The sequence below is a fragment of the Phaethon aethereus genome, assembly GCF_964289735.1.
Source record: "Phaethon aethereus genome assembly, chromosome: 2".
In the NCBI taxonomy this organism is placed as follows: domain Eukaryota; kingdom Metazoa; phylum Chordata; class Aves; order Phaethontiformes; family Phaethontidae; genus Phaethon; species Phaethon aethereus.
The window spans coordinates 54,177,466-54,321,644 of NC_138582.1; the positions used below are offsets into that span (position 1 = coordinate 54,177,466).

The 144,179-nt window shown below is 38.5% G+C and overlaps 3 protein-coding genes across 4 annotated transcripts in view; 2 read left to right on the forward strand and 1 right to left on the reverse strand.

Annotated features, from left to right (window-relative positions):
* Positions 1 to 3,808: 3,808 nt before the first annotated feature.
* On the forward strand, positions 3,809 to 90,702 carry ROCK1 (Rho associated coiled-coil containing protein kinase 1; the record flags this gene model as incomplete). The annotated part of the gene is made up of 33 exons (XM_082015085.1): positions 3,809 to 4,901; positions 37,113 to 37,194; positions 40,932 to 41,032; positions 41,850 to 41,987; positions 43,181 to 43,356; positions 46,230 to 46,314; positions 48,331 to 48,475; positions 48,767 to 48,905; positions 50,126 to 50,217; positions 50,401 to 50,560; positions 53,224 to 53,290; positions 58,335 to 58,423; positions 59,389 to 59,437; positions 60,002 to 60,137; positions 60,588 to 60,679; positions 60,809 to 61,055; positions 63,179 to 63,285; positions 64,414 to 64,564; positions 65,482 to 65,642; positions 66,488 to 66,672; positions 67,346 to 67,415; positions 68,834 to 68,928; positions 70,813 to 70,978; positions 72,585 to 72,678; positions 73,826 to 73,914; positions 74,223 to 74,411; positions 74,942 to 75,107; positions 82,657 to 82,727; positions 86,648 to 86,736; positions 88,157 to 88,235; positions 88,355 to 88,616; positions 89,377 to 89,584; positions 90,672 to 90,702. Exons 1-33 carry the CDS (start codon positions 4,809 to 4,811, stop codon positions 90,700 to 90,702), a joined length of 4,104 nt encoding a protein of 1,367 aa, XP_081871211.1. The 5' UTR covers positions 3,809 to 4,808.
* A 10,130-nt stretch (positions 90,703 to 100,832) lies between these two features.
* Positions 100,833 to 121,910, forward strand: USP14 (ubiquitin specific peptidase 14; the record flags this gene model as incomplete). The annotated part of the gene is made up of 16 exons (XM_081996432.1): positions 100,833 to 100,853; positions 102,179 to 102,346; positions 102,987 to 103,019; positions 104,635 to 104,739; positions 106,262 to 106,365; positions 108,262 to 108,320; positions 113,342 to 113,472; positions 113,778 to 113,858; positions 114,640 to 114,719; positions 116,252 to 116,366; positions 117,697 to 117,762; positions 118,078 to 118,170; positions 119,130 to 119,258; positions 120,359 to 120,419; positions 121,526 to 121,633; positions 121,759 to 121,910. The coding sequence occupies 16 exons, from the start codon at positions 100,833 to 100,835 to the stop codon at positions 121,908 to 121,910; spliced, it is 1,506 nt and encodes a 501-aa protein (XP_081852558.1).
* A 2,491-nt stretch (positions 121,911 to 124,401) lies between these two features.
* THOC1 (THO complex subunit 1) overlaps positions 124,402 to 144,179 on the reverse strand; it is a gene marked incomplete at both ends in the record, with an annotated part of 22,455 nt that continues 2,677 nt past the window's right edge. Inside the window, 18 exons of one of the 2 annotated variants that reach the window (XM_082014661.1) lie at positions 124,402 to 124,697; positions 126,696 to 126,774; positions 128,227 to 128,374; positions 128,572 to 128,655; positions 131,954 to 132,019; positions 132,876 to 132,971; positions 133,389 to 133,412; positions 134,303 to 134,373; positions 135,009 to 135,059; positions 135,233 to 135,299; positions 137,228 to 137,328; positions 138,657 to 138,788; positions 140,024 to 140,132; positions 140,726 to 140,799; positions 141,296 to 141,378; positions 141,661 to 141,756; positions 142,277 to 142,325; positions 143,615 to 143,733. In XM_082014661.1, the coding sequence (XP_081870787.1) occupies positions 124,402 to 124,697; positions 126,696 to 126,774; positions 128,227 to 128,374; positions 128,572 to 128,655; positions 131,954 to 132,019; positions 132,876 to 132,971; positions 133,389 to 133,412; positions 134,303 to 134,373; positions 135,009 to 135,059; positions 135,233 to 135,299; positions 137,228 to 137,328; positions 138,657 to 138,788; positions 140,024 to 140,132; positions 140,726 to 140,799; positions 141,296 to 141,378; positions 141,661 to 141,756; positions 142,277 to 142,325; positions 143,615 to 143,733 (1,745 nt within the window). The remainder of the gene's footprint in view (positions 124,698 to 126,695; positions 126,775 to 128,226; positions 128,375 to 128,571; positions 128,656 to 131,953; positions 132,020 to 132,875; positions 132,972 to 133,388; positions 133,413 to 134,302; positions 134,374 to 135,008; positions 135,060 to 135,232; positions 135,300 to 137,227; positions 137,329 to 138,656; positions 138,789 to 140,023; positions 140,133 to 140,725; positions 140,800 to 141,295; positions 141,379 to 141,660; positions 141,757 to 142,276; positions 142,326 to 143,614; positions 143,734 to 144,179) is intronic. The other variant, XM_082014662.1, reaches the window with a different exon arrangement.

Here is a 144,179-nt window from a genome sequence, read left to right on the forward strand (position 1 = left end):
AATAGGAAGTTGAACGTGAAGGTAGATCACGCATTACTAACTTAGCCTAATATGGTGAACAGGATATAGTCTCATTTCTGCCTTGTGTAATTCTTCTCAAGTCAGTAGTTACATCAGAAAGTCGTGTACCCGAGCCTTTTCTCTCATTCTAAGAGCATATGCCTTTTAAAGGTGCACACTCAGTGACCTAAAAAATCTAGATGACCTTTGACTTTATTGCAAGCTCTTTCACTTAATTTTTCTTAGCTTTTTCACAAGAGGATGGGGGTAACAGTAGCTGCTCAGAGAGGGCCCAGCTAATACTTCCCAGATACTCCACTGCTCTTGTGTTCTTGCTGTTTGCGAATTTCCTGACATGGGCACTACTGAAACCTCTTACAATGGACAGCCTTATTACTCTAATGTGCAAGAATGTTATTTACATGATAAACACTGTTACATGTACTTTTTATAAGTGTGGTATAACGTTTTAGAGGAAGCCAATGTAGTAATTCTATAGTTTATTGATTTTCTTTGTTTAATAGGAAATTGCAATCTCTGCCTAACAATCAGTTCTTGTCAGTGGCAATTTGTCATATTTGTATCACACTAAAAGCAAGAACATTTAAATATCTTATGAAGTAGGCAAGACAACATGGATAGGAGGACTATAACTCCTGTTTTGTTAAGGATTATCAGTTCGCTTGTTTACTAAGCATGGACATGAGCTTACATAGAGACACTTTGAAGAATAAGAGACTACAGCCTTTTGAAGAGAGAAAAAATTATCTTTCAGGCTTGCATGCTTGATCAGCTCAATGTTATCAGGTCTTACATATGTTCAGTAATTTCCATTTCACTCAACAAAAGCTAGCTAAATTCCAAATATGTGACACAACAAATGCAGGAAGAAGAAATTACCCATTTTTAGTTTATTTGTCTTCAATGCACTATGATTGGTCACATAAGATGGAACTTCATATGATTTCTAAGTGGCCAATGCTAGAAATACGCAAGTTCCTAATCATATAGATACAAACTGTCTGACTGAAGTTCATGAAAATGGGCTTCAAGATCAAAGCATGCGAATGAACGTTCACTGGATTAGAAGCAAATGCATTACACTCTAGAGTTACAACATGAGCACTCTCTCACACCAGACACTTAACCCACATCTGCTTGTAAAATTGGAATTTATTTTCCTTTTTGCTCTTTGTAGCCAAAGCCTCCCTTTTACGTTTTCAAAGCAGTGCTCCGAGTTTCCTAGACAGCTGGGTGAGGGACCTCCCACACAAATGATACTGTATTTTGAGACAGGAAGACCAGCAATTTTACTCCACCATAGTCATGAGAAAAGCCCGGTCTGAAAGGTGTGTTAGAAGCACACCGACTGTGCACACAGCTGAACACAAACACAGCAGCTTCCCTCGCCACAAACACTGAAAGAAGTGCTCGGGTGTACTGTTCTAGTGGCAAGAACTTTCACCAGCAGATAAATGTGTGAGTCTGGACCTGTCTGACGCACAGCGCTCGTATCTCTGTGAATTCTCCAAGCTGCCAAGCAAATGGGATGGTGCTTCTCTCCACTCACTGTGCTGAAGCTGGGCCACTGTAAAACAAACAAACAAAAAAAAAGTAATGCAAAGATGCAGTGGGTGAGTGAGAGTAAGACCCATGTAGCTTTGCTGCAGGGAGGCCTGCAGAGGATGGAAGAAGTTTTGCATTTCCAAGAGTACCTACACGTTTTCCAATTGACTCTGGCTAAAACACTTAATGCAGCACGCGGAGCATAGCTCAGGACTGTGTCACTTGAGGCTTCCTCTTTCCTACCCTGCTACAGGCCTCATGAATTTTGCATTCTTTACAGCCAGGTGCTTCGAATCACCCTGCTGAGGCCTAGCATCATCCCTGTATATGTTTTAATGTCTAAATCAGGTGCCCAAGAGCACTGCTAATTAGGCTCTGTATTTCTAACGATTATTTTCTTCTTGTTTAATATGAGGACTGTAAGAAGCATTTTCTTCGTATTTTAAGAATTACTTGCTGCAGCACACATGAAATGATCCCAAGCCTACACCCTGTAGCTTGCGGTGTACACGAGATGTTCTCTTTGGACCATGGTTGTTGAAATGGAACATCTGCATTTCCAAGAGCAACCAAACCCTCCGAATCAAAGGGCTGTGGTAATAGCCAGCACAAAACGAGTGAAAGTAAACATGAGCGTAACATTGTTGTAGCATGTATTTTTGCTTTAACCTTACATACTTCTCGTTAGAAAACAAAAACAACGATGCAGGCAGTTGGGAATAAGAAATGCAAAATGTAGAATGCAATTTCTTTTTTTCTCTGAATAAACCAAGATAGCAAATAGTGACTATTCAAGATCGAGTATCTCAAATGCCTGAGCACTTGGCTATAGATAATTTGTTTCTTAACCATGACTTTGAAAATAACTGATAGTGCTAGTGATTCAGGTTTGCTACTGGCAACTGTTCAATGTGATTAATGACTTGATACTCTCTACCTCGTTTTTAGTAATCTTTGTAAAAACACCATTGCAGTTTCTGGAACTGCAGTGGAAGTCAAAGAAATGAACCAGTACAGCAGCTTCTGTCTGATAGTATTTGAAATCATGACTTCACTGGAGTTTCCTTATTCGAAGAAACAGTCCCTGCTGGAGTCTGGAGGATAGGCTGCACAGGTTACATCTTCAATGCTGTATCTCTCTATTCTTTCCAAGTTAGGTGTGCTACCTTGCAGATGGCTCTTGTCAGGACATAAACCCAAATGCTCTGGACTTGTGGTGTTGGGGAAGGTGGCCTCTCCTTCCCCAGGCACACAGGATAGCAGAGCTGCTGCGGTTCGAAGCCACCTCTGGAGGTCAACTTCTCCAGCCCCCCTGGTTAAGCAGGGCCACCCTACGGCCGCCTGTCCAGACTTTTGAAGGTCTCCAAGATCGGCGACCCCAGAAGCTCGCCGGGCACCCCGCCTCGCAGGCACCTGTACCCCCCAGCAGCGAGCACAGGCCCGCCTGACGGCAGGGCCGGCCCCGCGGCGGCGGGGCCCCGTCCGCGCCGTTTCCCTCAGAGGAAGGGAACGGGCAAGCTCTGAGGCGCCTTCAGTGAGCCGGGGCAGCTGTACGGCGAGCAACGTCCTTCCCCGACACGCGGCCGGCGCTGCCCGACCCCCGGCTGTGAACTGCCGCTTTCCCCGGCGGGATGCTGGCCCGTCGCTCCGCGCACACCTCCGCCGGAACCGCCACGGGGGCGGCACACATCGACAACGGGTACGAGGGGCGCGCTCCGGCCCCCGACCCCCCGGAAGGGCCCAGCGCCGGGCTGTCAAACCCGTCCCGCCCTCACTGGAGCCGCTGCCGTTTCCAACGCGCCCCCCTCGCCCCGCGGACGCTTGGCGCGCACCGCCCACTCGGTCCCGCCCTTTCCATCCCCGCGTCTCGCGGGCGCGGCGCGCGCGCGCCCCCTCCGACCGTTGAGCGGCGGCGCGGCGGGTGAAGGGGGAGGGCGGGGGGTTGGGAAAGTAGCGGCGGCCGCGCGCCCCCGCCTCGCGCGCGCATACCTTCTGCCTCCTTCCCCTCCCTGCCCCTGCCCCTGCCGGAGCCTTTTCCCTCCGCGCATGCGCCCTGCGCCTCCGTCCCAGCCACCCCCCCCCCCCCCCGACTGTTCAAACAGGAAGGCGGACATGTTGGTGTCTTTCGCAGGTTTCCTCACAGCTGCCGCGGCCGGACCTTACGCTCTCCCCTCCCCTTAAGCCACCTCCTTCCCTCCTCCCTCTCACGCTGCAATCTCGGGTCGGTCCTGAAGTGGTCCGGCTGCCGTCTCGTACGTGAGGCGGAGAGAACGGTGAGGTGTGTGGGGGGGAAGCGGAGCCGGCGCTGGCAGCGGCGGGAGGGGGCGAGGAGCTGCCGGCGGCCCCGCAGCGAGGAGTAGGAGGAGAAAGGAAGAAAGATGCTGTTGCCGTCGCTCCGCCGTTGAAGGGACTCGTCCCCTGCCCGTGGGGGGCACCCGCAGAGGGGGCCGGGACGGCCTGTGCGCGCAGCTGGCAACCCTGCGCTGCCCGCCCGCCCGCCCGGAGAAGGCAGAGCACAGCCGAGGAGAGGGGCAGCCTCTCCCCCCGGCCCTCCCCGGGCTCCCTCGCTCTGTGCTTAATGGAAAGACCAATCCCAGGGCCCTGAGACACCTCGCCGAGAGGATTTTCCTACTTTTTTTTTCTTTCATTTTTGCTTTGGTTTGCCTGCAGACTTTTTTGCCCTTTTTTTTTTTTTCCTCCTCTTCTGTTGTTGTTGATATTTCGTCTGGTTTTCGGAAAGAAAGCGACGCTTCGGAACCTGGCACCAACCCGCCGCCGCTTCTGCAGGGCGAGGAGGAGGAACCGCTACGCTGGCTCCCAGGGCGGCTTCCCCGGTTGGGAAAATGAGGTTGCTGAGACGCTGGGGCCCGAGTAGAGGAGGGAGGGAGAGGAAACCTGCTGCCGCAGAGCTGTGAGCAGTCCAGGAGAAGTGCGTGCGTGGAGGAGGGGGGAGAAGCAGCCTCGTCCCCCCCCCGCTCCGTCCCCGTCCCGTCCCGTCCCCCCCCCCCCCGCCGCGGACTCTAAGGCACTCTCCTTCGGTTTTCTCCCCCCTTGGCGGGGCAGCGAGGGGGACTTGCCTCAGAGACTTCTGTGATTGAAGGGATTTTGCAGGAAGCGCTCCTCAGCCTGGTATAGGCTGTGTGGTTTCTCTTTTTGTGCTCGCTTGTTCCTGTTTTTTACTTTTTCATTATTTTTAACCTTACTTTGCTCTGGAATAAGGGAAACTTTTTATCTCCGGAAACATGTCGACGGGAGAAAGTTTTGAGTCTCGGTTTGAAAAAATCGACGTGACTTTAAAGGACCCCAAATCCGAAGTGAACGTGGACTGTTTGCTGGTGAGTAGGGAGCGCCGATGTGTCCCCCGTCCCGTCTCCCCGAATTTCTTACCCTGTGGGACTGAATCTCTCACTCCTGGCTGAGTCACCACCCTGCTTAACTCCGCGCTGGTGTTTTGTTTACTCATCGTTGAGCTGAGGGTGCGTGGATTTCTGTGTTGGGAGAGCGGCTTTCGTGCCAAGGAGGCGCCCGCCCAGTCCTGCCTCAGACTTGTCATCTCTCTCGCTTCGTGCACCTTTCTTTTCTTCACCGGCTATCATCATACGGGGCGGTGGACACTTTGTACAAAGGCGTAATTCGTGAATGCCAGTCCTGTGTGTGAGCAAACGGCTGTAAATAGCTCTGATATACCAATTCCCTCTTCAAGAACTTTTTTTAAGAGTGTGGGTCTTATATGTTGCGGTTAAGCACTGCAGCTCTGACTTTGGCCTGTTTAGCGAAGACGTTTGCAAATGCTAACTAATGATGTGTAAAACAGCTGTAAGATTAATTAGCCCTTACAGGTGGGGGTGTAGTCATGGTAGGGGCTTAAACACATTTTAAAGTAGCTGGTGCGCTAGGCCTGGGATAATAGAGGGCTGCTTGCTTGATCGTACCTGGTAGTTCAATGGGTATCTCCAGCACTGTCAGTGTTATAACTGCATCATAAAGCAAACCATAACCCTTCCTGACATAAAACCAATAGTTTGCTAGTTGCTTGACGGAAATGGATGATACTTTAATGCTGATTATAAAAAGTACCTCAATAAAGCGTATGTCAAATCAAACCAATTTGTTGGGGGTGTAGCTGGGTACTTAGATATGCCTAGAGATGCCCTTAAATAGTAGCAAATTGTAATTTGTGCTTTTATGCTAAGTAGAGAATTTCTTTTCTTTGTAGCAAGTCATAAAAGTTCTTTAGTGTATTTTTTTTCTGCCTTTCTGTTGTCAGAGAGGAGAATAAGTAAATTGAATTTGTTCCTAGTATGAACTCTGACATTTGGGTTTGGGGGGAAGGGAGGTGTGGGGGTGGAGATAGCTCTTAATAGTCATTCTTCATCTGCTGCTGCATGGCTCTTGAAAGCTCGCTTGAGCATAAGACGGTGGAGAGGTGAAAAGAATCTAATGAAAAAATCTGTACAAGTTCATGATATTATGTAGTCTTTTTAGTTTATTACTGATTTGTGAGCTTCTAAAGTGTTGACAGGTCAAACCTACAACCCTGAATAAAGGCAGAGCCTTGTGGATGTTGCTGCCTCAAGGGAAAAAAGCACTGCATCTTCCAGTTAACTTACTTCTTTCGATCTAGTTTATGTATCTGTCATCTCTGAACCACAGTTAATGAGAAGAGTTCTGCTGCTTAGGATATAGTGTCAATTGTGGTAACTCAAGACTACTGTCAAATCTGACATTTCTACACGCAGCTTCTGTTGATAGATGTCAAGAGTAGAGATCCACGTAAGTCCAGAGTTTTACGTTAACCATGACTCAGTTTGCTGGCATGTGCTTTAATGCTGGCCATACTATGGGGACCTTCCTACAGTGATAGTAGGGAGGTTGCAGGTATCAAACATGCAGTTGATAGTGTCTTTAAGGGTATTCCTTCACCTTTTAATCAGTTTAACGATTTGTCCTTCTTCAGTTACCTTAATTGCGATTTGGAGCTAAACTGCAGTCAGTTTGGGAATGCACTTGTTGGGATGCTTCCTCTTATGCTTGTGTAAAGTTTTAGAACATGTGTTTCCATCTCAGATCTTAAGAATGTCCTTTAAAGTGATGATTTTTTAGAAAACTGAGATTTTTGGGCATACCTTTGTGTATTTCTTTTAAAGGCAGCTTCTTATGGTATAGTCATCAGAATTAATCAATCAATGGTTTTGTGTGGGTTTTGGTTGTGTTTTCTTTTTTTTAGCTAGCCCCAGTTACAGATACTGTTCTTTTAAGTTAATGCCAGTTAAAGAAAGTGCTTCCTCTGAAGAAATCAGCTGGTAGGTTAACCTTGTGTGGTTGGTCACTATATCACTCTCTGGATGGGCTTTTATTTTGTTTCATATTTCTTGTACTGAATTGGTTCTTGGGCTCTTCTCTACAGAATTTAAATATCCTAACACTTTCTGAAGAGTTGAAATATTTTACACCAGTTCTTAGTGTGATCATTCACACTATAAGCATCGTTTTTGGCCCAAGGTACTATTTATGTATCAAATCCATTGTAATCTATGTGAGTATGTTTTTAAGGAAGAAATGCTTAGGTATAGGTGTAATTTATCTGCACTTAAAATATCTTTGAAGGTGAACACCCCTTTCCCATCCTCACAGCCCCTGATTAAAGAAGGAGACTTGTCAGGCTTTAGGCCCGTTACACTTAAAAATAAAATAAAATAATGTTTTTATGATCAGACTACACAAAAAAGAATCCTTTTTTATAAAACCTTTTGAATCTGAAGACCTTTTATTTTGATTAAAGTTGTGAATTGATGTTATTTATAATTGCTTTTGCTTTTCCTGAGCAAAGGTGTTGCCTAACTGTGTGTATCTGAAAATATATTAATAACTGATACACAGTCACTTTAAATTCAGCATCTGATATTCTATACTCTATGCTGGAGTTCCTTTAGATTCAAGAAACATGTTTTTTTGTCTGTGTGGAGAAGCAGCAGCAGCCAAGCAACACCTTTGGTTTCTCTTAGGATGGTTTTAACCTTTTCAGCTTTACTTGATTTTGCTTCTGTTTTACTCTTTTTTTCCCCATCAGTTGGTAGCCCCTGTAGACTAGAAGGCAGGCATGGAATAACCTTTAAATCAGTTTTGTAACCATCTTGTTTTTTGTAAACATCATAAGCTAGATTCTGTATGCTAGAAAGATTCTAAATTTATATGTGAAGTAGTATGAGAACACTAAGAAAAGAAGATGGGGGGCTGATAGAAAGGAAGGCACGTTTCAGGAGGGTGTGGGAGAAGAGTGCTGACAACAGAGCAGGCGGAAAAGACACGCTGAGGACTATATAATTTCAATTTACATGCTGCAGGAAGGAAATTCATGAAGCTGAGGTGCAGGAGAGAGCTGTGTTTAGTTTTTCTGTTTTATGCAACTTTAATAAAAAATGGGCTCGGTTGCAACTACCTGTAACTAAATTTGTTTGTTTCTTTGGGACTTCCATGCACTTGATTTAGTACTGGGCTGGGAAATCATAGATAGGCTGTCTCTTTCAATATGCCACAAGGAGGCCAAAGCCTAAGTTTGGTGTAAAGCATGTGCCACACCATAACGTAGTGCTTTTTCTCAAAATACCACGTACTAGGAGTCCTAAAAAGATGTATGAAGACTGTGAAGGCTGTGTTAGGTAGTGACACTCTAGGATGTGTAATGATCAGATACTGGTGAATACCATAGGTGTGCTGAGTAGAGCCAAAGGCACTCTAAGTAACTAGCTATTAACTTGAGCTTAGCGTCTCATTAACGATATTAAGCAGTGGAAAGTAGTATTCAATGAGCCTAATTGTACAACAATTTTGGAGTAAAAGCAGATTTCTTACTCTTCTGTTTTGTGCTAAATCCCTGGCGTTTATGGGTTTGCAGTTTTTTGGAGAGTGGGCAAGAGGGGTGTGACAGGTGAATGGATGGGGGGAATCTTGACCTGAAGGTGTCTATGCTTTTGATTAAAAAATAACTGGTAAATTTTAATGCAAATGCTTTTTGATGCTCTCTCTGCTCTGATAATAACTCATGAAGAGTCTTTTCATGTTTTATGTAGACATTTGAGTAACTCAGTTATTCAAGTACTTAGTCAATTATTTGAGTAGTTGATTTCTAAAACTTCAGCCTTTGATGGTCTTAATCTTCAAAGCTGTCAAATGTTTCACTTGTTCAGCAGTTTGGCTTCAAATTAACTGACAACAGTAAACACTGAATGTGACGAACTTGTTTTATCTAGTCTCAAGAGGTTTCCATTTTTGTTGCACCAAAAATACACAAGTACAGAGCTTGATTCACCTGTTCTTCCTAGGTCTATTGTCTATTTCATACTCAGCCAGATGAAGTCATGTTCATCTGTCTTGCATAGGAAAAGGTGAGAAGATCTCGTTACCTTTGGGATTTGGAGTTCTTACTCTCTGCTGTCACTCTGTTTTTTTTCCCCCCTTCTGCTTAGCTTGTTAGAAAGCATTTCTAAAGACCTTGTGGTTAGGGATTTGGTAAATAAATAAAAAATAAGTAAAGTATATAACACAAAGTACCTTTACATCATAAGGTCTCATCTATCAAAACAGCTGTCGAAAGTCGCCTTCACTGAAACCATGTTAACTCTGCTCTTAGAACCTGAGTGATAAAATGCTAGAGAAACTTGGTATCTAAGAAGCTTACTCGTTTCCTAATGAAGCTCATGCATAGAAAAAGCAGAGTTTGAACATTCACAGAGTGTCAACTTCGGAATGCTGTAAATTGTCTGCAGGTAGTTTAAAGTAAGGGGAAATGTCATGACTGACTAAATCTTTTGGACACATCTTTAGATCCAAGTGCAAGGTCCTGCGCTTGAACTGGGGATCAGTACTGACTGGCTGTTGAACGGATTGAGAGCAGCCCCGCAGAGAAGGACTTGGGGATATTCTGAGAGAATATATGAATGTTTCTCTCCTCTCGCAGAGAGTGAATTTTTACCAGGGCCTGTAGTGACAAGACAAGGGTCAACGTTTTTAAACTGAAAGAGGGTAGATTTCGATTGGATATAACAAGGAATTTTTTTTCACTGTGATATGACACTGGAGCAGGTTGCCCAAAGAGGTAGTAGATGCCCCATCCCTGGAAATGTCCAAGGTCAGGTTGGATGGGGCTTTGAGCAACCTGATCTAGTGAAAGATGTCCTTGCCATGACCATGGGGTTTGGAACTAGATGATCTTTAAAGGTCCTTTCCAACCCAAACCATTCTGCAATTTGATCTAAAATAAGACTTCTGGCTGACCTAGAAATAAAATTCCGTGTCTTCAAGTTACCATATCCAAGCTTTTAATGCAAAATGGATTATAATTGCAGGTTAATATTGCTTATCACTAAGAATTATGAAATATAGGTTGATGTAAAATTAATAATGAAATATAAAACTTGGTATGTTAATCAAAGGAAAAATTAGTCAAGTGCACTCTTCACTGGGTAAAGAGCTGGCTGGACAGCTGAGCTCAGAGTCGTGGTGAATGGAGTTAAATCCAGTTGGTGGCCTGTCACAAGCGGTGCCCCAGGACTCGGTTTTGGGGCTGGTCTTGTTCGATATCTTTATCAATGATCTAGATGGGGGGGATTGAGTGTTCCCTCAGTAAGTTTGCAGATGACACCAAGTTGGGCAGGAGTATTGATCCGCTGGAGGATAGCAAGGTTCTGCAGAGGGATCTGGACAGTGTGGATCAATGCGCTGAGGTCAACTGTATGAGGCTTAACAAGGGCAAGTGCTGGGTCCTGCACTTGGGTCACAACAACCCCATGCAATGCTACAGGCTTGGGGAGGAGTGGCTGGAGAGCTGCCTGGCAGAAAAGAACCTGGGAGTGCTGGTTGACAGCCGGCTGACCATGATCCAGCAGTGTGCCCAGGTGGCCAAGAAGGCCAGCAGTGTCCTGGCCTGTATCAGGAATAGTGTGGCCAGCAGGAGTAGGGAAGTGATTGTATCCCTGTACTCGGCACTGGTGAGGCTGCAGCTCGAATCCTGTGTTCAGTTTTGGGCCTCTCACTACAAGAAGGACATTGAGTTGCTTGAGCATGTCCAGAGGAAGGTAATGAAGCTGGTGAGGGGTCTGGAGCACAAGTCTTATGAGGAGTGACTGAGGGGACTGGGGTTGTTCAGTCTGGAGAAGAGGAAACTGAAGGGAGATCTTATCGGTCTCTACAGCTACCTGAAAGGGGGCTTGTGGTGAGGTGGGTGTTGGTCTCTTCTCCCAAGTAACTAGTGATAGGACAAGAGGAAACGGCCTCAAGTTGTGCCAAGGGGAGGTTTAGACTGGATATTAGGGAAAATCTTCTTTACGGAGAGAATGGTCAAGCATTGGAACAGGCTGCCCAGGGAGGTGGTGGAGTCACCATCACTGGAAGCGTTAAAAAAATGTGTAGACATGGCCCTTGGGGACATGGGTTAGTGGGCATGGTGGTGTTGAGTTGATGGTTGGACTTGATGATCTTAAAGGTCTTTTCCGACCTTAATGATCCTGTGATATAAGTTGGCTTTGGAAATGCAGTAACATGGTGGATTCTCATTTCAGGTTGCATCTCTTAGAAGACTTTTTAAATATTTTTTTTTTAAGCCTCTAGAAATTTAACAGTAGAGATGGTGGAGCTGTCAAAATATTAGTGTCTGATTCACAATGTAGGGTAGGTTTTATACAGGCATAACAGTTAACTTAGCCAATTCTTCTGCTCATAAAAGTAGAGGCTGTAGGAGCATAATTATTTTTTCCTATAAAAAGTTTTAATCAAGAATGATAATAAAAAGTTGATGTTAGATGTGTTTCAAGAAGAGGAATTAAAAAAAAAAAACCCACCCCAAAACTGTGTAGTAGATTATAAATGCTTTTATCAATTAAAAATATTTGTAAACAATGTCCTTTTCCCTGGCAACTGTAGAGTGTTTTGTTTTTTTTTTGAGGGTGGTGGGAAGGAAGAGGGAAACACCTGGAATTTGTTTGTTAGACAAATTGAAAATCAACCTGTTGGTCTGTAAATCTTTGAGGACAATGATAGCTTCAGGAGCCACTGATTGAGTATTTAATAAATATTTAGAAGCACTGTGAGCAGATGATACTGGTGGCCTCACAGTTCCTGTTAGCAGAATTCCCTAGGACATACTTTCGTACTACATAAAAATAAGAAGCTCTATTAGGTCTCTTACCAAGGAATACAGAGATGTTTGTCTCCGTACAGGATGTTTATCTTGAATTTGAGAGGTCTCAAAACATATAATTAAAAACTTTTTTTTTTTGGTGGATGTTGCTTGATGCTATTTATTGAAACTCCTTTGTCATGAAGAAATTGCAGTTCCAAATGGAGATACTGAAAAACTCAACTTCCTTCTTTGAGAACAAAATTAGAGAATGGTTGAAAACTATTCTGTCTCGGCTGTAATTTGTCATTCAAGCAGCAATAAAGCGAGAAGGATGATGAGACAGTATTGGTAGAACTGTAAGCACTATGCAGACAACACCCAGTTATAGCTTATTTAAAGCAAATGCAAATAATACCATCTTGCTGAAATAAAAACCTGAATTAACAGTGGTTGAACAAGAGCTGAAACTTGATGTTTGTGAGGAAGAAAAGTCATTTGGAGCTATTGTTGTCCGTAGTGTTTTGCTCTGCTGAGATGATTTAGATCTCCTGTAGTGTAATCTCTAGGCAGGTTTCTTCTTGGGCTTTTCAGTATTGATGGATACCCAAACAACATTGGCAGAGTATAACATGCTGTGGCGCATCAGCATACAGCAGTCTAGAGACTGTCTAGACAAGCAGCCATTGCTTGGTCCGGTTAGCTACCCATGTTGCTAGGGGAGAACCAGCACAGGATCAGTACCAGCTTCTAACTGGAGCACAGATCAAAGTCTATTCTGATACTCAAAATCTTGTAAAGGATTGACTTTGACTGAAAGATTGCCACTCCCTGTCAATATTGATACAATACAAACTGTCGTGGGGACAGTACTTAAGATCCCTTTTTTAATAGGTCCTAATTTAAATCCAACTGCTGATTTCTTTGTTTCAGCTTTCCCTCTTAAATTTCTTATATGCATTAATTTTTCTCTTTCTTTTATAGAGTTGAGAAATATATGAAAGTTTTCTTGTTTTTTCAGTTGCATGGTCTCAGATGATGCAAAGACCTGGTGCTTGGAAACCTCTGTAAAAACTGCATTGCACAAATTAAGGCTTTATTTTGGATTGTAGGTTGGAGCTACCTAAATGTGATTCTATCTTGTGTGTGTCTGGGCTACAGAACTTATAATTGATCTGGAAACACAAGTGGATACTGTTGGCCTTCTTGGCCACCTGGGCACATTGCTGTCTCCTCTTCAGATGTACTGTGCTTACTATTCCAAGAAAATGGAGAACTTTAAATAAAAGCAGGTTATTTATTTTATTTCCATATTTTGGTTAGAGGTGTCTAAAGAAAACCCAAAAACTTGTTTCTTCTTCTTCTTGGAAGCTGATTTGGATGTCTGCCTTTTTAATACTGTGTCCACAGCGAAAGTAAACTTTTGAATACAAGTGATTATTATTTCACAGAGTGACTGAAGCTGGAAGGGAGCTCTAGAGGTTGTCTTGTCTAACCCCCTTGCTCTGGCAGGGCCACCTACCACATTGCCCAGCCTGGCTTTTGAGTATCTCAAGAGAGGTAGACTCCACAACCTCTCTGGGCAACCTGTAATTTTCCACTTCTCAGCAGTACATTTACTTGGTTGATGCTTCATAGTGGAGAGTATAATGCACCAAAACTGAACAGAAAAGTCAGCAGTACTTATTTTGCATTTATTTGCAGAGTTCTCTAAGTGTTTTGGCCTTCTTAACTTGTTCAGTAAACCTCTTTTTAGACCAAATAAATTTCTTCTGAAAGGCATCTGCTGCAGAAGACCAGAAGGAACTTTCTGTGTGGAGGACATTGTAGATTTGGAGATTTTAAGCGTAAGGGTTTGTATTTGAGGGAAAAGTTCCTGTGATTTGTAAGCTCATTAAATTTAGTTCGTGACTGCAGTTGAAACAAATTAGACATAGAATTTTTCTGTTGGAGGAAAAAAGAAAGAATTAATGACCAGTTTACACTCCAGTAGTGCCACTTCAGTTTTTCATGATTCTGATACTTTGTAGCATTTTCTGTATCTGTGTGCTTACATGGTTCTCCTTCTGACAAGCAGTGAAGGAGGCTGGGTAGGACTTCTTACTGGCATGGGAATGTGGAAGACTTTTTGATAGTGATGGGACAGGAACCTGTCCCTGGGGGATATGTGAAGAGGGAGGAGAGACTGCCTGTGGTAGAAGCTGAAATGCAAGATGTCAGTACTAGTGGCATCTTCCTGGAGTATGGATGACTAGAGTCCAGCACGTTAATTCCACAAATGAGATCTAGGAACGCCTTTGACTACAGGTGTGGAGTAACTTTATATTAAGGTACTTAGGAGGGGAGTAAACCTCTTATAGAGTAGGAGTGGATGGAGAAGATCCTTTAGGGAGGAGTGAGACTGAGGGTAGGACAATGAGTTTGTTATGCTGGTTATGCTTGCCCCATGCCTTTTCACAGATGCCAGGTTGCACAGAATAATACCATGAAGCTGTAGTTGAAAATAGAGGTGAGGTAATACTGGTGCCTCATAACTTCGTCTTGATATTATGCACTGCTGTCAACGTTGGAGTTGGAATCATGAAATTTGCTCATGAGCACTTTTTGGTTATGAAATCTTATTGTACCGATTTATTATTATACTAATTTCTTCTTGGAAAGTAGCTTCGATTGTAGGCATGCAAAAAATCCTGTCAGTATTAAGCTGAGAGAATGTATTTTCCCTTTGCAAAGAGGAAAGATTCTTCTGCCACTTCAATCTACCTAGCAGTTTGTTTATTGCTCTAATACATCTTCTGTGAGCTGCTGTCCTCCTTAAACTCCAGTTACTACTAAGTTAATTTGCAATTAAAACAATTGCCAGCATACCAATGATACGGTCTGTGGTGGTCTTGGGACCATTCAAACCTGATATTACATGCTATATGTCCTCTTTTGTAGGAATATAAGGCCAAAAATGGTGCCAGCCAAATGGTAGACTTACTAGGACTTAAAGTTTTTGCTGTGCTAACATTGGCAACAATTGTAATGGCTTTTGAAACAGGGGCTATTGTTGTAAACACTAGTAGAGCAAAGATGGAGATATAAATATCAAAATGCATGGAGGGCTACAGAGTGAAAGCTGAACTATTGATGTGAGTGTGTGTGTGTGTTGTTGGGTGGAGGTTTTTTTGGGGGGGTGTTTGTTTGCTTGGTTTGGGTTTTTTTTTTTTGGTTCTGTTGGCTCCGTGCCCTGAATTTGGAATTGGAGATGTGATTAAGAAGGTAGGTGCTCTCTGTAGAGAATAGATAGTGTGCTTCCTGGAAGACCTTTTGTATTCTGTCTGTTACTAAAATGCTCGTGACAATTTACAGCCTTCCTCATACCCCACAAACTGTTTTGTGCATACAGTTTCTGGATGTAGCATGACCTTAAAGTATTTGGAGATGCTGTTGGCTTGTAAAATCAGACACTTGGAGAAATCTTCAGAACTAGTCACACTGTGGTTCTGAAACAAGCTGTGAAGACTCTTGCTGGGAAGATCATATTCAGGAGAATTCTGGGTTATTTATCTAAAGAATAGAGTTGTAACACAAAGAAGGTCGTGTATCAAATAACTTGCACACTCAGAGCTGTTCATTGATTCCACTTGGCAGATTGGATTGGAGTAAGGAAAGGACTAAATGTCTCTATTGCTTTTAATTCTTGATGAGTGTAAGGTCAGAGTCGTCTTTTGAAGTTTTCTCCTATTGTTTCTCTCCTGTCCTAAAATGCCTTCAGGCTCTTATAAAAAAGCTTTTATCCTTCTTTATGTGATGTATACATCACACTATTCTCATCAGTAGTTTGGACTTGAGTTGTAACCAAAGATGCCATTTAGAGGAAAAATTGAAGTGTTACGATGCTGTGGCTGCAGGAGCAGTCACTGTACGTGACTCCTGTGTAACTTTCTGCCTTCTGTACAGTGCAATTGATTTTGTCAGGTGTTGGGAATGGCTGTACTGTCTTTGACCTTACTTTTTCTTTTGGTCATGACAACCTCTTCTTTGAGCTCCTGGCAACGAAGGGAGTCAGATCAACTTCACCTTCATATAAAGAATAGTTTCTATCATATTTCTTGGTAAGTTCATGGGCAGGAAGGATCTGAGAACCATGAATTCTTGCGGAAAGAATGAAGGAATTTTTGGTAGATCCTTTTTCATTGCAGTTTGACAAACTCATAGATATGGTCAGGAATAAAAGGAAAAGATTGATTTAAAACCATTTATTTGCAGGTTGGGAAGTTTCTTCCCAAGTTTCTGATGCCCTGGGAGTAGACACATAATTTTTCAATTTAAGAGTCAAACAGAATAGGCAGCTGAAGATTTTCCTTCAAATCAGACTGTCTTGTGAGAGGTTGACTAACTGTACCACAAGAGGACATCTTTCATTTTCTATTTTTCTTGTTTGTTTCAGTATCAGCAAACTTACCTTCCAGCAGTGTTGCATTGCTCACATTTTGTGGGAGGAAATAACAGTATCCAACAAAGATGTATTTTAGAAAGAAGTTGATGAAATGGTAAGCTTTCTTCTGCAAGAGGAGTTATCAGTCAAGTCTTTACACTTAATTTAAAAATTTTTTCTTATGAGGTGATGGGTTAGCATGGAAAACATGAAATACGGCTATGAGTTTTTGAAGAATTACTTTCAGATGTAATCGGATGTTTTCACAAAATATAATTATTTTCTCAGAGGAGTTGGAATCCACATAACCTTTTTCACAACAGAAAAAGGGTCATCTTTTTTTATCAAGTAATTTTCAACTTTGAGCTAAAGCTCGTACTTAAGATGAGACAATCTTCTGTAGAACTTGCTTGCCTTGGAATTGCATCGTGATAAACAAATGGTTTTCAGGTATAATGAAGTGCAGCTTATCCATCCTAGAGCTACAGAAATGAGCTGTTGGTTAAGCCTCCTTTCTTCATTGAGAGGGAAGTAGAAGCAGTGTTACCCAAAAGAGCTCATGCTTAAGTTGGGCAAGAGACCTGTGTCCTTAGCTCGGCAAAACACAAGAATCGCTTAAATTTTTAATACATAAGGGGGATGTCTGTTATCAAGATCTCATGTTCTTCACTGTTCAGATCAGTTAATTTCTGTTTTCTGCGGAAGAAGTAATGATCTTCTGATAGGAAGAGGAGGAGCGACTAATTGGGCAGATGACAAAAGAAGTTTTATTAGTAATGCCAATCCAGTCTATTCATAGACTCTTGAGTTAATTCTTAATCTCGTGCAGTGGATATTTGCCTCATGTTTGAGTACCAGTCAAATCTCACCTGAAAAGACAGAGAAGTTGAAATTCAAGTTGGTGTGCCATATTATGCTCTTTTCTCCTCCTGCTTAGTAAATGAAATATCAACAAATAGGAAGCATCAGTACAGTATCAGCCTGTGATATTGTCCTTTTGTAGTTTTGTGTATTCGTAACTGCAGAACACAAACCAGATTGCACTTATGGCGTGGTGGTAGGGTACAAGAACAAAGAAAGAAGCTCTTTCTGTAGAAGGAAGTCTTGTCTATCCATAAGATATAAATACAAATACTAGGTTTGGAAAATGGGCAGAGAAATTAGGAAGATTATAATTAAAGATGATTTTGGGGTTGGAATTGTTTGTTTGGCCTGTGGTGACTTAGGTCAGGGCTTCCTGATTTCTTCAGGCTTTTTGTGAGACTGTTTTGAATTTCTATTTCCTGCATCTAAAATAAGGAAGTATTTTCCTTCCCCCTCCCCACATAATTTGTGGGTTTGATGGAATAGAGGCAAGCTACTGTTTGTAATCTTTTCAAGAGGTATGGAAATTTCACTGGTAGTACCATGGTGTATTTGAAGAACAGACATCAAACTTCAAGCACACATATGGCAAATATCAATGACCAAAAAAAACTCCACAGGAAGACTTTTTAACCTAAGTTGAAAGGAAAGTGTGAGTCTCTTTATAACATACCGATGAAGATGCAACGTTAAACTGTGCTATTTTAATATAAGCCATTGCTTTCAGATTCCTAAGTATCTTGAGTTAGAGTTGTGTTTTCTTTAGTTGCAGATGTTCCCATAGATAAATAGGGGAAACTAATTTATCTGAACATAGACTTAAGACTGCAAAATACTGTTTTTAAGCAAAGAAAATTAGTTTCTTTGTATTAGTGTATATTAGTACATGAGCCTAAAAATTACTTTGCTTCAGTACAAGTAGTAAATTTTTACAATGCCTTAACTTTTTTAGTAGCATGAAAAGTTTAATGTTCATAACATTCATCACACTCTAACTTTGCATAGACTGTGTGGTAGAGGTTGACTGTATTTTGCAGGGGGGAAATTGGAGAAAAATTAAGAAGAGCTTAATGAAATTTGATGCTTTTTATGGAGAAAGTTCAGTACTGCCTCACTGTTTGAGCTCTGTTGTGTGTGTATATGAAGCTGTTAAAATGAAGTTGTATGCATTTTAAACTGCAGTTAAACTTATAAACTAATAAGTGTCCAATGCTCAGCTGATAATGCTCAGTTGTATTACAGGAGGCTGTTCCCGTTTGCCATAGTTTCCAGTAGTGTAATCACTGGAGGAAAGGGGGAAAGATCACTAAAATGTTCCATTGACCTAATTAGTTTGAGGGTTGTAATAAATAACGTTCATTAGTTCTCCGAAATAATTCTTGTTAGCCTTACATATTGAGTAGGTAGTGTTTTTCTGCCTTAACGAATTCATATGCGCCTTATTGCCTCCCTTTTACTTTACTTTTGAAGGTGTGCTTCACAGGCTTCCAGGAAAGCCTCTCTTTGAAAAGCTTCATTAATCACTTGAGATCATCATAAATGAGTTGGCTAGAAAGAAAAGTTTTATGTTCAGTACATTCACGGTAGTTACAAATATATACATACACACATATATGATGAAATACATGAGGTCCTGAGATTCATTTTCCTTTAAAATAAAAAAAATCCTGAAAATACAGTGGAAGTATCAGAATAACTGGTAGGAATTTTGTTTTCAATACTGTGAAATTACAGTTTCTTACTCTAGATTTTGTTAGAAGGAACTGTGGTAAGAATATTTTTATATCCTGTGTGATGACGCCAAAATAGCACAAGGAATTATATGCATGAAGTTTGCTAATACGTAGTTGCATTAACTTTAATGAGACATCAAATACAGTATTTTAAAAAAAAAATCTCAAAAGATCCCTTGGTGATCAGTGGTTTTTACTCAGGCTGGCAGCCTATCATAAGTGGGGTCTTTCAGGGATGGATACTGGGCCTCATACTGTTCAACATTTTCATAAATGATCTGAATGATGGGTTTGAAAGCACCCTCACCAAGTTTGCTGATGACACTAAACTGGGTGGTGAGGTGGACACATCAGAAGGGAGAGCCATCTTATAGAGAGACCTGGACAGGCTGGAAGAGTGGGCAAGTAAGAACAGTATGAAGTTTAACAAAGACATGCACAAAGTCTTGCACCTGGGACAACATAACGGAAGAGCCCCATACAGCCTTCGGTCTGTGTGGCTGGGGAGCAGCCTTGCTGACCTGGGGGTCCTGGTGGACAACAAACTGAACACGAGTCAGCAGAGCACTGCTGTAGCAATGAAGGCATGGTTCCTGGGCTGCATCTGCAGGGGTGTTACTAGCAGGGATGGAGATGGGATCATCCCACTTGGTGCTGGTCAGGCCATGCCTGAAGTGCTGTGTCCAGTTCCAGTTCCCACAATTCAGTGAAAGTTACACACTGGAGAGGGTCCAAAGGAGGGTCGCAAAGGTGATCAAGGGGCTAAAGAACCTGTCTTGTAAGGGAAGTGAAGGAGTCTCCCTGGAGAAGAGAAGGCTCAGGGGGACCTCAACACAGTATTCCAGTACTTATACAGCAGTTACAAAGAGGATGGAGACTATCTTTTCTCAAGGAGGCATGGAGAAGACAAGGGGCAATAAGTACAAGCTGCACTGGGAGTGGTTTTGTATCTATATAAGGAAGAATTTTTTTACAGTGGGAACAATCAATCACTGGAACAATCTTCCCAGGGATGTGGTGGAGTCCCCATCATTGTAGGTTTTCAAGATGTGATTGGACAGAGTGCTAGATAATCTCATCAGGGGTCCCTTTCCCATGAAAGGTTGGACCAGGTGACCTTTTGAGGTCCCTTCCAACCTGGGCCGTTCCATGGTTCTGTGATTCTCAAGCTTTTGAGAAAATACCTGTATAGTGTTTACTGGTTGTTTTTCCCTTTGTCTTTTTCTGGCTTTGGTTTCAAAACATCAGTGAAGTTCTTGAATCAGTGCAACGATCTGTTTGCAGCAGTGCTAGTTAAGCACACAGTAATTACATATACTATGTGTACAAATTGCTCTCTCAGCTGTAGCTATGAAGGCCCCATTTTCTCAGGTGACACTATACAGGATATGATATCTATGCTGAACAGCACAATGTTCATGTCATTTGTCCTGTAACATCAGATCTGGTCAGAATAAAAAAACCCAAAACCAACCAACAGACAGACTTAAGGAGAAAAACCTTTAAACCTAATGGTGTGAAGAGATGAAGGAAACTCAACCACAGAATGCATACACAAGAAATCTAGTTTCTAAATGGACAAAAAGATAAACTGCTGTTAGATACTCTCTCAAATATTTTTCATCCTAAATGGTAACTATAAATTTCAATTGTGTCTGTATTTAAAAAAAATAAATAGGAGAAGCAGCTCCTGTAGAATTAATTTTTTATCTTTGTGGCATTTAATACCTTTCAAGTGAAGGTGAACTCTGTCTGGAAGGAGGAAAAAATATCCCTAAGATTTACACCACAAGTTCAAATTATCCATTTAGGCTGGGGGAAGATCTCTGCTAAGCTAAGAGAAACTTGCAAAATGATCAGGAACTGATAGGAGTTCTTACACATTCAGTAGGTTTTGTTTCATGATTTCAAGTGAGAAGTTGCTCAATTAGTATATAACTCTCCAAACTAAAAATCAGCATAGAATAAAGTTTTCAGTGAATATATAAATATATATATGGGATATAATTTTTTTCAAGAGTATGGCAGTAATACATGTAATTGTGATTATGAAAGATTGTTACCATATACAGTCAACTGTAACCAAGCAACAGTTAAACTGCATATCTTCATGCAGTAAAACTTATTTGGGCATAAAATCCTGAATTCAAGTACACATATCAATACAACTTCAGAAGATGACTGAAGTTTTTGGATGAATCTGGTGTTCTGATGGAGCCCGAAGAATTGAAAAAAAAAAAAAAAAGCCCAGACTATTGCTCTAATTTCAAGTGTGTTTTTTTCTCAACAGATTATTATTTTGTAATAAAATTTAAAAATGCCAGAGATTAATTTTAGAATTTCACTTCTACAGTCAGACAGATGTTAGGGTGATCTATAGCAACAATCCCCAGGTTAGTGTGCATCAAGAGTGAGGCCACAGTCTTACTGCAACAGCATCTTGTCTCTGTTTTATAAATTGTCGACTAATATAGCCACTGCCCTTGTGCTGCATGCAGTAGCTGTAGTACTTGGATAGATGCCTTTTAAAATTTACCTTTCTTTTATATTTTGGGTTTTTTGGGAGAGGGGTAGGTCTCATGATTTATAGCAGGAGATGTATTAGATGAAATAAAAATGCGTCAGAAAAACTCAGTGGAAAGAGCAAATCAAATACCAGCTAGGGCTTTTGGTCTTTTCTTGGTTATGCTTATGTAAGCCTATTGGCATCCTCCATTCAATTTTGAAGAAAGTAGCTGCTCCAACATCTGCTGTGCCAAATGGGCAAATTCAAGCTCTGTTACTGCAGTGTGGCAAGGAAAAGAGGTTAAATCAGGATATCTTTTAGTCATCCTTTTACCATCAGCTTTCTGTTTGTATTTTAACTAGTTCAGAATACAGTGTGTTGGTATTTGACTCTTGACAGAATTGAAGATGTAAGCTATGTTTATCTTTTAAGACATGCCTTTCCCTTTTTACAGAAAGCAGCAAATTTATTCTGAGGGTGGGATAAAAAATGTAAGCTATAATATCTTATTATTGGTTTTGCCAGTTCTTACTGCTGGCTTTGACATACTTATTGGTGGCTTTGGTATTTTGGTAATTAAAAATCAAAATATGCTTTTGACATGCTCATGATACTGAACGGTGTCTGGAACCAGAGTGAGTCCGGTGGTAGGATCTTCAGAAGATTTTCAGTTGTCGAGATTAACTTTTTTGTAGTAACAGCATGTGAAAATGTAGAACTATTCCACTTGGCTCCTTTTCTGAACTTTCTTGCTCTTGTCTTCTGGACAGCTATGAACTTTCATATTGGTTTTCAGAAGGAATACCTTGTCTATTCATAGATGGGTTTGGTTTGACTCGTTAAGTCTTCTGCTGTATTCTTATTTCCTCACAGCAATATGTATAAATAGGAGACATAGTTGATTGTATCATAAGTGATACACTCATCTTTTAACCTGGATTCTCATTTATAAAAAAAAATTGGCATTTAAATGAATCTGTTAAACTGGACTAAGTGTCATCTTATCTTCTAGAGAATAAATGGATTAAGAGGTTTTTCAATGAGGTAAGATTATAGAAGAGTTGAGATTTGTCACATCATAGTTTGATAGGTAGAGAAAGGGACAAAATTATTAAGAAAGGACTAGTTCACATGCTTGTCCCTTAAATCCAAATTGGAAGGAGCAAGAAAGCAAGCTCTAACCATTTGAATATGATACGATCTTAAAGTTGATCTACAGTGATTCAATAAAGAGAGGAAATTCAGTTCTTTTTTGTTCACTCTAAGTCATACAATGTGGTATCTTGACATGCAAATAAGGGATTTTTCAAGTGTGTTTGACATGATAGTAGTAGATGAAACGCTGCATTGGTTGTCTTCTCTGAAGACTTTGTTTTAAGCGTAGAGCTTTGCGTCATGAATTGCTTGTAATTTTTCAAGTGCAAAAAGTGTGTGTGTCTGTTGCAGTTTTTGGTCCTTCTTATTTCTCCTGCCAATCAAACAATCATAAAAATGTGAATCAAAATGAAAGCGGTAGGTCAGGTTTTTTTGATTATTTTTAAGGGTTGGTTGTTTGGGATGTGTAAATGTATGTATACAGAGCGTATATAAACACACACACATTTCCTGCTATTAAACCTTTCCTAATGCCAAATGGTTGTTTTTTTCCTTTTCTAAATCAAATTGCTTATCTGTAATTCAGAGTCTAGTTAACTTTAATAATGGAGTTTACTTCCACGCCAGTGCATTTGTTTGAATACTGCAAAAGATGTAACTGTTTTCTTAATTTCCTCTTAAGTCTCTGAGGCGAGGTAGGTATGTTCAGTTATAAAATGACCATGGTTGGTAACAGGCGTTTGTTACCAAAATGACTGTTTACATGCATGTATTTATGTAGGTCTTCAGAAGTTGGCTCTGTGGTTCAGCAGGGACTTTTGGAAAATGAAGTACAGGAGGTCTGACAAAAATATAACTCTGAATTATTGAGGTGATACTACTGCTCTTTAATTATGTTCTGGAATATTACTTGTTGATATTCTGTAGTATTTAGAAATAGGGAACCTACTTTATTAGGTGTTCTACAAACAGAGTTTATATGAATGGGAAGTAGCAGATACTACCTGACCTGACTGGACATGGCTTTTGAACCACTGGTTAGATATATACACACACACTAGGTATCACAATGTCCCTTAATTCTTAATTTCAAGAAAGTAGTGCTTTTTTTTGAATTGTCTTTTTTTTTTTTTAATTGGATGCTGGAAAAATTCTTTCATAAAACAAATGCTGGGGAAAAAGTCATATAGAAGTTGGACACAAGTCTACCATAGCCTTTTATTAGGTTTTGTTTTAATTTTTAGAAAACACGTTTTCACCACTTTTGCTCTTGGCTTAATGAGAAACTAAATGTCAGCTACTCAAAATGGTCTGTGGGACAGAGGAACAGAAAATAAAATGTTAGAGTGCTTTGATTTGTTTCATGGTAGGTTTTTGTGGTGTGACAAAAATATTGCTTGCCCTCATCTCCTGTAGAGATTAAGTTAATCAGCCCAAGCTCGGCCTTGCTCCCTTGTAAGGACAGGCAGGAGAGACTTTGACAAGATTCCATGGTAGTGGCAATGGTCCAGACAGCCCTGGCTGTCTTTCCTCTTGGGCTAAGATTTGTTTTCTCCCCTCTTCTAAATCTAAAATAAAATCATGCCTTTGGAGGACATATACCAATCTACTGCATCCCCTTTGGGCAGGGGTGTTTTTCCCAAGTTCTGAAGCATTATACGCGCAGAATAACGTTAGGGAAGAGCTGACTTACTCGTTCATATCAATGTATCTGGAAAACTTGGTGGAAGAGTTGTTTTTCAGACATTTTCTGGCATTTGAGTATTTTTTATCCCTATGACAGCAGTATATAAGCTTGGTGAAAATACCTAGTGTTCTAAAAGTTGAATACCACTGTTTTATGAAGTTCTGCTGTCTGTGTCTCATTCTTGAGCAACTGTATTGGAAATGTTAGGACATACTTTGTTTCTTGGTATATGAAGTCAGTGGCTCTAGTTTTCCTCAGGCTTGAGTCTCAAGGCTTGAAAGGAACACAGAAAAACTTATTTGCATGTCCCTAATCGAACTTGCAAACCTAATAAATCACAATGTCTCCAAGCCCTTTTGAAATTAAAAGTCTTGGATCCTACTGATGAATGTGTAATAGTTCCTCTCTTCCTCTAGTCCTGAAATACTGTACTTAAAAATACGAGGTAAACTGACTTGTATTCTTGCAGTTTTACATATGGTGAAATATTGTTGTGTGAGAAGCTTGATATTGGAAAAAGCCACTCTGAGCTTCCATGGACAACTTTGGTTTTGTTCTGTCATTTCAGTACTTGAATATGGAACAATGTTCTCACGTAGGTTTTTGATTTTATGGTTATACCCCTCCTTTTTTACATGCAGTCCAAGGCATTCAAGATTTTAGTCATGACTATACTATAGTGTCAGAAAGGGTAAAAAGAGTGCTTAGAAGAGATTGGGTTTAAATACTGTTCAACTATTTCTTGACCTGAAAGTAGTCACTATTAGTGGCTTGAAAACTTAAATGTCCAGTATTAATTAAAAATTGTGCCACCAATGGCATTGTCTGTACATGTTACCATTTTTTCTTCAGGTAGATTTTGAAAAAGAGAGCATGTCTCTGTATCAGAGTGTATCAGTTCTGATACATGCCTGTATCAGAAATAGCGTGGCCAGCAGGAGTGGGGAAGTGATCGTGCCCCTGTACGCGGCACTGGTGAGGCTGCACCTCAAATACTGTGTTCAGTTTTGGCCCCTCACTACAAGAAGGACACTGAGTTGCTGGAGCATGTCCAAAGAAGGGCAACGAAACTGGTGAGGGGTCTGGAGCACAAGTCTTATGAGGAGTGGCTGAGGGAGCTGAGGTTGTTCAGTCTGGAGAAGAGGAGGCTGAGGGGAGACCTCATTGTTCTCTACAATTACCTGAAAGGGGCTTGTGGTGAGGTGGGTGTTGGTCTCTTCTCCCAAGTAACTAGTGATGGGACGAGAGCAAATGGCCTCAACTTGCACCAGGGGAGGTTTAGACTAGATATTAGGAAAAAATTTCTTTCCTGAGAGAGTGGTCAAGCATTGGAAGAGGCTGCCCAGGGAGGTGGTGGAGTCGCCATCTCTGGAAGTGTTAAAAAAACGTGTAGATGTGGCCCTTGGGGACATGGGTTAGTGGGCATGGTGGTGTTGGGTTGTTGGTTGGACTTGATGATCTTGGAGGTCTTTTCCAACCTTAATGATTCTGTGATTCTGTGATTTAATTGCTTAAAGGTAGTGGATAAAGCATGTTGTTATAGGTCAACTTATAATTTTAATGCATTGGATTCTGGAATCTGGAAACAATTTGTTAGCGGAAGTTCTTTGTTGTGTATTAGCAGTGCGAATACCCCCAAAAAGTGGAAAACTTGCTGTTTTGTTCCTGTTAGTAAAAAAATCCTTTCAGTTCTGAGGAATCTTAGTACTTGGAAGTAGAAGTAACTTGTCCATATCTAAAATCATTCTCATGGAATTTTTATTACCTTTTAAAAAAAAAAACATGTTAGTTTAAAATCATTCTTGTGACTGTATTCACCATGGAAAAAAGAATAAATATAGAAAAACATTGGTTTTATATATCCATAAATCTTCTGTTTTATTGAAAATGAATTTTTTCTTTTAATCAATACATTAAAAAGTTGTGCATGGGCTTTGCTAGGGTTTGCATTATGAAACTGCATAATGATGCACAAATTCTTAAGTAGTGTTAAGTTCTTGTTTAGTTGCATATTTCAAATATCTGTTTGACGTGTGATTGCTTGTGATGGAATGTCTATTGTAGAAATGTAGCTAGAGCTTTGACAGGAGATTGCACAATCAGAGACGCTTCTCAGAATTGATACTCTGCTTGAGTTGTGCTCAACTTCCCATATTTTTTTTTGCAGACTGGGGGTTGCACGTGATGCTAAAGAAAGTCCTATAGCTTTACAAATTACTGTTTCAGTTTTAGTATAATTCTTTCATAACCTTCATTTTTGGACTTCTGTCATGGCCATTCACCTCTAATTGAAAAAATGTTTTGACTTGTTCTAGAGTTTGAGGGAAGAATTTCCCTTTTGGGGTGGGTGGGGGAGATTTTGTGCAGTGTTTCCAGACTGCTGAAAAAATTACGATGTTCACGCACTTTCTTGGAAAGTTATTCAATGAATTGCCTGCCTTCTGTTTAAAAAATTAATTACTTTTTTTGTCTTTCTCTCAGTTAGTCTAGCCTCTCTCTCCAGTCACTGTGTTCTTTTTTCCATGGGCTAGATGGTACTACTAGTAACAGAGCTTTTTTTTTTTTCCCTGTGATATGGCTTTTGGGAGGTCTCTTCTAAAGCATAGTTATTGAACTAATATAATCTCCAGAGACTGAGTTGTCAAGGCTAAAGATAGAACTTGCCTTTTCATTGTTTTGTAACTTATTGTTTATATCTATAGTTAACACACAGTTTTGTTTGCAGCAAACATAATCCAGGTCAGGTGACAACAGGTACTATATGGCTGATGAGGTATTGTTGCTTTATCGAAAAATTAGTTACTTTTCCACTGACTGATTATATTGCAAACTTTGCTGGTAATGTTTTGTGGTTGGTTTTTTTTATTTTCATAGCAGAGAACACTTTTCAGACAAAGGAATAGCGGGGCAACTAGAGGCAGCAATTTAAGCTGTTAATTGGAGAGCTGACTCTACTTTTACCATAATATGTTAAGCTAAGAGATCTAAAGTTGCTTTGTATATTAAACAGCTTTTACAAGAGCTAATGCGCTTTTATTTATGTTGTTTGCAATAATGTGTTATGTTTCTTCTTATGAGCATATTGGTATCTTGCTAATTCCCATCTTGTCCAACTGACTAACTAACTTCGTGAAGTCTGGCTTCATGGATATCTGCCTGGAAAAAAAAATCTGAGAGGCAGACAGCAATTTCCCAAGCAACAGATGTGGAGGGTGTTCTCTTTCCTTTGCTAAATACCACTCTTTCTTAATGGACTTGTGCAGTTGCTTTCCTTTCATTGAAGTCTTTACCTGATTCCTTGCTGGCTGCTGCCTGAAGAAGTCCTAAGACTTTTGAGCTGGGACTGGAACAGTTTTGTTTTATTCTTTCATATCTCTGATCTGTGTGTGTTCTATATGATTTTATTAAGGGCAAGTTATGTACCAGTATCTGCATCTATAGTATTAATTTTTTTATCCATCTTACTTTTGCTTTCTAGTGAGTGTTCCTTAGAATGTTGACTCCCATTGGTCTAAATTGGTAGTGTGTTTAAAACGAAAACGGTAGGGCTTGTAAACCAGAAGCAGTAGATCTACATGTGCTGCCTGTGTAAGAATCTGTCCTCGCAGGATAACCAAGAAAGCTATGGGGACATCAAAGGACTTTTGCTGATGTAATTTACAAGTGAGATTTGGCTTTTTTCTTAAAAAAAAAATTTTTTTAAGTACTTTACATTTTAGGTGGTGAAATAGGGCTTGCCTTATATTTTTGGTGAATATTACAACTTTGAGAACTCGAGAGGATGTGAGGTAATTTTTTTCCCCCCACGAGGTATTTCTGTGGCTGGTGTTACTGTGCTGTATGTCAGGTTGGCTGCTCATCTCCAGTTGCAGTTGTTGCAGTAGCTGGGAACTGTAGACCTGTCAGGCACTTGTAGTGCCAAGTGCTTGAAGTCGCTGGGGAATACAGCTTCCATGGTGATAAAGATCAGTCAGTTCTTTAACTACCAGTACTCCCTCTTCTTCTAACACTATTTAAATATATATGCTTTAAGTGTGCTTGCATTTAATGCATTTCTATACACTTTTATTGAAAAGGACAGTTTTAAGAAGTTGTACTTATACTTTATTTAGTCCTAGCGTGAGACAAACATGGCTTGATAAATCATTTAAAGTATGCCATCTATTTTTCTTACTTTCTAGACATTAAAATGTCAAGAACCTATGTAGCCCTCCAGATAGTTATATAATTATTTTAGTCTTTTTAAGACTAAAATACCTTAGTAAGGTATTCTATTGATGGCAGAATGTGCTGCATTTGGTATAGAAACTTCCTACTTTGTAAAACTTGCCCACAGAGCAAGTGAACCTTTTTAAAAGGAAAATAAACAGCAAATATTCAGAGATCCCACGTGCTGTGAAAAGAAATAATGACTTAACAGCAGCAAAAGCTGACTGCTATTACACATCTCCCTGAACTATTTTCAGACAATATCTATTGTACCTGTTTCTGCATAAATTTTGCTGAAATCTATTCTTGGTGATATTTTGGTCTGTATTTTTTTCATTTTCCTTAAAGACACTGCTGTCTTATCTGATAGTTGTTCTTAAAGATGTAATATTAAATGCACTTAATTCTGATGCTAAATTGAAATAATAAAACACTAATGTAATAAATTGAAGTTGGAATGTAAAGACTATTAACCACAATAAGATACCCTAGTGTAGTGAAATTAGTGTTGCAATATAGTGGTAGCGTTAAGAAGTTTGAGTTTGGAGGGGAAGAAAAACCCCACTGAAGTACATTGTCTGGAATGCTTCTTCAGACGACGTGAACTTTCCGTAATTTTAAGACATAAAATAGTGCCTTGAATGGGTGTCATTCAGAACAGATATATGGATCCAAGGTTCCTGCATCTAGTCAGTGGACAGAGAGGGACTCTGGTGTGAAGGAACTATGACCTGCCGTCAGTTTTAGCAGGTGCCTGAGGCTTGTAGGTTCTCTGAATTATATGTGTACCCAACACCCAGAAAAACTATGTATCTGTGAAAGAGCATTACTACCTGTGTGTATAGCTGTCTGTAGACTTGTACCTGAGGCTTCCTTCAATGCTACTATGGATGTTAACAATACTGAGAGATCTGTGGAGTCTGGTGTTACAATGTGTATTTTGATATATATGTGTGTGTGTATAAATATATATTGAGATATTGCTATTAATTCATAATTTACTGAGTCATGTAGTAAGCGTATACTCTAGGAATTTGTCGGTAAAAATGTTGAACAGTTGATATTTGAACAGAATGCAAGTACATATATATGTAACTACACAGAATGTGAGATGGGTGAAGTTTCCAACAACATGTGGAATAACTCTTTAAAAAGGCTGAAATGGAGGCAATAATCCATACTGCTTCCAGTAATCCTGCCTTGAGGTTTCAAGATCTCCTTATGGAGATTTTAAATCTTTACTGAGTTAAACTCTTAGCTCTTTACTGAGTTAAAAAACCCTTTCTTTGTGAAAGGCTATGTATTTAACCTAAATTTGCAAAAGCTCTTTATGAGTATTGCAAAATATTAAGAAGTAACGAGCTCTGTAGAATTGTATCATGCTGGCAACAAGAATGGGCAATGAATCAAGTGCCATGTACTCAGGCTTATATGTCAGTTTGTATACGTTGCCTAGCCTAATGATGTAATGAAAATTCTTAAGTGTAGCGTCTTAATTTTGTCTACATTGATTTGTCCGCTTTAAAGATGAAGTACTAAATTGCAGTTTTCTGTTCTCTGGACAGCAAAACAAATGAATGTGATTAACTTAAAATTAGGCAGAGGGATCTTTTGTGTACTTGATTAGGGATAGATAAATGTAACACTATTGGCATGGGCCTGAAAGTTGGCTTTCAAACAGTGTTTTGGCCTGAAACAAGTAGGTTATATAGATCTAGTTAGTACTTGTTTCTCAGGTAAACTTACACTTGCTTTTATTCTAAAAAAAGTATAAATGTTGGGTACCAGAGGAAAGTCCTGTGTGTGTGTTTTTCTTTACCGATAAAATTGCAAGTAGGGTGTTCCCTAGAGCAGTAAGTATTGAAGAAGGGTCCAAGGTTTTCTCTTCGTTTAGTCAGTAGCATCAGGAAAAGACTGGCCTTGTCACAAAGGAGTAATGGCTGCTCTGGACTTACTTGAAGGGCTGAAAAACGAGCATCATGCAAAGCTAAGCCTTGTAATGAGGTCTTTTTGTTTATCACTTGTGCCACTTGTAGGGAATTAAAGGATATTTTTGATAGAATAATTCTTTGCAGGAACTACCTTTACACAAACCAAAAGCATAGCTTGGTGTTGTAGACAAAATGGAACTGTTTGGAAGGGGCCTCTTAAGATCATCTAGTCCAAGACTAGTGCTCCAGCAAGGTAAGGTAGAGCAGTTTGACCAGGACCATGTCCTGTCAAGTTTTGATTATCTCCACAGATGGAGACTCTGCAATCTCTCTGGACAGCCTGCATTTGACCACCTTCACAGTAAAAAAAAAATTCATGTGTTCAGATGGAATCTCCTGTTTTTTTAATTTGTGCCCATTGTCTTGTATCCTGTCAGTAGACACCATTGAGAAGAGTTTGTCTCCATCTTCTTAATTCCTTCCCATTTTATACATATGGGTAGGATTCCCCCTTTGAGCCTTCTCTTCCCCAGGCGGAACAGTCCCAGCTTCCTCAGCCTCATAGTGTGAGAGATGGTCCACTCCCTTAGTCATCTTTAGGGCCCTTTGATTGACTTGCTCCAGTATGGCCATGTCTCTCTTGTACTGGGGAACGCACAACTGGACCCAGCACTGCAGGTGTGGCCTCACCAGTGCTGAATAGAGGAGAATGGTCACCTCCCTCGACCTGCTGGCACTATTCTGCCTACTGCAGCCCAAGATGCTGTTGGCTGCTTTTCCTGTGAGGGCACATTGCTGGCTCATGGTCACTTTGTTGTCTACCAGGACCCAAGGTCCTTCTTGGCAGAGCTGCTTTCCAGCTGGGCAGCCCCACCCAGCATGTACTAGTGCCTGGGGCTGTTCCTTCCCGGGTGCAGGAATTTGCATTTCCTTTTGTTGAACTTCATGAGATTCTTCTCTGCCTGTTCTTCCAGCCTCTTCCAGGTCCTTTTGACAGCTAAAGATCTGATAATTAAAACAATTCAAAGAAACATAATTTTTTTTTTTATGATGGAGTTGAGGTATTACTTTTCATGCGTGTTTGAAAAGAGGATATAAAAAATAGCTTCTAAATTATAGCACTTAAATAGGCTCTCTCGGTATTGATAGTTGACCACAGAGATCACTTATGTGTGACAGGACGTTATGACGAATTACGATGAACACAGGAAAATCAAGTTCAGTCAGGTTTGTTAGTTGAAAGTATGAGGGGAAACTTTAGTATTATAGAAATAGTTAAGAAAATGGCTACAATACAAGGAACTAAAGTATGGGTAGTTAGAGTTGTAGATCTTAAGGCTTATTTTGGTGTCTCCAAAAAAGGAAAAGTAGCAAAGACTTTAAACTTGGGTAACTGCCAGTTGGTCCCAGGAATGCAAATTTTGTATGCTGGTAATACCCATTAAGTTTTGGGGGTTTTTTTTAGTTCTTTGAATGCTAGATAAATAGTAAAATAAACAAGTGTCTCAGTAACAAAGTTTCAGCTATATTAATACATTTTTCTTTATCATGTGCTTCCACTGGATGATACTGTGTCATAATGAAAGGTATATGGAGTAAAAATTCCAAATACAAAGATGCTATAACTGTACCCTGATAATGTAGATCATATACTATAATTTTGACTTTATATCACTTGTGGATCCTGAGGTAATATGTTTTGCTGAATTGAAGTTGCTTGATGCAGTATATTTTGAAATATTGTAACAGTAAATTTTGCTATAAAAATGCATTAATATTAATTCATACATCTGACTAAAATCAGCGTTACATAATTTTAATGAGTTTTGAGATTAAGGAATGTAGTTACAGAGTGAGACAATCCAGTACAGTCATGGAACTAGAACTGAAAGTTTGATGCATTAAAACTTTGGAAGTAGCTTTAAACCAAAATGTGGGGAAAAATCCAATTAATATGGGACTGCTTAAGTCAAAATGAAGAAAACCAATACATTTTAGAGGAATCTAATGAAAAGAAGTTAGCGTAACAGCTATTTCACAGTCATAAGTTATCTAAAATGATGAATAATGATTAATTAATGATGGGAGAGTAGTAAAAATTAAAGCTATAGCAAATCATAGAGGAAATTAATGTTTGTTGGTGCCTGAGTGATTAAAAGTGGTAGGTGAAATTCAGCATCGATGAATGTTGAGTGTGTGCATGGGAGAAAAACCTCTTGTCTTTATGTACTTGTCATGTTGAATGTTGAACTACCTTTGATTTATAGTACCTAGTTTTGTGAAAGTACACAGTGTCTATAAAAATTAACCAGATATTTTGGTTAATAACTTTAATGAAGAACAGAACAGGAAACATTGTACTGCATTGTGTACTTATGGTGTGCTTACAACATAAATATTATTTGTGGTTTTCCCCTGATTCAAAAAGTATGTAGAGAAATAAAAAAGCACTTGGGGGTGGTGCTGATGGGAATTGGTATAGCTGTCATACAAGAATAATGGGAAGAGAGATGACCGAGGGAGAAATGATGGAAGTGTGTAAAGCTGTGTCTTGGGGTAGGTGGATAAACTTTAGTCATTGTTCCTTTGTGACTGAAGAATGACAAGCTCAAAATGAGGTACACTTTTACATGTCCTGTAGATGGTAGAATTCATATCTATATGGTGTGGTAAATGCAAGAGGTTAAAACAGGTACAGAAAATGTTTAGACAAAATCACTGAAGAAAATTCTGGCTAGAGCTGTTAAGTATGACAGTGCCATTTCTGGCTCAGAAATACACCAGAGAAGTACTGCCATATGCTGGACTTGTTCATATCCTCTTTCCTAGACATTGTTATCGTCATCTCTGGAGGCAGTGTATGAGTCCAGACTGACTTTTGATTTCACTCCATATATCTATTCTTTTGAAACTTCTAAGTATGGTGTAGTAATGAATGAAACCAAGCCAACAGAATATGTGGAAATGTTGGTTTCGTATGGAAGAACTCGCTCCCAATTGTAATGGCTCCTTAGTATGTCTCTCTTTAATTTCAGGATAAAATGAGGTATTTTAAATAGATTATGAATCTATCAATGATTTCATTAAACAAATGTGTTATAGAAAAGGCTGTGGAACTGATCGAGTGAAGGACATTAAGAAGGAAGTTTTTTCCCCTGTTCTTTTTTTATCACCTCTGAAATACTGTTACCATGTAAGATGTCATATGTTTGCTTTTATAAACCAATTTATTTTAGTCTAATTTAACTATTAACATAAAAGGAAAATGTCTGTGTAGACCTCAAAGCTAAACAGGAAAATTGCTCTGTAATGACAGAATAAGGTAGAACTTAACATTAGCTGAAAATACCTCTAAGCTACAATATGTCTTTCTAGGAAGTACAGGATGTGCTGTATTTAAAGGAGATACATACTAAAAATAGATTGAACCCATCCAAATGGGGAAAAAATCCAACATAAAAATGGGGCCTTACTAAAGCATATTAAACTGCTGGATGTATGATTGCCTATTATAATGATGTCTTAGTATCCTTTTTCTTTAAGAGGAGGAGGGTATGGCTACTATAGGTCTTGAAGGAGAGATGTTTCTTTCTGTATTAGGAAAATAGTCAGATGGTATATTGAAAGATTGAACAAGATGGAAACAAGAAAGCTGAGAGATGAGTTATCTCTGTAGTTATCAACAATAATGATTGTGTCTCCTTTCATTCGGCTTTTACCCTTTTTCTCTTAACCATTATTACTAAAACTCTGTCGTGTATTCCCATTTGTGTGACCTGCAGCACTTTCAACTGCCATTGCCTTCTCACTGTTGAGCTTGTGTGTTCTTCCTCCCTGTTTGTTCACCAGTGATACCACTTAAAATAGCCATTCTGCTGTGTTTTCCTTTGTACTGGGACAGCTTGTAGTGTTTGCAGGTTCTTCTGGTTTAGCTAATGTAAGTGAAATAAAAAGGCTATTCCGTGTTTTGTTATACACTAAGTATACCAAATATTCTACTTCCATTATTCACAATTCTCTAAAATTACCTTAAGCTTAGTCTAGTATTTGCAGTCCACCATTAAAATAATACCATGCTATTTTTTCTTCAGAGACATACTTCAGTTAAAGAAATTAATGATTTTGAGAGTTAAGGATTTACAAGTCTCTTAATTATTATAGGGACACCACCCCACCCTTAACCTTTTCTGAATTTGAACCAGGATGGTTTCTTTTCTGGATACTGAAGCAATGGCTTATTGCTAGGATTATTGAAGAGCCTTTTAAATAAGCAACTCTCGGCATGTAGCTTCCTTAAATGTTGTTTGCATGATTCCGAAGTGTGAATTGAAATGAATGTGAGAACAGTAGCTTGAATCTGTATTTCAAAGTTTTTTTTGTGTTGTGCTTTGCTTGAAAGGTTTCATAATTAACATCTGAAAGGCAATGTTTACATGGTGAATTCTGAATTAAACAGTATTGAAATTTGCTTTTGCCTATGAAAAATGAATTTGTATACTATTTTTTATCTTTATTTTAGAGCTTTTAAAAAGAAGCACAACAAAATACCCAACATGCCTGACAGACCAATGAAACCATGACATTTTCTGTGCTTTGTGCTTTTTTTCTGCATAAGCTTATATTTTAATATTTTGAAAGAAAAAATATGACACAAAAGTAAGATTGATGTTAAAAATCTGTAAATATTCCCATTTGTCCTATATTGTTCTATTCAGTGTTTAAAATCTCCCATACTCTAAAGAAAAAGACGGAATTTTGGCTTTTGAAGCAAACCCTGAAATGAAGCAGGTAATTGCAAACGGGGATTTTGGGAATTTTGTTGTGCTTCTGCTTTCCACTGTGTGGAAAAGTGTTGTGTTTTTTTTTTTTTTCTGTGTTAGCTGTGACCTTGGACAAATTGATTGAGTCAACCGATTTGAAGGCTTAAGGGCAGAGTGGACACCGAACTTTGGTAATTCATCCCATCACTCATCTGCTTTTAAAAATCCTTGGATGTGACCTAGCAGCCTCGTAGATGTTCTTTGCCTACTGCTTCTCATGGCATGGGGCTGGACACATAGAGCTACTAGTGCACTTTGTACTGCTGTACAAGTAGTTATCATGGTTTCTCTGTTGAATTTAACAAAGAATTGAAATTCTTTGGTGGATTTCCTGGATATTTAATATGCATCTTTGGAAAAAGTGTCTTTTAGTAAGTTACAAAGTATTTCTTGCTAAGTTGCACTTACCTTTTATTACTATTGCTTTATTTCTACATCTGTCTTGAGTCCAAATTGCTGTTGGCCTCTTACTCTCTTATTTATATTACTGACCCATTAAATTTTTTTTCATTGCCATTTGATTTCCTTTTTCATTATCAGTGTAAGTCCAAAAAGATAATCTTTTAATATACTCAGGATGCAAAAACTGAGTTTCAGTGCTGTGAAGATATTGTGATGCTTTTCTTGATTCTTATTTTCATTGTAACATTTCTTAGTCCAAATTAAGCCACTGTATGGAGATGTAACTTAAAACAGGAATGTTTTTATGAAATTAACAAATTTAATAACATCCAGCCTTTAAAGTAATTTTGATTATCCTTGTAGTTTTACTTCCTTACTCCTGTTTTCAAATTCTAGCATGATTTTACTGCTTATTCTCATTATATCTGAAGTAAATAATTTGTTTCACATACTTCAAAAGTGAGGACTGCAAGTCTATAAGCAATTTTGATTTTGATAACATTTGATTTTTTTTAAAAGCTTAAATGAAAGGAAAAACATCTTTGAATTTGAAGTGAGCGTTCAAAGACTGATTTTTTTAATCTGGATCAAGTGTGTTCTCTAATATATATTCCTGGAAAAAGCTTATAACTGTAGCTTTTCTTCAGGCATAGTTACTTGATGGATATAGCAGTCAGACTGATGGATCAGCTTTCAATCCTGTATTGCATAATTTTATAAAAGCTGAAAACATTCAAATTAGGTCTAATCAGGTCTGAACTGATCACATCAAAGATATCTGGTCTAATATCTCACTCCCAACAGGTCAATAACAGCATAAAGGTGTAGGTATGAATTGGACAAGTAAATAACAATACTTCTACAACCCTGGCATGCCTTGTTAGGATCCATCAATTTGTATATTATGACCTTCCTCTCTATTTTTGCAGTTGTCACTTAAACATTACTTAGTTGAGAAAGATGACTCCTTAATGCTATTTGAGTCTTTATGATATAATTCCCTAGAATACTTGATATTCATTAGATACCATATCTGTGGTTTTCAACCAAAATAACTGGTTTATTTTTTCTCTTACAATACACAATCCACTGAAGAATCATGTATACCTGTTAAAAAATTTAGACTTTAAGTCGGGAAGTTTATGGCACTTGACAAGACCTTAAAACTATCTTTGTTGTTGTTGTATTTTTGGTGGTTTTTGTTTTGTTTTTGTTTTGTTCACAGGGATGTATTCTGTGGTAGTAATGCCACATGGGCTTGTGGCTGTTCGTTCCTGGATTTAAGTTAGAATGTGTAAAGCCAATATCTTGTTAATGAAATGAATAAAATGTGGATGTTGACTCTTGGAATTAGATTACCATCATTGTCCTATTTGCCAGTTGCCACTTAATCTTTAAGTGCCTACTGTGTGATATGTTATAACTTTTTAACATTATTGAACTTCATTAGAACTGCTGTTTGTTCTTTTCATATTTGGAATTTTTTTTATGTAAATGTGGAGCTAATTAGGGTAATTAATAATTCATACAAATATATTTGTTTTGGGATGTATAGAAATTAAGTTTGGAAGAGTTCAATGGAAGTGTAAGAGTAACAACTACTTCACGTAATGAATCATTAAATAAATGTGAATGATTTCATTTGTATGGAAAATTGATAGGGACAACTGATTTTATCTTGTCTCTTCAGTAAGCAGCATGTGTAATTATTTTTACAAACATTTAATTTTGCATGTTGGGTGTTTTTTTTTTTTTCTTCCAGGATGGATTAGATGCTTTGGTATATGACTTGGATTTTCCTGCCTTAAGAAAAAACAAAAACATTGATAACTTCTTAAACAGGTGTAAGTATTTAATGTTTCAGTTACTAAACAAAAGACTATAAATGCCAGCAAAAATAAAAAATAAAAGCTGTTCTAGCTTTTTGAAAGGCAGCCAGGGATTTGGGTGCATTAATGATTAATGTTTGCGTGCAAGTTGTTTTAAGAGTCTGATTATATATTTCCCAGTGAGAACTGACAGCTACCTATCCAAATCTCATCCCCAGCAACTGAATGTCCAAGTTTGTTGCCACTGTAAATGGCACTGTTCTCAGTGGCACAAAGCCTTTTAAGAGAAAAGCCTACCATCTTTGTTCTTGGCAACCCTCTGGATTCCTATAACTCACTTTGTAATTTCATGTACTAATGCATCATAAGCAATTAACAGTAAAATGACATAACATGTATACAGTGTCACGAAATCATATTAAAAATTTGTTCACTGACAAACTGTAGCATGTGTTTTGTAGACTTTTTTCTTTAGTATGATAGGTCTTTTTTCATTATCCCATGAAATTCTTAGACTGCATAGCTGCTGTATTTACTTGTGCATGCAGCTGATGTGTCTGCAGAATTCTTCTCTGTATTCTTCTCTTTTTCCACTAGCAGATTTCCTGCACATTCTACTCTATAATAACATTTTAAATGAAGTTGATGATTTTTGATAGAAGTCATAGTTCCATAATTAAAAAAACAAAACCAAAAGTTAATAAACCCAAAAAGGCATTTAAGAGTTAAGTCTTTTGTAAAGGCTGCCAAACTGACAAATTCTAGAAATCATGGCAGAGACCTTTGCTGATTTGAGACTTGCTTCTGCCTGTGGACTGAATGGGCAAGCCTTGAAATTAAACTAATGTTGTTAGATTTTTACAGGCTTAAGTGTCTCAATTAAATGTAGTAACTGGCTTTTGTGGCAAATATAAAGTAATTTGGCCAAAATAATTTGTGTCTCATTGAAATTTATGTTTTTGTTTCTGTTTCCAAGGTGTCTTCCAATAGTTGGTGCAACTGTAAGCAATGATAGTGACTTTGTGGGTTTTACTTTATATTATTCCCATTTGTGGGAATATGTGAGTCCACTAGATGTAGTTGATGGCTCACTTGCATGTAAGCTGGTTGCTGAATGGCCCAAATTCAAATGTTCTGTTTAACTTTTCACACTATATTTGATATTGTACAGTGTGTTACATGCCCATTTTATATACTCAGTTATTTACAAAGAAGGTGTGGTAAAACTCTGGGAGAAAAGAGAAGCTGTGTTAGGCAAAGGAAATACTCATTGTAACAGATAATTTGAATGTAATTTTTATGAATAGTGAAATCATTAGTGAATCTTAGAGCTTCACTTTTGCAGTTGGGGCCGAGTGAAGGAAAAGAAAAGTTACGTTTGCCATCTGATGATGAGTATCTTGTAGATATAAATTAAATACCGTGTAAGATGTGACCTGAAGTAACATGAAGGTGGAGAACAGACCATATTATTTCACTTCAATCTGCCTTTAGAGCACTAATCTTGCTATGTTTGCTGAAATATGAAAGCAAGCTGTGGATGTATGAGTAGTGGCCTTAGAGGGAACTGAGAAATCTAGTTTGTCTTGAATTTCTATTTTAAAAATATAAAACAGACATATAGGAACGTTTTCATGTTTATTTTAGTTCGAATAGATAACTGTTTAAAATATTTTTTGCCGTATTATCTGTCCAAACAGTTTGCACCATTATTCTAGAACTTTGAAATGGATGTCTAGATTGCAAATAAAATGGGAGTTTGCTTCCTTTGTTTTATAGACTGATTGCCCTATGAGCCAGTGCTTATCCCCTCTTTTCTGTGATTTACATTGTATATTTGTGGAGCCTCCAAAATGTGCTTCTACCGCCTAAGGTTGTGGGGGTTACTTTTGCAAATGTAGAACCTTACTAATTTTCTACCATACAGAATTAAAAGAATAAAGAAATCAATATGCAAGATGGTTGAGCGCCCTACTTTGCAGCAGGGACTCAGTTTATTTCAAGACAGCATCTAAGCTTATAATCAAACTTCAGGGCAAGTTGGAGAATGTGATCCTTTGCCATGTGAGCTACCGCACCTGTTTGTACAGTATAAGTTGGCTGGGTCCTCCACTGCTAGTGGGAGATAAGGAGATGCCTATTTAAATACGTTGCAGCCGTGTTTAACAGATCTTAGCCTACAGAGGTCAAATTTCCAATGCTGCTGTTACTGTAACATATTGTCTGACCATAGTTGAATGTTAGTATGTCACTCAAGCAATAAATTACAATTTGCAACTGCTCACAAGCCTGATTTACATTATTTAAAAATATTTAGTTGAGATGGCTCTTCAGATGTATTTTCCTTCTGTTTTGGCCATAGGCGAGGCTTGTGATTGAAAACCATTTAAAGCATTCACATTGTGCCTAGATTTCTTTTGCACCAATGTCAGGATTTTTCATTCCAATGTCAAGATTTTTCATTCAGAGGCGGTGGACCTCCTGTTGTGAGATTACTAGGCAGTAAGTTAACAATAACTTGAAAATTGTTGTCATGAGAATTGCTGCATTTTAGTTTCATGCAGTCTTACTCATCTTCCACTATGGGTCAATTTTCACCAAGGCAAATAAGGCAATGCATTATTTTTTTAATTTATTGAATATTTTGATCCTTGTGTGAAATAATTTGTCAGAGTTTACAATTTTAATGTAATTTATTGAAATCAGCTAGTGGTATGCTGCATAAAGTGATGACTTTGCATTAAACAGTAACACCACAGAGTGTTTATTCAAACAAAGCTATGTTTGTTCCTTTTGTGGTAATAAAATCTTACTGAATTTTAATTGTATATATGCTCCTTTTGTTTTAGATAATGGCCGGTGTAGGTAGAAATCGAATGTTAATTTTCTGTTGTTTGCTAATCATTTTTTTAAAATATGAACTTAAAAAATGACATTTGTTCTTCCTCTCTTTTCCCCTGTCCTTACTTCTTTCTAAGCTTGGCTTTTAGGCCTAGAATATTACTTTTGAAACTAAAATATAGTTGCATAATTTATTTTATTAGAAGTGTATCTGTTTTAGTAGATGTTCCTTGCTTTTAGAAATACTGAAGCATGAAGCTTTTCCATGTAATCTCATGCCAGTGTTGACCCACATGGATTAAAATAGACTGTTTTAATCTTTGACCAAATTTGGAATTAGAATATCTGCCCACTGGGAGTTTGTAAATTATTGTAGTTTATAGAATGACAGGTTTATATAAATAATTGCAATGATTCCCACTGCATGCTTTAAATTAAAAACTACTTTTTTCAGTATTAGAAATAATAAAAGTGCAGAAAAGTGGAAGCTTTTTTTTTTTAAATAGTTTCTTACATGTACTTTACGGTATTTCCTCAGATGTGTTGCATATTTATCCAGAAATAATCTTTTTATACTGATCAGCTTAAGCAAAATCATGCTGGATGTGAGTTTTTTGCATGTGTTTTTTTTTTTGCAGGTGATTATTTTAAAAGAAATTCCCAAATTAAGATCTCCAGTAATTTGATTGTACAGTAGAGTCATTGAAATTATGTTTATGTCAGGTTTTGGTTACTATGGTAATGAGAATGAGGTCATGCCTTCTGCAGAGAGGTTTCCAATAGGAAGGTAGGTTCAGAAGGAAGTCCTCTCTTTAAGCAGCACATCTTCTAATAACTATGAAACATTGAAATGAGATGAATGAGTTTAATTAAATTGATTATATATGAAATGTGAATTTTCTTTTATGTAGATAAAGACACAGTAAATAAAATGAGAGATCTGCGCATGAAAGCTGAAGATTATGAAGTGGTGAAGGTGATCGGTAGAGGCGCATTTGGGGAGGTTCAGTTGGTAAGTTATGTTTCTATTTGTACATTCAAATGTATTCTGTAGTATTTGCTCATGCATCTATTTCTGAATACAGTGTTCAAAAGATAGTCTTATAATATTATAGCCTTTAGCTCAGTGAAATTTTATTTCTTTTTATCCCATGGAAATTTTTTTGAGAATCTCATCTTCAGTACTCTCAAAGTGCACAAGTACTTGTTTTGTATTGCGGTCATGCATAAAATAGCATGTGTATTCCTCATAATCAAGAAAATTAGCCTTTGCCACTGTATACATGGGCACTTGAACAAATCTTCAGAACTAGAAGAATTTTTGCCAGTTCAGGGACTACACCAGATTTTTGTGGACATAGCTCTCACAAACGAGGGATGTGTGTTGTTTGTGGTAGAATAGCTACTGGGCTTGTTCATCCTGCTTTATTGAATTGAGAATTGGTGTGAGAAACTGGAAATGTGGCAGCAAGTATACATGTCTGCTAATGAACTCTGGAAAATGCTTGCAGTTTTAACTTTATAGTATTTAACAGGTGCTAATATTTGTCCTTTTAAAGATACATACCTACAAATTACAAAGTGACTGTGATGCCTGTGGACTTCTGTCTTGAATAGTTCCAGCAAGTATTTTAAGAGCAATGTGTATATTGTCAGATAATGGAATATAATTATTCTGTAGACCTACAGTATGTAATTCTTTATAAAAATGTGAAGAGTCTTATAAACTTGTTAAACAGTGAAGCAGGAAAAGTAATAAATTCAGTGATGTTCTTCATATGTTAATGTGGCAAACAAATGTGTTCTGTATGTCACATTTGTCTTCATAGGTAAGGCATAAATCCTCAAGGAGAGTGTATGCTATGAAGCTTCTGAGCAAATTTGAGATGATAAAAAGATCGGATTCTGCATTCTTCTGGGAAGAAAGGGATATTATGGCTTTTGCTAACAGTCCTTGGGTTGTCCAGGTATAGCGATATTCTTTTTAAAATACTGTCATTACGGAATAGTTTTGTTACAACACTGCATGACTTGGAATTACATGTTTTCATTTTTAGCTTTTCAAAGTCCCTTTTTGGCTGTATTGGTTCGTTAGGGAAATACATTATTAACATACAGGATAGCAGATACTGCACTTGCTTCAAAACTGTGTTTTGTCATAACATTTACAAGGTAAAGTATTCTGTTTATTATTAAAACTCTTTGCCACGTATATAGGTGAGCCTGCTCTGTAGTAATTCTTTGAGGTATCCAGCATACCAGAAAGAAATACTTAAGACCCAGCTTCTGTATATTCTAATTTTTGTGTGTGTATTTGACTGCAAATTACACCTGCTCTGGTGATTTATCACTGACAATTTTTTGTGAGGCATTGCTGCCTTTGAAGTTTATAAGGAGCATGCCTGAAGCAACTGTCATGCATTGTGTGTGTACATGTTAACTTAATAATTTAAACGGTTCTTACCCTTAATTGTGTAAATTCCTCCATTAGGTTAGAATTAAACAAAATCATTCAAGATTTACTTGGACCAAATAGGTAACAACATTACTGGCTCTCTGGGAATGATTGTCCAGAATAGTACTTTTATGATTTTCAGAAAGTTTTAAGTTAGGAAACTTAAATCTACTTGCGCTACTCATATTGAACAGAGCATTGACAACTGTAAGGGAAATATTTTTACTTAATTGTTTAAAACTTAGCCTCACTTTTTAAACAATAAATACATTGACAATAGAATAATAAATATTTAGTGATAACACAAAGAGAATTGTGCAGATGTTTGCAATACAGTAGTTTCATGTTTGCATATTTGTCAACTAGCACCCCAGTGAATAAGGAAGCATTTTGTCCTTTTATGCAATGAGCATTCTTTGAAATGATCTCAAAACTGTACCAAATTTGCTAATCTTAATTTGTAACTAGGACTCTACTCCTTCCATTATAGTGTAAAAGGATGGAAGATCTGGCTGAAACTTACCTTAGAGATTAATTCCTTTTTAGGAGGTCTGCTGGATGATGCAAAGTTCCTGCAGTAGTTGTAGCAATTCTGTTACTCTGTGAATCAATTTGGGCAGAAACTCCTTTCATTTCCAGCAAGCAAAAGATTAAAGATAACTGGAACATTCAGTGACTTGTTTTTTGTTTATTTGCTTTTTACAGTTATTTTATGCATTCCAAGATGACCGTTACCTTTACATGGTGATGGAATACATGCCTGGTGGGGACCTTGTGAATTTAATGAGCAACTATGACGTTCCGGAGAAATGGGCAAGATTTTATACTGCTGAAGTTGTACTTGCATTAGATGCAATTCACTCAATGGGTTTTATACACAGGTGAAATAGAAAAAACTGTTGTTACACAGTGTTGTTTTATTCCTGGTGCTGACAGAATGACTTTAGTAATTGTTTAGGCGGTTCTAAAATTTATGATGTTACTTCTTTATTATTTCGTAATTATTCCATCTTAGAACTTCAAAGGTTCTTGACATCAGAAACTACAAGTCTAAGGTGATAGAGTCAAAGTAAAGGTTTTCAGCAGGCAGTTCAGAGCAGCAAACAAGTTCCTCAGTTTGGGGAGTAATAAAATTATCCCACTTCACCAAGAGGCACAAGAACTGAAGTGGTATGAACATGTTGGCCCCAAAATTATTCTTTTCTTTTGATTAGAAAAATCTGTTTTGGGAATTTGATAGCAGTAGTGTCCACTGTTAGGAACTGTTAATTCTGTGTTCTGCATTTGAAGCCTCAGCTGGCATTAGTGACCCATTAAACAAGAATCTGTGAAGTATGTGAGGAAAGTCTCTCAGCTACATGTTTTCTTGTAAGGGGCAAGATGGAAAATTGAGGTGCAGAGCAAAGCGACTTGGCTTAGATTCATCTTATGTACTTGCCCTGAAGTGAAATGTAGTCACTTCTCAGATTGAGAAGTTCTCTTTTTGATATTTGAACTTTTACCTGTTATTACCTTTCAGTTGTATTAACTAGGAACAGAAGAATAATTTTTTCAACAGAAAATACAGGAAGAGTTTGAGGAAGACTTACTATATAAATTCTCAATTTGTAATTTGGCCAGAAGATCAGTGTTAACATGTAAACTTTTGCAAAAATGCAAAAGCAAAGCAAACTACTAATCCATTGCTTGAGTAGGCTCTCATTGCTTGAGAGCACCATTTATTATGTAGCTATGCTACATCTAATGGATAAATTGCCTGGCTGAACAAACCGTTTGTACATGTGTGTTGCAAGCTTTAGAAAACAGGCATTAGAAGTTGCCAGCAGCACAGCAGGTTTTTTTTCTTGAAAATTTAGATTATTTTGACACCAGCAATTTTTTTGGAATTTGTTTTCCACTGGAGTTAGTCTGTCTGGGCCCACTGCTGAATGGATTAGGGACCTAGTGACAAAGGACATGGAAATGGCTGAGGCTGCCGTCTTTGCCTGAGCCTTTGTTGATAAGGTCTGCTTTCAGGCCTCTCAGGTCCTGAGAGGTGCCTGGTGGCAGAGCTTGGGGGAGTCAAACATTACTATGGCAGAGGAAGATCAAGCTGAGTCACAGTTATGCAAACTGGACATACCATGTCCAAGGCACCAAGTGGGATGTACCAAGGGTCATGAGGGAGCTGGCCAGTATCCTTATGATACTGCTCTCTGTCATCTTTGAAATGTTGTGGCAGTTGGGAGATTCCTGATGACTGGAAGGAAGCAAATGGCACATCCATCTTGCCGGGCTTGAGAAGGACAATCTGGGAGGATCAGGGGAACTGCAGGTGGATAAGCCTAAGGGCAGTCTTTGGGAATCTTAGGGAGTAAATTCTCAGGAAACCATTTACAAGCATATGGATGGGAGGGTGATTCGGAACAGCTTGCATGGATTTACCAAGAGTAAAGCTTGCCTTACCAACCCAGTTGCCTTCTGTGATGAGACGATGGCCTCACTGATGAGGGGAGAGCAGTCTGTGCTGTTTGTCTTGACTTTAGCAAGGTTTTTGTAGCCAAATTGGAAGGATATGGTTTGAATAGGTAGAACAAAGGGTTGTGCTCAGTAGTACAATGTCATGCCAACTGTCTGCTACCAGTGACTCCTCAGAGGGTTGGTAACTGAGGTCAGTACTACATTTTCATTCACAACGTGAACAGTGTTCAGGCGAGACAGAAAGCATCAGTCATCAGCTGCCCGGAAGATGTGGAACCAGACTTGAACTTGCACACTGAAAAGATGAAAGGCAATGGATGACACAAGTTGTAGCAACGGAATATCTAGCTATTCATTAGGAGATATTTTTTCACTATAAGGGTGGTCAAACAGTGGAAGAGAGTCCTAGAGAGGTTGTGGAATGTCCATCCTTCAAAAAAATTCAAAACTCAACTGAATTTGACCCTGAGGAACCTAATACAACTTTGAAGTTGCGTCTAACTTTGTAAGCTGTACTTTGATCAGGCAGTTGAATCGAGGGTCTTACAAAAATGCCTCCCAATCAAAATTATTCTGTGAGTATACTGATACGTTTCCACTACACTTCAATTCACAGTTATGGCCAGAGTTCTTCTTTGATGTCCCAGAAATATACTTTCTCCTGAAATTAATGTTATGCTTTCTTGATAATTGTGTCCTACTATTATTCTGCTTCAGTATATTTAATAATATTAAATGTGCTGAACGTTATCACTTACTTTATGAAAACTTCTTTTCTGTAATGGAAGTATGTTGTGGAAAAGGGCATAAGGCAATACTCCTTTTGATCCATCGAAAAATATTTGTTCATGTTAGTATAAATCTGAAAATGTCATCTACTTGTTCCCTTAAAATAGAAGTGGTACAGAGAAGATGCTATGTTTTCAAGGTCTGTTTGAGCTATCTAACTCAGAACCAGAATATAATTTTTTTCCTGCAGCTGGATCCTGGGGAAGGTACTTCAACCAGTGAGCATTTTTTAGGAACTAGAGGTTCGAGATTAATGTCCAGATTTGTTAAATTTGGTGACTTAAGGCTGCATTCCTACATCCATTATGATTTTTTAAATGTTGTAGTTCGTTGGTCTACATGTTGGATATGATACTTAGAGAAAGCAGAAAAAAATGGGGGGAATAATGGTGCTTTCATGTTGGTGTTTTTCCTTGCAATGTTACATCTGAAAAATAGTTGACTTTTATTGTTTTCATAAGTTAAATTTATTTACTTTTTAAAAAATATTTTTTTCTCATTTCAGAGATGTGAAGCCTGATAATATGCTGCTAGATAAAGCTGGTCATTTAAAACTAGCAGATTTTGGTACTTGTATGAAGATGAACAAGGTAAACATAAAGGTTTGCGAAAGGAAAACATACTTAAAAGTGAAAAGAAAATATACTGAAAACTTTTTAGCTAGATGAGAAGACTAGAAAGTTCCACTCTGTTCCCATTACTATTCCTTGTGCATCCTATTCAATGACAATGTAGAATGCAGAAATGGTTCTTGAAGTAGGGACTGTATCAACTTCTATAGCATTTCCTAGAGAAATTTTCTGAAGTCAAGCCTTGGATTTGTATCTCGATCCTCTGGATTATTTCTTTAAGTCTTTGGTTATCAAAAGTTAATCTGAAGAAGTTTATTTTTATGTAGTGTGTCATTAATGGAAGAATCAAAACTGATGTACAAGTCGCTGCATCTGGATTGTACTTACTAGCCACATGTTAGTATAAATCTGAAAATGGCATCTACTTGTTCCCTTAAAATAGAAGTGGTACAGAGAAGATGCTATGTTTTCAAGGTCTGTTTGAGCTAGCTAACTCAGAACCAGAATATAATTTTTATGAAAACTTTACTGAAAACTTACTATCCACATGCTGACGTAGCAAAAGGGCAAATCTGAAGGAAACATGTTAAAGAATGTCATAGAATTAATTTTTTTAAAAAGCATATCCTGAGGTCACAAAAAAAAATTATTTCGCAACAGTATTTCACATACTGTGAAACACTGTTGTTCCCTACATAAAAGTCTGATTGTTTTATCTCAGCATGCACACATATATGAGGAAAACAATCTGAAATATGTGGTACTTAATAGAGTTTGTGTAATATGCACATTGTGTTCTCAACATATTCCAGGAGCTTTGAATACATTGCTTTATTTATGACAAAGCAGGTAAATAAAAGGCACCAATGAAAACCAAGTGCAGGTTATGTACACAAATTCAAGGAGTTGCCCCAAGTCACAAACAGTCCACTTCGGTGGAATAGCTGACACAAAATTTGGCTTTATTTTGACTTACTACAGATTTATCCTTGACTGATTGTGTTCTTGCCAATGAAGAATTTTGAAATACAGAAGAACATTATCCTAGTGTTTAAGTTGGAAGGACCAAAAAAGAAAAGAAAAAATATTACAGAACTTTGCTGTATATTAGCATTACTGAAGTAAACTTGTGTCAACAACACCTTATGTTTTCTGCTGTTCTGAACAAAGCTAGCTGAGTAGTCTTGAGCCTAGTATTGGGTTCTTCTAGTATTTTGAAAGACAAAGGTTACTCTGTGGGAGAGAAACTGCTCAGCATAGGAGCTTAATTTAGTTGCATTCTGGATTTGCTGCATATGCAACACTGGATTTATATTTGTTGTATTTACTTAGTTATGTATTTTTATGCAAGTTTTTCTCCTTACCCATTTCCAGGAATGGCATAGGATTATTTCAGAACTGCCTGAATGGCACTGGAAAGGGGCACGTGGCTGCAGCTTCAGCATTCTGGATGACAGCTCCAGTGTGACTGATCTGTGTTCTGCCAGCCCATTCTCAGGGGTGTGAGGAACGTCAAACATTCTTCTCACTTGTGACCTGTTTTGAAGTCTGTCTACTTAGAGTTTCAAGGCCCTGTCTACATTTAGTCTTCCTGGCATTAAGTATATTGGGTTGGAGGCGAAAAACTTGCACTTTAGCTGATACTGTCAGCAAAATCCCTGACATTAACCCATTTATGCTAACAGAGGAGCTTTCCCTGTTTATGGTACATCCTGTCAGCATATGACACATTTATACTGGCATGAGCAGGAGAGGCTGTGCAGTGTGTACAGGACCTAGATGCAATTCTGATTACTTCTTGGATGTTAACTGGGGTTTTAAAGTAACTTTGACTGTGTTTGACAAATCTGGTGCTTTGTTCTGTATTTAGTAGCTTAGAATTGAAAAATGTTAAAATACCCATTCAAAAAAGAACATTCGTTGGTAAAAGTTGATGTTGAACTATTGATGTTGCTTAGGCTGCATAAACTCTTGGAAATGGCTTGCAGTTTTGCATCTTATATTTGGGCCTGGTTGTTTTCCTCCTCTTTGTAGGAAGGTATGGTACGATGCGATACGGCTGTGGGAACACCAGACTATATCTCTCCTGAAGTGTTGAAGTCCCAGGGCGGTGATGGTTACTATGGCCGAGAATGCGACTGGTGGTCAGTCGGGGTCTTTTTGTATGAGATGCTTGTAGGTGAGTAGTGGGGTAAACAGGATTGACTAAACTACTTAACTAGACTCCATGTTAAAATCACTATTGTTTTTAACTGTTCAATTTATTACTCTTCTGACATAAGCTATGGTTTACGGATCCTGGTATTTACAGAATATGTTTTAGAAATATTCTGCCACAGTTCTGAAACATTAGTCCTTGCCTCTTGTTCATTGAGTTGCTTATATTGTTGCGTATGTAATTCAAATATAATAAATAAAATCTACAACACTTGTGATTGGCTTTTTAATTTTTGCATTGCTGCTTTTTCAGGTGATACACCTTTTTATGCCGATTCTTTGGTTGGAACGTACAGTAAGATTATGAACCATAAGAACTCCCTTACTTTCCCTGATGACAATGAGATTTCTAAAGAGGCAAAAAACCTTATTTGTGCCTTTTTAACTGATAGGTAAGATTTAAACTTTACTCAAAATGAAAGTAAGCCTTTGTTAAGAGAATTTCTTCTCATGGTGAAAGAACTTACATATATTTCTCTTGTGTGGGTTTCTAAACTGCTCAAGAGAAGTGAAACTCTTATTCTCTTGGTACAAATGCAATTCAACTCTGTTCCCATTCAGATGCTGCCATAGTTAGGTGTTTTTCTGATCTCTGAATGCAGTTCTGTTAGTTGAATGTTCTCCTTCATAGAAATTGGGCTTTAGTCTTCTCTGAACAACAGCCATGTAAGAAACTGTTAGCCTCTTGCTTAAAGTACAGAAAAGCCGTTTTAATTTGTTAAGAATTTTTTAGAACTTTAGCCTACGTCTTTAAGTTACTTTGTCTACTCTGAAGTAGCATTTTGTCTAACCTGAAGCAGTAGTTACTAACTGATGTTACTGCAAGCTAGACAGGCAGTAGCATTAGTTTAATCTTCTCCAGTCCCAGTATTTGGGAGAGGAGTTACCAGTGGTTGCTCTTTGGTAGTAGCATGTGTATCGGGGGAAGGGAAATGCTGCTGCTATGGGTACACCTACCTTATAAATTTAGTTTGAATATGAAGTGTTACTCCTTGGTAATAGCTACTGTTACATTGAGCTGTGGTGCACAGTGGCAAGGGGCATGCAAAACTGATTCCATTTGGATTAAGCTAAAGCAAAAGATGCATTTCGGGAGTGCCCCTACTGCGCTTCCGGCTCTTAGTGGGCATTCAGGATCAAGGTAGAGTCAGCTCACTGGAAGCTTGTCTGAAATGTGGGTGTTAGGTCTGTTTCGCTTTGTGAGTACACTGCTGTTGTACCCATGGTACTTATTAATATAAGCATAACCTTTGCGTGAGAGCTGGTGCTCCGAAGGAGGGGGGCTGTTGCATTTGCTGGGCTGCATGCAATTTGAACAACAGCATGAACACCTAGAACAAGTGCAACCTAACTGCTGCTTGCCAGCTGCCTAGCCAGTCCATGGTGGTGGAAACAGTAGCAGCAGAGCTTCTTATAGACAAGTCGTAAAACCAGACTGTTGTGAAATGTAGTTGTTGTGCTCTATAGGTATCTTCATATGAAAACTTTGAGATATGTCTACTTCTTACTTTAGTTTGAGAGGAGATTTTTTTTTAGATTATGCCTTAATCCTAGTCTTTCTTTCAGAATATTTTATGTAATCTCCTGTGTTTAACCAAACATTCTTTCACAGGGAAGTGAGGCTAGGACGAAATGGCGTAGAAGAAATTAAGCGGCACCTTTTTTTCAAAAATGATCAATGGGCTTGGGAAACTCTCAGAGACAGTAAGTATAGTGCTTTTCTCAGAGACAGTGATCTGGTTTACTTATGTATCATGTTAGCGAAAGGACTACCATATCTCTTTTAATGAAATTTCAAGTTTTATTTACTCTGTACCAAGGAAAGAGATCTTAGTCACTTGAATAATATAATGATTATTATAATACTATTCTCTGGGTTTTTTTTAGCTGTAGCACCAGTTGTGCCTGACTTAAGTAGTGACATTGACACTAGTAATTTTGATGATCTGGAAGAAGACAAAGGAGAGGAAGAAACATTTCCTATACCAAAAGCATTTGTGGGCAACCAGCTTCCTTTTGTAGGATTTACGTACTACAGCAACCGTCGGTATGTATGCAGAAAGCAAGCTAATGGTGTATTCTTTTGTCAGCGCTGTTTCTGACTCTTACCAACCAGTGTTTAGATATAGGCCCATTCAGATTCTTATTAATGATTCAGAATCTTAATAAATTATACTCTTTTGACACTTTGATAATGAGCAGTACTGCTAGTTATCAGTACCTTAAAATATCACACTGAATTTGTGAATTCTTATTCTGCATTAAGAATATTATGTTGTGGTGCTGTGGAAGCTAAGCAAGAAAAATCCACTGTTGCCACTGCTAGGCAGAGCTGCCTGCAGAGCACTGAATTAGGGTCATCAATCAGGGATATGTATGTCACTTTGTTTTACTACAAATTACTGTTCCTGAGCTGTATATGAAGATACCATACTTTACCTCAGTGTTTTTAGCATGCGACAAATTAAACCTTGGCTTATTAGAAATAAGATATTTTCTACTTGCCTGTTACCTGCTTCATAATTTTTTTCCCCAAAGTACTCATCTACTGCAGAATGAGATTGTAATGCTTTACAGTTTTCACTGTTGCTTAGATGACTTTAAATTACAACAGTTAAATTATATTAATTCATACTTTAAACAGTCATTATTATTGTAGGCAACTATGAATAGCTATATCTACATTCAAAAATCTCAATAACTTTTACTTTGAAAGCTGCTTTTAATTTTGTGGTGCGTGTCAGTCAGACTTAAAATGGGCTGAAACTTCTACTAAACCATGTTAGATAGAAACTATTAGTTTTAATAGCCTTTCTGGATAGGAAAGCCTTAACGGAAATAAATCTGGTTTTCGTCCTTACACAGAAGAGGAGCCGCTTTTCCAAGCCTGTGGTGAAATTCTTTCCATCTCTGCAAAGGGTTGGATTTGTTGTTGCTTTCTGCATAGTAAGGCATAGAAAGACTTGCAAGCTTTGCATACAGTTTGTGTGAGTTCAGCAGTTCAATGAATTTCACCTACTGTTCTGATTTTAGTCTATAATTTTAAAAAGTATTATTTTTTGACTTGCAGGAATGTTTTGGAATATATTATCAGGAAGCTGAAGTAGCATAGAGAAGCTTGTTAATAACAGTATTTCATCTTTCCTCCTCTTCCTTCTTGGGAGACAGTATCAGGAATTTAGAGAACTAAGTGTCTGTGTTTTGCTGTCGTTGAAGAACTCTGCTACCAATTACTATCATAACTTTGTAGGCTTACTAGAACTAAAATGCTGTCCTAGAGTTGAATTTTGTCCCATAATACTCTGCTGGTGTGTTAGTCTTGAAAAGTCTGAAGCAACCATTCATACTTGCTGAACCTGTAATCCTAATTTTTGTGATTTTTATTCCTTTTTTTGTATTGAAAATAGTTCAGATATTTAAAAAATTGCATATTTAGAAAAAAGTTGCACATTTATCCCCCCCGCCCCTTCACTTTCATCTTACTCATGTATGCTGGAGAGTCTAAAGAAACGGAAATCTAGGAAAATGATGTGACTTCTGTCTTTAAGGGAAGTAGTACAGTCTTTTAGTATAGATTACTTTCTACAGCTGTGATGTCATTGAGTGTAAACTAGGAAATACGGTGGTTTATTATTGAACTTCACCTACAACACAGATTTTGGAATACTAGCTGAGAACACTTTGCAGCCCCGTCTGGCTTGTGTGTTCTTTTCTGGATTCTGATGGAGCTGGTGCTGTGGCTGTTTAAATACCACATTCTCACTGCTCAGCAGCCCTGGTGTGCAAAATATGGTGGCTTCTTGTATGCAAGACAGCAAGCCCCTTTCTGTAGGAAACTGTTCCATTTCTTCTTTGTCATTTGATTGTCTGAAAGCAGTCTTGATTAATTTGGCCATGGCTTTGGAGATGTCTTTTATTTTACTCTCCTTGATCTTTTGGAGAGGTTTTTGTGTATGTGAAAATATGCAAGTGAAACAAAAAGGAGGATGTGTCACTCTTCTTCAGTTCATGTGTTGGAGAGTTTTTTCTCATATAATCTGATGCAGTTAGAGACGCTTTATATTTTTCTAGATCAGTTATCAGGCCACGAATATCACATGAAATACCAAAATAATTTGAAAATAGTAATTTGTATTTATTTACCTGACTCTTCAGAATCATGATAAATAGAAATTTATGGTATTTTTAGAAAACACGTAAAATAAGAACATTGGCTTCAGGGCAAACTTTTTGTGCGTGGAAGTCTTAGTAAGTTTGCTGCAAATTACACAATCTCTGCAGAGTTTTCTTCATTGCTGCTACTTGCTGCATTAAGTGCCTGAGTAAATATTTATGGGATGGAAGCCAATGACAGTGTTGTAACCATGGAAAGCAAAGATTTTTTTTTTTTAATGGTTATTAAAAAAAGAGAAAAGTAGTTGTATTAGTATTTGGCAGAAATACTTTTTTCTGGAGTTCTTCTTCTACTGTAGCTTTCTACTTCACCCTTTACAGTAAATTATATGAGTTTTTCAATTAAATGTGCTTAAATCTTAAAGTATAAAAATACAGAAATGAAAAAATCTGATTAAGTTACTATTTGGTTATCCACATTTTGGAGCAAAAAATCTGGGGCTTATGTTTTAGGATTGTTGTATTCTGTTTTGTTTTTTTTTCATAACCTTGCTTTTAAACAGTTCTTAAAATAAAACTTTTTAAATGTTGTTACAGGTATTTAGCTGTCTCTGCAGAAAATTCAAATGATAACAGAACAGGCTCCAGTGTGGATAAAAGTGTGGTATGTCTTACTGATTTTCAGCTTTGGTGGATCCTAGTAAAGAATCTATTGCATATATGAGAATCAACTGAGTTCTAAATGTCTCAGATTATTTTAGTGCTTGGAATATGGGAAATCAATGCTTAAATTTCAACTCTTTGTATGACCTGCCTATTCAAGTTATTGGAAAAACAGAATTTCAGTTCTTTGTATAACATTGGTTTTCCTGAATTAGGATAAAATAACTGACACTGCATACTCTTTTTGTGGAACTGATTTCACTGGTTTTATCTTTAGAAATATCAAAGTATTTGTGCAGTATTTTTACAGTGCCTTATTGTTCCCAGGTGTAAGCTGGCTTTGTGGCAATCATGGAGTCTGGACATGAGTGTGACAGGAAGCTTGGGCTTTCCGGCTACCCACCAGTTTAATACTGGAGCGGGACTTCCTGTGAACTAAGTGGGAGATAATGTACCAAGCTTGGGTATTCTGGTCCTTCCCAAAGGTGCTCCACAAACTATTGGGAATTGGGGCACTGAGGATCTGCGTTTATAGTGCAGTTCACCTAGCAAGAAATGTTAAGGAATTCTTTCAGTTACTGCTTCCCAAGCTTCTTGCAGTCAGGTTTCCAGGAAGGTATGCTGAGGTGTTAGAAACAAAGCCTGCTTGGATTCTGTGTAAATTCTGGTGTAAATTAAGCTATTCCCTTAGAATTGTTTGCTATTTTACAAATCACATTCCTTCCAGAAGAAAACACTAAAAAAATTGATAATTAACTCTAAAAGAAATCTTCTTGGCTTTGACTGTGATTTACTTTGTAAGTGTTTTGTTCTGTTAAGTTTTCCACTTAGAGTAGGAGAGAAGTAGGTAGTCATGTATGTTCCTTTTCTCTTAAACTTGCAATATAAAGATTTTAATGATATATGGTGTTACCCAGAGAAAATTTGTAAAGGGCAGGGGAACTGATTTTATTAAGCATTGAAGTGTCTTTATTTCTTTATATATGTTGATATGTTCCATAAATTTTGTTTTCCTCATAAGCATTTGGCTGTTGATATGGTAAAATTAAAAACAGAGCCAGGCTTTCAAATATTTGCAGATATTTAAAGCTGTGTGCTGACCTTTGGTTGACTTTGAAGAGAGTTGTTGAATGGACTTGGCATAATTAGTGGGATACAGACACCTGCATGTAGTTAAAGACTCCTCAAGAGTCCTGTCTGTATTGTCAGGTGTATTTGAATGTCTTGTGATTTTAACAGTTTGGGGAGGTGAAGCTCTGGAAGGATATGAATGATACAGATAGGTTTAAATAAATGTTAAGTCTTTACTGCAAGGTGTTTTTACCCCACAGTTGTTTCTCAGCTGTTTTTCTTTCATTACATGCTGCAATGAAAATGGGAATCTTGACACATGGTTAGCAAATTAATTAGTTCTAGAAATAAAAGACAAGATATTACCTGGTCTGTCTGCATTTTGGCATGGTACTGAATGTCTTCTGGGAGGGACTGAGTGCCAGAAATTTCCAAGAAATCCATTGCCTTTTGCAAGTGTGTAAAACTTCACAGAATTAGGCCATGAAATCGGAGAAAAATGGAATTCAGTGTCCTTTAACTGAATTTCAAACCTCTTTGAAGATCTGATTATTGGTTTAGTGCTACCATAACCACCTGTAAACAGTTCAGGTATTAAGAAAGAGGAGATTGACAGATTCTTTTGCACTAGGTCTTCAGTTTTCTTCATTGTTCAGGGTGCAGAACCAGATGCAGTATGCCATGGTGATTAAAAAAAAAAAAAAAAGTAGTATGGCAGTTCCAAAGGGATTTTTCTTGGTTTCTCTACTGTAGGCAGGCTTTTCCATATTCCTTTCCTTCCCTGCCTCTTACTCAAAGAGGAAACTAAGAACAAACTAAAACATAAATGCTTTTACACTGAGTTAATTGTAACTCAGGATTTTCTTAAGATATTTAGTCTACTGATATCAGATTGTGCAAAACTTCTCTGGAAGCATGTTTTCTCATACTGATTAAACTGCTCAGCAATTTTAGATAGGCCCTGTAGGGTACAGCACTGTAGAAGCATCTACAGACAGAAGGAAACAAGACCAAGCAATAGAGGTCCAAACTAGTAGGAGTCAGTACAGAAATGCCTCAGTTACCAGATGTCTTTTTGGACCTGTTCCTCATCCATCCCATTTAGTTCCTTTATGTAGCCCTTCTGGAAAGGCTATAAAATGAGTAACCAAGAAATGGAAGAGCAATTATGTTGAAACCTTTTCATGCTTTATTATTGTGCATTAGCTGTGGTGCCTTTTTACTAAAGTGAGAGCTAGCCTTTGAACAGTCTTGCTTCTTGCTTTATTTCTCATACCAAGGAGATAAATCTGTTGTGTACTGGTCCTTCTTCCTTTCTCATCAAAGTTTAGATTTAGAGGCCGTCTCTATGGTTTTTCACTACAACTATTGTCTAATCCACATGGTGTTACATTATATGTCACACCAGTAATTGACTTCCCAGAACTGTTCTGTAAGTGCTGAGAAGTCTATTTCTTCCAGTATTTCCTTGCTCTCTCAAGTCTTTGTGATAGGTAGTGGTAAATATATAGAATAGAGTGATGAATATATAAAATAGGCAGTTTCTGGTTAGTCCCCAGTCACCATGTCTGTGTTGTCCCTCTGAAAACTTCAGAGCAGCTTAAGAACATGTAAGAAAGAAAAAGGAGGAAATGAGAAAGGGTCTCCAGTTCTTGAGAGCGCCTGAGTGCTCCATGCTTTATTTCCTACTACTATGGGAAGAAGAACAGATTAAAAGTAGGAAGTAAGAAAAACACTGCCTGGAAGTAGGCGAAAATAATCTCACCTATAACTCTCTCATTTAATATGGATAAAGCATGCTATAATATGTCACCAAACTGAAATCCTAGTTTAGGACTGTACAGAGGGCAGTCCTTGTTGAGAACACTTACTGTTGCTCTTGAAGAATGTTGACAGGTGTCATGTGTTTCCTCTTCATGATCTTAGTGAGCAGTTCTAGTTTATCTAAGCATATTTTGTCAGAAAAGGAAAAAAGGAAGAACAGACATAGGAGGAACTGTTCTGTTGCTCCTTTTTCTGGGGTGATTATGCAAAAGCAGTCAGGCAATTGTCAGAGTTTTTGAAGTTAGACCAAGGAACAAGAAAACAAAGGGTTGGAACCACTTGAATATGTTGCTTTGAAAAGAGTCTAGGTTAGGACTGTAATTCTTCTCTGTGAAGTTCCAAGAGTGTTGAGGGAAATGTGGGAAAGCTAAATAAGACTGAAATCCTGACAAGATCACAGAACCATAGAATCTTTGGGTTGAAAGGGGCCTTTTAATGTCATCTAGTCCACCCCCCCTGCAATAAGCAGGGACATCTTCGACTAGCTCAGGTTGCTCAGAGCCCTGTCCAACCTGACCTTGAACGTTTCCAGGGGTGGGCTGTCTACCACCTCTCTGGGCAACCTCTGCCAGTCATTGTGAAACATTTCTTCCTTCTATCGAGCCTAAATCCGCCTTCTTTTAGTTTAAAACCATTGCCCCTTGTCCCATCGCTACAGGCCCTGCTAAAAAGTCTGTCCGCATCTTTCTTACAGGCTCCCTTTAAGTACTGGAAGGCTGCAATAAGGTCTCCCTGGAGCCTTCTCTTCTCCAGGCTGAACAACCCCAACTCTCTCAGCCTGTGCTCATAGGAGAGGTGTTCCATTGCTCTGATCATTTTTGTGGCCCTCCTCTGGAGCCACTCCAACAGGTCCATGTCTTTCCTGTGCTGAGGGCTCCAGAGCTGGACATGGGACTCCCGGTGGGGTCTCACCAGAGCAGAGTAGAGGGGCAGAATCCCCTCCCTTGAACTGCTGGCTACGCTTCTTTCAATGCAGCCCAGGATACGGTTGGCCTTCTGGACTGCAAATACACATTGCTGGCTCACGTCCAGATCAGTGAAAAGGTTTAACAGAGTGAATCAGTATGTGCTTACATAATGAGCTTCCTAAAAGTTGATGCCATCTTGTTGTTAATTGAGGATTTTGCTGATGTTAGAGTGGGATTATTGTACCCAGAGATCCAGTAGACGGTAGATATTTTGAGACTACATGAAAAGAATGAATTTCTGAATCTATATTCCTGGCAAAAACAGTACCTGCTATACTGTCATGTTACAGAATCATAGATCATTAAGGTAGGAGAAGACCTTTAAGATCATCAAGTCTAACTGTCAACCCAACACCACCATGCCCCCTAAACTATGTCCTGAAGTGCCACATCTACATGTTTTTTGAACACCTCCAGTGGTGGTGACTCCACCACCTCCCTGGGTAGCCTGTTCCAATGCTTGACCACTCTTTCAGTAAAGAAATTTTTTCCTAATATCCAGTCTAAACCTCCCTTGGCACAACTTGAGGCCATTTCCTCTTGTTCTATCGCTAGGTACTTGGGAGAAGAGACCAACACCCACCTCACTACAGCTTCCTTTCAGGTAGTGTTGTATATTAACATCTGAAGCTTGTTCCCATTTTCAAACCTTAGTACAGTGCTATCTGTAAAAATTATCTCTCGCTAAATAGATGTTAAGAATATTTTGTCCCCGTTGCTAACAACCGACAGGCCTGGTTCTGCTTCCTGAACTTGTTGAGAGCTTGAAAGTGCATTGCAAAATATATGTGGTGGTTCATGCTAGAAAAAGAAATTTTGAGACTAATTAAAATGCTTTCTTATGTCTTTGCAGTAATATCTTCAGTATGATTCTGAAGATACTTAAAACATGGGGAGTATTTGACTTAGTTTAGCCCTATGAATTTGATGGAAGTATTCAGAAGTCTGAAATTTTACGTGTGTGCAAGTGATAAAACTGCGTAACATTGAAGTTGTTTCTTGTAATTATCTTTGTAAAAAATTGGGGGAGGGGATCACATTTTGGTAAGGTAAAAAATCTAGTGTTCAGGTAGAAGTGAATAAGCTGTGACACAACATAAGCAGCGCTGAATATTCTGAAATACTTTTTTGAAGTTTTTAAATTTAATGCATGTTATTTCATGTACAAATATATATTTAAAGCTGGAAAATATGCAGAAGATGATCTATGAGTTGGAAGAACAACTACATAATGAAATGCAGTTGAAAGATGAAATGGAGCAAAAGTGCAGGTGAGACTTTGAACTTAATTGTTTACATAATTTAAATACATCCAACACTTCAGTTCCGTATTGCTGCTTTAGGGATTATTAGAATAACAGAATCACAGAATCATTAAGGTTAGAAAAAACCTCCAAGATCATAAAGTCCAACCATCAACCCAACACCACCATGCCCACTAGACCATGTCCTGCAATGCCATGTCCACACATTTTTTGAACACTTCCAGTGATGGTGACTCCACCATCTCCCTGGGCAGCCTGTTCCAATGCTTGACCACTCTCTCAGTAAAGAAATTTTTCCTAGTATCTAGTCTAAACCTCCCCTGGTGCAAGTTGAGGCCATTTCCTCTCATTCTGTTGCTAGTTACTTGTTATCCCTTTGAAGAGGGATAGCTACTTACAAAAATGCAATGGATGTGTCAATGTTATTGACAGTTAACTGAAGTTTTACTATGCACTTAACCTCTATTCTATCTACAGTACTATGTTCTAATATATTGCTTCAACAGAGAGACTTTTAAATAATATTATTCAAATATCTTTATAGTAGGGAGCTGTCTACTATTGAATCAATGAACCTTTTTAGATATTTAGAATGTTCACAACTAAAAGAAGTTTTAGCAGGTTGCCAGGGTATTCTAATTTTAATGATAGTCTGTGTGTATATGCATTACATGTGTACGCATTACATGTGTAGTATGCATGTGTTTTACATTTGCAGATTAACGGAGAGAATGTGACACCTGAAGTTTTGCCTATATTATCTGCAGCATAATAAATATGTAATAATGTATTCTACAAATTATTTCCAGTGATTGATTGTTTTGTTCAATTTCAAATATTTATTACAAAATAGCATTAGCCAAAATATAAATGTTCACTTTAGTAATGGTCTCAAATTATCTCACTAGAAAAACACTATGTATAATGTATTCGTCTCAAATATTACTTAAATGATTTTGTTTTATTTTTAGATCTTCAAACATAAAGCTAGACAAGATAATGAAAGAACTGGATGAAGAGGTAATTTTTTTCCTCAGTGAAGCCTTCTTAGTTGTGGATAGTACTTTCATGTTTTAAGATATTTCTTCTGTGACTAAAAAATTGTTCTGAGTTTAAATTTGAGACCAAACCATCACTTTTCAATCCACAGCAATGGGAGATTATTTTTATTTGTACCCATTTTCAAAAACTCTTTCTTTCTGTGATTCACAATGAATTATGGTTCCTCTACTAAATGTTTTGCTTAGTCTTGCTCATTGCAGTTTCTCTGTAGTTTATTGAAATCAGTTACTCTAAAAATGAATGTACAGATGATTTTCTACTGAGTCCTTATGTTGTCTCTTATTAAGAAGTTTAATAGTTACTTCCATATAATCACGTTAACAATAACTTTTCTAGTAATTTCATAAATATGTCAGGTGGGAGTTAAAAAAGCCGTCTTTTCAGAAAACCTTTTCAAGGAAGGCAGAAACTCATTCATTGGGAACAATGCATCAGTTTACTTGATTAATTAGTTGCAGAGATACTGGTTTAGGGATCATTCCTTAAAATGTAAATAGAAAATACCAATGCTTTTAATTTTAGGGAAATCAAAGAAAAAACTTGGAATCAACAGTGTCTCAGATTGAGAAGGAAAAGATGGTATTGCAACATAAGCTAAATGACTACCAAAGAAAAATTGAACAAGAGAATGAAAAAAGACGGAATGTGGAAAATGAAGGTATGCCATGTTGTCCAAACATTGACACTGATGAGGTGTAAGATGCATTTTGGGGAGTAATTTACTACCTTAGCATCTTAAGTGCTATGCAACTTTAAAGGGATCTTTTCAAATAATGAACACAAATTTTTGAGTTAATTTTTGAGTTTTAATGAGAACACGATATTTTTGTCTTATTTTCAAATTCTGTTCTCTATAGTGTACATTGTTGTTCTGGAAGCACAAAGTTTGACCTAAAAATATGTAAGAAGCAAAAAGTCAACAAAAGACCTATTATATGTCAAGAATTTATTTGAGCGTGTTTGTGTAAAAAAAAAAAAAAAAAAACCAAAAAAAAAAAAAAAACCCCAAAAAAACCAAAACCAAACCAAACAAAAAACCAAAAAACACCTCACCACAAACCTAAGGATTTTTTTAATCTGATGTATTCATGGTGTAATTTCTCCTTAGTGTCCACGCTAAAAGATCAGATGGAAGACTTGAAAAAAATCAGCCAGCATTCACAAATTACAACTGAGAAGATAACACAATTACAAAAACAAGTATGTCACTTCTGTTCGGTGTCTTCATTATTTCTTAGATTTGAGAAGCTGTATTGATATGTTCAGATATAACAAAACTGGTCCCAATAAGTTTTATATTTGAGACTCTTGTTTGTTTTATTTTAACAGCTAGAAGAAGCAAACGATTTACTGAGGACAGAATCTGATACGGCAGCAAGACTGAGAAAGGGTAACACAGAAATGAGCAAGTCATTAAGTCAGGTAGAATCATTGAATAGAGAACTGCAGGAAAGGTGCAGAGTTCTAGAAAGCACAAAACTGCAGGTGGAGAAAGATTATTACCAACTGCAAGCAGCTTTGGAGTCGGAACGAAGGGACAGAAGTCACGGATCTGAAATGATTGGAGAACTACAGGGTAATTCTTCTGTATTGATACTTTGCCAAAAAGGTTGTGGGTTACATAAAGGGAGGAAAGCCAACCTGCAAACGAAGTGTGACTCAATAGAACAATTTCTGAAGATTCGGTCTTCCTGATCATGTCTGAGCAGCTCTTGGGAGGGAGAGTATGAAAATCAAGTAGTGAGAAATCACTGCAAGTTGATGGGGCTGCTCTGCCTAAAGGTCTGAGTCCAGTGGTACAAAAATATGGAAAGCTGATACAGTGCTAGGGAAGACACAACACTCTTACTGCCTTGGTGCAGCAGCCAAGTTGACATACCCTGTACTTTTTTTTTTCATTTGTGGAGAAAGCTATTTTGTTGTTAAATTGCATTTGTTTTCTTTTATGATACTTCTACATTACTTTATAAGCAAGATGAAGAGCATTGTAAGGGCTGCAGATGTGGAATCCCTTTTTTTCAGGATGCTTGGAACTTTTTACCATTTCAGAAACTACTCAGATATATTAGTTCATGACTGCCTATGCTAATGGATCCTGCCTCATAGCTTGTCATTTGAAAACATCTGTCTGCAGTATTGCAAATCATTTTCCATGAGGCATAATCTCTTGTTGAGGACTTTTGGGTGGTTTTGGGTTTGTTTTTTTTAAGGTAAACTTTGCTAGCACAAAGAAAGAACTATGAAGAATCAAGTTGCCTGTTTACTGCGCTTCAAATATAGTAAATCAATTTAGATTGAATGATTGTAAAGTTCCTGTGAAATGACTCAGTGTGGTTTGATCTGATCTGTTGTTAATTGCAAGCAGGAGGTACAAATTGGCACAAGAAGACTATTCTGTGCATTTCAAAATGTGTTTTTGACCACATTCAACTCAGCAGCCTGCAGGAAAAGGATATTTTTTTTTGAAGGATGTAGGGTTAAAGTGCTGTACTGGTATATACCCAAATAGCTTTATGTAATTCAAATCCTCATACAGCTGTTTTTAAAAGCACATTTAAAATCAATGAGAAAAACATAAGATTTAGGATGGCTTTCTCTTCTTCCATATCATAGTTTCTTACATACTGCCAGGATGTCTCATTATACTTAAAAATTAAGTGAAGCAAACAGGTGCTGTAGGTGGATGTATTTGAATTGCTAAGTATATTTAAGTGTACTGTATTTACGGTATTAAGTTTAATATACAGTAATACAAAATATTTTTTCAGGTATTTATTTTAAAGGAGCTAATTCTTCAGTCTAGAAATACATACCGCTACTTCAACATGCACATAATAAAACTACTAAGGCTTTGTGGGAGACGTTATTGCAGCTTTTCAACACTTAAATGGGGCTTATAAGAAAGATGGAGACAGACTTTTTACTAGGGCCTGTAGTGACAGGACAGGGGGCAATAGTATTAAACTGGAAGAGAGCAGATTTACTTTAGATGTAAGCAAGACATTTTTCATTATAAGACACTGAAAGAGGTTGCCCAGAGAAGTTGTGGATGCCCCATCCCTGGATGTGTTCAAAGTCAGGTTGGACGGGGCTCTGAGCAACCTGATCTAGTGAAAGATGTCCCTGCCCATGGCAGGGGCATTGGACTAGACAGTCTTTAAAGGCCCCTTCCAACTAAACCATTCTGTGATTCTACTTAGTATTTAGTATAAACTTCTGATACCACACGGGGTCTTGTGGTAGGTGCTGTGGGGGACAGGGAATAGTTCCTCTACCCATGGCAGAGCACTTGAGTCACAGTTAGGTGGATACATATTTTATTAGTACCTGTAGATCCATTTGAGACAGACTTTCTGTGTCATGTGCCTTATCTATGTATTAGTGGAGTTAACATCGGAAAAGGTGCTTGTTGCATAGAGCAGCAGAACTTGGTTTAACGGAAGAAATTTTACGTGTTAGGTGTTTGGAGTGATGGAAGATACCAAGTTTTGAATGTGATTGTTTTTTGTGAATTGTTACTAATGGCATGCATAAGGAGTGGCTGAAAAGATCAGTTTCCTTTACAATATACAGCCTTTGCATATCTGAAAATTTTGAAGGTGTAAACATTTTAGGAGCCCAGAAGTTAATAAAGGTTGAAAGGCCTATTGATCTAAGTCAAGTAACTAATATTGAATGATATTTCATTTCTTATGGCAGTTCGGATTACAACTTTACAAGAAGAAGTAAAAAATGTTAAAAACAATCTCGAAAGAGTGGAAGTGGAAAGAAAACAAGCACAGGATATGCTTAATCATTCAGAAAAGGTATGGTAAAATGATGTTGAGGCTAATGTTCTTTGTCAGCTTTTGACTATATTTTCAAATAATATTTATTGATGTTGCAAAGTCCTGTGTTCTTGCTCTAAATCAGTCTTGTGTTAAAATGATTGACTAAATTTCAGTGCTAATTTACAATCTCATCAGGATGGTAAGTCTCACAAGTCCTCAGTAGTTCTTACTTGTAGCTTCGGTCATAAAATTAATGTTTGTCATTCACTGTCACTAACTCAAGGATCCAACCCTTCTGCCAGTAGCAAGTTAATTTTTGTTCTGCCTGCCTGCCTGTCACTGCAGAGCCTTGCCTCCTGAAAATCTATGAATTGAGCCTTTTAAAAAATGGAAATTTAAATTTCCGCTTTTACTGGATTTTAATTTGGCTGGATCAGTGCCAGACCTTTTGATCAACTTCGGAGCTGAACCATTTCAATTTTTTTCCTTCCTTCCTTCCCTGCCTAAAGAGTGGTAGCAGCATCTTCCCCACCCCAAGATGGAGACACAAGTAATGATGAGTAAAATGAAATCCTGCAGCCTTTTTCCAGATAGGCTACATAGTTCTGTGTTTGAGATTAGGTAAAGACTTCCTGTGCTGTGTGGTCTATCCAAATAAACCAGAGAGCTATGACTACCTGTGAGGGAAGGTGCAAGCAGTTACTGTTCTCATTTGGTGTTATGTGAAGCAGTGGTCCAAAGGCAAGTCCCTGTCTCGAAGTTCATCTCCAGCACTTGTTTCATGAGTACTGTTAATGGCTGGTAATCCCTACAATGAAATAACAGAATTGCATACAGGTAACAATGATTAAAATTCCTCTGTGCTCTAGTATTGTCAGTGGATTAGTTGTATGTTTCCAATTTAGATGACTACTAATTATTCAAACTGAGAAGTTTCCATTATTTTATGAATTTATACGCTACAGAAAAATGTTAATGATGTTTTCTCCAGAGCACTGAGTACAGTTTTTGTCTGTTACTATTCTTTCTTAAACATGGAAAATAATATTGATAATTTCTTCATAACAAAAAGTTAACACTAAAGAAGGGACAAAAGGAAATGCGATTCCCTCAGATATTCCAGAAATATTATAGAATTCTGGTAACTTTTTCCCATATCTTTAGGAAAAGAATAATTTAGAGATCGATTTGAACTACAAACTCAAATCATTACAAGACCGGTTAGAACAGGAAGTAAATGAACACAAAGTGACTAAAGCTCGGTTAACTGACAAACATCAGTCAATAGAGGAGGCAAGATCAGTTGCGATGTGTGGTAAGTGTTTCTTGCAAGTTTCAAGTAAATACATAATAAAAGGTGTTTTGATTAGGATATCTTAAAACACATTGTCTTATAATGTAGTACTCTTATACAAGTGTTTAAACCCTTGTATAAAGAAAATGCATATCAAAATTTTAAAACATGCATAATGAAAACTATGCTTTTCAAATTATTTTCTCTAACATGGTACTTGTACTATAAAAATAGCGTTGCTGCTTAATGTTTTGAATATCTTACTGTGTTTGCAATTCAAAGCCGTCCTTGGCTTTTAAAATGCTCTTGAATTTTGACATTCTGGCTAATGCTGAACAGAACTGAAAGAATGCATTATCAAGACGGATGTCTTGGAGCATTCATTTGTGTGTAACTGCATTAAAAATACCAGTGTTGTATTAGGCTTGTCTGAAGAGCTGAAGTTTCTTTTATAGCTACATATTAATGAATCAAAGATGTGTCTTGATATCTTAATTGAGTAAATCAGTTTTTCTTTGTGAAGATCATCAGTACCTGCATGTGTAGTTTGTAACTTTTCACAAAGCTAACATGAATGGTAGCATTTCTTTTCTTTCCCTCTACTGTCCATTCATGGAAATGAAAATTTGCCTTTATTTCATAATGATTGCTTCAGGAATCTGCCTTTTTTATTTCTTTCACAATTTATCTTCCAGTTGTCATGATAATATTCCAGTGCTTTGAATGCAAATTTGAATTACATTTCTTCTTTAGTGTTTCTTGTAATAATGCCAGGAAGTTTCTATTCAGTAATCAATCTATCTAAGAGCGGAAGAGCTTAAATAGCTGAACAAAAGGGTCTGAAAAATATTAGGATATTTAAGACTGTGTTTGCAAAAGCATTCTTGTAGGTGCTACATACTCATTTTTATTGTTTTCCTTTCCTTAATCTTGTTTAGAAATGGAAAAAAAAGTAAAAGAAGAGAGGGCAGCAAGAGAAAAGGCAGAAAATCGAATAGTTCAAGCTGAAAAACAGTGTTCCATGCTAGACTTTGACCTGAAGCAATCTCAACAGAAACTGGAACACCTTCTTGAACAAAAGGAAAGACTGGAAGATGAAGTAAGTAAAATGTTAATCACTGACAATTTTCTATATAAACAAGAAATCATAGTTGCATTGAGAAATAGAAAATGAAATTCACTTACACTGGGCTCCTTGTATAAGAGATCTCTTAGTAGAACTGAAGATAGTTGTTGGCTGAAAGGGTGTTAGGTAATTTCTCCTTGTTTCTTAGCTCTCGGATGCCTTACATATTTGAGTCCCTAGTTTGATATAATGCATTTTTTTGGTGTTTCCTTGCTTGTGACTTTGACTGTGTAGTCTGATTGGTTTGCAGTTCTGAATTTGCATTCTTCAGAAAAGCATTTGTTCAAGGAAATGCAGTTAGAATATTGAGTGTGAAAACTAGGTACTAAGAATAATAGTTTTATCCTTTTTCTTTACAGGACACTGGGAATGAAGGTTATAACACCTTTCTTAGGGGTTATGACTTGTGTAAATTAGTTTTTATATAGCTGGTAGGCTGCAGTTCTTTCTAGGGTGAGAAGTTTTATGATCTGAAATCCACAGAGAGGTTTGCAGGATGTTTCAGCAGACGCTTTAGGTTTCTTCCATTGTTGCCTTTAAGATAAGATAAAACACATTTGGGATTTTGAAATAAACGAAGTATGGGGAAGCTTTATAATCATGCACCGTCATATCAGTATGTTTTGTAAGGGCAGCATCTTTCTATAAGATTATTGTACTGAAGTATTTGGAGACTTAGGAATATTTTTACACATTGTACAATGTGTAGCATCTAGGCAATGGTGTTTGACATAAAATAATCCATATATGAAATACTTTCAACCACATGTAATTGGACATTCAGCAAATGCTCCTACATTGAAATATTTCTCATTTAGGTAAGGAATCTAGCACTTCAGCTAGAACAAGAGACAAATAAGCGAATAATGGCACAGAATGAATTAAAGACGCAAGCTTTTGAAGCAGATAACTTGAAGGGTTCCGAGAAGCAGCTGAAACAGGAGATCAATACGTTGTTGGAAGCAAAGAGATTACTGGAATTCGAGTTGGCTCAACTTGCGAAGTAAGTAAAAATTTGAAGTAAAATGGATTAATTATACATGCACTGTTTTGCCTGTTCCTATTAGTGAAAAAAGTTCGTTGGTGCATAGGCATTTTTTCCTAAACTAAAAGAATATTTTTAGCTGCATGTTCTGATTTCTGTATGCAGCCTTCAGTGTTGGAATGTTTTTGTTATAAGCTATGATGCAGAACAGTGCTTGGCTTACATTCTATGTCAAGACATATATCCCACTTCTATTTGAGTGACTTCTTTATGGATTGACTGTGATACTACTCATTAAATCATATGGGACTTTAGTTTTACTACATGGGAGTCAATAGCTTTTTTTCCCCTTTAACTACCTGATTCTTTTTCTTAACATTTCTTAAGCTGACTGTGACGACATCTTTCATGAATTAGGCTTCTGTTATATCTTTCTTCAGCGGACTTAATGTTTCTCCATTTAGACTACTTCTTGTCTTCTAAATTACATACTGAAACGATCATCAGGGTAGAACAAAGAATGTAATTAAATCAGAATTTTCAGATAGAGCAAACTGTTGGTCTTTGTGAAATAATTGTGTGCAAATGTAAGATCTTTATAGGATGCTATTCTGGTTAGAAATAGTCAGTGTTTGTCATTTGTTAGTAGCTGAGGTTTTTTTCATGTTTTCCTTTTTTTAATCCTTCAAAGACAGTACAGAGGAAATGAAGGTCAAATGCGTGAGCTTCAGGATCAGCTTGAAGCTGAGCAGTATTTTTCGGTAAGATTTGCAAAGAGTTGTGAGTGCTACATTTTGACATGAAATCATTGAACAGTGAGTAGTTTGACATATTACATCTTTTAAAATGTAAATAACAGCCTGGCATAAATCAGCAGTTCACAAAATTCTGCTTGAAATACAAACAATGAACAAAAAATTAGAAAGCATTAGGTAGTCTGTCTAATACATTGCTTTGGAGTTGTTTGTCATATCTTATATATTACATTGAGTAATTCTTACCTGAATTATTCAACAGAGTAGTTTCTATCTTGAGGTTGGAAAAAAGGTGTTTTTCTGACATAATTGCAAACTTTGTAGAGAGTTCAGAATCTCCATTTTTTACTGGAATATATTCCATGGGTATATACCATGAGTATATTTAAGAACCATAGAACCAGTAGCATTCTGCATGTATTCCTCATCTTTCTACAAAGGTACCTTCTCTGTACCTGGGTCCCTGAAGAGCCTTATTCTGTACTCCATGTAGCTAAAGTATGTATTTCATAAATTTAGGTTGATCTGTTTCACTTCTGTGAAAAGAACCAGTAGCATGAGATGCTCTATAACACCTGAACCTCAGATACATTTGTGAATATGGACAGTCTCATTTCCTTTTGGGAAGAACTTTTTAAATTCGCTTCTTCCTTGGAGGGGCAATAAAATTTTTTGTGTTTACTAAACTGCACATGATTGTAATTTCATTAAGTGTTACAGATTTTTTCTGCATTTCTCCATAACATACTGCTAATAAGATCCAGAGAGTTGTGTTTCATCCTCGGTTTTCTCTTTTTTCACTAGCATGTAGTTTAAATGAGACATTCATAATTCTGTCTGAGTATTTAGCAAAAGTACTTCACTGTAGAAGATCAAATTTGAACTTTCAGAATTACTGGTGATGTTAATAGCAATACAATAATTAAGAAAAAAAAGTCATTCAGACCTCTGTTAAATTAGTTACTAAGACAAAGTCTGTCTATACACAAAAAACATAGAGTCTAAGAGAAAAGATACATGGATATAAACAATATAACAGTTGGAAGTATAGGACAGCATTAGGCTTGTTTGACTAACATTTTGAGACAGTGGTGTTATAAGAGGGTGCAGTTTTGTCCTGTTGTCTCCAAGAGACATGCTCAGCTGTGTCCTAGTGCCTGCCTTCCCTTTTGTCAGCAGATGTGTTTGTACAGCCACGTAGGAAACCAGACTAGAATATTGAAAACTAACCTGGTTATATCAGTTCCCTACACAAGGGAAACTGGAAAGGAGCATCTCAGACAGGCAGGAAGGAGGAAATTCCATTAAAGGCAGTACTAGCATGTGTTTGGATTCGACAGATTCAAACCAACCAGCATCAAAACAATGAAGAATTTCACTATGGAAATGGAATAATGATTCTCTTTTTATCCCTTCTTTTACAGACACTTTACAAAACTCAGGTTAAGGAACTGAAAGAGGAAATTGATGAAAAGAACAAAGAAACTCAGAGAAAAATTCAGGAATTGCAAAATGAGAAGTATGCCCATTGGTTTCTCAACTAGACATAAGTTTTTCCATATAGTGTGGTCTCACTCATGTGATATTAATCAGATTTAAAATGTTGAACGTTGAATTCCTTCAGAAAAAGATAGGTCTCAAAAGTATTCCGTAACGTCTTGTAAGATGGCAAATACGTAAGATGCTACTTATGCTGACTCACAAAGACAAATACGGTTATTTATATTTGCTTTGGACTCTATTTTTAATCTCTGGAAGAAGAATGATGACTTCTGAGATTTTAGGAAGATGCAAAGTTTTGAAAAAACATTCCAATTTGTGGTAATCATCTTGCTTGTGCAACAGCTTTTTTTATTTGATTAAATTATCCTAATAGTTACTTGGTATATTTCTATAGCCAATAAAATAATTTGAGAAAAAGGTAATGAAAATACTTTGACTTCTAAGTTTAGTATACTTCTGATTACAACAAAACCAGTTAATCCAACAACCATTAATTGTGATGTACTGTTTTGTAAGTTAGCAAATAAGGAATGAAATCTTTTAAGCTTGTTTTTCCAATTTGTTAATTTATTTAATATACATTTCTTCTGAAGAAAGAGACTGTAACTTTATGCATGAAGTGGAGTTTCTCACTTCTCATGTCTGGGTCTCTTGTCCTACCTGAGCATCAGCATTGCAAAACAACCTTTAGAGAGGAGGTTTGGTACAGTGTTCCATGATGTATTTCGGTGGGCTAAGAAGGGGAAAAAGAAAAGATGTTGCGCTAATAATTATGAAGTAGGAGGAAAATACCCATCTATGCAAAGCTGTTCAGGAGTAGTATGCAACTAAAAACTAAAGACTTTAAAAAAAAAAAAAAAAAAAAAAGAAGGTGGGGGGAGGTAGGAGAGACTTTTCTTAACTTATTTTTATAGATTCCTTTTATTCTATTCCCTCACTGTTCTCCACAATCCTCTGTTCATCATAAATGTTTTTCACCTGGATACAACTTACGGAAGTTGTTATAAAGTCTGCGTATACTTCATCAGTTACCTTTTTGGGGTAGAGGCCCATATCTACTACGGATGTATGAAATCAGTGAACTCCATAGCAATACATATTTCATTGCATAAATCTCTTATTTTGCAGTGCAAGAAAGGCATCTGTCATCAGCCCATACTGCACTAATGCATTGCCACTTCCATCTCAGCATGCTCTGAGCTGTGTCACATGTTGCTGAGTACATCTGACTCGTGGGTGCTAGACTGGCCACCGTCTTTATGAGGGTTTCTTTGCAGGCAAATATACAGGACCTTTGCCTGTACTCCAAGCAAGAGCAAGAAAGTTTGGCTCGTATGCAGAACTGATTAGAAGCTGTGTGTACATTAATAAGATACTGCACCTAAGTTAATGCCCCCTGCCTCTCGAGCTGTAGATAGAATTTGCAAGCCTTTCTGCAAAAAGTTGCATAGGCATAGAACCACTGTATGTTTTCAGAAACTTTGTTTGAACATAAGGAAAATTACATAGTCTGGAGCACACATCTTGATGAGCAGTAATCTTCTGTGAAAAAGCAGCTAATACTGATAGGGTTAAGTATCTTTTGGTGGACCACACTGTACATGCAATTTAATTTTGTTTTTTATTCCTCAAAGGCAGGAAAATTTGAGACCTGGTTTCCTAAGGGTTGGTGCATCATGGATGATAGAAATTCTAATTGAATTTTAGTAAGCTTGCTGCTGTAGCTTGTGTGGACCATCAAAAGATACAAGCATACAGAGTGTGGTTTTGTAAATCTTGTTTTTCTTAAGAAAGTAAGATAATGACAATTAGCTGAATGGTATAGTTTGGGTTTGTTAGTCTTCCTGAAAAATTGGAATGTTTTGCATAGGAGAACAAAATCTTAATGTCCTTTTTACAGAGAAACGCTCACTGCGCAGTTGGATTTAGCTGAAACCAAAGCTGAGTCAGAACGGTTGGCACGAGCACTCCTTGAAGAACAGTATTTTGAACTGAGTCAGGAAAGCAAGAAAGCAGCATCAAGACACAGGCAAGAAATGACTGATAAGGACAGCATCATAAGAAGGGTAAATTATTCTGCTGTAATTAATACCTATATATATATCTACCACCTGGAAACAGAAATTTATCTTTTTATTTTAATTTATAAAGTCTTGTTGTGATCATAAGTGATAACTATTTAAGTATCTAAGTTTTAGACTCAGTTGGAACCTTAAACATTTAAACCCCATCATGTGAGCTTCCAAAGAAACGTAAACTTGATGAATCTGAGATGAAGCCAGAGTGAAAATCAAGTGAATGTCTATAATTCAATTACTTAGCCTTTTGTAATTATTTCTTGTCATTTCCCAATGTGTTATTTCAATCTTGTAAATTTGTGGAGTTGTATGTTAGAGACTCTTACTGCAAAATAACTTAGTCTTTTAGAAAAATAGTACTTGAGTTTCTTCCCACTGGTAAACTATTTAAAAACAAAAAACAGACCAAACCCCAAACTGTAATTTTTAAAGATTCTTTATAGTGTAGCTCTTGAGTATTAGTATCAGGTTGATAAATGTCTTAACTCAGGAGTTTCAAATAGCAAGCCATATATAGCATAGTTGTTTTATTGTTATTGTTTTTTTCACATTTAGTGTCAGCTATACAGATTTTCTTAAGAATCCTGGGGTGTAAAACTTTAGTAAAACTCTGGGCATAACTGAACTTGGATCGATTGCTCAAAGCTTTCTGTTGGCGCTACCATGCATATTGCATTTCTGTGTAAAGATAGCGGAAGTAATGTTTGTTACACGTGTTGTCTTCTATAAACTTGAAATCTCCAGAATGCCACAATTTCTTACGGATTTAGAAGACTGTCTTTGTATGACATTGAAGGAATACCTTCTTGCCAATATGTTTGTTGGTTTCGAATATTCTGATAATTTTGTCAGCTTGATACGCAATCATTTCTATTGGCTTCAAACAAAACCTTTTTTCAGGAATGCAGTTATGTCTGGTGTGTAATAGGTATTTGCTAAGTGATTAGCTAAGTGATCCTGACTGTGTCTTCTGGCAACTAAAATGTTGAAAGTCTAATAGCTTTCCTTTCCCTTTTTTTTTTTCCCCAAACCTATATACATACTTACCTATGTATGCTTTGACTTAGCATAAAAATAAAACTAAATTTGGGCTGGTTTATAGCTGGTTTTCATGACATATGACAATTACTTAGCAGCAGATGCCATGAATCTACTCTAGCCTTGAATGCTGGAGTGGTATCATCTATCAGCTACTTTTCTTTCTGGATTCAGGGGATGAGACCTACAGGTACTACTTATTCCAAAATTTCAAATTAGTTGAAAATTGCCACATTCAATAACTGATAATCTAATTTTTCTTAAGTTGACTTTTTAATTATATACTACAGTGTTGTCAGTTCTGCAGAGATCATTTGGAAAAAAAATTCTTTCTGGGACAGGTGTATTTTGAGCCTTCTGATAAGTCCTGGTACCATTGTTTAAAAATTCATGTTTGAAAAGTAAGCAGATTTTTTTTTTTTGGTAGGTAATCTAAGGAAGGCATTCCAAGTAAATGGCTGTTATAGATTTAAGGGTATTTAAAATAATAGTATTATAAATATTTTTAGAATTTATGGCAAGTTCTTTATTTTATAATATGTTTGTTTTCACTTAGCTGGAGGAAACTAATAACACGTTAACCAAAGATGTTGATTTAATAACAAAGGAAAATTCAGAGATCAGTGAAAAAATTAAGAAACAGGAGGAAGGTATGTCATATTTGGAGTTTTAATTAATCTGTTATAAAGCACAATTGAATTTGAAGCATATGTGATGAAATGGGAGAAGACGTTGCTGTTTATCTTCCCTGTCATTTTGGGCTTGATGAAAAATAATACAAATCATTGTTTTCATCTTGAAAAGATATCTTCCATGTAAATTCCTCTCTTCCTACTGTATTGCTTCCATTTCCATGCACTGCTTAATTGTTGAAAACAATTAAAACTTCAGCTGTCGCAGGTAGGAGAAAGTGAGTTTCTGCTCAGATTCCCTCCTCACTTTTTGAAACAAGTTAGCACCAAGTTCCTGCAGGCATAGTGAGGAATGCCTGTCCAGTACAGCTCATCCATAGGTCTGTCTAACCCCTTTTTCCAGCCATGCCCTCGTGTGCATGAAGGTTGTTAAGGAAAAGTATTTTACTCATTTCATACTGCATACAATGTATATATTAAAGTTTTCGTTTCTATCTCCAGTATTTACCGTAAAGCAGTATCAGCATTTCAGCTTCCTTAAGATTGCACTTAGATTTAGTTGTGATCTCACGCATATCAGTGGATTGTCATTCTTTTTACATGCATTCTGATTATATGGGAAATTATTACTCAGTTTACTCCCATGGTTTTGCATTTGACTAAGCATTATAAAATCAGAATGCATGCTTTAATATCTGTAGACTGTGAGAGTAAAGTCCTTATTTGTTGTGTTGCCAGTGTTGTTGCAAACACTATGTGGGCAGGAAGGCATACAAAAGTATTTTCCCTTAGTTCTGCGTAATAGCAGGGATTGGGTGAGCAAGCAGTTTTCAGTACTTTTTAGTTTATAGGGTTTGTTACTTTTAAGCACTTGAAAATTGTTCTTTAACTGTCTGTAGTTTTCGTGGAGAAATCTTTATTGGTGAAATGCGTACTTCTAGAAACTTTGGGAAGAAATCAGCAGACTGGAGGTGTGATAGCAAGTAATTTTCTATGATTACAGTAGCATTAAACCAGTAACCTTTATCATTGCAAACTGTATCTTGCACATGAAGTGACACAACAGGAAAATGGAGAAAAATAGTGGTGCAATTGTAGAAGTGATTAAGCTTAGAAATATTTACCTTGTCCTAAAATATCTCAAAGTTGAATATTATTTTAACAGAATACAAAATGAAAAAAGAGGAGGAAATCAATAATATTAGAATGCATTATGAGAAGAGCATCAACACTGAAAGAACTCTGAAGACACAGGTATAACTTTTAATGCAATTTAATAACAAGAATTACTTTGTATATTTTCAGTTTATTGTTTTTGTGCAACTAAGTCTTAGTTCCTTTGAGATTAAGTTTATGTTAACCTTTATGTTTAATATGCATTGTTGATATTTACAGTTGAAAGAATAAGTTTTGATGCTGTGTACTTTTCAGTTTTACTTCTATCATGTGTAAGGGTCATTTATGTTGGTGAAGGTTTTTTTGATCAAATCCTATAGCTAGAGGAACTGAGAAACATGCTTGCATATATAATTTTTCTTACTGGTTTTCCTTTTTCTTAACAGGCTGTCAATAAACTGGCTGAGATAATGAATCGGAAAGATTTTAAAATAGACAGAAAGAAAGCTAACATGCAAGATTTGAGGAAGAAAGAGAAGGAAAACCGAAAGCTCCAATTAGAGCTTAATCAAGAAAAAGAGAAATTCAATCAGATGGTAGTGAAATACCAAAAGGAGCTCAATGAAATGCAAGCGGTAAAATAATATTAATTTTTTTGTGACATTGTGGAATTCTCTCCGCAGGAAAAATGTGTAGCTTCTAGTCTACTTGAAAAAATAACAAATTCTGTTTCAGATGTTCTAGGCTGCAGAATTTTAATGAGGCAGAGAACTTGACAAGTGTGCAGCTGTGCTTGTTCTCATAAATTTCCCCTTTCTAAATTCTTAACTGTGAAAGTTGCTGATATATTATGAAGACTAAAACACTGAATACTCTATAGCATATTGTTTATGGAGTTTTATTTCACTGGTAGGTGGTCTGCTTTTCAAAACAAATGGTAATTTAGTAGATTAATCTGACTGTTTTGTACCTGAATGCATTGCTGGATGTTTGATATTTAACTTTTTTCCAAGGCTGAATGAACACTTCTACTATAATAGTTTATGCTAATGCTATCAAAAATATCTAGAGATAATAGAAAAAAAAGTAATGAGTTCTGTTTTCAGAATACTTTGCTGCCATATTTTTGGTATCACAGTAACTATGCATGTGTGTATAAATGCAGCAACTAGCAGAAGAATCTACATACAGGAACGAGCTCCAGATGCAGCTGGATAGTAAAGAGAGTGACATAGAACAACTACGAAGGAAAATTTTGGACCTCCAGCAAGGAATGGATTCTACCAGTGTTGCTAGTCTCCAGCCAGATGAAACGGATGGAAATCTTTCAGGTGAGAGAAAAGCATATTTGAACTACTTGATTTTGTGCATACACATAGTTTTGGACGGTATTGTTTCGAACAAGTTACTACCTTTTAAAATCTTCTAGCTGTCTCTTTCTATATCACATCTCTGCTTCCTTTTTTTTGTTTTAAATTTCATATGTTAGCTGCTCACAGTTAAGTCTTAATTTCTTCTCAAGTCAATCCTCCCACTGTATGGCTTGACATTAGCATAACTTTTATCCACTCTTGTGGAAAGAGCATCTTTGCATCTGCTGCTGTTTGAATGTAGTGAGTACAATGTGGACGGCCCAGTGAATAGAATACAGGGCCAGCACTTCCACAACATCATGATTGTATTTTATATCTTGAGTGCAAAATTGCCTTGATCTTGTCTGTTCTTACTCATAGTCATGTAGCACCTTTGGGACAAGTGGCAGTAATTGCCAATGTGAAAAATAACTGTAGGAATTCCCGTAATGGTTGCACGGTACTTTGATTTAGCAGATTAAAATAAGAACAAATAATACAGTGTAGTTAGCCATTTCCATTTAGTGGCAGTTCCAGGAACTATATTTTGCTGCCCACTGTTACACAGTGTTACAGGTTAGTGAGTACCCTCTCCACCTCCCCAACGTTTGAAAAGTATAATCAGTTATTACTTTCACGTGATGCGCTTCTGTATCTCTAGATACAGGAAAAAAATTTAGTTGTAATAAGCTGTGCTTAACAATTTCCATATGTTGGAGCTAGGTTTACTTTTTTGTATAGTTAAGTAATTTTTATAATTCATTGTGCCGTTCTTAATAAATGGTTGTCTTACATGTTTGCCCTACAGATTTACAGTCTGATTTTTATTGTAGAAAGATATATTCAAACATACGAAAATAGAATACTATATTGGGTATTTTAAGAACTCGGTGGATAAAAGTAAATAGAAACATTTTAGGTGTGTCTCCTTCCTGTTAATGCAGTTCGTGCTGCTCAGATTGCCACATTCTAGAGTTTTACCAGGGGGGTCTTAGAGTGTTTGAAATTTCAGGTATGTTACGAGACTTAGTATATGTTTTTATGTAGTTGTTCCTTTCTGTGTCTGTTTTGTGTCTTGTCTTCCCCTAGTGTATTCTTAGATTTCATTTTTAGTTAATATTTAAATAAATCTGTTCTAGGATAGTTTTTCATTCAGATAATGATACAGTCTCTTTTCTTCACAACTTCCATTCTGTCCAAGAAGCCCTTTGCACTCTGAAGGTTGATCTGTAAAACCCTCAGGTAATTGCCATCTTGTAAAGTAAATGGCTATTTTACTTCTTTTGAAAAGATCATCTGGGCCAAACTTCCATTGAAACTCAGTATTGGGAATTCTTACGAGCTATTAAATTGGTGAAGGAACACTTTTTTCTTAGCTGTCACCTGCTAGGAATGCCCGCTGGTATTTATGAACTGTCAGTACTTCTCAGGAGTTTTTCTCTTAGATCCTAATTCTCAGTGTATTCCATTTAACTGGGGTAAAAAGGAAATTGAGGGGTTTTACTTAGTAAACTCTTTTTTTTTTCTCCCTTAAAATTTCTATTTGGAATCAAGCCTTATGTTTGATAGTGTCTCCTAAATGAAGTATACTGTAGATCCTATTTTTTTATTGACAACTTCTGAATTCCTGTAAATTGAGAACTTAATTTTTCTACAAGAAAACAGACTAGATTTATTCAATGTCAAAGGGTAGTTTTGAACTTCCTCACTTTCCTTCTCAGGCATTTTCAGCATAATGGCTGTTGTGTATTACACTGAAAACACCCAATGCCTCCATCTGGTCATAGGCACCTTCTCTGTTTTCTTCTTAATGGCAATAGTATATCAGTATGACCCTGTTGTCTCTTAGATCTTGGAAAGACTGTAGAAGTAAGCTCTGTCTGCTTCATGAGGTACATTATTTTCAGTTTTACCGCTGGAGATGTGTGTAGTCAGGCTTCTGGCTGTATGACCTGCCACTTCAATTTTGGGGCAGAAATCTTGATATGTGCAAGATCTTTTCAAGTCAGCTGTAACTTTCCCGTTGTTAATTTTAACATCACAGTTACTGTAAGTTCTTATGGTCTTCCTCTTAAACTTTTATATTCGTAAGCTCTTTAACTATTTCTTTTTTACTAGCCTTCCATTTCTCCTGTTGTCTTTTTTGCCCTTTTCTCTACACATGCCTCTGATTTTTACTGCAATTGTGCTGCTGGTGTTACTGTGTGTCATGGTTTAGCCCCAGCTGGCAACTAAGCACCACGCAGCTGCTCACTCACTCCCCCTCCCGCAGTGGGACGGGGGAGAGAATTAGGAAAAAAAACCTCGTGGGTTGAGATAAACACGGTTTAATAGGACAGAAAGAAAGGAGGAGACAACAATGATAATACCAACAAAGGAATGTACAAGAACAAGTGATGCCCAATACAGCAATTGCTCACCACCCAGTGATCGACAGCCCGTCCCTGAGCAGCGATTTCCACCCCCCGGCCAACTCCAGTTTATGTACTGGGCATGACGTCGGATGGTAGGGAATACCTCTTTGGCCAGCCTGGGTCAGCTGTCCCGGCTGTGTCCCCTCCCAGCTTCCCATGCACCCCCAGCCTGCTCGCTGGCAGGCCAGCACAAGAAGCTGGACTGTCCTTGACTGCTCAGCAACAACCCAAAACATCAGCACATTATCAACAGTTTCTCATCCCAAGTCCAAAACACAGTCTCACACTAGCTTCTGTGAAGAAAACCAGCTCTATCCTGGCTGAAACCAGGACACCGTGTCATACAGGTAGGACCTCTTAGACGTATTATTAGGAGTTCTTTAGATTTACATAATGTTCCTACATGCAGGTTTTTTTGGTGTGGGTTTTTTTTTTGAGTGAGGCTCCGAGTTGATCAGGTCTGAAAAGAAGCAATTTAGGTAATTAAAAGAGATTGTGACATTAGTATAGTCAGATTCCACGCATTTGTCAAAGATGCAAATAGAGGGCAGAGAAGGAGGTCACTAGCATTATACGGGGGAAACAGAAGCCAGTCTTCAAATTAGAAATACCCTGTGCCACAGAAGGAGGAAATTATCCAGCACATAGTTATTTTTCTGCAAACCAAGTAATTAGTCTTCAAAACCGAAGGTGGCATACCACAGCAGTTCATTTGCTACAACTTAGTTGTATGAAGTTGTTTGTCTTCAGCTGTGTCCTAGGTTCCCATCACTTCTATAGCCCAAACATAGACATTCCTTCAGAGCACCTTGAATAGCATCTTGTTTAAGAGGTGGATCTGATGAGTAGGCGATAGGATTCTCTAGCTGATGCATCTGTTCTTAAGGCAAAGACATTCCTTAAAAATATTTAAGGCAAATAAGCAGTAGAATTAATAAATAAGTAATTATAGTATGATTTATTCATTTTCCTGTCACAGTAACAACATCACCAGGGAAAGAATGAAAACACAAAATAATGTAAACATATAAAAGAATGATTCCATGATCTCAATTCTGGTGATGGGCAGTCTCTGGTTTAATTGAGAAAAAGCTTGGTATGAAATGGTGTGATAGTAATGATGGTGGAATTCCAGAGAGACTCCTGGTGCTCAGGGATTTTCTGTTGTCCTCCTGCATGGCAGAGAGGTTCAGGCTATGGAGTAGTGTCTTGTCTAATCAGGGAGCTTAGGTTACTAGCCACCAGAGAGGCTACAAGAGTAGAATTCATAATTTACAGGAAGTGCATCTTGTAAAATTTTGGAGTCAGAAGGCTTTGCGTTCTTAGAATAAACTCAAGGTAGTGCTAAAATGAATTCCTAATACTCAGAAAAGCTTAAGGAAAAAATTTCTGTATTTGGAGGTAGATACAGAGAAATCATGTGGTAACACACCTTACAGCTGAATCTTACTTGGAGGTGGTTTCTGTCTGTTGTTGAGCTAAATACCCCCTCAAGTTCTTGTAGCTCCCAGGGCAATTTACACTGCTTGCAAGGTAGGGGTTGTGTCGTTTAGACAATCCAGGCTACTCTCAGGCTTTTGCTTCACCAGATGGGAAAGATCATGACTTGGAGGAAGGTTTTCCTTGTATGCAATTCTACACATTTTTTTGGAACTCTCACTCCTGATTATTGATTCATATAGCGGCTCCTGTCTCAGTTGATGTCTCCAATGTTAACAGGGTCCTTGCTGAAATAGTTGCTTTTTATGATGCCGTTGGAGTGCCTCTTCCTCTTGGCTGGATTTAGGAAGTCTTAATCTTTACATGATTTTAAACAGAATTCTTCTTTGTCAAGACAAAACATAATCAGAAACTTACAGGTTTTTTTTCCTAATTGTTATAGGACACTTAACCTGTAGTGAACTAATTCTTTTCATCTGATTGGCAAGATATTTTAAGCAATTGAGCTGTCCTACAGATTTAACTGCAGCACATAATATTTTACAGCGTATGTTATAAATCATGTTGTATACAAAGATAGGATGGAGTAACAAATGTGGACCATTTAAGCCAACAGTTTTTTTTGGAATATGGGACACAGAGTCAACTTTCTGAAATACCTGCAAGTAGTCATCACCTGAATGAACCTCAAAGCAAGATCCAGCCAACAATCCTTGGTGACATCCACATGAAATTATAGTAAGACAGTCTGAGGATGGAAAGAATCAAACGGGAAGGATGGACTGGAAAGAATTAGCAAGGGAGGATCTCCAGGTTTTTGGTCTGAGGAGTAGGAATTCTTGAACATCGGAAAGAGATGCTCTCCTGCTCATGAAGGCGGCTGTATTGCTTAGCTCCAAAAGAACAAAAAATCTCATATATTGGTACAGTCATGGTTGTCTTCTGTGATTTTACTGCAGACTTACTGTTAGGAGTCACGTTTATCATACTGAATCACAATGAATACTGACAATATGAATACTGACCATGAAGATGTTTAGGATGCAAATCCATGTTTTAATATATATTCAGAGATAATTTTAAGATCTGTAGCTTTCATGGAATTCTTTCTTCATCTTCTATTCAGATCCAGCTAGCCATCAGATATTTTTGAGGCCTATCTTGGATTTTCTGGATTGGAAATATGAAGTATCAATTCTGGGATTCTTTCCAAAATACAGGGAAGTTGTCAGGCAATAAATAGTTTTGAGCCTATTTTTAAAGACAGGAATAGAAGATTCTTTTTCATAGCCTAGATAGCCCATATTTTCTTAATTACTTAATCAGAACACTCATAAATATTATTCTTCTGGATCAAATATTTGTGAAATGGCCAAATAAGCATTTGCAGTTGTACTAGCGAACTCTGTCAAGGGAAATTAAAATGCACTGTAAATATTACTTGAGACAAACCTTTGTGGCAAGGTTGGAATGAATCTACCCTTTCAAGAGTACATTTCGTTCCAGACAAATGTTAGCTTTGTTGAAAAGGAATATATTCAGATACTGTTATTTTCAACTTCAAGACATTATTCACAGCTCAGAAATCATCTCTCATGCAAATAGAATTTTCTAACTAAAATAGATTTGTAGTAAACAGAAAAAAAGTCAACAGATTAATTTGTAACAGCTCATCCACTTTCTACTTCCTTTGAAATTTCTTTAAGAATGTGCTGAAATAAAAGTGAACTTAGAAAAACTCCTATTCACACTGTCCCTATAAGCAGCATAGTACCTGGTGCATCTTTTAAAATTTATCATTTTTGGATCTTTCCAGATTTTCTTATGCCACAATTTCCACAGATGTGTGCTTACTCCTTTTGAATCGCAGTCATCCATACTATGTGCTTTTTTAGCAGTTAATCACTTTATTTTGCAATGGAGAATTTGAGTTTTAGGACATTTCTACAATTTCTAATAATGGAAGAATCTTGATGAAAAAATTAATCAAAATATTCAAAATAGGGTAAGCATTATCTGTGGTGCCTGCAGACATGAAGGAAATAGGTTTCCTTTTCCAAAGCTACTGGATATCAAGCACTGGGGGAGGGGTCTGGGTGGGCAACCCTCACCTCCTGCAATTCTTACACAGATATGTATGTGAAGGAAATAGAAATTTCCTTCATTTTTCCAGGAAGGTTTCTTACCGGAAGGAGTTCTGTTAACATGCCTTTCTTCTAATTAGAATTTCAGTAGTTCAGTGCTTCCCCAGTATTCTGAAGGTATTCTATGCGGAGAAATGTTAGGAAATGATTCTATATTTTTAAATGTAGTCCACTTCTAAATATTGTATGCTGTAAGGCTAATGCAGGAAGGGGTTTTTTTAATGCCTAATTTTAGTGCCTTGTAGAAAGTTAGGCTGTCAGTCTCATTGTAATTTTACATAACAAAGTGTATGGACAACGTCTTTTATGTATTTAGATATATTTTCAGAGCTTGCCGGGCTGCGCCTCACACAGCACTTGCTGGGCTATGCCTCACTTTACCCTGAAGGATAAAAGGGACCAGTAGCTCCTTCTTACATAAATATTTGTGGAGAATGTTTCAGCAAATTTTAACTTAATGTTTTTAAATTTTTCAGTGCTGCCAGTTGAGTTTACTGTAAAGAATGTATACATTAGCTGTCAGCTATATTTCTGTACTCTAACACTTTTTTCCAAATCACATTTTTACAATAACTTAAAAAAAAAATAGAAATTGTTTCTCAATTGTGAAATAAACTTATAATTATGGAGTAAAATTTTGATTACTTCATTCTCATATTTACAAAATTGTGAGAATTTTTACCGTGTCATTTCAGATTAATGGAATCATGATAGCTTCTTGCTATTACCTGATTTCATAATTCAAAAAATATCTATCAAAAACCAGTATCAGTTAGCTGGAGGGGTTTTTGAAATCTGTGATTCACGTTAGGCAGAATACTAATTTTCCTTGTGACTCTTCTTTGTATCATTGTTAAATTGTTTCAGTAGTTTCATGGCAGGAAAATACGTTATTACATTACTCTTTGGAAAATTGTCCACTGAAAATTTGAATAAAATGCTTGTCTCTTATTCTTTATATCTAGTTGATTCTTCCTGCATTCCTTATTTATTTATCTCCTATGCTTATCTTCTGTGAGTAATGGGAAACCCTTGTAGCTTTGCTTGCTCTTGTGCGCGCTCTCTTTTTTTTGTTTCTCTTGGAAAATGTGGATCTGGTTTGTTTTACTTGCTGCATCTTCCTGCTGAGTATTTTCATATAGGCCCTCTGAATGTTAAACTATGTTTATGTTGAAAATCTCTTAATCATCCTCTGTTTAAGCTGTAACACACTTTCAAAGCAAAGTCTTTTCTGCCTGGCTCTTTGCAAACTATTTACATACAGTGTTAGATGTTGGCATCAAGGAAAACAGCTTCACTTTATTTTGCAGTAACTGTATAATCAAGAGTTAGCTTGTGATGAAGCATGAAGTAAATGCTTATATCTTCATTTTATTTAGCTGTGCTTTTTATTCTGCTTTGCTGAATAGGTAATTGCCTGTTACTGCATGTAGTACATCTTCCTTCCTAGTAATAGTTTGCTTTTGTGCTATTCTACTTTATTGTTATAAATACATAAAATTATTTAATATGTGGGTTTTTTTAAACCAGAATCAAGACTTGAAGGCTGGCTTTCAATACCAAACAAAGGAAATATAAAGCGGCATGGCTGGAAGAAACAGGTACAAATGGATTTTTTTTTTTTTTTTTTCTTCCTCAACTCCCTTGGAAAGTTTTTTAGGCATATGGTGAATTGGTTTTACAGCACACATTTAAGAAACAAACGAAATAATTGGAGTAATTTAGTATGTATACATTACTTTATTGAAGGAAAAAAAAATCCCAAGAGGAAAATTCAAGTTCAGCATGAAATCTGTAGTAATTAACATAGTGCAAATTAACGATGGGTGGATGAGGAAGTGCTTTACAGTGAGCATCTTGGAACCATTAAAAATCCCATTTCTCCTTTGAATAAGAATCTTTATAATCCTGTTACTGAAAAATCAGCTCTTTGTGCAACTTGACAGCAGAGAGTAGGGAATACCACACCTAAATGTTCTGAAGGCTATGGAAATGTGCATCACACTATAACTTGCCACACATTATTTCCAAGGACATTTCCGTTTCCCTTACTTTTAAAATGACTGGTGTGTCTTGAAAAGAACTGGTTTACTCTCAGAAACTGGACCTCTGTGCTGGAATACCCACTCTAAAGCAGTATTGTTTTGCTTCTGCAAAGGTTATGATCTGGTTTGTTGAAACTTCAAATGTTCAAACTGAGATGCTTAGAAGCTTAGAATCAGTTTCTGATTATGTTTTCTGGCTTTCCAGTTCCCTTCTTTGAACATCCTCTAGTATAACAAATTGCAAAAGTGAATGTGGTCACTACAATTTTGTAAATTTTGCAACTAATTTGTATGAAATAGTTTATTTCCCTGCATCTTCCTTACTTCAAAGACCAGTATTGGAAATTATTCCATTTTTTCATGACATTTTCAGCATAACTTTCTGATTCCTGCTGAAAGGTCCTTCTCAGATGCTCCTGCTTACGTTCACATTCTACAAGTGTTAGAAGTGGTTCCTACAAAATTTAAAGGAGAAGGATTTAATTCCTGTCAAAGAAGCACTGAAGTGTTTGTGTTGGGCCTTCATCTGCTGAACTACTCCTTTGAAGTACTCCGTTTTTCATTTGGCTAAAATGATCTTCTTTATATAATCAAAGTGTTTTGAGTTCCAGACCTGCCTATTTTTACATCAATATCAGTCCTTCTTGATGATGCGTCCGTAAGTTAAAACAGCTACCTGTTCCAGCTTGCAGAGAGCGAGTGTTAAGCTCTGCCCTATTTCAACTAATGGCTGCTTAGAGTATTCTCCGAGACCCTCAGATGAGAGGCAATGTGAACAAGTGGCATACTGAAAATGCTCACTTAAACTACAGTTTGGAACCTAGGGTTTGCTACAGATACCTCAAATGCTTTTCAGTTGGTTTCTGGTCTCTTTGCATCTCACTTTGTCTCCCTATTAGCAGAACTGCAGGAAATCCACAGGGCAAGATCAAGAATGTTCTTGGTGTCATACTTGAGTCAAACACCAACAGCATTTGAATGTTCTTCAGGAGCCTCACGAAACACACCTGTTTGTAAATCTCTTCCACAACTTGTTCTGTTTGATAGCTAAGGCTGCTTGACTCCTGTTCCAGAACTGATTTTCCAGGTCGCTGTCGGACTTTTGGCATTGTCCGTAAACAGAAGTGACTGTGCCTAGGCACAAGTCATGGAGCTTTACTCTGCTCTGGATTATCTAAAGTACTGCATCATTTTCCTGTCAGAATGCCTCTAGTAGCCTTTTCTGGTTGTCGTCTAGGAATTGAGATTATTCTTGCATTCTCTGATGATTAAAATTTTAAACTTCTGATAAATGCATCTTCTCTAGTGAAGGACTGTGTCTGAGCTTCTTTAGGCATGCCCAGTATAGACACTTCATTTCATCCCAAGTGGAGATGATAAAAATACCCTTCAAAAACCACTGTAGAACAGAACTACTGTCAGAAGGTATTTTTTTTTTCTATGTTCACAAGAAGATATTGAAGTTGTTGTACATAACTTTTCTTTTGTGAGGTTAAATTGTTCTTTAACCAAGATTTGTGTGATAAGTGAATTCCATTGCAGTCAGAATTTGCGCTTGTTATAGTAGTCATCTTAAGGCCTTGCTCTTGTCTCTGAAACGCAGAGGTGCATACTTCAAAGGCAAAGAAGGCATTATCTTCCTGTTGGAGTAGATCAAAGGAATTCAAGCACAGGCTGTTTTTCTTCAGTGGGGAAAATCACAAGAGGCTCATACCATTACAACTTGGTACCTATTCAAGTTGATCAGGCTTTCTATTAGAGAATCCTGACTGAGGGGCTGACAGCCCTTTTAGTCAGGGGGGAAAAACACCCCTTGTGGCTTTTTTTAGATGCATTTCAGTAATTGAGATGTACAGCTGTAGCATGCAGCTTGCACAACACATTTTTAAAACGCCATTCTATAAACTTGTTAACTTTCATGTTCACGTTCTGAGGTCAGACTTAAAGTTCTGTGTAATGAGGAAGTTCAACCTCCTCTTGTAGGAGGAGTAAACACCATTTACTTAAATTGTCGGTATCTGCATCGTGCAGAAATGCATTTAGTTACCTACCAGTAATTCAAATTCAAGATGAACTGTTCATGTATTCACCCTTTTGCTTTTCTGTCTTTCCCCCTGCTTCTGGGTCATGTTATAACTGAATCTGGAGCTCAATATAGACGGAGCAGTCAGTCTACCTCTTTTTAATCCTCTTTAGTACCTCATACCTTTTCATACGTTATTTTTAAAACATTTGAAACTGCAGGGGCAGGAACTGCCACAGCTGTTGCTAAGCTTGTGCTTATGGACAGTTCTAGAAAAGATGCTGGACTGGCAGCTCGCAGTGAAGAGCAACAGGCAGTGAGTTCTATAGGCTTGAACTCACTGGGAGGTGCTTAGGTTAGAGGTGTTTGATCTTAACTTGCCTATGAGTTAGAAAACTTTTTTCCTGAGCAGCTTGCTTTGTTCCTCCTGTCATATGAACAAAGGTTTGTAATTCTGTGTGATTGTGAGCCGCACTGGAAGGGTGTCTGTGTACTTTAGGTTGAGGACAACATCCTTGGCCTTTTTTGGGGTGGGGAGGTGGACACTGCAGGTATACTCAGCGCTTGGGAATTCTTTTGGAAATGGGGCCTGCAGTCCACTCCTGCTTTAAAACTCACAGTTCCTTCCCAGTAGCTCTTGCTTATTCCCCAGGATCCCATGCATTCTGGAGTACTCTACTTTTTCAGTGGCATGGGATAGGTATAATATATTAATATGCGGATTTTAAGCATGAACTTGTAAAACACTTTGGGAGGGAAAACTGAGCAACACATTACCAAATGTTTCTGTTCTTTAACATCTGTACCACTCTGGAAAAACCTGTGTGGTTTGACCTTTAAAGTGACACGTAGCAAAAGAGCGTCCATTTCTTTTTTTCTTCCTCTGCAAACCTTTCCCTTACTGCCTCAGTGTATTCCTAGATTTCAAATGTATACCAGACCTCTGTTTCTGCGGATTCATTTTGGCTCTTTATTTTACCAGTCCATTAAATTGCAAGTGTAGGAAATAGCTGGAGCTGTGAGAATCTCTTTTAGCCTACCCATAGTTTGATGCAAAGCGCCAGTGAATCCTGCAGGTCTCTAGAACTAGAGAAGTTGTTTACAACTTTGTCAATAAGTGATAGATTCTGCACTCCAGGGTTTTTTTGGTGATACAGTAATTTTCATAATAACATGCCAGTAACAACTGAAATTTGTGGGTTTGTGTACAGATAGACTTCCAGAGTAATCACAAGCGTTTTAGGGTGGTCCAGTGACAATACATAGTTGCTGCAGTTTGTATATGCACGACTGTCAGTAGTATAGCTGCCTGCATGATGGTTTAAATATCTCCTGATATTAATTTAAAAACCTTAATTTACTCTTGCTTTCTATGTGCATGTGGGAGTACAGTAGGATAAATGCTGCTTTTTAAAATGCAATTTCAACTTGTTTTTACCCTTTCTTTCCCCAGTATGTTGTGGTGAGCAGTAAAAAGATACTGTTCTACAATGATGAAAAGGACAAGGACCAGTCTAATCCATCCATGGTACTAGATATAGAGTAAGTAAAGTTACTGTTCGTTTTGGATACAAATTGTCAAAAGAGCATGGTGTGTGAGATAACTGATAACAAATCTTAAGCTTGGAATCAAAATTCCATAAATAATTTTTAATTTCCCATACCAGTTGGAAAATGTCTGTTTATCTGTATTTCAGGGTGCCATTAACAGAAAATACTACTTTTTTTTTTCCTACTATTGCTAAAAGTTAGAGAAAAAGTTAAATACACAATAGTGTGACACTCTCTGTCACTAGTCTGAATTTACAGAAATGAAGAGCCTTGTCTCATTATGAAAGGGAAGGGTTAGAGACAGTGGAACCTACATATTATGCTATTTCATTTTATGATTCAGTGTAATGACTGGTTTTGCCAGTTGCTTCAACAGCTGCTTTCTAAAGCAAGGCATGATAGTTGTGGGATAGATAAGGAAATGGCTGTCTGATTTTAGGTTTTATCCCCTTGCTTCATACCTTTTTCTTGCTGTCTGAGAAAGGATCAGTGTTGATCAAGGCCAAAGCATTTCTAACTTTTCCAGATGGTTTCTGTTCAGAGTGACAAAATAAATGAATTGTGATCCCTTTACATTGGTTATATGTGAGGCACATTGTGTCAAATATCACTGAAGCCCATCGTTAAAACATGACTGAGTGTGATGTTTGAACAGCTGATTGACATTATGGGACATCATAGAGTAATAATTGAAAAAAGGTTTTAAAATTCATGAATAGGTCTATCAGTGACTAACAAATACATTGGTCTGGAAGGAATCTCAAACTCGGGAAGTGCTTAAGCTGCCAATTGCTTGTAACCAGGAAAAGAGTTATTTTCTCTTTGAGCTGTTTCTTACTCTCTTTTCATAAACGTCTGTTTTGGCAACTGTTGAAAACAGGATGTTGGGATAGATGGACTTACAGTCCTGACCCAGTGTAAGATGATGTTTGTTCCAATTTTAATAGCATTTTCAACAGCTGGTGCCCCAGGTTGCCTTTTGTGATGTTCTGGCATTGATTGTTTATCAACTGATAAAATGATGTAGTAAAAAAAATAGTGAGTAGTACTATACTTCATATCGTCATTTTTGTCCAGGGTTATCAATAAGCTTTTCTAGCAATAATCAGTTAGACTTCTCAGTGTTCTGAGGAAGAATTTGAAAGCTTTTTTCACAGGTAAATTTGCCGTGATGGATCTTGAACCCATTTTAACACCATCTTCCCATGCTGTGAAATGTTTTGGTCTTACTTGGGTAGACAAGATCTATATGGTTTATGAACTAATTCCTAAAATCATATTGCAGCCTTGAAGTATTATCATATTGCTTGCATAAACAATTCTTACAAGAACTTCAAAGCACTTTGATAACTGTTTTAAAAACATAGATAGCCTTTTTAGCATTTTCTGATGCATGTTTCTTCTAATCTAGTAAGCTGTTCCATGTCCGGCCTGTAACTCAAGGAGATGTATATAGAGCTGAAACTGAAGAAATTCCTAAAATATTTCAGGTAAAAAGAAGTGAATTCTCATTTCTACTTAACTCTCTTGAAAAAGTTTGGCAGCTTCTTTGAAAAGCATATAAAAATACATAGTGCTTCAACAATAACGTAGCAGTATTCTTTTTCAGATTCTCTATGCTAATGAGGGGGAATGCAGGAAGGATTTGGAGGTAGAACCAGTCCAGCCAGCAGAGAAGACAAATTTTCTAAATCACAAAGGGCATGAATTTATTCCAACGTTATACCACTTTCCAGCCAACTGTGAGGCCTGTGCCAAACCTCTTTGGCATGTCTTTAAACCCCCTGCTGCCCTAGAATGTCGAAGATGCCATGTGAAGTGCCATAGAGACCACTTGGATAAAAAGGAGGAATTAATTGCACCATGCAAAGGTATACTCACAGATTTTGTGTTCTATGTTCTCTGCGTGTTTAGCCAGACCTGCTAAACTATCGAAGCCAAATAAAAGCACTTTAGTTGAAAAGTTTTCTACTCTTTAGTTTTATGATTTTGGATGTGAAAGGTGCTATTAAAATAATAGGCTGTTAACACTACTTATGAACAGGCAGCTGTGGCAAGCCTTTGTAGGGAGGTCTTTGGTGGTGTAACTGATGTGGCTCTGCTGAGGGCTCTGATAGCACAAGGTGCCTAGAGGTTTGTCCCCGAGTACGGGGCAGCTCCTTGGTTCCCAGACCATTCTCTCTCTTATACATGGCCCACACGTGGGACAACGCAGTGGCTGCATCACCAAGCTGTGCTAAGACCTTGAAGAGTGGTTCTTCAGCCACTTCACAGACTGGAGTAAAGGTTTCCTTTCTGTGCTCTTGTGGAGTACTTGGGGTATGTACTCTGGAATTCAGCCATACGGCACCCACACAACTTTCCAGCTCATTAAGACTGCAATTAGTGTAAGTTTTCTCATTTCTTGAATATTAATGTTAGAATCAAGAATCTTAATGCAGAGTGACAACTGTTAAAAGAAACTATACTCATAATTTCCCCTGCTGTTGTCTTCTAAAAATATATAAACAATTCAAATACAAGTATTTATATAGGTGCCATTGTTCTTTCCAGTGGTGCACCTGGTATACGTAATTCTTATTTTGATAAGTCCTAGTTTTCACTGAATCATCTTCCTCCTTTGACTTCTAGTGAGTTACGATGTAACTTCAGCAAGAGATATGTTGTTATTGGCATCCTGTCAAGATGAACAGAAGAAGTGGGTGACTCATTTAGTAAAGAAGATCCCTAAGACACCACCATCTACTTTTGTTCGTGCTTCTCCTAGAACTATGTCTACAAGATCCTCAGCAAACCAGTCATTCCGAAAAGTTGTTAAAAATACTTCTGGAAAAACTAGGTGAGAAGCTACACCTAGTTTCTATTCCAAAAAAATGGTTTGAATTCAGTTTGATTCTTTTTCACTCTGTCTTCATAGAAGTGCTGGTTTGGGGTTGCCTTTAGCAAGAACAAGTTGGCAGTTAATCTTTTATAGAATGAACAGATTTACATACCTGAAAATTTAGAGTAGCTCTTAGACGAATGGGTCTGTTTGGGGAGATGAGTTAGTCAAACAATTTCTGGTTTTAATCCTATTGGCATTTGTTGTGTGAGATTGTTAGAGAATCATAGAAATACACAAGTAGTGAATGGGAACTTTGTTTAAAAATTAGAAACACAATCTTTAAAGCTCTTTTTTTAAGATCCTAGACATACAATGAGCCTAATATCTCACCAGCACCAGAAGAAGAGCTGCACATTCCTGCGCTTTATCTTGTGTCAGCTCATGCTTCACAGATTACCACAGTAAACCTATCTATTTTCCAGCAGAGAATTAATCCAGTAATGTTTTCACTAAAGAAAAGCCAAAAAAACCAAAGCATAACAATAAAAAGTCCCAACCCTAACACCACAAAAGAAAAGCATGTGGTTTTCTGTTGGGTTAAGAAGTTGCAATGGTTCATGGAAGAGTCCAGAAAGCACCAGATCTGTCTCAAGAATGGAAAGCGGAAGGGTGAAGACTCTCACCTTGCACTAGTGAAGTGTCAGGTCACATCAGCTGTTGATATATCAGAATACTGCAGCCTTGCTTTTTCCCCATCTGCCCTAGTGTATGGCCTCTGTTCACACCTTTCTCCATCACCCAACAGGATCTTCCAGGTTCTTGTGAAGAAATAAAGCTCTTAAATTTCCTGGCAATTGAGATGTTAATACCCGTGTGGTATCTTTTCTCTTTAATTTCTTGAATTTTTCTAACAGACTGTAATGTGAATCAGTCAATATTTTCATTACTCTTCTAGACTGAGCCCAAATCCATCAGTGAGTTTGATGACATAATTGGTATTTGACCTTAGAAATCTTGCTTCAGTATTGTTTAATACTGACAGAGCTTCTTAGAATGTATAATTAATTTACAGCAAGCTCTGTTTTAACGCTGCATGTTGTAGGCAACTGAGTATGGAGGAAGAAGCATATTGAGCATAAGCAATTTAGAGAGGCACAGTACTTGACCAGCAACAGTGCTAGGTATATGTGTGCTGCCGGCCTGTCATGCTGCATGGAGATGTGCGCAGGAGGCAGGTGGGGAGCCACAGAACCTCACTGATGCTTGAGGAGCTGCTTGTGTGGCTTTGTGGCATGCTCCGTCCCCATCAGACAGCTGCCACTGGCTTGACTGGAGTGTAGTGGGGGTTTGCGTCGCACCTGCAGAGCCATGTCAGTGAACAATGAAAAGATTCAGTCACACCGAGCAAATCAGCGTTGGAAGAAGGTCAAATAGGAACTTCTCTTTCAAACTATTTTACTGTGGCTGTTTTTGTGGCTTTCTTAGACAAATTTGATGTTAGTTGGGTCTATGAACTGGACAATCACCGCTGTGATGTAGTATGGCCAACCTGTGCCCTGCTACCACTACATGTTCCATCCTGTATGTTTAGAAAGAAGAGGCTTGGATTTAGTTTAGGAAAATTCACTTCTGATGTACCAGATGTTTAAATATAGATTATTAAATAAATTTACAATGGATCTTATATACTAAACACTTAACTGGTCATTGCACAGTAGCTGAGCTAATCTGACAGCTACTTAAAGGCGACGATTTTCCTTCTCTGTCTTCCTTCCCTGCTATTCTGTCATTAGATCCTGGGTAAGTGCTTGAAACAATACATTTTGGATCCTTCCATGAAGGTCTGCAATTCAATTTCCTGACTTAAAAAATGTAGACTTCTTTTGCAGAGCTGGTGAGCGGAATCAGCCCACTGAGAAGTGTGGCAATAGCCAAATCTTTAGGTAGGTATGTAGGAGGGTGCTCTTCTGGGGTCAGAAACGTGATAAGGTGGAGGAACAGCGGGCCCTTCTCCTTTCGGGAGGCAGCGAGATCAACTTCTCTGAACTCAAGACACTGCACCCTGCAGTTCTCATCCTGACCTCTTTACCTAGACATGGGAGTAAGACCAGCAGTGATGATTTTTATGGGATATATGCGTTTAGCTTTTACTAAATATGTGAAAATTGTTCTCTTGTCAGACGGTATAGTGCAACTTGATCATATAAGCAGGCATTAACTATCTTGCCAACTGGATACAGACTTTAACACATGCTTTAAGACATTTTAGTACACTTCATTTAGGGTCTGGTCCACCTTTGCAGCGGGTAGGCACCACTTCATTGACTTCATGGAGAGGTGTATCACACCCATTAAAAGGAGCTTTGTATGTAAGTTCATCTTAAGTTCTGTTCCTCATGTTAATAACTTATCACTAGTAAATATGAATTAGAACTTCATGATGAACTTGCTAGCATTTCATATATTCGTATATATTCATATAGTCATAGTTTATCGTATGCTAATTTATACACATTGTATCAGCACAGTTGAGGTATTTTGTTTTAATATATTTGGACTTGGGCACCTAATCAAGTTAATGCATGTTTAAAAAACCAAAAAACAAACCAAAACCCAAACAACCAAAACTCCTGTGCATCTGGCAACTGCATGTGCGTGCTCTTCACCCTACAGAGAGCCTTTTCGTGTCCTGCAAGTGAAAGAGAGTCACCTTGCATTTGCCATGAAAACACCCATGACTGTTTACTCTTGTTTACTTGTAAAGCTGCAGTAATATTATCATCTGTCTGATCTCTGTGTTCGTTTAATCTTATTTGAAATTAAGAACAGTTTGTGGAAGGCTGTGTAGGTATGATCTTAGTATTGTACCATGTCAATGGAAAAAATACTTTGTTAATGTAAAATAAAGTATTTTCTTCACTGAAGCTCTTGGCAAACATGCACTACTGTTATGAAATATTATATTTATTATTAATTGTCTGTTTTCTTCTTTGTTCCAGCTAACCACACATACAGTGCTTAATGGAATCTCCTGGGATGCGGTCTGAGAAACAGGGCTTTTTTTAACCACACTGAGCAGTGCAGACGGGCTGTTGTTCCTTTCAACGTAACTATCACAGGCTTCAGGGTTAAGATTGCTATTACTGTCTCCTCCTTGCTTTGGCACAAAAGCACGCTGAGGGTGTTTAATTGCGGGTTTGCCTAAAGGTAGATTAGATTAATTATTACTATGTAATGCAAGTTAAAGCAAATAAAGCTTAGCTAGGCGTATAAAAAAGGTGCTGCCTTTTTGGATTTTAAAGAAAAGCCTGTCAATCATGATGAAATTCAGCCAACTTTCTTCATATCAGTGAAAGAAAAGGACTGTTTACCCTGTGAAGGGAATATTTATGTCAAGTTGAGCATATGAAATGGAGTAGAGGAGGAAGGTTTCTCAATGAGAAGGACTGCAATTGCTTTCAAGACTCAAAAGTTGTGCTCTTGAAGACGGCAGAACTAGCTTAAAAATGAAGCCTTATCACTTGAACTTCAGTGCCTTCACTGCAGAGTTCTTAACAGCCTTAATGCTAAACACCCACTATGGAATGGATCAAAGTGTTAAATATTTTGCGTTATGCTTTACAAAATACTGATTCAACAGGTTTGTAAAGGGGGGAAAACAAGTAATTGCCTTTAATCTATGCATTTTTGCCAAGCCATACTGAATTATTTTACTATTAGAGGCATTAGAAACTAACAGTAAGAAGAACCACCAAGTTTGGAAGCATATTTTGGGGTACATAATTTCTGTAACTGTATAATGTATTGCCTTACAATTTTAAATGATAACGTACATTAAGTTAACAAACATTTAAGAAATATATGCACTGTTTGAAATGTAAATTATTCTTAGAACACTTTTACTGGGTTTTACGTTGTCCTTTTAGTGCCTTAATTTGAGATAATTGTATTATTGCCATGTCAATAAATGTAGAAATCTAAAACTAAACAAAGGAAACCTCTAAAAAACTATTGCATATCAGTGTTTTTTACTGAATTTTAATTGGTTGAAGTATTGTAGATGCTAGATGCATTTTCTAAATTAAGTACAATCTTTGAATGCGAGTTCCTCTTACAAAGAAAGACTGATTCTGTTTCATAAGCCAAGAGATGTGTAGGCAATGCAAAAAAAAAAAAAAGGCAAAAAAAAGCATATAACACAAAAGCTCTGGGTAATTCAGGAATTTCAGTAAATGCTGTCAGACTCTTGCTTTGTAGCAGGAATACATTCATGGTATGGGCAGTATGGTTTTATTTTATTTTATTTCTTAACCAAATACCTCCTCAGTAATTTATAATGGCTTTGCAGTTGTGTATTAAATAAGAAGCACTGGAAAACTGATTCGTCCTTAGGGCGACTTGCATGTTTCAAGTGGTATTGAAAGCCGCACTGATGGATATGTAATAATAAACATATCTGTTATTAATATGGTAATGACTCTGTGCTCATTTAATGAGAAATAAAGTAATTTATGGAAAGACCCTTTTGAAAATGACTGGTATGGTGTTTTCTCCTGACTGCAGCTTATATACCTTTCCAAGCGTTCAGGCATCGCAACAGCTTCTAGTACCAGGAGCATTTACAACATAACGCCTAGGGGACTCCAAGACTTTTTTTTTTACTATGCTACATGAATAAGTAAATACCATATTAAATTTTTTTCATTCCCTTATTCTCATGGCCTGCTGTAGTAACCTAATTTATATTAATTTATATTTATTCTTCAACTACCACCCTGAGCTTGCCTTGCGATTGCTTCAACCTTCATGATGCAGGTTTGGAGCTGCAGAACTCCCACTTACTTGCAGGGAGGGAACCCTGTTCAAAAGACACAAAACTGTGGGGTGGTTTTTGTTGGTGGGGGTTTTGGGGGTTTGGTCTTTTTTTTTTTTCTTTTTTTTCTTTTTCTTGGAACGGCCAGTGCACCCCTGCAGGGATGAGGCTAGCTGTCCATAAATCTCCCTGGGCAATCCGCCAAGGCTGTAGCACAATGGAGTAAGTAAGGACAAATTACATGCAAATGATTGTGTGTCCTTTGAAGGTCACAGAGCTGGGAAGTATATATATTATATATATAAATGAGTGATGTGGTAATTTCAGAAAGTTCCTCTGTGTTGAGCTTGGTGTATCAGAAACGTCAGCAATTTCCAAAGCCATGGATGGAGCACACTAAAGACTACCTTCCAGGTTGCCAGTCACATTGCCTGTTTGCTTGCAAAGCAATACAAAGGATAATTATGACCTGCTTTAATCTCCTTATCACATACCCAAAGGGGAAATAATATAATAAGATGATTAAATGTTATCTTAAATATGTACATTATTACAGGAAATTTAGAATAATAGGAAAGGCCTGTGGTCAGGTCATTCTCCAGACCCAGATTAGGTTTTGGATTGCTTTTCTGCTTTCCTTTGTGACTGGCTACTTCTACAGGCTCAAAAACTCTTGATTGAATAATTTTTCCATTAAAAAAAGTCGTATCTTGTAGTTCCATATTTTATGAATCTAAAAAAATAGCATAAAAACTGTTATGAATAGATAATGACTAGTGAGAAGAGGGAAGGATTGTGGAAAAAATAGGTTTGCTCTACAGATTGGCACATACTACCATTTCCATGAAATTCTGCAATTCTTTTTAAATGCTGATTTTGCTTGGGAAGAAGCAGCAGATGGAGTGTAAAATTATCTTGACTTCTGGGATAAGTTGCAACTAAAATGCTGTAATAATAAAGTCTAGACATGCAAATTACAGTTTGCGCATTCCGGTATCCTGATGCTGGCACTTTTGTTTACTGTAAGCAAGGTGCCCACCCACGGGAATAGCTATACTTTGAGTAACAAATTCAGCCAAAGGTTTCCACTGTTAGGAAGAGTCATGCCTACGATCTCAACTGTGCAAACAGGTATTTCAGAAGGAAAAAAAAAAAATTGTTATTAAACTTTTAGCAAGCATCAGCTTTACCATCCAGAAAAAAATCGTCAGTGTGCTGTATTCACTACAGCTCCACTTTTTCCAGCTCTTGCCTTTTTATTTTGCCTAGCTTTTACCTTTGCTACTAATGATTCCTTGTACAGGAACGTTTTGCCTACACCCATCTAACACAGTGCCAGCGAGTCATCAAGAGAGGGGAACATGTAAGCTATGAAGTACTAGCATAAATCAACCTGGCTTCATTCATAGCGGTGAAGCTGTAGTTTTACATGCCGTTTGAGAAACTGAGAAGTCTAGATTCTTATGTGATCATTTTTTGTCCGTGTGGCCTCCCCCTTTTTTCCATTTTCTATTACTCTATTAGGTTGAAAGTTCATTTAACGTTAGTAGAATGCCAAAATCTGCTCTTTTTCATTCCCTCTTCAAGCCTCCTTATTCCTGCTGAAGGAATTGGGAAAAGAAAATGGTAAGAGTAGCTACCTGTAGCAAAACACCCTGGGTAATAAGGGTTTGGCCTCTCCCCAAAGTGGGATTTAGCAGCAGCCACCGAGGCTGTAGGCAGAAGCAAGTTGGGAATCATGCAGTGAGAGGTGGCGCAGCAGGTGCTGAGCTGCCCTCCGAGCTGGTGAACGCTACTGGGAATTTTTTATGTAGTAGTTACAAATACAGTGCAAATAAGAGTTTTGTTCTTTTTCCTTCCCCCAGGTGTACGTTCACAGTGACCTAGAATGCAGAAAGTTTGAAAACCACTGAAATGGAACAGGTAACACTGAAACCAGAGATACTGTGCGTGTTACTTTAAACATTGCCTGGATTGCTATGTTTTCCCTGCTGTTACATTTTCTGTATTATCTGTTATTAGAAGTCACACCTTATTGACACTGCATTTTTCAGTTTGTAGTTGCTGTGAGAAAGGGATCAAATGTAGCGGTGGCTTTCATGCTGGGAGTGCCTGGGCTGTGCTCTACCCCGGGACCCTCGGGTCTAAGAGCCGGCACGGCACAGGGCAGCCACAGTGATCTCCGTCTGGGCCTTGCTCAGCCCGGCGTGGTGCTGGGAAGATCGTGCGCACCAGAGTTTTGTTCAAGTATCTCGTTCCTGTTCCTCGTTTTCTGGGTGCTCATTTGGAGACAGTGAAGGTTTGCAGTACAGGAATGTAGAATACTTACCTTTATCATGAAAAGGAACTTTTCTTTAAACATGTAAAGCACTGTAACATATCAGGACACTGGAAAATCAGACCTACAGCACTTAAAACTGGGATTATTTTGAGTTTAATATGCATGGCAATTATCTGTAAGACAGGAGTTAATAATGTGATTTGATCCTAAGCTGTGCTGTGAATACACATTCATTAAAATGTTTAAAGCCTGAAGATACCTAGAAAGGTTCCCAAGAACATCATGTTCCCCATAGAAAATAAAATGTACATTAATAAATGCACCTGTCAATATATTGGGTAACACATCTTCCCCTTTAGAGAAACAAGAAATGTAAATGCAGTATTTTAATTCCTGAGACTGATTATTTAAAATGCAGACTACCTTCTTTGTTCCATCACAGGCATCACAAAGGTGCCTGAAGTGTGCCTTGCAAAGGGGCTTGCCTTGCTTCCCCACGGCTTTCACTATATCGCAGCACTTGCTTGTACCGTCCCAGAGTACACTTCTACTTGTGCTTCTCAGAACTGAGCCACGGGAGATTTCACAGAGTAAAAGCCTTTTGTAAACATATCTGGATTTCCTCTGACCGATCCTCCAGCCCTAATAAATCATGCCAGGCCTGTTGGCCTGCATGCAGTTTGGTGCTAATAACGCAGCCCCAACTTTTGGATCCTCGGGGCGAGCCTTCAGTGAGCCTTAGCCCTTTTCATCTAAAAAAGATGCACTTAATAATGTTCAACCAATCTTTTACAATTTTAATGTCATCAAGGTAATCTGTACTTCATATTTATACATCAGGCTGTGCTCTCTGTCTCTATACTCCTTATGTCAGTTTGCATAAGTTTCAAGGAAACCAGCATCTATTGATCCTCTCCTGAAGGAAGAAGGCACAAAGGTGTTATGGCTGGAAAAGGCCTACATGATCTCGGAGGAAAGAAGAGGGAGGTAGTGGTTCTTCACCTTGTGGAGGTCAGGAAGAGATTTCCTGCAGATACAAACCTGGACTCTTCTCCTTCAGCAGAGCACCCTCTAGTGGCTTTGCCAAATCCTGGAAACAAAGTCTGTGATTGCTGGAGACCTGATCCTCTCAAGGTGAGAAATGTTATTCTGTGCAGCTTCCGACTGTAGAGGATTCAATTTTTATTTAGGAGTCATGAATAAATGGCCTCTGTATAGGTCACTGTTGGTATTAAGAACAAATGTCTAGACTGGAGATACCCTGCACTTAGACTCATGGACAGACAGCTGGTATATGCGCTCTCTTGAATTGCAGGATCTCACCCTAGAACTGGATTAAAGCTTTTCTAGAAAGCTCCTTTAAGCAAGTCCAAGTAACAGAAGATTCATCACCCTTGCTGGTAAACTTCAGTGACGCTTAAACATTCTTAATAATTGGAAACTCCATCTTAAGTCAAGATCTAGCTTAATTTCAGCATACCGCCCATTGGAACTTCTCTGTGAAATGCAATCCTTGTTCCCCAAAAACCTCCTTTGCATGTCTAGGAGCCTACACTGGACACTAAAATAACTTTCATTGTTGTTCTCCATGACAAACTGAAAAGACTGAAATTTCTAAGTCTTCCATCTTAAGAATTACTTTCAAGCCCCTGATTATTTTTATGCCTATTTTGTGTATCTATCTTTGACTGCTTGGAACTGAAAATCACATTTGGAGAGCAGCATGTTTATCAAGGAAAGATCCTTCTTGTTTTGGGTATCACTTCTACAGTAAAAGCAGGGCCAGAAGCGTAAATGCAGACAACCAAACGGTAGCAGAAGCTGTGGCAAAAACTCTTACAGCTGCAGCTGCCAGAGGGGCTGGTGAAAGTGTTGGGTTTCTAGAGGTGGTAGCTAACAGGAGTGTGAGGAAGGGATGTTTCTTGCTGGCATTCTCCCTTCTTTTTTATATATTTAAGCACTGCTTTAGTTTCTTAAACTACAGCCTAATACCAAAAGCTTTTGTAGAAGGAATTGAGATTCGTGTCTCCATGGCTGCTGTTTTTAGTATCTTTAAAACTCTTTTTCTGGCCATTGCCACCACACATCCTTCAGCGCTCCTTATTGGTTATCTATCACCGACCTTTAAAATCAGCACAGGTAGATTAGTCATCCCCTCCGCTGACACTTTTCTCTTACTCCACGTTTCCCTATCACCCAAAGGCATTTCACCCACAACATCCTTTTTTTTTACCTCCATGATCTTGGTAGCATCACAGCTTTCGGGCAAACCACGAGAAGGTTTATAGACCCCTTTCAGCTCTCCGGCACTTGGCCCTCGGCGCTGGTATCGCCCCCCGCCCGCCTCCTTCCGGGCTCCAACTGGGGGCACCTGAGGCGGCGGCTCCGCGCCCGCTTCGCGCGCGGCGGGCGCCATCAGGCCTGGCACCTTGCCAGCCGTCGATGCCAGATCGGTTACACGTTCCCGCCTTAGAGAGACGCCCGGTCATTCCCTCGCGTGAATCTACCCGTGCGTTTACTCCCCCTCCCGAGAAACTACCGTTGCCCGTGGGCAGCCCACGGCCGCAGCCGTTTCTTTCCTTTTCTCCGCTGTAGAGGGTCAGCGCCTCCCCCTCCTCCAGGCGGGCGCCCTGCCCTGCCCGGTGCGGCTACTGCCCCTGCTCCACCAACCCGCCATTACCGGCCGCTCCGCGAAAACACCCCGCCCCTCACCGCCCTCCGGTCGCGCGGCCCCGCCCCGCCCTTCCGGCGCTGCGCGCGCAGCCCGCCCCGCTTCCGGAGAGCGGGCCCCGCTTGCAGCGTCATCCTGAGGGGCCGGTTTGAATGAGACCCTGAGGGAAGGAGGGACCTGCTGGAGGAGCCGCCGCCATCGCCCACCCGCCCGCTCCCTCCCCGCCAACGCCGCTCCCCGCCGCCCTTTAGCTTCCCCGCCGCCACCGCGCCCTCCCAGGACACGGCGCGCCTCCCGCCCCCTCCGCCATGCCACTCTTCTCAGGTGAGCCGGCCCCGCCGCCCGGCCCGGCCCGCGGCCGTCCGCAGCCTGGGGCGGGGTGGGGGGAGGCAGCGCCTGTGGCGGCGGGTGCCGCTTCCTCAGAGACGGGCCGTCCTCGGCGGCCCCACCGCCCCCAGCCAGGCCCTCCCCGCCGCCGCGTGGAGGAAGGCGGGCGGTGCCTCCCGAGGGGCAGTGGCAGGCTCCTCCGGCGGCCCCGCCGGCGCTCGGCTGGGGGCGGCACCGGCAGCTCCCCGCGACCTGCGGCCCGGCCGCCTGCGGAGGGGACGTTGGCCTGACCCGACTTGGGCGAGGGGAGCGCTCCGCGGATGGCCGGGAGGGCCTTTCGGCAAGGTTCGGTCGAGCGGATGGGTGTCGTACGCCTGTCGCGTGCGATCGTGCATGGCTATTGCCCTTTCTTGCCTTTTTTTTGGTTTTTTTTTTTTTGTACTAAGTGCTGCTGTGTGTCAAGCGAGCCAGAATTCTGTATCCGCGCCTGCAAATTCATTTAGGTGCATCTGCCTCCGCTCTTTTAAGCCCATTATTTCCGAGTTAAAACCGGAGGAGTTAAAATGTTCTTAAAATTGCATCGCGTTCCACTCGCCCTCCTTGCCATGAAGGAAAGTTTCTAGTGAAGACTGCAAGAGCAAAACCTCCAGTGATGTTTCCAAGACCACTTACTGGCTTGTTTATGTCTCACAGGTCTGGCCTCTTGGGTCTTTTTAGTACGGGAGGAACAGGTTGTAGAAGGCCTGAGTACACAGTTGTGTCCCTGGTTCTCCATTATTTTAATTGTGGTTGGCAAACTGAGATACTGATGTCAGTAAAACAGGACTTTTCCTGAATTCTAGCACATCTCTATAAGCTTTGTTTTCTGTTCAGTAGGGGCAAATATGTCCTTCCTTTGTCTTAGTTTCCGTTGTTTTCAAATTAACAATTTTCTCCTTTATTTTGGAAACTTTTGGTGGAAATTTGGCTTGTGATCTCTGAAGAGAAGACGCTCATGCTCTTCAGTTTCCTCCTCTTGAGTGCTGACTTGTCAAAGCTGGTGACATTACAGATTAATAATTGGTAACTCTTCTGCATATTTAGCGGCAGATGCACAACTGTTCAAAAATGCAAAACTTAAAAGACCGTGCAGCTGACTTTTCAGTGACTGAGTGGGCTGTCTTCCCGGAAAATGGGAAAAGACTTGTGCTTGGTAGGTCTTACATATGCAAAATAATAAATGTGTTTTCAAAAAAATGAGAAGGTTGGACAAGTCAGAAGGTACTTTCTGCTATAAATACTGAGAAGCCAGTCATTTGAGTTGCTTTGTAGGCTAATTTAGGTTAAGTTTTGGTTATTCTTCCTTATTACTCATCACAAGCACTGCATACATCTGAAATTGGAAGCTTCTTGGAAGGTTTTTTTAAATCATGACTTCCAAGAGTTTTATATTGAAAAAACCTGGGGTTGCTGTGGTATATTTACTTAAAACTGAAGCACAGGTAGAAGGAAGGATATGGTTTTAAGTACGATATTCATCCACTTACTGTGCACATAGGATATTAGTGTGCTGTGTTTTGCAGGTTTTCAGCAAAACTGCAGCTTGCTAAAGTAACCTTTTGTATCTGTGATAGTGATAGGAAATGGTCAAAGGTGTGTAACCGTTCTTCAGAAACACACTGTTTATTCCAGGCATTTTTGTCTGCTCTTGGTTAGTGCTAGCTTTATGCAAGTGAAGTTAACGTGCCTTTGTGTCATTCTGCCTAACGTTTCTGCTGGTGATCCCATTTCCAGCGTCAAGAGCTACGCTTTGTTGACCAAATTTCACTTCCAGTCCTGCACCTTTACTGGGGTCAGGGCTTCTGGAGCTGCAACCTTTGCTAGGCTGTTGTTCTTATTTACACACAGGTACCTTGTTTGTGTAAACACTGTCAAAACCGAAGCAGGTAGCAGTGATGGTGTTGTAAATGGCACTGTGAGGTTAACCTTCCATTGAAAGGAAGCAGGAGGTGTCCCTATTTTATGGGTCTTGCCTTGACACATGCTTATTTTCTCGCGTAGCTCCACGTGATACTGGTAGTCAAAACTACGGCTGTCAAACACTTGCTTTGCTTTTAAAGAACATGGTATTGTTTGCCGTTGAAGGAGAACGGAAGTGCTATGGAAAACTGAACTGGAATCGCACGTCTGAACTTCCTTCAGAAATTTGTTTGCAAGTAACAGTGCCAGGAGATTGGGAGAATTGCTTTTGTGAAGATTTGCCCAAAGAATTTCTGATGCTGTTATACACATTTTATTGCTTGCAAAATTTCTCAGTATTTATGTTGTTTACAATTGTTTTGTAGGATATTTTTAGATTTGCTGGAAATAGTATGTGCTGATGGCTGAGGCATCTTGTGGAAAAGGTGTCCTTTAGCTTGATTATTGACAAGTTTTAGAGTTAAAAACTGAATGTTGTGAGATGGTATAAAGGTACAGAATTTGAAATACTGGGTTAATCTTGGTAATTACATTCTTGTGTATTAGGAAATAATGTAGTTTCAAAACATTTTGTTTGCAGTTAATGTGAAATGGGGAAAAGAGAAATTCGATGGTGTGGAGCTTAACACTGACGAACCTCCGATGGTCTTCAAAGCCCAGTTGTTTGCACTGACTGGAGTTCAGCCAGCTAGACAGAAGGTTATGGTTAAGGGAGGAACTCTGAAGGTAGAAATCCATGGTTTTATATTATTTCTAACTTTATTACATCATAACATAATAAGCAATGACCATATTTCTGAATGTTCCTCCAGAAGATCTCTCATTGTATGTATCAAACTGACTACACTTTTCAGAAATAATTCAGTGTGATTTATTGCCTACTACTAGAAATACTGGCAAAAGTTTGTGGCTAAATGGTTGGGACCAGGTACACTGTTGTTTGAAAACACTTCTTCCCTCTTTTATACCAAACACTGCTCTGCTTGGTGTTTGGGGTTTTTTTTTCCTGTTCCTTTTTAATGTTCAGAATCTGAATGCAACTTTTTACTTTTTCACTTGTTTAATAAAAGTTTCTCTCGCAATTCTTTGCTGGAGACTTACCAGTGCAATGCAATACAGGCATACAAAAAGTTGTTTACATCTAAGCAGTGTTGAACAACAGATGCAGAACCTTATTGAAAAGATGACCTGGCTGCTTTTTATCTTAGTCAGACAAGACTTGATGATGTGTAAATAGTTAATATTGTGGAACTTTGGGTGAAACACAATTGTATATTTAGAAATATGTGATTAATATTAATGAAAATACTTGCTTGTCTTTTGCTCCGATATAATTAACTTGTCTTTTATTTCATTTCAAATACAGGATGATGACTGGGGGAACCTAAAAATAAAGAACGTAAGTTCTAAGGAATAAGTAAATTTTCCTAGTTTGATTTTTATTTTGGCATTTAAAAAAAGATTTAAAGTTCTTGCTGTTTCTGTTTGAATAGCTCTTCCTAAAAATCAGACCTCAATGCAAAATAATCTTATAGGTGTCATACCCAAGCATTCTTACAAAGTTCTCACCATTGATTTCCCTACTTATGCCAAAAAAGGTTTTTTACAAATTACATCATCTTCCTGAAGTACTTGGGAGCATATATTTCTTTCTTTTTTACAAGAAATGTTCTGGGTCAGACCAGTGGTCCTTCTGTGTTGTCTACCTGTGACCATAATAACAAGCGATGTTATTTAGAGCGACCTTGTGAACCAGGGCACTGTCTGCGGTCTGTCGTGCTTGTATGTCCCCAGCATGGAAATCATTGCATTATCAATGCTGAAATTACAGCTCTGTCCGTTTCCTTTTTTATCAGTCTCCTGGAATTTCTTCTCCTGTACTAAATCACTGCTTATTCGTACCTTTGACTAGTTCAAAAAGAAAACAAAAAGTGAATGTATTTATGTTTCTTACCTATATAATATTGTAACAGGGAACCCCAAAAATTTTTGTTTGGGTTTTTTTGGGTCATTTTCATTTCTCTAGGTATCTTGTAACATCTATTGTGGTTAAACCACAACACACTGTCAAAGCAGTTTCTTTCCATTCTGTTGTCCATCCTGTTCCTTGGCACTGTGTTTTTCAAGGCCCAGATAGCCATTTTATCCCCCTTTGATAGATCTTACTGTGTAGATGTACTCCTGTGGAATGCTGAAAAACTCCTTTTCCTTATGCTAGTCCAGCAAGCATGGCAACTTGATTGCTCGCCCCCTGCCCCCTTGAATGTTAGCCCTCATGCCTAGACTGACAGGGTCATTTTGGTTATTTTTATCTTTTCAATTTGTTTAATGTTTTGAGAACTTGCCAGACCAAAGGATGGCACTTCCCTTTCCCGCTTGCTTTTCAGGTGAAAAAAAAAATTTCTGAACTGTGGTCCTCATTATTACCCGCATCTGTCTGAAGTGTTTCCTCAGATTCTATGCTAAAGATGTTGTTGCTTAGAGAATTCTGAATTTGGTAACTTGAGGCTCTGTCGATTGAGAAGCTCAAACATTGCAGCTTCTTTCAAATTGGAATTTAGCTGCTCAGTTATCCTTGGTTCCAAGGTATTTTCTAAGACTTAAGGGAAAGAGGAATATTTTCACTCAGGTGTTGAAGATGCTTGATCCCTAGTGGTCCTTCAGGAAGGGATTTTTTCTGAACACTTCACATTGGGGTATTCCGTGAATGTTAAATTTAGTCCCAGTTGGAATCTTGCATCATCAGCTGCTGGCAAGCTCACCAGGCTCAGTGGAAACATCTAGCATGGATAATGCTGTGGGATTGTTCTCAATAAGTACTTTCTAGATAATGAGAAAGTTAATGTATACCCTTAAGAAACAAAGTGCAGTATCAGTTCTGTGAACTAAGTGAAAAATAGTGTTTATTTTGGGGAAAATAGCTGAAATATGTCAAGAGCTTAATGATTTATTTTTTTTTTTAAGCAGAAATAACTGCCCTTAAATATTTATTACGATTTTTACTGTGTTTCAAGGGGATGACCTTATTAATGATGGGTTCTGCAGATGCACTTCCAGAAGAGCCAATTGCTCGACCCATCTTTGTAGAAGATATGACAGAGGAGCAGTTGGCTTCAGCTGTAAGCATATTTCAAACTTTGGTTTCTTGTAAACCTTTGAATAATGGCAAGTTTTTAAATACTTGCAGTTGCTTAAAAGTGGATTATGAAACTGTAATGTCTGTTTAGCATTTATACCTTCTTAAAGAAACGCAAATTTATGTTGATGACCCACCTAGTAGCAATGATGAGAAGTCTGGAATTTAATTTAAAATGGTGTTTTTTCTTTAAGCAGGCAGCTTAGTAAATTTGCTAAAAATAACATTGCTGATGTTTTTAAGGACAAAGTTGTATTGCCCTTGGCTGTATTAGTGTCCTGAACTTTGCCTGAATAAGGGCTCTTAGATGCGCAAAATTGTTTCCTGCCTCCGTCATATCTGTGAAGGCAAACTAGGGTTTGTTTGGGGTGGGCTGTGTTTGGGATTTCGTTTGTCCTTGTTAGTTTTATTAGGTAAACTTTTATTTATGAGAAGTGAAAGTAAGTTTGTCATTAGTGGAGTAGATTATATGTTTGCCCTTATGGGAGTAAGTAATTAATGTATTTGTTTTTTCATGGAGTAAGATCTCTTTGAGTTGTTTCCTTTTTCACAATTTCAAAGGCTTCATTTTTTCATCAGTCATTTGAACTAGGAGCTCTTCATCATACCTAAAACAGTTGTATGACTGTTGTCAACTGCGCATGCAGAATGGGAATACTTTTATGCATGTCCATATGAAAAAGGATCTGTAGCTTAGGACTGGTTTTGTGCTTCAGTATTTAATGCTTTCCACAGCACCAGCAAATGAAGGGTATTTATGTATTTTTGAGACTAACCTTATACACAGACTTTGAGATAACTGAGGGGCAAACAAGGAGATGATTCAGTGTCAGATAACGTTTTGAAAAAGTTTGTCACATTGCATTTCTCTGATTCATATATATCAAAATTCAGTTGTTCGTACTGCCATGTATTCATTAAAAATTAAATACGCGGTTAAATGCTCTCCTCCTAAAATAATTAAGTGGTATTGGTATGCAGTACTACTCCAGTTTCATTAAACTATGTGCTTTTTCCTGACAACTACTCAAATACGCACAATTGGAAAAAAAATGTTTTAAAAGTTTAAATAATGCTTTTGTTTCTAACTATGAACTTCATCACATTCAGAGTTTTACTGAAAACTGATTTTAATTAAAACATCAGTGCTTGGTACAAATGTATTCAAGTGGAAATAGAATTTTAAGGTCAAAACTTGAATGAGATTATAATTGGACTTTCTGAATGACTGCATGCTTGAAGAATATGTTCATTAAACAAAACATGCACAGAAAAAAAACCCCAAAGCATTCCTGAATATCCTCTAAAAGCACCAAATGGTGAAATGATTAATGTAATCAGAAAATGGATCTGGAAAACTTCATGAAGTTTGATGGAACATTCCAGGTGTTACGCACCTCTGATCATTCCTGTTCTTAGAAGCTGTTCTCAGATTATAGCATTTATATAAAAATGGTTGCATATCTCTGTCGGACCTTCAAGCACCCTTGTAAATTTTTTGGTAGATGGAATTACCATGTGGATTGACAAACCTTGGCAACACTTGCTACATGAATGCTACGGTTCAGTGTATCCGCTCAGTGCCAGAAGTGAAAGAGGCCCTTAAAAGGTAGGATTCAGTACAAAAATACCATGACTAAAATGTTTTCTTTAGCTTATGAAACAGATATTTTGTGGAATGATCATCTTAATACTGGTATGGATTATCATAACAATCTGTTATTCTTTAAATCTATTCATGAGTAACATAATGATCGATTAAAGTTTATCCTATGGTTATGTTAGCCTGTACTTTTTTAAAGAACTTAAGACTATGTATTTGTTGAAATGGTCTTTTAGTGGAGAGAATGTGTTTTGCCTAGCTAAAATGTACAGCAGGGACCTCTGAGAAAGGACCGTGGGTGTTGCTGTGGCGGCCAACTGGAACAGGCTAGTGTTACTGTCATGTGGATGTGTAGGGAACAGAAGACGTGCCCTTACGGAATTTGTTTCCTTCATTTGATTGTAGAATAACTCTTCTGCATTTTTTTTTGTGTTATTCTGGACTGAAATGTGAAAACAGGTAAATTTTTTTTGTGAGGAGTCTGTGAGAAACATGAAAATTATGAAGGTTGGAGGAAAAAAGAATGCATGGCAATATGAGCCTGAATTTGTCTTCAATCCAGAAGAGAAAACCATCAGTATTTAAAAAATGTGAGGATTAGGTAGAGCATTGCAATCGTAGGGTTAATTAAAATACATTGCTTTCATGATACGTTGGTACCCAAATGGATATTCTACATCACTGTAAACACTAGTTAATTTAAGTACTTATACATTTTTCCTGATTCTGGTAGCAGGTGAACCTTAATTATTTAGCACTGAGACCTATTTGTGAAGTACAGAAACTCTCTCTTAAAGGTTTTTCTTGTTTTTCAGTGTTGTCGTTTTCAGCAAGTCTGTGTATTTCCATGTTAAGGACTCTGAGTTACTGCACTGAATCAGAGTATTGGACAATTTTAACACACCAAATGCCAAAATGTACCCTATAAAACTGGCAGACCGCAATACAAGGTGTGGCCTTGCTGTCTGTGGGAAGTCAGATTCACAGGCAGCCACTCTGTTTTCCCCTGGAGACTTAGCCTTTATTTGGTCTTCTCTGCTTGATGACAGCATGGAAGGGTGTATGGCAGTGGGAGAGGTGTGAAAGGACTCGCCTGGGAAAGCTTACTATTATGGCTTCATTTCTCACCAGCTGCTCTGCTGATCTCTGGAAGGGTACTCCCTGTTTTGTAGCATGTTGGCGGGAAATTTTCCTGCTCATCATCTAGCAAGGGACAGATGTTTTCAGTTCAGTCCGAGATTAAAGAATGCATAAGACTCTCCTTTTGCTTGAAGGCTTATATGCTTTGAGGTGGCCATCTGTTCCTCATGCAGCTGGTAAATTAAGAAAGCACTCAAAAAAGAGGGGCAAGTTCTAGTAATATGGGTGGACTCCCATACTTTTTCAGTGTAGGAAATATCTCCCCCCCCAAAATGTCTCACCTCAGTGTTTTGCTTCTGCTGTGGAGGGAGGAAGAAAGCATGCCCTCCATCTCTCTGCATTTTATCTGCCATCTATTCCTGAAGGTGTTTTTTTCTGTGTATCTGAAGAAGCTGTGGCAAATGTTTCAGAAATGGGGTAGCTTCTGTTTAGAATTTTTCTCAGTTTCTTTAAAAATAGATTGAGTCTTTGAGGCAAATGGATTAGAGAAGCACCAGTGATGTATCCAGACTTCTCAGTCTGCATTTATTTGTTGTCTTGAGGATGCCAGTTTTCCTTTGCTTCCATGCAGTGCTTGCAAAATAGCTGAGACTTTGAGGTAAGTGTGAGTTAAATCTTATCTTCGGTTACTTCTGTTTTGGTGATTTGATTTCTTTTGATACATTTAAATAAATCTAGCTGCTGCCTGCTTTATGATTTAAAAACCTGACAGCTCTTCTTTATTATTTTAATTGCATACAAGTGATTTTTCTTCTCTTTTAGGTATGGTGGTGCCTTAAGAGCTTCAGGAGAAATGGCCTCTGCTCAATACATTACTGCAGGTTGGTGTTTAGAGTAGAACACAGGGCTTTAGGCTAGGGTGTGATTTCCTGCTAACTGCAGGTGAAAATTGCAGTTAGAGCTCTGTATATTCTTCTTTAGTGCATATGCCTTAGGAATTTCAGATCTGCTAGCACTGGAGGATTCATTTTGCTCTGTCGTGAATATCTTTAAAGGTTATTTTGACCGTGGCTGCAAAGCGTACATCTCTGCATATTACCTAGCTGCACGCTGGGAAAAATATATTCAAGTGTGATCTAGGCTTAGATGGAAATCATGCATATGTCTTAACTGTTTTGCATGTAGTCATAAAGTAATTGGAACTTCCTAAAGCAGAGTCGATCTGCCTGTTGATTTGATCATTTTGTGTAGAAATATTTTAGAGTGTTTTGTTTCACTTAATGGTAGGCTAATGCCATGCTCCTAAAATATGTATTTCATTGATGTTTTTTAATATGACTTATTGTCTGAGCATTATTGTTAAGGTGGTAGCTGAGGCTTTATCAGTGGTCCTAGCCTCTACCCTAAAGGTCTGGCTTTCATGCCTGAAATAGAAAGTAATGTCTTCAAAAGGAAAGTTACTCTTGTGCTGACGTGAGTGCTCACAATGTGGGAGCTCACAGTGGCCCCATATCTCCAAGTTCTAACTAGAATTCTAGTTAGACCCCTTACACTTGAGCAAGGGTACTACTTGTCCACTTTTTCTTTTTTTACTCTATTTCATTGCCCCACTAAGATGCTGGGCCAGGACACTGGGATTTCTACCAGTCCATTTAAGGAAAAACAAAACAATAAAAGGAAGGAAAGGTCCAGTTTGTGGGTATGCCTGCTGATCGAATTTTGGGGTGGTAAGTTCAATGGTTACTCTATACAACCATGCCTGCCCCTCCCCTTTTCACTGCCTTTACTTCATGTCCCTTGTTTTCTTTTTAAGGTGACAGTTCTGCTTTTTAGGAATCTTAATAGTTTAAGTAATTTGCTGTTGATTCTTTGGTGCTGAGCTGGTCAAGAACTCCTGCATGACACAGCATTTTTTTTAATTGCTGTGTCATATCAGTTGTCCCTCTTATCAAGATCAGTGAAGATACTTTACTTCAAGAGAGGAAGCAACTGACCTTGGTTCCTTGTAATCTTGCCTATATTCACTTACGCAAGAGTATCGTTCATTAGTCTCTCCATTTGTAAACCAGTGACCATGCAGACTGTTGCTTACCTCACAGCGTTGTTGTGAGGATTACTAGGTGTCTCTGAAGCGATTTGTGGATTTAAAATACTGTAACCTCGGTAGATAAGACATATAGTGGTGTGTCTGGAGCAAAAAAGAAAGCCATGTGTATTGTCATGCAATCAGTAGCATTCATTGAATTGCACATAGTTATGAACTGTGCATGTATGCATACATATACTTGTTTTCCTGTGTCTTAAATTAAGCATGAGTACTTTCTAGATATTTTAGTTGGGAAAAAAAAGATTTTTTTCCCAGTAGTTGGTGAAACTTAAGCTGCTCTAGAGGGTAGAATGCCTCCTGGTTTCTTTAGGCGTAGCCCTCTTCTGAAAACATTGTTCCTCAGATGTGTTTCAAATGAAATCTTAACTGCTCAAAAATACTATGTTTTTTTTTCCATGTTAGCAGACAGGAAAGACAAGGCACTATGTGCCAAACTCTCAGAATTGTCGTCTTTACACTTGCGCAAGAAAGGAACAGGAAAGCACACCTGATCAACACATGGCTTAGGGGCTGGTGCCGTCGTCAGAATTTTGGGGGTTTTGACCACGGGGCGGTTTACACGGCACCGGGCCTGCTCGCAGCTGATGGAGTGCAACTGACGCCAAGGGGCAAAAGGATTCTTGCTCATGAGCTGGCAGGCCTCATTGAGAGGGCTTTAAACTAGATTTGGAAGGGGGAGGGGATAAAACCGGGCTCACTAGAGTTGAACCTAGGGGTAGGTTCAACGTGCCAGAGTTGAAATCGATAGCCCAGCTCAGGTGCATCTACACCAATGCACGCAGCATGGGCACCAAACAGGAGGAGCTGGAAGCCATTGTGCAGCGCGACAGCTATGATGTAGTTGCCATCACAGAAACATGGTGGGATGCTTCTCATGACTGGAGTGCTGCAATGGATGGCTATAAGCTCTTCCAAAGGGATAGGCAGGGAAGGAGAGGCGGTGGGGTGGCTCTGTATGTTAGGGAGTGTTTTGATTGCATAGAAATCAAAGATTGTGAAGACCAAGTAGAGTGCTTGTGGGTAAGGATGAGGGGGAAGGCCAATGAGGCAGATATCCTGCTGGGAGTCTGTTACAGACCACCCAGCCAGGATGAAGACACAGATGAGACATTCTATAAGCGACTGGCAGAAGTCTCGCATTCACTGGCCCTTGTTCTTGTGGGGGACTTCAACCTACCAGACATCTGCTGGAAGTATAACACGGCAGAGAGGAAACAATCTGGGAGGTTCCTGGAGTGTGTGGAGGAGAACTTCCTGACGCAGCTCGTGAGTGAGCCCACCAGGGGAGGTGCCTTACTGGACCTGCTGTTTACAAACAGAGAAGGACTGGTGAGAGATGTGGTGGTCGGAGGCCGTCTTGGGCTTAGCGACCACGACATGATAGAATTCTCAGTTGTGAGTGAAGTAAGGAGAGGGGTCAGCAAAACTGCTACCATGGACTTCCGGAGGGCAGACTTTGGCCTGTTCAGGTCAGTGGTTGAGAGAGTCCCTTGGGAGACAGTCCTGAAGGACAAAGGGGTCCAGGAAGGCTGGACAGTCTTCAAGAAGGAAATCTTAAAGGCGCAGGAGCAGGCGGTCCCCATGTGCTGTAAGAAGAGCTGGCGGGGAAGGCGACCGGCCTGGCTGAACAGGGAGATTTTGCTGGGACTCAGGGAAAAGAGGAGAGTTTATCACCTCTGGAAGAAGGGGCAGGCAACTCACGAAGAGTACAAGGATCTCGTTAGGTCAAGCAGGGACAAAATTAGAAAGGCAAAAGCCCAGCTAGAGCTCAGTCTGGCCACAGTCGTAAAGGATAATAAAAAATGTTTTTACAAATATATTAACAAGAAAAAGAGAGGCAAGGAGAATCTCCATCCCCTACTGGATATGGCAGGGAACATTGTCTCCAAGGACGAGGACAAGGCTGAGGTACTTAATGCCTTCTTTGCCTCAGTCTTTAATAGCCAGTCCAGGTATCCGCAGGGTGTTCAGTCCCCTGAGCTGGAAGATGGGGATGGAGAGCACAATGTACTCCTCATAATCCAGGAGGAAGCAGTCAAGGACATGCTAAACCACCTGGACACCCACAAGTCTATGGGGCCTGATGGGATCCACCCGAGAGTACTGAGAGCGCTGGCGGAGGAGCTTGCCAAGCCACTCTCCATCATTTATCAGCAGTCCTGGTTAACAGGGGAGGTCCCAGAAGACTGGAGGCTTGCCAATGTGACGCCCGTCTACAAGAAAGGCCGGAAGGAGAATCCTGGGAACTACAGGCCTGTCAGCCTGACCTCTGTACCGGGGAAGATTATGGAGTGGTTGGTCTTGAGAGTGCTCACGGGGCATCTGCAGGACAACCAAGCGATCAGGCCCAGCCAGCATGGGTTCATGAAAGGCAGGTCCTGCTTGACCAACCTGATCTCCTTCTATGACCAGGTGACCCGCCTTGTGGATGAGGGAAAGACTGCGGATGTTGTCTACCTGGACTTTAGTAAAGCCTTTGACAGCGTCTCCCACAGCATTCTCCTGGAGAAACTGGCGGCTCGTGGCTTAGACAGATTTACTCTTCGCTGGGTGAGGAACTGGCTGGATGGCCGAGCCCAGAGAGTTGTGGTGAATGATGTTAAATCTGGCTGGCGGCCGGTCACAAGCGGTGTTCCCCAGGGCTCGGTTCTGGGGCCGGTCTTGTTCAATGTCTTTACTGATGATCTGGATGAGGGAATCGAGTGCTCCCTCAGTAAGTTTGCAGATGACACCAAGTTGGGTGGGAGTGTTGATCTGCTGGAGGGTAGGAGGGCTCTGCAGAGGGATCTGGACAGGCTGGATCGATGGGCAGAGGCCAACTGTATGAGGTTTAATAAGGCCAAGTGCTGGGTCCTGCACTTGGGTCACGACAACCCCATGCAAAGCTACAGGCTTGGGGAGGAGTGGCTGGAGAGCAGCCCGGCGGAAAGGGACCTGGGGGTGCTGGTTGACAGCCGGCTGAACATGAGCCGGCAGTGTGCCCAGGTGGCCAAGAAGGCCAACAGCGTCCTGGCCTGTATCAGCAATAGTGTGGCCAGCAGGAGTAGGGAAGTGATTGTGCCCCTGTACTCGGCACTGGTGAGGCCGCACCTTGAATACTGTGTTCAGTTTTGGGCCCCTCACTACAAGAAGGATGTTGAGGTGCTGGAGTGTGTCCAGAGAAGGGCAACGAAGCTGGTGAGGGGTCTGGAGCACAAGTCTTATGAGAAGCGGCTGAGGGAAGTGGGGTTGTTTAGTCTGGAGAAGAGCAGGCTGAGAGGAGACCTTACCGCTCTCTACAACTACCTGAAAGGGAGTTGTGGCGACGAGGGTGTTGGTCTCTTCTCCCAAGTAACTAGTGATAGGACAAGAGGAGATGGCCTCAAGTTGCGCCAGGGGAGGTTTAGATTGGATATTAGGAAAAATTTCTTCACTGAGAGAGTGGTCAGGCATTGGAACAGGCTGCCCAGGGAGGTGGTGGAGTCGCCATCTCTGGAAGTGTTCAAAAAACATGTGGATGTGGCGCTTCAGGACATGGTTTAGGGATCATGGTGGTGCTGGATTAATGGTTGGACTTGATCTTGAAGGTCTTTTCCAACCTTGTGATTCTGTGAAGTCATGTTCACAAATGAGACCTTAGGTGCACCTGTTAATGCCACCTGAAAATTTTGTTCCTGCTTTGGAAAGATCAAATCGGGACGTTGTTAAGTGATCAGTCTTTAAATATTGCTTCTGTTTTACTGTTCTTTTTAAACTTCCTGCCATGTTTGAATTGTTTTTCCACTTCTCAAAGGATTCACTTACTTTTTCTTCAAGCTCTTAGAGACTTGTTTGATTCCATGGATAAAACTTCCTCCAGTATCCCACCTATCATTCTCCTGCAGTTTTTACATATGGCCTTCCCACAGTTTGCAGAGAAAGGCGATCAAGGACAGTACCTTCAACAGGTAAAGACTGATTATTAGCTTATTGTTTGATAATTCTATAGTATATTGGAAGTTGAGAACAAGAATGTTTTAAAACTTCCCTTCTCCTGTGAAAATAATTTGTCCCAGTAAAGTGTTTGTTTTTGTTTCGTGTAGAAAAGTTGAATGTAATCTCAAGCACTAGCTCTGAAAATGTATGGTGGAATGGGGAGAAATCCCTAGTTAAGGAATCCTTACATTTGGTTTTATAGTGTAAAGATCGATGGGTTTACTATTACTAAATCATAATGCTGCTAGTCAGATTCAATGTTCTGTTCCCTTCCTAGGATGCCAATGAGTGCTGGGTGCAGATGATGAGAGTACTACAGCAGAAGCTGGAAGGCATAGAAGGTGATACAGTTATGGAGGTAATTGTAGTCTTATTCTAACCAGAGTTAGGATTTATAATATTGTGCTTGTTTCACATATTTTTTGCTAATGATTATCTGTTTTGTGAGTTCTTTAAGGTCTGTTTATAGTCCAGTAAGTGAAATTGCTTTCTAATGTGTCTGATCAGCATAATGCTACCTATGTTATGTCAGCTATGCTATGGAGTGTACTGTAGGAGCACTTTCCCTTTGGGCTTTGTAAGGCATATGTTTGACCAGGGTGGTAGTGACTGCGTATGCAGCAGCTGGCCCTGATAACCTGTGAATTTAGCACATAAGAACTTTTTTTTTTGAAAAAAGTGTGCTACAGCATTCTTGGCTACAAGAATGCTATTTCAAACAGACAGCTAGCTTAATCAACCTGATAAAAAATTGCTTAGTTTTTCCCAAGACTTCACCAGACCGACCCTCTATTTTCTCTGTAAACTGTTTTCTGGAGAGTCTTGGAAGTGGTAAAAATCCAATAGACTACTCTAAAATGTAAGACAGATTTAAGTTGGGGCGGCAGGGAGGTGTGACTTTTTGATTGAAATCCTGCTTGCTAATATGCTTTGAGGTGGCTTTAACAGCATGCTATAAATGCATTCGTATGGAAACTTTTATACTGTGTAAGGAGATTGACTGACTAGGAGAAAATGCACATATAGAAAGGTGAAGGAATAGGCTTTAAAGAATTTGAAGAAAAGGGGTTGTTTTGTCTGTAAAAAGGTTGTCTTTACATGCTATTTGAAGTTACATCATGAGAGAATTTGTTTTACAGACAGATTCTGGATCTACAGCAGCATCTTCTAAAAAGAAGAGTTTAATTGATCAGTTCTTCAGCATTGAATTTGAAACAGCGTATCCTAAAGACTAAGGCAAGACATAAAGAATGATGGTAATTTTACACTTTAGCAGTTGAGTGCAGGGAGGATGAAAGGCATTGTTCAGAATAGTATAGGAAATAAAGGTGTGTGTTAGGAAACAGAGGGAGTGATGTATTGCAGGAGTACACAGAAGTTAAAGCTAAGATTGGATATACTTTGAGAGAGAGGATGATGTGGGGAGGAAGAATAGTAATGGAGATTTACAGAAAAAAACCACTGAATAGCAGATTTCCTCCCCAGAGAAGATTGCCAGTTATCTACTTCAAGGTTGCTGATATGTTTTATCCAAATAAAAGTAATTATCTTCCAAAATAGCTTATTTTGGGGTTCTGAGGAAGTGTTGCTGATATACCTGGCATACTAAACATGCACAAAAGATAGCTTGATTGATTTCTTAAGAAGTACTTTAGCTGTACACTAAGTGTGAGTAAAAAACTAAGATGAGTAAGAAACTAGTGGAGCTGACAGCTTTCTAGTAGCTTTTTTTTTATAGCAAGAACAAAAAGTGTATGACCACATGGGGCACATACCTCATGCCAAGTATTATTCTTTTCCAACCTCTCCACCCCAAAATTCTGGCCGTCATGAAAATGAGCACTGCTTTTAGGAAGAATTTTACTGTTTGTTTTGCTCGGCTGAGATAAGGAAACATCCTCTTAGATGAGGTACTGTATCTCATAGCTTGGTAGTAATGAAGTGTAAAGGTCTTTTTTAAGGTAAGAGTCATTAATCTCCCTGTATTGTGATGTTTGTTATCCCTGAAATAGTTGGGAGGAGCAGAATGAGTAGCTAAGAGGAATGATGCATAGGCCAATGGCTGGAGGAAGAGACTTGGTGGAAAAGTCGTGTTGCAAGTCTTCAAAGTGTGATTGTGGCAGCATTTGTAGAATAGATGCATTCAGAGCAGTCGGAAAAATACCTAGTTAGCAGGAAGTGGACGAGAGAGAAGGAAAGGGGTAGAAGGATGAAAAAGAAGAGGTTGGACAGAATAGTTAGAAAAATATGTAGAAAATAATGAAGAAATGGACTACATTTCAGTGAAGAGGACAGATACAAGGCAGGGAGAGGAGGCTGTGCATGTTGAAAGAAATGGGAAGTCTGGCCAGCAGCAGGAGTAGAACTTTATTAAACAACAGTGGAGCATAATGTCGCAGGAGGGCTTCATAACTTGGTATTGGCAGCCGGTTAGTGTGATCTGTGTCCTGGGGTGGTGGTGGCGAGAAGAAAAACCAAAGCTCACAAGCTTAAATAATAATTAAAAACTTATTTTACTACTTTTGGTATACTGTCTGCCTCAGCTACCACTTGTCATTAGACACCAAGGAACAGATTGACTAGAAGGAAGAGCTGTTTCAAATCTTCTTTTTTTTATACTACAAGAAGTAAAAGTACTATTGATGCACAAGCACAGGATTATCATAAATTACCATGCTGTTCAGCATTTTGTTTTCACTAGAGCAGTAGTTCAGCTCTTGGTGCATGATGGTTTTCCTTAATTTTGTGAAGCATGAAATGTACAGAAGCTGAAGAAGAGGAAGTAACTAAAGGAAAGGAGAATCTGCTTCAGCTTAGCTGCTTTATCAATCAAGAAGTGAAGTACCTGTTTACAGGACTAAAATTGGTAAGCCATTACAACTTTTATTTAATTGGAATTCTAAATGACCCGTGTTTTTAATCTATGACTTGGAATTGGTGTCTGCTGTCCAAGCTTTACAAAGTTCCAAGATTTTTTTTTTTTTTGGTGTTCAATGGGAAGATGGCAGTGAAAATGAATTGCATGTTAATGTAAAGCAGACTTCAACAGAGCACTTTTCTTGACCCTGACATGGTCTTCCCTGTGCAGGTAACCAACTGCAAGCCAATTTGCTACTTAATTTTTCAGCTGGCTTTCACTTCAAACTGAGCAGTATCATGATTTTAGCATGCTTTAAACCATTACCAAAAAGTCCAAAAGTTGATTTAAAATAGAGTGGCATTTTGGTTGCTAAGAAAAAAACCAGATGATGGAACAGTTAAAGTTAAATGTAATTTTGCAGATTTTGAAGGGGGTGTTATTTTCCATGACACAACACCATCTTTAAACTATTATTTAAGTAGAACTTCTTAAAGGAATCTGTGCTTTTTATATATATATATATATATATATTTCTAAGTTTTCAGGGTCTTTTGAAGAATCTGAAGGAGCAAGTTGAGGAGCTAGTACAAAACCTTTGTAGTAACTGCTCTTGCAGAGCCTTTGTATAAGAGCAGGGATGGCAGCAGTGATCTGGTCTGTAAAGGACTGGACCTAGTTACATGGTTCTCGGATAATCTTTGTATCTGCTTTTTCTTTTTTGACAGAATTTAGTTTAGAAGGAAAGGTAACATAAAATAGTTAATGCTCACAAATTCAAAAGATTATGAAAAAAAGAAATCTCACTTTGAGGTTTCTTATGCTGGATTGCCTGTAGCAAGAGAGTCACAACACTAACAACCAGGCCAGTCTTTCTCTGAATTTGGAAAGGTCCCTGGAAGCAGAGTATCGCCACCTGTCTCCTTATATGCAGTGCTGTCTGCTTTAGACTGAGAGTTGAGAAATGTGGAAATATTGCCATCACAAGAAACGTTATATTTTCTTTAGTTGTGTTCCAAGCGTGACATGACACACTCATTACCAAATCCAGATACAATTTGTAACCAAATCCAGTTGCAAGTTCTACTGTTGTAGAATAAAATTTTATGCAGAGAGAAACTTAGTGTTATCAGGGCTCAGGAATGAGCCTGGAGCTGAACAAATGAATGGGCATGGTCTTTCTGCTAAGGAATTTCAAAATTCTTTGTGTCGTAATGGCTGATAGCAACAGAAGAGATTGTCAGAAAAAGATGTAGTTTATGGTTTGTTTATCCGTGCTGTGCTTTTCTTTAAGCTGTGTTTTATGATGAACATATATGGTGTTACCTTTTTTTAACAGCGTCTTCAAGAGGAAATCACCAAACTCTCTCCAACACTGCAGAGAAATGCACTCTATATCAAATCTGTGAGTGGTACTTTTGTTGCTCTTTCTTTTAACTGTTGTCAATTTTCTGTCCCAAAACACAAAGTTATTGCTGCAACAGCATGTGATTTATGTTTATAAAGAATCCGAATGTCCACTACCAAGAAATTTAAGACCAGTTGAAGATGATTTCTTTGAGTACACTACTATACAGAGCTTCAAAATAGGAGGCCTTGTTATATTCTGATGTGTTTGTGTACAAACACGTTCCCAGAGTAGCCTGTACGTTAGGATAAGCGGTGTTTAAGGTATAAAAGATCTGTGAATATCTAAAGCTTTTTCTAATTTTTTTTGTAGTCTAAAATTAGTCGCTTGCCAGCGTACCTGACTATTCAGATGGTTAGATTTTTTTACAAAGAGAAAGAATCCGTGAATGCCAAAGTTCTTAAGGTAAGTTTTCTGCATATTGAAGTTTAATTCCTCTTTATGCTTTTTAGTGAGTTTTTCTTATAGGTAGACAACTAATACTTGAAGGCTATTCACTAAATTACTTGTTTTTAAATTACATTCAAAAATATTAACAGTGCAGTTTCTTTGCTTAAGTACGAAATAGCTTTGTTCCCACTTGTATGGTTGCCACACATCACCACTACCAAAACAAACTCAGGGAGGAGCTTAAGGGAGAGCAGGGAATTTACTCCAATACTGTTACAATGTTTTTTGGTCTCTTTCCACCAGTGGTTCAGAGAGGAATTTTTGTAAGGAGAGGGCCATGCTTTCAGTGACTGGACAATGTCCTACAGTTGATGAAGAACGTTTATGCGAACAAACACTTCCTGTATTAGTTACTTTAATTGTCTGGCTTTCTGACTGGCAAATGCAAGAACCAGCTGGAAACAGTTAAATGTTGGTGTTTTGCTTTCAGCTGGCTGTGGCTCATAGACCTCCTGGGCTGTCCAGGGAGCATCATGATTGATGGTGCTTGTTCCTTACAGGACAGGAAAGGGGATAAGGATGGAAGACACATGATAATGATTGTAGAAGATTGTTTGGGTAACACAAATTGACATTTTTGCAAGTGTACAGTCACTCTATATTAATTTTTTTTTCCTTAGGCCTGCATAGGTGTTTCTGTAGTATGAAATTATGACAGCTGATGATAAAGAATCTAAATATTTATAGTGAATGTAGTAATTTATGATGGTTTGTTTATACTGAATCAGACACTTTTCTGTGAAAGTATGGTAGCCCTTTCGGTAAGTACTGTCAGCAACATTTCGGTAGGTCAAGTTGTCATCAATGTGATGAGAGTTGCATTTAATTGGACTTAGTGTTGTCTTCCCATGGGAGAATGCTTTAATGTGGAGTACCAAATTATGCTAATAATCTTTATGCTTTTTATTTCCTAGGATGTTAAATTTCCTCTTATGTTGGATGTGTATGAGCTGTGTACACCAGACCTTCAGGAAAAAATGGTTTCTTATCGATCAAAATTCAAAGATCTAGAAGACAAAAAAGTAAATCAACAGCCAAAGAGTGTAAGTCTTCTGGCAATTTTGTGGACGTTTTGATTAAATAAGTCATACATCTGAAATTGGGGTACTAATAAGGACTAGAGAAAACCTGACTTCCGTAAGGATATTGCTTTCTTATTTAGCTTCTAAACTCCATGGTATTGAGCTTTAGATATTTTTTTTTTATATTTTCATGAAAATGCAGTATCTGCCTTGGTATGACTGCTTGATGAGAAATGTTAAGTGTTGTAGACAACAACGTTGCTTACGGTTTTATTTCAAAATGTATTAAAATGTAGTGGTTCTGCTTAACCATGTTATGCCTAAAGGTTTTCTGTGAATTACACAAAATTATTCTCTTCAAACATTACTGCTTGCTGGCAGGTCACTTGTTCAGTGGAGTATAGGTAGCTGTTTCCTGCTCGCGAATGGGACAGGGTTGTACGAGGGAGTACTACATGCCTGTGTGATAAAACTTGGAATATATGTACTAGTGAGCTAAAAGACTGTACCCTAAAAACTTGATAAATGGTTTCATCTCCTACCCTGTTTAGATATTCTAAAACTGACTTGCCTTTCTTTAATGAAGAAAAAGAGTAAACGAGTAAACTGTAGTGTTTTACCTTTTTTTTTTTTTATTTAAAGTTTTCTACTCTTTTCCTGGCCTAACTCCTGGCAGTTTCATTTAAACATTTTAATAAGGCTTACATCTCTTTTTGCACAGTTAGGAGCAAGAGAAGAGTGCTCTTTTGAAACAGACTGTATTGGCACTCAGAGTCTGTCTCTGATATTTTCTTATTGCCACTTCTGCTGCTAGCAGGTCCCTAACAAGGAATAAAGTCTTTAATTGCTGAATTGTTTTCTTGCTCCAAACCTGTAAATCTGGTGGGTAAACAATGTAGGCAATATGTGCTAAAATGGTTATATATTTGCTTTAAAGAGTGGTCTTGTTTAGGTATTGGATGTCCAGCTAGAAATACTGTAATGGAACTTGTTTCAAATTGAACAAAAAATGTTTAGGCTTAGAAACATATTTAAATGAATGAAGAGTTGGTATTTGATATGGTTGTGCTAAAGCTTTCTCAAAACCATTCCACATTAATTCAGCATATTCTGTTTTTTAGTCCAGTAAAAGTGATGGTACACAGAAAGAAGTTAAATATGAACCATTTTCTTTTCCCGACGGTGAGTACAGGGAAGTAAATCTATTTTTAAAGTAACTTTCCATATACTCATGTTTTAGTGGACCTGATGGTAGGATTATTTTGAGAACCCTGGTTATTTTTAAAACCTTTGAAAATTAATTTTCAGAAACTGACAGAAATTTAAGGAATGGAAAGATTAGGCAAGTCAAAAAGCTTGTTGAGAAAGTCAAAGACATAACTGTCATCCATCTGTCAAGTTAATAATACATAGAAGACGTGCACATGAAAAGCCATTTGCATGCAACGTGCAGTTGTTTGTACACTTCCTTGTCAGTGGGTGGTAAAAGCTGAAATCAAACCAAAAAACTTAAATTGGACTTTTAAAACTGCTGTGGTGTTGCTAGCATTACCTAAATTTGGGGGCCTTGGAGCTTGAATGCCCTGATCGTTCACCCTCATGTTGAGAGCACTGTGCAGAAATTATTTTGGAGGTCTTTGCCCAAATGGTTACCGTTCAGTTCTTCCGGAGGTTTCTTTGTGATGCACTACATGAGAAGTATATATACGGATGTGTATATGTATATATTCTGGAGTGCTGAGAAATGCAGCTAGGATACATTGGGGACTGTTGTCACCGTTCTCTGTACATTTGGAATTAGACATTTTTTGCCACTGAAAACCTGAGTAGCTTAATTGAACTAACTGCGAAGCGGGTTGATCTCCTCTTACCTGAGTACGTCAGTACGGTGTCACTGTACAGCCCGTGCTAAGCACACCAGTCCTTGCAGTTTCATGGCTCACCCTGCATGCAGACAGCAGCTGGTGTTTGAAGGAAGTATTGGTCAAACCCGTCCAGAAGGTTTACTGACCATACATCATTGTTTTAATGCCTTAAGCTTGGTGCATGTGCATTACACCCAGGATACATATTTCTGTCATGAAAATGCACAACATTCCCAGTTTCCTGAGGGGCTATCCTGGCTGAAAGCCGCTGCATTTAGTTCATGGTGACTTAGAACCGTGCTGTAAATGGGGTTTTACATGGCTACGGTGCTGCAGTAAGGCTAATGCATCTTTAGTCTGCATGCTGTTAAAAAACTTTTCATGTAAGACTTGTGTAACATTTTCCCCCCCTTCTTCCTTCAGATATTGGTTCTAATAATTGCGGCTATTATGACCTGCAGGCAGTGCTAACGCATCAAGGCAGATCAAGTTCCTCTGGGCATTATGTGTCTTGGGTTAAAAGGAAACAAGGTAAAAAAAATAATGATTATAGCACTGTTATGCACCCTTCACAGCTCCTTTCCTTTAAGGGGCTGTTAAGCATGCATAGATTTTACATACTTAAATTACAAATAATCCTCTTGTTTTTCTTGCAGATGAATGGATTAAATTTGATGATGACAAAGTCAGCATTGTTACACCTGAAGATATTTTGAGGTTATCTGGGGGTGGAGACTGGCATATAGCTTATGTTCTACTCTACGGGCCTCGCAGAATTGAAGTAATTGAAGATGAAGCTGAACAGTAGTCTTCAGTTTTAGTCATTCTGCCTAGGTGTGAAATAAATGTTGATTACCGATCACTTCTTTAACCCCAGTGCTTTAGCAAGTGGATAAATAATCTGTTCAAACCTTTTCATGTGAAGAGGGATATTGTTTCAAAACTGATCCATGTACCAACTAGTCACTGCTGGACTGGGCTGCCCACTGTGGTGGTGACAATACTTAAAATAGCTTTAATGTCTTGCGGAAGATAAATTTTTAAAATAAGCCCCCCCCTTCCTCTCTAATGTCATCAAGTATTTATTACACACCTATTCTCACAGTTGTTACTCTTGCATGGTTTATACCACAGTTCAGTAGCTATCCATCCTTTGCCTGACCTGGCAGTTCTGTGAGGAAGGTAGAAGAGAAACTGTTGCCTTGTTGCGTATCTCAGTGCTGCTGCCCATAGCCAGCAACCGTGGCTACCTACAATCAAGTATTTGTCCAGCCTGACCTGCTGACTCAGTCTGTTCTGTCGCTGGCATCTCATGACTTCAGAATAAATTGTGATCAACAATGTGTCTCCATTAAAAAAGGTTCATGTCTCGGTAGCGTAGTTAGTATGTGTTTGTTTCTACTTCTTGGGCCGCCACTGATGAATGTCTTGAAGCAGTCACGTAATAAAGCACCACTTTGTTTTTTTAAGCTGTAGGGCTTTCTCTCCTGTCCCGTTACTCTTTGCTCTGTAGGTAAGTCTTGTATGGTAGCTGCAAAATGGGGCCTTGCTTACTTACAGTGACTTCTGTTCCTTCCCCACAGGAGTAGAGCAGCTGTACACTAGTGGGAGGCTGCAGTAGAAAAGTGTGTCAGTGTTGGCTACAGCCAGGAAAGCACTAGGCCAGCAGCAGAACTCCCCCTCTGTGTAGAGGGTCTGACTTCTTTTAACATGGCCCAGTCCCTTCTAGGAGAGCTGTCCTGATACTAGTCCGTGTTCATATGAAATGCCTTCAGTTGTGCTGCATTAACAGTGATGATGTGGTGAGTCTGATCCCTCTTTTACCCTCCCTTGGGGATGCTTCAGCTGCGACCTTCCCAAGTAGTTTCTCTGCTTTACAACTTGTGTTGCTTGGTTGCTGTAGTGCCACCTTCCCACAGCTTCCTCTGGGAGCACACTAGAGGCTTAAGGGGGTATTTTTAAGAAGTTGGATGATGCTTAAGGGCAAGTTCCACCCCTTAAGGAAGGCCCAGTGCAGTACTGGCTCTGTGCCCGTGTACCCCACAGAAACAGTACCAGGCCCTCATGTTTTTAAAGGCTTGTTCTACCTCATGTTGAGGAGGAGATACTGTGCCTGGTTGCTGCTTTGTGGAACTACATCCTCTTAGTTGTCCTGTGATCAATGTCTCCTCTCCTAAAGCTGCTGGTGGCAGTTGAGGAGATCCTTCTGCTCTGAGTGGTTGCATGACCCTACCCCTATGAAATAATTTATTTTTTATTACTGGTCACAGCAAAATAGGTATGAAAAAGTTAATTATTCTTCCTTCCCAGAAAGTGTTCTGTCCTGTTTTTCTGCTGCTCTTGCTCTTTCCTAATTTTGAGATGTGTACATTTATCACATCAGACAACTGTACCTGTACTACAAGCTGTTTCACTGAGATGAGATGTACTTAATTATAACTGGGACACTGAAAACCCTGTAGGAGAAGCAGCAGTTACTACACAGGTCTACAGGCCTGTCTAGTGGAGGTCTTTCTAGGGACTTGAGGGGGTGACAGGGATCCTCACCGATTTCCTACCTTCTACCACATTGTGCCTGCACCATAGATGGGCCTCTACTGCCTTGCACTGAAGCGCCCAGTAACGGGTAAATCCAAAGGAGAGGAAGCAGGCACAAAGCGCCCCTGAGGGGCTCTCCAGGCAGGAGTGTACCTCTGAGCAGGTAGCTAACCAACCTGGAAATGCACAGGTATGATTCAGTAACTGAAGCAGTACTCTGCAGAATAGTTCTGTGGTACATAGTTTTCAAAACCCTTGGCAATTAGAATTTCACTGAGTAACACAAATTCTACAAGAAACCACCACAAAAATCCCTCCCTTTTTGAGGGGAAACAGCTCCAGCTAGTACCCATTAATAGATAGCCACAGTCTTAAAATGAAACTGGTTGCCACTTCACAGTGAACAGGGACAAAAAAATTACCTCATTGATCATGACACAGGCTTGTTCCTACAGGCAGCCTGGGCTCTGCTGACACAGAAGCCTCTGATGGCAGTATGCACCAAGCTGCCTTGACGCTCCAGCCTCCCTGTCACCTTTCCACCATCTAAGATGAAGCTTCCTAATTCTGGGGCAGGAATCTAAGGATTCCTTCGGCAATCTGGACAACTGAACAATATTATTAAAAAGCTTTATTGTTTATTGAACATAAAATACCTACCCAAAAATCTGTTACCTAGCAACAACAGTTAACAACAGCAAACCAAACAGTCACAATTAACAACAGGCAGAACAGTCAGTTAACACCCCCCCCCACCAGAGTTAGCTGCTGCTTTCAGTGTCATTGGTCAGGCTTTCCGCAAGGTCACTCAACCCAGCTTTGTTCAGCGCCATGATCAGGTTCTCGGGGGTTGCATGGGGGCCCTCCTGATCCTGCCAGGCGACCAGCAGCTGCTTAGCTCTCATCCTCATGTCCTCGCTGTCCGACTCAATCTGCCGTATATCGGAATCCTTCATCTCCAAGTAGGGAGCCAAGGCCTTCCACTGCTCCCCGAGCCTGTTCGCAAAGGACTCTATTTGTTCGCCCGTCATGGCTTTGTCCCGTTGTACCTCTGGACCTGGGGGGAAAAAAGAATTACAGTGAGACACAGGGAACGTCTCCAGGTACTGCAAGTGAATCTTCCCTGATCTGCTCCATTTTAAAACTATTTATTTACTAAACAGACTGACTTACACCTTTCCTTTAGGTGTTACAACCTACTCAAGATGGATTTTTACAGATGTATTACCTAGGTTTCAAGACGAAGATCCCTTATTGCCCAGGATAAAGAAAATCCTGGGGTTTTATGTCATCTCCTGTTTGAAAGAGAATTTGAAAGAGAATTGCTAAAGCGTTAAGTACGTCAGACCTGCCGCCTCCAAACGAAAACAAGGATTTTGACAGGCTGCCTGCCATCTTTAATACATGAGTCAACTGTAATATTAAAATACAGAGTGATCTTTAACATTAAATTGTCTTTCAGATTTATTTTCATCACTTCACACAGAGTTAACCCAGGTACAAAACCAGCCTGCTTCCCTTTTACTGAGTTACTCAAGCCTCATGTTCCTATTAGCAGCAGGAGTGTGAATAGGGTAGTAAACTTTAATATGTAGTCAGTACTTTAAAGAATTTTATGTGATTGTGGTATCAAGATAAAAAAACAAAACAAAAAACGCAGAATGCTGTGCTCCCCTGAGAAGCCAAGTGCTGCAGCAATTACACAAGTGGGTTTGCACATTCATAGTTTACAACTGGTCTACAGTCTCTGGCTTGCCACCTGTTCAACAGTGTTTCATGTTGTTTTAAAGAAAAAAACCCTGAAGACTGAATTACTTATGCACAGAAATTAATCATGTTCTTAATTTTTAATAAATCTCTCACCCTCATGCCACCTGAAGAGCCAGCTGGCATGTAGTGGAAGTTTCAACTCTCTCCAGTGCTTATCAGCCACACTCATTTATCTGAACTAAACCTACGGCACTGAGGGGAAAGAATGGAAGATCATGATCAACACAACAACGGAAGGACTCTGATCACTTCCCCGGTTTCTAAGCACAACAGTGTACAGCAGACCACAGCTCTGCCATCTTTGCTTTAAGACAAGATTTAAAGAAAGATGCAAATTCAACAGTGAAACCGCAAAGGCTGTTTCAGGCAGCGTTAGGCTGAAGAGAACTCCTCCACTATTGGCAAAGAGACTGCTGGATGGAAAGGGGCAACAAAAGAGAGATTCAGAGGCCCAGGGAAGGCTTTCCGCTAACAGAAGAGTCTTTCAACAAAACCACAAAATCCACAGGTAACCAGCAGTAGCCAGCATACGAGTTTCCCACCCTGCATATCCCACCTGCCCATGCTGGACCCAAGAGCTAGCACACGCAAGGGAGAAGGTGCTGCGAGCTGAAGGCATGCACGAGGATGGAAGAAGGCAGATTCACAGACATAGGAGACAGGGACAGACACTAAGGAGCACGACATACCAGGGTTACAGGCAAGAGGCAAAAATGGAAGGGCGAGTTCATGGAGAGGAATGAACGAGAGGTGACATTGTCAGGAAGGTGGCTGTTCTTAGAGAAGCTTTTGCCTTTCAGATATTTTAAATGAAGAGGAAGTACAGATCTCAGAGTTGGAATATATCTATGTCTGAAAGTCCCGTAGCTACCCGCCCCAGGAGGGGCTAGAGGGAGGTACTTACCCACAGCAATTAAAGGGTAGAAAGAACAGGAAAGCGGGGCAAGGAACACACGGGTAGGTTTTTATACAGCAATGCTGGCATTTTGGCTATAAACACCTCCTAACAATGTAAACATACACCAGGCAGCAGCAAAGGCAGAAGAGGCTCCTAATGAAAGTGCTAATCCAACTTCAAGTTGGATGCTTTCAGCACAGACTGAGAGGTTGCTACTGGTGCCCGGTGTCCTGAAAAGGCTGTGCTTTTTGGTGCGAATGCAAGTTCAGGTCAGAAGCATTGGGGTAACCGGGACTGGGGACCCTCAGTAGAAACTAGGTTAAAACACAGCTTCTGCAGTAGACACCAAGAGAGAAACTGAAAACACTAAGAACATGCAAACCTTACTTTCATTGTTTTCCTTTAATAAAGCATCATTATCTTCCTCATCTTCATCTTCACCTGTTTTTATTTCTTCAGAAGGAGGCTACAATGAGAGAACTAAACATCACTGGATGAATTTTGTGTTTAAAGAGACATTTTACAGCTCTGTGATTGTCTCTGGAATGTGTGTTAGAATGGAAAACCTGACATGACCCCATATGAGAATTAAAAATCCCCCCCAGTCTTGTATAGCCAAAACACCAGTAGCAAGTGTTCTAATAAAACATTAATTAGAAAACCTAATGAAAGTAGCCACTGACTTCACAGGATTCTCTTTTTCATAGTAACCACAACTAAGCGTTACATACCTAGCTTTATTTCTTACTTCAAAAAAAAAAAAAAAAGCCCAACCAACCAACTTTGTCAGACCACTACTGATAAGCACTTTTTTGTTTTCATTATTCTTCTTCACTAATTTTATTCCTTACTCAGGAATTCCTCAAAGTTTTCTGTACTTTCAAACTTCTTAAAGGTGGCAAACAAATATGCAAACAACAAACTTTTCACTCTCTGATTTAGCTATTGATCAGCCAAGATGAACAAAAGACTTCCTCTTTTCCTACATTTCAATCACAGGCCTTACCTACCTCTTAGTTCCTTGCCATAGCATTTGGTACATGACAGTAGTACCATCAGGAATATTGCATAAAGCGATACCGTAATATATTAAACAGCTTTCCCCTCCCAATATTGTTTTCTACAATTGGTATTAGCATCTAGTTAACTCCGAACAAACAAAAAAGCTATATACTACAGTCCAACCTTTACCCCTCTGTAGTTTCACATTACAGACAAGGAAGGTCTCAAATATGGAAGCACCGGTTCATGTCCGCAAGAAGTTGCTGGGTCGCATGCCAGCTCAAAGGTTTGGAAAATGCTCCCATCCCCAGGTCTCTCTTATCATTGTGTATAAAGTGATCTGAAAGATTCTTCCCTGGCCTCAAGTTTGTACTGCTGAACACGCAAAGGGTTAATGCCTTAAGTTTACAGCTCCACAAGGTCTGTTTTTCTTTACATGTTTTATAAGCAAGGGAGCCAACAGAAGAGCTCTGGTAAATCTTGCTGTAAAGCTCAGGTAACACTTAGCACAGTATCTTCAGCTGCAACACCCTGCCCCTTTTACTGCCATCTCAGCAGCCACAGCACCAGCTTCAACCTTCAGTGAAGTGCTGTGCCCTGCACCATGGCGCCCGGCAGCTGCGGCAGCTGCGTACAAGTGTATTCCTGCCTACCAACGTGACTGCCACAGATCTTTGTTCACAGAATACAAGGCGGAGCTCAGCACTTAATTGGTTAGTCAATGCTAGTCAGTTTAGTGCTACTGCCACCTCCACAGACCAATTTTATTTGTAATTTTTACTTTAATGAACAAGTTTCCCCCCCACCCCCTGTGTTTTTTTTGCCCCCTCCCTCCCCATGGACCAAATGGACTGCAAGAGACAAGCAGGAAGTCAAATGAATTCAGCATTTATTATTCTAGGATAATATTACTTACAGGCAGCTCCTTGGCTAATTTGATTACCATGTTTTCTAGATACTCAGGTAAACTCTTGAATTGTTGGTTTGTTGGCTGGAAGAAGTGGGGACTTCTGCGTGCTAGAAGTCTCAATGCTCTCCAGCCATAGTTAGAGTTGTTCACAGCCCTATAATAAAACACAAGTTTGGTTAGTAACAGTATGGCATCTGTGAAAGCACAGAATAAGATCTGAGGCGTTTACTAATTAATATACTTCTGTCCCAACAAAAATTTTTTGTACATTACTGGAGTCCTGTCCAGATATTAGTATCAATCCAAACATGAAAGAGGTCAAAATAAAGCAAAACACAAAGACTGACATACTTGTACTTATTTTCAACCATGTTTTCAGGGTCTGCTTGTTCAATAGCTTCTTCAAAAAATTCCTCCAACGTTGGCATATATTCCCTAGAAAATAAAATAAGGAGCTTAATACTCCCCTAAAATAGCTGGTTTGCAGTTCATTCACACAAATCTCAAGCTTATCCATCAAAGAAAAAAACCCAAACAATCCCAAAACAACCTACTCAAATTTAACAATTGCAAATTAGCAAATAATCCCTTTGATACATGTTTCTATGAAATTATTTATGGCGTAACCACTGAAGTGTACCAGTAGTCGCTAGCACTGCCTATTTTATATGTATTTAGACCTTCTGCCATACCAAAAGGTGACATGAAGATCTGTCAGTAGCATTTGGTGAAAAAGGACTATGGGATGTAAGACAAGAATCTGGCAATAAGGCAATGAGACTTTAATCAAAATACCTGTAACAACTGACTGGCTGTGTTAGAAACATGCTGCTACTCACGGGACTCACAAGCACTTGGGAGTCTAAAATGGTTGTTTGTTTTGTGCAATTTGACAGGACAGGATAAGTAAAACCCGGCCTCTTCCCCCACCCTCTATTTCAGTTTCACCAGCTACCAGAGAAAGCTAGACTACCATTATTCCCCAATTATTTACAATCACAAGAGGGGGAAAAACTATTAGATAGCTTAATATTGTACTTAATGATCCCATCTTAGTGGCTCCCTGACTTGCTCAAACATGCTCATTTCATCCCCCATGGTGATCCTGGCAACTTGTGCTGAAGGTACTTCAGTTAAAGTATGCTCAATACAGGTCCAAAGCCTAGAGGCATCAGGAGAAATTGATTTATTTGAAGTGGACTAAAAAGCATCTGAACTCCTGGGCTAAAAAAGCTGTAATCAGTGGCATGAAGTCGAGCTGGAGGCCTGTCACTACCATATGCCAGGGCTCAATACTGGGTCTCATACTATTTAGCACCTTCATTACTGACCTACTGATGATGGGACAGAGTGCACCCTCAGCAAGTTTGCAGACAGTGTAAAACTGGGAGGAGTGGTTGATGGACCAGAGGGTTGTGCTGCCATCCAGAGGGACCCCAGGAATTGGCTGACAGGAACCTCATGAAGTTCAGGAAAGGGAAACGAGAAGTCCTGCCCCTGGGGTGGAACAACACCATGCACCAGTACAGGCTGGTGACTGGCTGGAGAGCAGCTTTGCAGAAAAGGTCTTGGTGGACGACACCACGGACATGAGCCAGCAATGCACCCTTCTGGCAAAAGGCAGCCAGCAGTATCCTGGGATGCATTAGGAAGATGGTTGCCAACTGGTCAAGGTGATCCTTCCCTTCTACTTAGCACTGGCAAGATACATCTGCAGTGCTGGGTCCAGTTCTGGTCTCCCCAGCACAAGAGACATGGGTCCACACAAAAGGCTGTGCATGGACAGGAACATCTAACATCGAAGGAGAGGCCGAGGGAGCTAGGACTGTCTACCCTGGAGAAGAGAGGGCTCAGGGGCAGTAGGAAGAAAGAGTCAGACTCGATGCTACACAGTGAAAGTACAAGCAGCAGCAGCTGGCACAAATGGAGATACAGGAAATTCCACTTAAGCATCAGACCCTCCCCCTGCCCCCCCAACTTCTCCATGAGGAACAGGTTGCCCAGGAAGGCTGTGGAATTTCCACTCTTGGAGAGACATTCAAAACCTGACTGGAGAAGGTCCTAGGCAATTTGCTCTCTAGTTGACCCTGCTTTGAGCAAGGCTGTGGACTAGATGATGTCTAGAGATCCCATCCACCTCAGCTCTTCTTGTGATTTAAAAGACAGTATTTATGGTTCATAGGGTACATTTATTAAAAGGACGACTGATGTTTCTGCTCTTAGAACAGCTAAGTTCAAACCACTACATTAGGAACCATGATCTAGTAACAGAAATAGTATTCACAACAATCAGGACAGTTTGCTGCTTTGAAGACTACAATCAAGAAATGCAGTTACTTAAGAGCTGTAGGTTACTGTGAGCCACGATTATCAGTGGTGCAAAGCAAGCTCAATGATCTGTATTTCTCCTACCTAATGTTTGACAGAGGCATATCTGCTTCTACAAGGGAACCTTGTAATCAGTTGGGGCAGTGAAACACACTGGTCTATAAATTCACTTTAATTTTGTTTTGAAAAACATTTTGCCCAGGAAAGCAGTGCCCCATGAATGTTTAAGTGTAGTATTACCACTGACTACCAGAACCAAAACCAGCATCTTGAAAATCCATCTGATTTGAATCCTGCTATATTATCCCAAGAACAGCTATCTCAAAAGAAGACAGGTAAGGAAGTATTAACCCATTTGAATGAAGACACAAGGAACTAAAGCAAAGTGTTACAGTCACTTGACCACATTCAGTCACAAAGTCTATAAAAAACTTGGAACTGAATCCAGATCCCTCGGGATCTTCTCTTTCCTGTTTACCATGGCATGCATTTTCTTGGTTTATCTCTGTTTAGGGTTTTTTTGACTTGTTTTTGTTTTATTTAAAGAAGTTGCAACACAATACAATCATGCACAGGGAATCAAAAGCTTTGGTTCCAAACACAACTCCACCTTTTGCCCTTGGCCTAGTAAAGGCAAGTATCCTGTCAGAGCCTTCCTGCACAGTTCGGCCTCACAAGAAAGGAGGGCACTTCCTCTGCAGAGCTCTCAAGCTCTGGAAAAGCAATTCTTCCACTCAGGACATCTACACAGGTAGCACCTCTCCCCAGCCATGCTCCTAGCAAAGTTCTCTTTGGGAAGTGTCCCCTTCCTTTTCTGAATTCTCATACTAGGTACCATGTCTGCACAAAACGGGATTACACTATCTTTAACAAACAGAAAGTTATGTAGCAAAGTACATTTTCAGTATTTCCTACAATTGTGCAAGCAGAAAGGATAACCAATAACTGTATTTTTCTACATCTGCACCACTAGTAGATCCGGTATGCACTGAAACAATGCCTGCTAGTATATTTCCTCTTACCTAATACTATTCAAAGCACCTGCCTGCTTGAAAATCATAGCCAAATAGCACACTAACTTCATTAGAGTCACACTTGGCAATCTTCCTTTATTATATAAGGTAATTAATTATAAAATCACACTCTGCAAAATGGGAGCTTCCATCTGTTTTTTAGCTTAGATTTTACTTTACTAAGTAATGAAAATTACTGACAGCATAAAGACTAGTGAAGAAACCTGTAAGGAGTTTTCAAGACAAAAGATTCATAAAAGCAACTTCTCTCACGACACACGGTGAAATGGCATACCCTATCAGATCATCTTATGTACTTTCCTTATGGCAATTTTGTAATAATTTTAATTTTTTGTGTAATTAGAGTGCTGAAAGTTAGCTTTTTTACCTACCTACTCTCAGATTTACAAGCTTCCATGTTATCAGGACATAAATTCCAAAGGCGGGTCAGTTCCTCACTGAAAAGAGAAACATAAACACATATCAAAGCCCACATTCATCATTCTATCCTTCCACTTTCTGTCGTTCAGAGACAGACACACAAAACACTATAGAAATTCTCACACCAGAGCCTTTATAATAAAGCATACCATTCAACTTGAATTTATTATAATTCGGGAATTACCAGAAGTGACAGACATCTGATGTCAAAAAGTAGGAAAATTATGTATTACATTTCTATTATGATCTCTTGCTGTTCTGTGGTCAGAACCAATAACAAACTCTTCCTCTTTCCAAACTAGCTAAGGCCACGTTTGTATCACTTCTTCAGAAGGGAGATTTTACTAAACACTCAGTACAAGGTCTTAAAGCTCAAGACAAGGTCAAAATTTCCATATCTAGGTTGGGTAAACCGTTACCGTGAAAAGACTATAATTTCTCCTAAAGAAAGAAGTGGAAAAATGCAGCACTTAGTATCATGCAAAACATGGCACTTCTATTGGAGAGGACATATCAAGAAGAAGCCTTTGCCCCACAGTTAAAATACCAGTGGGTGTTATTTTAAAATCCATGGCATAGATACATTAGACAAAAGTATAAAAATTGATTCAGCAAGCACAAGCCACAGACTTTCGGCCTGTAACTTACAGACTATTTAAAAGGGATCGACAAGAGATGACTAAGGAAGCCTACTGCAAGTTTTGAAAGAATGACACATCCCTTGGCTGTTTTTTCCCAGCAGCTCCAAAGTGAGGGAGTTTGAAAATTACTGACTAGAAAAAACAGTGTCAAAAAACCCCCATGAAAACCCCAAAACCAACTAAGCAACCAAAACCTAGAAACCCTGTAATGAAAAAAAAAAATCCAACATACTTCCCCATAAGGATTTTTTTGTTTGGTCCTTTTCCTAAGAAGTCCTCTGGAGCTGGCCTCTTTCTCACAGGCCTCATTGGCTTAGAATCAGGAGGTCTAAAGAAAAATAAACAGCATGCTCTTTAGTATCAAACCAGTAATATTTAGAGAACAAAATAAAGTAATTTCACTTCAGATGGTGCCAAGTTAAATCATAATGAAAGTGTTCAGAAGAACTGGGATTCTAGGAGTCGAAGGCAGGAGGGAAGAGGGAGAGAAGGTAAAGTAAGGATAAGGAAAGAAATTTGCCAGACACCAAAATTAGTTCACTCACAAATTTAAAGGTTTATCAGAGTCCCGATATAGAAAAAGAAGCAAATCACATTTATACCAGCAGCACATACTAAGTATGATCTACCCTGCTGCTGGCATCATCTGCTCTGTGATTGCAAGTTCTCTTTCCCCAAGGTGCGCCTGATTTCATGGGATCAGAGAATGAAGATCCCAGACCACTGAGGTTAGGGTAAGACCTACCCAAGCTGAAACTCTGGTTGAGATCTAAAGAAGGAGACAGAACATTTATAAAAGTCAAATTTTGTAATTTTACTTTTGTTTCCCCGCACAATAGTAACTTCTCACTTCTCACAGCCCCCCTCCCATTTTTGCAAACAGCTGAAGTCATGAAGCGGTGGTTCCACCTCATCTTTCCATAAAAGGAAATCTGCAAAGAGATAATGACCCAGATGCTCCTTACCATGAAGAGGCTACAGTCTGTGTGTAGAATGAAGAGGATGGAAGAGGAATATTTGGTCACATTTGGTCACCACCTCAAGATAATTAAGTAGACATATGGAGTCCAAGTTCAAGTTTTGCCACTAGTTAGTAACTAATTACAGAGGAAACCTTTCAATGGCAAAAGCCACCTAACCATAACTTCTTTTCAGGCAAGTGATCGCCACCAAGTGGCAAACCTAATAAAGTGCATAAGAGGAGAACCATTACACAAAACTCTAGGTACACTGCCCCACCAAAGCTGTAACACCAAAGGCTTCATTTAGAGGCAATCTAAACTGGTATATGGGAAAGTCAAACATTAACTTCTTCCACATAGGGTCTGCTTGAAGGCAGGAGTGGGGACAACTTGCTCCAGTCTCCTCAGTCAGTGGATCCTTGGTATTAAGGAAACAACATGTTGCTGTGAGACCGTGAGGAAACGCTCTCCTAAGACTCCGCACATTCATGACCACCTCTTCACTGACATAATGAAGCCTGAAGACTTTTAGCAGAAATCTAAGAGCCTTCTGCACACACAGAAGGGACATCCAACTATACAAATCTCAAAGTTGTGTGAATCATTTAATGTTCATATCCACCATGGGTACATATTCTGAAGTTGAACCACCATTTCAAACAAGCAGCCGCAAGCTTCTACTTCATAATAGAGTTACCTTTCTTTCACAAAGCTTGGGCAGCCCTCATTTTTCCATGAGTTCCAGTTTTCTTCAGTATTTAATATATGCTGGAGAAACATAATGCACATTATTAGGGTCATAATCACCTTTGGAGTTGACCCCAGAGTTTTTAACTGAGCTATTAAAATTAAGGGGAAAACTTCGTTACAGTTGTATTTCAGCCACTATTTTGAAAGTCATCAGTATAATCTTAGAGAGCTGGTTTAGTTTATTCAAAAACAGTGTTATGTCCTCTCTTCAATAATTGTGGGAAAGGCTTTTCTTTCTCCTTCTATATAAAAGAAAATAGATGCAGCCAAAGTAAACGAAAAAAGGAAAGCAAGAAGACAACTTCCTTTTTTAATTTCACTTGCATCTTATTCCCATGTCTTTGGGCACAGAACTGCTTTCTGCAAAGTCTTTAAAAAAATTTATTATTTTTTTCAGTAACAAATGTCTCCTGTATGTACACATGCACACATATACACATTTCCATTTCTCCCCAGGAGAAGGAAGAAAACCATGTTAATGAAAACATGGGAAAAATACAACTACAAAATAAAAAGATGTTATGAGATCTTTTTTACTGAGATGAGATAACTTATCTCAGATATTACATCTATGTTCCAAAAGTTAGTTTAAACCGATACTGCTTTTTTACCTGCTATATAGACTTTGTGCAGACAGTACTGAAAGTACTTACCTCTACCATTTTCGAGAATCTTTCCCCATCCGGAGGATTTTCTGACAGAAGCTATGATTGGGAGGAAGGAAAGAGATTAACTTTTTGCATTATACTTTTAGCAAAATACATAGGGGAAAAAAACCCAAAGAATATGGTGGTTACTGCTTCAAAGGTGGTTGATAAAATATTACATACTAAATATTCTTCCATGTAGTTTTTATAGAAGCATCTACTGCACCAACCTGGTAAACTGCTTTTGTAGTATCTTCAATCCAAAGAGACTGTTCATCTGTTAGAACATAGTTTGAACTGGAATTGAAAAAAAACCAAACAAAAACAAAACACAAAAAAACAAAAAGTGTCATTAAATCAGCTCAAGTTGTTTTTAGTTTGAAGAGTTTACTACACATCAAAGTGCTGAGGACACATCATTTACACTACATACTTTGAGGGGTGTTAGAGAGGAGTATATGAATGTACTTTGAATGTGCTCTGGTCTGGTCCCATGGACTGACCATGCTTGTAGAATATACTTTCAAGGTTTAGCTTCATCCAATAGGAAGTTGTCCATCTGCATGATTCAAGATCAAAACACAGCAAGTGGGCACAATGAAAGGACTTAAAAAAAAACCCCAAAACCAAAACTCTCCCCTAACCTCAGCTAAAGCACTCCTGTAGACAAACCATAGTAAAAGCAACAATTAATCTACCAGTTGTATACAGGACACAAATCTTGCTCATTCCCTGCTCACTGCAGGGGGGGTTGGACTAGATGATTTTAAAGGTCCCTTTCAACCCAAAGATTCTATGATCTTTAATATCTCAAAAGATAAATTCTATGTGGCATAACCTGAAGTCATTAAACAAGTCATTTGGTACATCTAGAATTACAATGCAATCAGAAAGTAGAAGTGAAAAGACTCTCATTCCCAAGCAGAGACCAGAACCTTTTTTAAAGACACATTAAAAATCAGATTAGATTCTCATCTTTGTTTTTCACTGGTTCAAGAATCCATCTGAAGCATTACCATTAACATTCCATTTACAGTGTTCAAAAGCAATATAACACCAACCAGCTTTTTCTGAAGCACTAGGTATCTTAAATAGCAAATATAAACATGATCATGGCTAAGTCAATAACACAAGAAAGACTTTTTAGAACTAGCTTCTCTTAGTTAATAGGATATAAAAAAGCTCATCTTTTTTAAGGAAGGGAATAATTAGTATTATTTTACAACAACTGCACCAAGTGTTATACCCCATTTATACATCATATCATCCTTGACCACTGATAAACAAGTGCTTTTAATGAACACTTTAAAGAATTGTCATTGAAATGACTGACTATGACCTCTACAGGACTGAGCTGCAATTCAGCAGACTCAAGTTCTACTCCTTCCCTGCCACCGGACTGCCTTGGTAAATAATCTATAGAGTGAGGATACAGATCTTAATCTAGTTTGCAAAGTTCTTTGAGATTTGTTTATAAAAAGCAGTGTGTTGCAGGTGAAAGACAGCTGCCTTAAACGTTAATCCTTACGTGCAGCACATATGGTCAAGAGCACAGGAAATAAACAGAGAGGTAGGATTTTCTTCAGCATAACATTAGAAAGTAGGAAAAGATGGGGTTTTGTTCTGCCGCATTAATTTATAACAGCAACAATGACCATTGTTATTTCTTGCTATTTTAGACAGAATTCTGTAGCACACTAGGAAAAAACAAATCAGCAACCAATGCCCCATTGCAGAGTCAATACAGATTCAAAATGATGCCACATACATGTGGCTTGCATTGGTCTAACAACTTGCAGCTGCCAAAGAGGGAGACTCCTTCCCCCTCATGACTGGCACTCACCTTAAGCAAGCTTTAGTGGCCTCTACTTCTCTAAGACCCCAGTCAACTCACCAATTTGGCAGAAAACTAACTCTGCAAAGATGAGCAGATTGGTATTTTGCTGGTTTAGTAAACTGCACAAATTCAAGTAAGTCTAATAAACACTAGAACCACTGCAAGGGAGGGCAAAGAATCATGCAGAGAGGAGCAGAGAAAGGCAAGAATGCGACCTCCCCTTTCCTGCTGTAAAGAAACCTCAGCCACATCCTGTATTTACCAATTCAAGGCTCTGTAAGTTTCACAAGAACCTTAGAACAAGCAGACAAAAATCTTTTAAAATATTTTGGTTTATCTCCAAGTTCTTAGCTCTCCAACTCCAAAACACAAAATATTGCCACATTACCTTTTAAATTTGACCTGTCCCTTCAGATACTGAAATAGTATTAGGTACTGCAACAAGATGTGACGGCGAAAGTTACTGTCACTCAGCTGTAAATCCATCAGCTAAACAACAACAAAAAATGACACATTAAGGAGACTAAGCACGTGTAGGTGAAAAAATCCAACAAATGTTTTCAGATAAACTCCATGGAGACTGTTTTTACAACAAGATGATGGTAAGTCATTACAGAAGCTCTGCTCAGGAACACCTACGCTTGCAGATCTGCACTTCAAAAGGTACCAAGATAGGTAAACTGTCATTTAGCACAATTTAGGAAAGACTATCAAAACTTCTAATGAAATTGATTTTTTAAAAGCACAAGGAACTGCTTGTAAAAGTATCCCTAGATTTTTGTTTAATTAGTTTTATACTGCTGGATTTAACAACATTCACTTCGATGCAAACAAGAATTTCGAAAAACAAATATTCAAATATTTCAGTAAGTGAAGGACAGCTTGCTCCCTTTTCCTATGAACTATAGGCTACAATGGAAGGATTCTGCTACCACAGAAGCATTCGCTGTCATCAACACTTGCACAGTGATACACTGCTTGGTTTCTACACTATGTGCTGCAGCATGATAGATCATACAAAGGGAACATTTGAAGATTCTTTAAAGAAAAAGGCCTTTGACTATTGGGTGTTAATTAAGCAACCGGTTCTATATATTCTATACTACATTATTTTAACACCATCAATACACAGGTCAAAGGCTTATGATGAATTTACCTACTCTTCTATCCCAGAAAGCAAAAACTGATGCTGCACTGAGACTTGCAGCTACTTTCTCTTTGTCATCTACTAATGCATGCATTTAAAAGTTAAAGTTATATACCATTCCAAAATAAAGACAATTTTGGGATTAAATTCAGCAGAGCATTGTATTTTTGCCAATATTAACAGAATTAAAAACTCTCAAGATCTCTTTCAAAGCAACTTCTAACAAGACTATTATGAGGCAGAAAATGTAGTTAGCACATCATCAGCCACATTTTGCAAATGTTATTCTAAACGCAATAAAAAAGCAACAGATCTTTAAATATTTACTCTAACTTCACTTTCTAAATGTAACAATACAAATCAAATGCAATAAATAAATGTCAGCTTTATTGCAGGCTCTTATTCCAGAAATAGAAGTCCCCTGAATCATCAATTAACAGAGGCAATCCACAAAGAAAGAAAATAAAAAATAATAGAATAAATATATCTAAAGGAAGTGATCAAACAATGCAACGGGACACCTAGAGGAACCGTGGAGACATTCAAAACCCAACTGGACATAACACTGATCAACCTGCTCTAGCTGAGAACTTTGAGCAGGGAGGTTAACTAGACACAAGTTCCTTTCAACCTCAACTAGTCTGTGATTCTGAGAAAAGAAATCACGTACCTTTTCACTAGTTAGGAACTTTGCAAAGTATACATGTTCTCCTCCTGTTTTCAGTTCTTCCAACTTTTTTCGGGAAGCCTGAGTGTCATCCAATTTGTAACTTTTGAAAACAGCCAAAACTTCTTCCGAGTACTATAAAACGGAGTTATTTACCATATGAAAATAATATTAAAGCTTTGTAGTTAAGAGAACTACAGTAGAATTAGTGCCAAACAATTAAAATAATTTGTAAACTTGCTATCAGACAGCTGACATGACCCATTTGCCACCAATATACAGGACTTCTCTGGACACACAAATGACAGTGAAAGTGTTATTTTTCATTTCAGAACATCTAATAATCTGGAGTATTTAAAATATGCTAAGAAAAACAACGTTATGGGTTGTGAACTGTGCAAAACTGCTTTGTCGTTTAGATGTTATGAAGAAAAAAGTTCCACATGATGATAGTGCTATATTCAAACTCAAATTCTTCAGAATATATACAAAGAAAGATACATAAGTTAAATTTGCAGTACTGCTCTCAAAATCAATTCAGAGCCTTAAAGCTGCAGTGTAGGAAAAACTTCAAAATTTCATCTGAAAGACTTAAGCCTGGCCTTGTTCAGTTTCTCTGAATCACACATGGATTTGGGGGTTTTTGTGTGTTTTGGTTTTTTGTTTTGTTTTTTGTGTGTGTGGATTTTTTTTTTTATAAAGATGAGAATGTAGACCTCGTTAACTAGATTTATATTAGGATGTCTCAGCAGATGTTACCTCTTATTGCCAGAACACAGAAAATGAAGATGAAAAAACCTAGACTTCTTGCTATTAAATAAAAACTGAGTGAAAAATTGTGAAGAAACAGTAGCTTAGCAATAAATCATCCTCAACATTCATGCTAAGCAAAATTGAGACAGCTGTCTGAAAGGGATGTTCAAGTCATTGCTTCTATAAAGAGATTTGCTTTGTTAGAAACCTATCATCTTTAGGGTCCCACTGGGGTCAATATGACCATTCAAAAGTAAGATCTAGGACTAGATAGAATTATTTATCTCCTTGGGGAAAAAAACCCAAACCAACCCACAAGGTCTGCTTTTTGCAGCTGATAAATCACAAAGAAGGTAGTTCTGACATTGTTGCAGCATATGAAGTCTTTCTATTATTGACTAACACAAGTTCTATTCGGGGATTTACTGTACATCTTAATATAATGTTTACCATCAAAGGCTCACTTTAGAAAACAGCAAAATGCATTTCCTCTTACACTGTTGTTTTTCGATGGCATTAGCATTTGAATTGTTCTATGCCTATGTAGTCACTGTCCTACTTGTGTAAATGCTGATTTTTACTTAGTCTGAATGGTTGAAAGCATGAACTCAGATTACCTTAAGGAAAGTTTTCCATGAGACCTTCTCATAACACTGCACAGGATTTCTAAAATAATCTTGAAGTGACCAGAATTTTCTATACAGGTTATAATCTATTGGAATGGAACTGGGGAAAAACAAACAAAAAACTCAATATTGAAAGCAAGTCCACTCAGGAATGTACAATCCCAGAAAATATCATTCATTTTTAGGTGAAATAATGAGTCAATAGTGAGCCCTTACAGAGAAATCTGTAATTCAGAATTTGTCCCTAAAAGAATTTTCCATCCAGTCTATTGTTACTTTCTCACCATAAAAGCAAAATAATATGAAAAAGGGATCTTAGGAGTTTTTCACTATCTGGGGAATGAAGAGGAGCACAGCTTTTTCTCCTCAAAGCATATACAGCATGTACTCAGAATCCCTGAATACATCTTACCAGAACAAGTTTTGTCAAGATAATTGGGAAAATTGTCAAAAAGAGAGAATAGCAGTGGTTTTCAGCCAGGGTATGCAACTTTTTCAATAATCTGTAGATTTCTCTCTCTTCCAGGCAACTCAATTTAAACAGATTAAGACACTGCTAGGTTGTATTTATTCTTGAGAGGGCAGGAAGTAAGTAGAATTCCCGAGTACGACATTTAAGGATATTTCCCAAAAAGTTCTTTACTTTTACTTTATAAAGTTTTGTTTCAACTTTTAAAATCGCAGTAAGCTCACCAACTTGTTGGTGCTTCATCATCTCCCATTTCACCTTCTTCTACGTCCATTCCTTCTTCTCTCTCCTCAGTGTGCTGACAGGAAAAAAAAATTTAAAACTTATACAAATGCCAGTATAATTTGCATACAGTTTTCACAGTGTTCTTTATTTTAAACATTTTATTACACATCAGATCAGAAGGCTTAAGCTGGTAATTAAAAAGATCTCTAAAGTATTACTCCAGTAAAATGCATAATGAACTCATGTCTTAACACCTTACTACACTTTGCAACGGTAGCCTGACTTGTCTTGAAAAAAGCTGAAGGGACAGCTCTATCCTCCATACGCTGTGGGGAAGACTTAGTACAGTACGTGATGGTGCTTACAATCAACTTTTTTCCCCTCAAAGTCTGCACAGTTTAATATATGAAGTAACATGCCTATTTCCAGAATCAGCAGCTTGGTCTGGAAGAAGGACAACCAAATTATGAACATACAGTTCCAAATATTAAGCACAGTAGCACATTTTTGTGCAAAAAAGCTTACATGTTTACTGCAGAATGAGTGAAAAACAACATAGGAATTTTCACCTTCTGTCCTAGAGTGCTCTCATGTTCATTGGTATTGAAAACAGTGACATTTTCCAGGTTAAACTGACTCTGCAAGTTAAGTCCTGTGAAAAACAAAGGGATCAGTCTTAAAAGCTGTTCATTCAGTTAGTTGTTTATGAGATGCTGATACCAAATTCTCAGAAACAGCATTCAAAACTTGTGTTTGGAATCACAACAAATGAAAGTCACTTACAATATCAAGGGTAGACACAAGAACTAAGATACAAGTGCAAAGTGATTTTCTCCAACTGGATTCGGTCTGCCATCATCCATTAACTTAAAAGACTCAGCATTATTTAGTCTTTGCTACATGTTAAGTGTGATGAAACACAAAAAAATCTCACCTGACTTTTCTGAAAGCGGAAATAACCTAGCCAAGAACAGTTGAATTCTTCCACAGAAGACTGTGTTTTGTGACTTAGATAATCTTCTTAGCAGGTCTAAATGTTGTAAAAAGAATATTAGTATTTATCCCTCTTTCAATTTCTCACACATTAGAATTCAAGATTTGCTAATTACATGACCTAGGTAGCTAATGAAAGGAAGCTAAGATTTGTAAATTTAAATGCTAGTAACTTCCTTAGATCAGCCATATTTTTTCCAAATGAATCTACCAATTCTCCCAACACTTTCACAGCAATAAACAGTAAGTTCAAATGAATCCTACTGAAATACAGCCTCTGATATGGGCCTTGTCATTCTAAGGAATATAAGGAATAAATATTTCTCAGATGTTCTGTTATAACAACCTCCACTGATGAAGAGATATCCCCAAGGTCAAAATAACTTTTACATTAATCAGCAAGACTCATGAATATCTGCTAAGATGACTGACCTGCCTTTTAAGTTTATTACTTCTTGAACACATCTGAATGTAAATCAAATTATTAAACTCACTTTCATTTGCTGAGATAGGGAGTTCTTTAATTCCCCATCACCCCCTGAAAAACTCCAACTCACCATTGCACATTCGTAGCAAGTAATTTTTCCCTGCAGAGTAAAATGTATTCTGAAATGGAGGAAAGGTATTTAGATCATTAACAGATCGCAAAACCTTGAGCAGATTTTAATTCAATCATAGTCATGAATAAGTATGAGTCATTCCTACTAAGTCTAAATTTGAGTCTTCCCTTAAAGAAGAGGCAGATTTCACAAAAAGGCAACATAAAACAAGCAGTCCCATGAACTCTAAGAAAGCATAAAACACAACATTTAAATCCAGCCTCCAAACAGAAAAAAACATGTGACAATGAACTGTAAGAGCAGCATGCATTTTTTTCCTGGAAGACACGATTTTTTTTTTTTTTTTTTTTTTTTTTTTTTTACACTTATTGCCTTTATTATTCCATGCATTATTTATACACATAAGGAAAGAGCAATACACAAAAGACTTAAGAGCATGCACAGTACTAGTAATTTGGCAGTGGGAGAAAGAAACTGATAGATACTTGAATTAACAAAAAAGAACAGTTTGTGAATATATCGGGGGACACAACGTTATCTGAAACACAACAGCCTGAATGAATGCCTAGGGGAGATAGTCCTGGTTAGGAAAACACAAGCTGGAATGCTTTTCAGATGTCACCTACAGAGTTGCTGACACTTGTGTTCCTGGCACTACTGCCAAAGAGCAAACCAATGATACTGAGATGCAAGTTTTCTTATTATCTTGGAATAAAATACAGGCAGCTTAGGACTTCTGCCCAAGACCCTGAATTCCCTCTTTAATTAACAGTGCCTGCAGCACAAGAAGCTCAGCAGCCTGTTGCAGCAGCTCTTTGCCTGCTACAGCAAGAGCATAGAGCCCTCACAACAGGCCTCAAAACTGTTGAGTCTGGTTTTGTTCCTCAAAAGCAGAAACATTTTAGGGCAGCATATTCACCATTGCTATAGTCCTGTAATGGAAAGCTCATTAAGATGACTTCTTTCATGCAAACTGGAGATGGAAAAATCTCCTGCAGCTCTGAGGAAGAAGCTGAATAGTAAGTCAAGAGGGAAGCTACTGATACAAATTGTGCGTTGGAAGTTAAATTTCCAGTTTCTAAATGTTACCAACACTGTACAGTGTAGAGAAAGGAGTCAGGAATAGAACATCACTCAAAATTACCTTTTTTTTTTTTTAATTCTTAATTTTCTGACCTCTGCTGCCCAGATATTTTTAAGCCTCAAAACAAAATGTGCTCAATGCTACTATTTTAACACAAATAGATACAAAGACAGTTAAAATCTGTTTGTAAAAATAGTTCAGGTACACTGAAGCTTTGGCACAACTACATCACATTTTTGAAAAAGACCTACCGATTTCCATGTAGCAACATTTTTCTCCACAAAAGTGAAAATTTTGTCACACTGATCCAAAGGCAGGCAATCCAGAACATCCCCCAGAAGCACAAAAGGGGTCGATGCAGTGCAGATACCTATAAGGAACAGGGAACATTTTATACAGCAAATTTGAACTGAAATGCAATAAAGAGGCGTGGCAGTTGAGGGACATTATCTTAAAAGGGAAGACAAAAGTTCTCCTGTGTTCCTACAAGCCCTAACAAAAAGTTTGGGCTAAGGCATGAAGGCATTAAAGCTATTTCTTTATGCATATATATGCAGATGAGCTTTACAAGAGCTTTGCACTAACGGAGAACAAATAATAAAGAATAACTGTTCTAAAAACAAAGTCTGAGACAGCCTCACATCTCTTTGCAGACTGCAAGTGAACTCTTTCAGACTTGGTTAACTTGGTAATTCCATGATTAAGTTACACTACACACACCTATGAAGCTTAAGAGTGTTTTCCTCAAGCAAAGCACTGCTAAAAGCAGCGCTCCAAGTCTGTCTACCCATGCTTTGTAGTTTGGTAGCATCTGCA